Source organism: Athene cunicularia (assembly GCF_003259725.1).
Source record: "Athene cunicularia isolate RWA chromosome 5 unlocalized genomic scaffold, athCun1 chr5_part1, whole genome shotgun sequence".
NCBI classification, from domain to species: domain Eukaryota; kingdom Metazoa; phylum Chordata; class Aves; order Strigiformes; family Strigidae; genus Athene; species Athene cunicularia.
In genome coordinates, this window is record NW_020799101.1 from 37,043,049 (window position 1) to 37,150,026 (window position 106,978).

The 106,978-nt window shown below is 41.4% G+C and overlaps 1 protein-coding gene across 1 annotated transcript; it reads right to left on the reverse strand.

Moving 5' to 3' along the window:
- Positions 1–35,307: 35,307 nt before the first annotated feature.
- Positions 35,308–96,652, reverse strand: DCAF5 (DDB1 and CUL4 associated factor 5). Its single transcript, XM_026849954.1, has 8 exons — positions 96,509–96,652; positions 92,324–92,360; positions 89,885–90,024; positions 85,464–85,593; positions 68,814–69,027; positions 54,995–55,061; positions 43,824–43,951; positions 35,308–37,388 (listed from the first exon to the last, which is right to left on the reverse strand). The coding sequence occupies exons 1-8, from the start codon at positions 96,618–96,620 to the stop codon at positions 35,583–35,585; spliced, it is 2,634 nt and encodes an 877-aa protein (XP_026705755.1). The 5' UTR covers positions 96,621–96,652; the 3' UTR covers positions 35,308–35,582.
- Positions 96,653–106,978: the final 10,326 nt, after the last annotated feature.

The window sequence follows — 106,978 nt, forward strand, 5'->3', positions numbered from 1 at the left end:
GCGCCGGGGCCGTGCGGGGAAGGTCGGTGCCGCTTTCGGGGCATTTTTCTCTCGACGGCTCCACCGGCAGCGGGCCTCTCACCGATCCGCCCTTACCGGCGGGACGGCTGAGCAGCGCGGGGGGCAGCGTTTTGTCACCGGGAGGATGTTTACGGGTGGCCCGTCCTGCCGGCCCCGAAGTGAGGGTGCTCAGTCACAGCCTTGCGGTTCTGCCACCACCCCACTGGAAATACAGCTGCGTCGTAGGGTCACACAGGTGTGCCCACACCCAGGATGCCGAAAAATAGCTATTTTCTCTTGTTCCTGACTGGTAACTGCTGGTCAAGGTTAGGATTGCCAGCACTGGCAGCCGAGGCTTCGTACCTGGAGTCAACAGCTGCGGTCGTGGGGTGCCACAGCCACCCAGCGACTGTGCTGCACCAGGCCTCCCAGACACACCTGCCGCTTCCTGCCCACAAATACCCTGTTTTTAAAAAGGAAACGCTGAATTAAAGTGGTTTGGCTCATCTAGCAGCTTCCTTGGAGAGAAACACAAACGGTTAAGGAGTATACTGATCCACAACTGCTTGACACGGGTTTCTGTCAGTTAAACAAGTAGAGGGGAAAAAATGACAATACCGTAATTAGTTTCTACTGGTAGTCTCACGGAGAAGCAGGATGGTATCTTCCACAAAGGTGAGAGGAAGCCCAAAGAAACATTACTCCACACAAATCAGGGCACAGTGAGCTCGTTTCCCAGTTCATCCAGATTCAGAGGAAATGGGGAGTTTGTGGCCTGTCAATGTGGGAGAGAAGGATGCTGAGAACGGACTGGAAGGATGCGTCAAAGCATCAGGATGTATTGAGCAGAAATGCACAACATCAGGCAGGATTTAGCCCCCAATTACAGCAGTGAGCTCCTCTTCTAAAAGAGAGGAATTTGTTTTCTTCTTACCAACATTGGAGGTGAAATTGGATATATTCTTTCTCGGCATAAATAACTGCACAGACCATAATGGGACAGATACTCTGTATGGTACTCTGTCTTTTTGTGTCATATGATGCTCCTTGTGTACATTTTCAGACATTATAAACACAAATACAGTTATCAGAGTTGTTCTGCACCATTCAGAGACTTGTATTTATCCTGCCATGCATCACTTGGGGCAGAAAGATTATTTAAATATGTAAGTACAGTAATATCCATGATTTTCAAAAGCAATGCAAGATGTCTCCATTTGGAGACCCTTTGGGCAACCAGGCCACTCAGGGCATCCCAGCTCAGGGAAGCCAGATCTGAGGAATGCAGAACTATGGGGCACTTTGGAAATCCTCCTGCATGCACTTCATGATGAAGTGTTGAGGAATGCAGAATAGTCCTGTCATTCTGGAGAGCTGGTCACAGACTTGAAAGAAACTTCCTCCACCATTCTGCACTGCAGAGAGGTGCACATGTAGATGGCTGGTTTTTGAGAAGCAGAGTGGAGGACCTTACATTGGGGAAATATGTAAATCATCAGGTTTTGAAGAGAAAAGCCTAATTTTTATTTCTTACAACCTTTTGATGAACACCCAGTAACAGAAATTATGAACCAACAGCTACAGCCTGATCACATGATAGAGACAACAAGTGTATCTGAAAGCTTTCCTACATTCTAGTTTTTCTTGTTTATCAAGACACTTCTAACCTGAAGAATCTAGAATAATATGGGAATTGTCAAGATCTGGGGAAATAAAGGGAGCAGAAAAGCAAACACATTCCTTGAGAGAAGTCCTGGGTTTTGTATTTTAAAGCACGGGGTCCTCCTGCATTAATTCCCCACCCTTGTACTTTAAGAGCCCATTACTGAAAGCCACTTTACACACCTCCCCAAATGTGGTGAGAGGTCTCAGCTGACATTCAGTGAGAGAGGATTTTCAGCGTTTTCCAGGAGATACCCAGCACCATGGAGATCCAAGCCCTAAGATATGTGGTAGGTTTCTGAGGCTAAATCTTCTGGGTGCTGCCTCTTTTGTTTCTTGGAGTTACGAAGCAACTATCCCCACAGTCGTAATGTTGTTACGCTTATCTCTATAAAATACACCTAGTCATCTCTCTCACAGAGGTTGGTGGTACTATAAATAAAAAAATATTATTAATTGCCAATATCCCATTCATTTACCTTTTTCTTCTTGCACAGGGCAGAGGATGGATTAGATGATTTAATGTACAGCATCAGTGCAATGAAATGTAATAAAATCAAGAGCAACTCTGAGGTTTCTAGTGTATTAGAGCCTCTCTCCTAATTGTTCCTGTCATCTGTATTTCTAACTTCATGATCCTCACTTCTCAAAATTCTTGCCTGGGTTTCTGGAAAATATCTTAATTTTTCACTACTAACCTCATTCCAAGTCTTAGCTTTTCATGGACTCCATAACAAAAGCAAGAGAGTGTTCTTGGCCAGAGTTTCAGGAACTTACGGGCAATGGTGAGGGGAAAAAAAAGGATTGTTTCTAAACTTGGGATAGTTCCCAGACCCACTTGACTCTTGACCTTGTGAAGAACAGTACAGGCACCATGAAGAGGAAGACATAAGCTTGCAATGGGAGAGGGAGGCACAGCAGCAACAGGAGCTACAGAAGCTGGTGCTGCCAATGGGAGAGATGACTCTCACCACATCAGTACTCTGGTTTTCCTTATTTAGTCTCCTAGAATTCTCTTCTCCTCCATACAAGATTGCTGTTGATTTGCTTGGGCATTCTTCAAACCTTGCCAGACCAAGTGGGTCTCCAGTAAGGACTTTCCAATCCAGCAAAGGGAGAGTGGGCTTTTTGTAGGACAGCAGGCAGAGCCACCATGGGAATGGTTGGATGAACATCCTACTTTTTCAGCCTCCAACAGATGAAAAGAGGAAGGAGTCTGAGGGCATTGGGGTATTTCTGGTTACTGTTTTCTGCTCTTTCTCTTTGTGCTTAGCATATTAGCTACAGGTCACGAGCTTCCCTGGGGAGATATCTGTTTTCTTGCCAAGAACATCATAAGCTTCTGTAATGAGGCCCGGCAGGTGAGCTCGGTCACTGTACAACAATGAACAAGGCTGTGTTGAAGTGGCCCTTGACTTCTGTTTTGGGAAGTCTCACAGCCAAGTTTCAACACTTATATTCTGCAGATACACAAAAACTTCGTAGCTCTGGGATTTACAGCTTAAATTTGAACTGCATGTTGGGCTCTTACAGCAAAGGATTCAACAAGTTACACTCTTTTTCATCATTTCCACTTCCCCAGTCCAGGACACATTACTAGTAAAAACTCAGCACCTCTGAAATGCAGACATTAATTTGGTGGAGGTCAGTGGGGAATACCATGCTTCATGGGAGACTAGGGAGGGGGTGTCTCCTGCCCAGAGATTGGGTAAAACATGCTTTTAAGGAATGCATGGAATAAGTGCCATGGTCATCCATAGATAGCTGGAAGCGAGGCCAAAAAAAGAAGGAAAAACCAAGCCAGGGATGCTGTGTTTGAAGGAGAGAAAAAAGGAGTCTGAGTGAAGCTCCCAGGTACGAAACATCTTCCTTCTTCAGGGCCTCTTCACCTGAACTGTACTCCTCTTCTACCCTGCCCTTACCATGCTAAGTCTTCTTTCCTTTTACTTCCCTTACCATTTACCTGAACTTCCAAAATTGGCTCCCCAGCCCTGCACCCTGGAAGTAATGTGGCTTCTGGGACTGCACAAGTATCCGAAGAAGGTGTTATGTCATCCTCTGCTGACTGAGGGTCAGCCATGCTTGTTTATAGCATGAGCTTTAAGGCCAAAGTGATTTACAGAGCTGTTTTCACACAATAAGCAATTGATTAATATTGTTTGAAGCATGTCATTTTGTGAAAATTCTTTTTTTTTTCCTCCTGTAAAAAGCTTGATTTTACTTTTCTAGCAGAATATACCCTGGATTGCTCCCTTTGCTTTCACAGTGTCACTTGAACAGCTCTAGAATAAGGAATTATACCTCCAGTTCTATGTTCCTGTTATCACGTACCCATTGTATCTACTTTCATCCTGCAAGGCAAAGTGAGTACGTGACCAACATTGCCCATACACTTCCCTTTTCTACCTCCCTTCACCCCTGAAGGGGAAAGGTGTCTGCTGCTCAGAAGCGCCCAGGAGCATCGTGTGCAAGTGAAGCAGGCTCACTCGAGCAGCTGCAGAGCTGGTTATACAGAGATATGTAGAGGGTAAAATCATCCTGTGATACCTCACCTACAAAGTCATGTTAGATGCCCATGAAACATGCTGTACAATGAAGCAATCACCTCAGTGGGGTTAGCATCCTTATTCCATGGCATAGGCACAGAGACTGTCAGTCACCCACGGTCAGGGCTCCTCGTTTTCATGTTTTAGCTGCTAGTTGCCCTGTACTGAGGTGCAGGACTTTGTGGGCTTGTTTGCTCAGCCCTTTGGGTTTTTTGTGTTCATCTTTAAAAGACATTCCATCTCACAGCCTGTTACAGTACCTCTGTCGGGCCCAAGCAGTAAGGAGGCTCGGGGACCAGAGATGTTAAAGACAACAGCATTTTCCATGTTCCTACAAGAGACAGGGAATGGGTCAAAGTGTAGAATAGAACACACTTCAAATTGGAGACCATAAGCACACAAATCCCTGGCAGCCAGTATATGTATGTCCTAACCAAAGGCTTGATCCAAGTCATGCTCTGTGCAGTCTCTTCTGGTGGAGGCAGCTGGAGGGAAATAGGCTGCCCTGAGGCACAGGGGAAGCCACAGTGCAGCAGGGGCTGCCTCAGGTACCTACCTCCATGAGCAGAGCTCTGAAAGGCAGAGCCAGCCTGTGCCTTCCACACAGCCAAGCTAGTGAGAAAGCAGAACCTGGTTACTTCTGGAGACAGGGGATGAAATCCAGGCTGGCTCATTTCTGGTGCCACCAAGGGGGAGACTTGGGTTTGAGTCTCTTGTTCTCACTCTCTGGCTGAGTGGAGCTTCCCAGATGATATGTCCATGGCTTGCAGATGCAAAAGGCAGAATTTGTTGCTTCTCTCACTTCTCACGCACCAAACCTGGCCACGGAGCAACTGTGACAAGCTTTGGAGGCAAGTCTTGTGAAAGGGAACAGTGGGAAGATGGTAACTGGAAGGCAAGCACAAGAATTAGTCTCTTTCCAGCTCCACCCTTGCCGTCACAGAAAATATTTTCTTATGAGAGAGTCACTGAACCCTCAGACCTGTCATTATTTAGCCCCATCTTAAAAACTTCACTTAAAATCCCTTCCCTTCACTTTGATGTTCTACATAATTGCAAGTCTGCCATTTTCTAGCACAGTGCTTGAAAAAAAACAGCCCTCCCCCATCTCCAAGTATACCACTTGTACAGTGGTACCCTCAGGCTGTTTGCTAGCAGAACCCCTTTCTTTCCATGGCTTGGAATGACGTTCTGGAGAGAGAGACAACAAACATTTCATTTATTCTGAGCAGGGCAGCTTCCTTGTCACACTTCGGCAAAAGCATGCTGCACCAGCTTCCTTGCTGCTAACCTGCGAGTCTAACGTTGACAAGAGCAGAACAGTCATTGCTGTGCCATCTATCGCTGCTCTGGGATGCGCTGGGTCCCTTGCAATTACAGCTAGTACAGATAGGGCCTGCAACAGTAGGTTACAGCTGTCGCAATAGCGTGTCATCAGTCGCTGCTTGACCAAAAGCACCACTACGCTCAGGTATGTTTAGAGCAAAGCGCTTTGGGGAGGCTTGCTCGAGCTTTCACATGCTGTGTCAGTGGTCTGTAGCCAGTTGGAGACCTCAGGCTCCATCCATCTGTCCATGGTGCAGTTTTGCACAAGAGAACAAGGCCTGGTGGGAGATTTGCAGGATATCTGAAGCAACCATGGGTCTGGCTCCAGCGTACAGTGGGCCTGCCAAGGATAATGCCTCAGGATGGGATTACCAGAGAGCTCAGTGCTCTGGTCACGCGGCCCCTCCATCCCTGACAGGCTGCTTATGCAGCGCCTGCAGAGCACTGGCGTAAGACCTGATCATGCATGAAGTTCATTTGCTCACTATTTTTGCTACCTTCATGATGCAGGCCCAGGATAATCCCATAGGGGGAACCACAGAGGGTGGTGAATGGTAGAAACCTGATCCAATGCAAAATGGGATATATGCAGGCCAGGTGGCTACTGCAGTCTTTGATTCTAGGTGGCTGCTGCAGGAGTTCGTGGTGTGAGATGGCATAACTTCGCATTGCATTGCTTTTGAGGTTATACTAGTTATATATGCAGAGCAAACACAGAAGAACAGATATCAACAGATCTGGAGCAGGCTGTACTGTGAGTGGCCAGGGAATGCTGTGCAATTGCAGCAGCGTGGCAAGGGATGTGTGCTATGCAGGCCGACATAATGCCAGAGCTGCAGCTCTCAAGCCTCCCCCAGGAAATCCATGCCGAAACGTGCGCATACACAGCAGTGTCATTTGTAGGACATGAGAATGAAACCTTCTGTTCCCCTCAGCATTTGTGAAGCTATGGATGGCTGTGGGTGCCAGTTTTTAAGAAAGATACACATCAGTTGGAGAGAATCCAAAGGAGAAGTAACAAGAAGGCTCAGAGGTCTAGAAAACCTTTGAGGGAAGACAGAGAAGCAGGCTCATCTAGTCTAGGGAAGAAAAAAACTGAAGTGAGATGCAGTAGCAGACCTCAAATATGGAAAAGTTTACTGCAAAATGGAAGACAGTACACCATTTGCCATAGCCACTGGAGAATCTGTGAATGGCCAGGACAGCAAAGCACTTAAATAGGCCACCAAAGGAAGCTGCTGAATCTCTACTGCTGAAGGCTTTAAAGAACAAGTAGGTCAGGTACAAGAAAGGCTAAACTTAAAGGACAGCTGATCCCACCAAGGGCCTGGAGGATGAACCTTGTGTCATCTTTTGGGATCCTCTCCAGCTCTGGTTATAGCCCTGCAACAGTCAGCTTCAGAGGGTGAGACAGTACCATGAAGCAACATGGCATGGTTGCAAAAAGACTAACAATGGAAGAAAAGCATTTACAGCTGCAGGGATTTAAAAATGTAAAATCAGACATATGGAACCTGACCTAGACAGTCCCATCAGATGCCCATGTGTAAAGCATGACTGCAGCAGGAACTTGACTCAGCCAAGAGAGCTGACTAAGGTGAAAGGGGCTGTGGGAAAAAAATGCAGCCACACATTTATGTACACTTACATGGACAAAACCCAGTTTCAATCCACTTGCAGCTCTCTCATAAAGGAAGTGGCAGTTCTCTTTGTGTTACAGCTGCCAGTAAAATTCAGCATCAGTACTCCAAATGCTGAGAGAGATGCTTCACTCCTAGGTTTGGTTTTCAAAGGCACCTCTCATGGCCTTTCCATCTCCTCATGCTTTTAGCACTGATTATTTCAGTAGCGAGATGGGTCACAGTGACATCGGGCTGAAAACTATATTTGCAATCCATGCTTGGATATGAGGCCACAATGACAGTTTATAAAGGGCTAAGAAAACGCAGATCCATATGACTGAAGGGAGGCCCACCATCATCATTAACGCACCAACAGGACACAAGTGCTGTTAAAATTAGGGAAAGAGGGGTGGGTTAATTCTTACCTGTTAGCTGTGGTCTTCAGGATGCTAATCGAGGCTCCTGTAATATCATCTAGTGGTCCAAATGCTGCCCTGGGAGATCAGGGAGAAACAGCTGAGCTGCAGGTTTTCGGTGTCTTCTTTACCATGCCAAGCCACCCGCCTCCACCAGCAGCAGAAGTGGCTCAGCTTAGCATGGTGTGGTGTGGAGGAAGAGCTCACTCCTTTCAGAAAAGTAGTTGGTACAGCTGAAAAACACACCAACAGCCTTCCAGGCACACCAGATTTTCTCAGCACATAGTGGCCCAGCAGTGAGTGGGGAACACAACGCTGAGTCAGTGAGGCTGGGATCCAAATTCAGACTTGTCTCGGAAGTGGAGCAGGACCCACACACTGAGCCCAAAGCCACTGCTCTGTTAACTTGCCTTCCCAAAGTACTCTTGTGGGAGCCTGAAGTTGTCCATGGTGCAAGGAGGGGTGGCTAAGGGCTTTGCCTGAGGAAGCCCCTTCATCCCACTTCACTGGAAGGTGCAGGGAGCACCTGGGTGGTCGGCAGCCTGCTCACCTCCACAGAGCAGGTTAAGCTCTTGTGCTCCACAAGCAAAAACTGCTGCACAGCAGCAGCTATGGGTTATGCATGCTTTTGCACAGAAAATCATCTCATGTTCATTATGCTTTTCTCTTAACTGGCTCATTTTCCTTTCTGTTTCTGCTCTGTACAGTGGGAGCAACTGTGCACAACTACCTCAAAACAAACTGCGCAGTGCAAAGTTACCTCCTACATCAAAAAGCTTCTTATTTAGGAAGCAGCAGCAAACCTCACATCCTTATATTTGCAGTAGCTTCACTGTCAGGAAGGTGACACTTGTGAAATAATACATGCAGTGCTGTAAAATGGAGTTTGGAGGAGACACACAAGTGAGGAAGATGCTGCTGGTCAGCACCAACAGCACGCAGTAGGGGCAGCTACTCAGCAAGCAAATTAGGTAAGCTGTTCTCCCCAGCTTCCTTTAATCTCTTCTCTAGTAGGATTTCCCCCTCCTCCCCATCTTCTCACATAATGTACACCTGTGATTTTGCTCATAAGAGGAGGCTCCAAACCAGCAGGGTAAGTCCTGGGTTTCCTTGTAGTGCTTTGCTGCTGTTGATTTTTCTGAGCCATGACTACTTATCTGCCTGTGCCTGCCTTCCAAGCCTACCATAAAACTAGCTTTGAAACACAGCAAGTGAAATGAGAAATACAGACAGTGGCACTTTCAGACCAAAGAAAGGAGGCTCTGGGAGCAGCCCAGCATCACCCTGCTCAGGCTGGGCTGCTGACTCTACATGCCTTGCCTGAGCTTTCTGTGGCTGTAGCCCAGCAGTCAGGGCCAGAGCTCAGAAGTTGTCTTCACTGTTTAGAGAGTTTGTCCCATAAAGAGGTCCTCCCCCATCCCTAAGAGCTCCTCCCAGGGCATCCTGCTCTTGATTTAAATATTCTGCTTTTTAATATGTTTGGTTTTTCTTTTTTCCCTGAGAAAGTCTCAGCTATTTCCTCAATAGCAGAGAAGGAGATGAAGGGGCTGAGGAACAATAAATAATATGAAGTTGTGGATCAGACCTCACATTAAGCCTGAAGTCTACCTGTCAAGACATCACTCTCTCATGTCTTTTTTTGGACTAATCAATACCCTGTGGGTACATGTTTCTTTCCTGACCTTCAGGAGATCAGCAAAAAATATAGAAAATGCTGCTTTGGCTTTTTTCTTTTTTTTTTTTTTGGCAGCCAGGCATCAAGCAGAGGCCTTCCCTGCAGTTTTGCTCCTGTCATGGGAAGAACAGATCCACTCCTGTGAGGGATGCCTAGGAATCAAACTGTAGACCTTTGCATGACATCATTTGAAGCTTTAAACAGGGTTTTAGTGCAATTGCTATCCAGCCCAGCAGCTGATGACCTGACTGGGTCCTTCTGGACAGGTGATGTGTGCAAGCTGGATCCCTGCAGCACTTGGGGACTGGACTCACTGTCACCCACTCTGTGTCGCTCCAGCTGTGGCCAGCACTTGGTATGGGGACAAGAGGGAGCCCTTGTTCGTCCTGGTGGTCTATGCTACCCTCTGACCCTAGGTTTGCCCCACCCTGGGCTGTGCCTGCCCCCAAGGTGCCTGGCCAGGAGCCTGAAGGTTTTCACAGCCATCTAGGGTAAGGCTGGCTCCCGTGAGCTAGCCAGCTCAAATCCCCCAGCACAGCCATGGGGAAGGAAAGGTGAAAACCCTCCAGCCTTGTATGGAGCATGGTAGCAGCTGAGTGGCAGCAGGAGCAATGCTGTTCCTCTGGCTGGGGGGTCCCAGGCCTGCACTGCCTGCTTGGCACTGGCCCCCCGGGGTGGCTCCTCTCGCCCTCCCTCCTGCAGCATCCATCTCTCTCCTGAGCTGGAGCAGGAGGCTGTTAGGACCAAAGCTGAGAAATGGAGGGCCAAATCAGTGGCAAGAGGAAGAACTGTTGGGTGGGGAGTTTGGGGGTGGGCTGACTGCTCCAAACATCTGCACTGTTAAAATAACCGTCTAGGTCAAGATGAGCTGCTCTATATTGCCCTCCAGCACACAGGCAGAAAGAGGTGGTGCTTTCCTATCTGGAAAGTGAAAGCTGCCCTTACAGCTTCCATGGGTCTTCCCCTGCTGAAAAAGGAGACCCACTTGTTAATATAAAGGAAGATGTGGTTTCCTCTTGTGTTATGGCTAACAGCAAACTCACCATCCTTATTCCTGGCTAAAAATACCCCGAACATCTCTACCCCATCCTCTTCACAGGGCAGAAGTGGACAGGGTTTCAGCATTTGCACTTTCAACTGACCTGGAGGCAGCCTGTTGGGGCCACAGGAGGCTGGATCTGGAAATCACAGAGCACATAGGTGTTTGAGAGGGAGAACAATCCTGCCATGGCCATCAGCAAACTCACAGAATCATTCAGGTTGGAAAAGACCCTTGGGATCATCAAGTCCAACCATCAGCCCACCCTACTCTACAAAGTTCTCCCCTACATCATATCCCCCAACACCACATCCAAATGATGGTGACTCCACCACCCCCGCGGGCAGCCTATTCCACTGTCTGAGCACTCTTTCTGTTAAAACTTTTTCCTAACGTCCAGCCTAAACCTCCCCTGTTGCAGTTTAAAGCCATTCCCTCTTGTTCTATCGCTAATCACCTGTGAGAAGAGACCAGCACCAACCTCTCTACAGTGTCCTTTCAGGTAGCTGTAGAGAGTGATGAGGTCTCCCCTCAGCCTTCTCCTCCTCGAACTGAACAGTCCCAGCTCCTTCAATCACTCCTCATAGGGTTTATTCTCCAGACCCTTCCCCAGCTTCATTGCCCTCCTCTGCACTCACTCCAGCACCTCAATATCTCTCTCGTATTGGGGTGCCCAAAACTGGACACAACACTCCCGGTGTGGCCTCACCAGTGCAGAGCACAGGGGGACCATCACCTCCCTGCTTCTCATAGCCACTCACTCTGCTGTCGCTATGAAGTGAAGGTTTTTAAACATAAGAACTGCTGTACCTTGAGTTTCTATTGCCTGTGTGCCAGAGGCTGAATGCAGTGAGTCTCTGACCCTATATATTTAGTGAGAGCAGTGCTGTAGGAGAGCTTGGCAGCTTTGGGGATGCAGTGGGAGCCCCATCATAGGCAGCAGAGTTCTAGCCTTGGGGCTGACACAGTGGGACTTACTCCCCCTTCACCCCAGGCAAGGAAAGTCCTTGGGGAGAGCTTGTTGCAGCCTTGACATGTGCCAGGCACACCTCCTCTGTCACTGAATCACTGGCTCCATCTCACCTGTCCTACACAAGCCTTGGCTCAAAACACATTGGATGGCAAACACCTACTTTTCTTCATTCTGCAGAGAAAAGTTGGGAGTCCATTTCCATTAAAATTGCCAGAGAAAGGCTAAAGGCTGAAGTGTTGTCCCCCATCCCCAAGCAACAATGTTCTACCTCATGGGAGTCATATCTTCCAGATGAATGAACCTGTCATTTGGAAGAAGAGAGCCAGTCTCACCTGCAGAGGTGGCCCTGTGGCTGTTGTGTATCCTGATGCCTGACTGCAGCAGTCCTCCACTCAAACAAAGTCAGTTCTCCAGCCAAGATACTTGTTATGATAGTCTCCCCCTCCATCTTAGAATTTTGGCAATATGCAGCCTAGTTTGTCTTGCTTATACCCACAGCTCTGAGAAGCTGACCCCAAGCAGGTACCACTGCCTCAAAGTCATTGGTCAAGAAGTGAGGACACCCCCATTTGTCAAAAAGAGAGATGACGAGAATGAGCCACAGGGTCAGTGTGCTGGCCTCTTTCCCCTAATCACTCATCATTGGCTTTTTTTAAAAAAAATTATCTCATCTCACAGGGTATTTTTACTGCAGTAATTCCTGTGATAACTGAGCTTTCAGGTATTCAGAAACAGAGTTATAGTCGCAGCCGGCAGAAAGTTGCCCATGGTTGATGGCAGTGCACAGACCATGGGGCAGAAAAAGGCATCAAGGATTTTTCTCTTGCAGTAAGCATTGTGCAGGTTATGTACATTGCACCCAAGAATCTGAACTAATGAAGCACGAGCCTCAGAAAGGTTCCTTGTCCTGTTGTGGTAAAGAGGCACAGGCACTCTCTACCCTCCCTCATAAGGTTGAGCTAAAAAGAGTATCTTTCAGGTACTGTCAGCCAGGATTTTGAAAAATAGTGATGAAAATAGAAGCCTGGAAAGAGAAAGAAAGTGACCTGGTCTTACTGTAAGACTCAGCAGTTCTGGGTCTGAGTTTGTGACATTGTTCTGTTCTTCTGAACACCCCTCTGACATGCAATGTCTCTGGGACACACTGTTCACAGCGCTGCAGTCTGGCAGAGAGGAACTGGAAATGCCAAGATACTAAGATTTTGTGAAATATTTTGATTATTTCTTATGAGGTCCCATTCCAGGTCCTCTGCTGTCATAGATGAATTTAGATGGTTCTCAAGATACTCCACAGGCAACAGCCCTGGATTATAATCTGTCTTTCTCTATAGCAACACCCACATAAAAGAAAAACCCTTGTGGCGTAGTCTGCCTGTCTGTTTATAAAGGCAGTTCATTCCTTTTTGAATGGTAAGTAGCTTCTGCAGGGGAAAATGTGAAAAAATTACGGAGGGCTGGCAACTGTGTAAAATGAATTGACAATATTTGTTTGTGAAATATATTCTTTTCTACTTCAAATCATTACAACTACTAATAGGCACAGTTCTGTGTTTCCTAATGCTCATGGATGACTTAGGTACAGAGCCAGAAATATGCTCTCAGAGAAACAATTCTAGTTCTCCTCTGACAGACCTCCATCCACAGCCAATGAAACATATTTTAACCCCTCTCTCTGTTTCTTTCAGATCCAAGTGTACCTAAGTATACCTCAAATACCTGGTACTCTGAAGGATAATGGAAATTGAAAACAAAAAAGTGTGAATATTTGACTAAGAACCTAAGGGAACTTGCATGCAAATTATCCATTTGCAAACCTCTGCCAAGGCAGTGCCAAATTCAGCCCTAGCACTACACCAATACAAATTTGCTTGATGAAGGGATTTTGCTGAGGAGTTCTGGTTAAGTTCTGTCCTGACAGCACCTCGTTGGGGCACCCTGTGATTCTTGGCAGACAAAGCTGGGAAACAATTTCCATCATAAGTCTGTGCATAGACCCTGTTCCACATACTCATAATTTCTGAAACATACAGCTTTGGGATTAATCATATTTCCAGGCTCTTTATTCAAGGACTATTTTCTGCTAAGGCAAACAAGTAACCAAACATCCCTCTCCATCCCTCTGGATTCCTAAGTCGCCATTCTTTGAATGACAAGCAAATAGTAGAAAACAAATATAAATACTTCTCTATCACTTGTCTCAAGCAAGGCTCTATTTCAGATTTTGGAATCTACCCAGGCTTACCTTGTGCTAAGTTCAGTTTAGCACAATTTCTTGACTCGAGTGAGAGGAAAGCAGAGAATATATGAGCTTAAGGTTACAGGAATATCACTTTATAACATGCTCACATAGTGGCTGCTAATAGTAGAGCTGACTGCAGCTCCCAAGCATGGTGGCATCTACACTCACATCCCCTCCGCCCAGGGGCTTAGGCTGGGACTGTGGATCTGCTGGAACAGGCTGTGTGGGTCTCAGTGAAACACATAAATAACCTCACTCCTCTCTGATTCTGTTTTCTTAAACCAGCAAATTAGCCATAAGTTACATTGCTTTAGCTAAAAATAAAATGTAAATTTAGTATCACTGCAGATGTTTGGTCTCTTTGTGCCTGACACCTGAGATCCCTACAAGTAAAAAACAAAGCAGAGGGCACAAGACTCCCCATTTTCTCCATGCTTTTGTGGTTTGTTTTCCCTGGACATTTGTCAGCACCGTGCAATTGCTGAGTTTCCTCTCCAGGACCAGTTTCCTTCTTTGCCCAGATCTTTCACATAGAGAAAACCCAAAACTGGAGAAAGCCCAACCCCTCCTGTATGACCACCACAGAGGAGAGGCGAATCCCAGCCAAACTATGGAGGTTCTTTTGGGGCACGACCAAAGCTGGCAGCGCTTGTGCTTCTTTTGCAGCACAGCGATGGCACAACATCTTCACCAATGCCAACTGGTCTGGAAAGAGTCCCCCGACCCTTCTTATTTTGCAGCACAACCCATCTCAGGGTAGTTGCACCCCAGCCCTTGGGCACACTCTGGGAGTGACTCCCATTTGCATCATAGATTTTGCACTCAAGTAATAAAAACTTTCACAAGGGAAAAAAAAAAACCAAACTGCACACAACAATAGCGGTAATTATGGAAAGAGCAATTAAAAAAAAAGAGAGATGGAGAAAGAGAGTCTGGGCCCAGTCCAAACTGTGCATGCCCAATAGCAAAACTACCATTGCCTTGAACAGGACTGAGTGCTGGCATCTTCCTGATTCCTAAATAAAGAGAGAAGGCCTACAGAAGAGGCCCACCTTGGCTTTCAGTATCATTTTCTCTTGGACCCACTTATCTGCTTTGTTCATTTATCTGTGACTTAGCATTTATATTTACAAAATTCAGCCTATCCGACAGGTTTCTGGGAGCATAGTCACAGCATATTGCATACATCTAGAACACCCAGAGAGAAGAAACCAGCTCCAAGAGCTTCTTAAACATCAATAGACTTCAGCTCTGCCAGAGCATTAGTGGGAGAACTTAGAGATGGGTGCGAATGGCTGAAAAATTCCCTCCACCATTCTCCAGCCTGGTTCAGCAGGGGTACCAACCCCCTTGCAGCGAACTTGTCCCTCCTGACAGCAGGTCTGTGTCTCTCTGGTCTCTGCCCGCACAAGCAGCCCAGGGACCCCCAGCCCTCCATGGCCACCGTTGATGCGGATGTTTCAAAGCAAGGACTGTGGTGTCCCCTGGGCACGGCCCCATGCTGCCGTGTGTGCTAGCGCCCTCTCAGATTTGCACCATCCCCTTTTATTAGGCACAAGATGGCATTCAGGGCAGCCTGGTCCCAGCATAGGTCTCTATTTTCAGATAAGCCTGGGATGAATGCTCTGAAGAAGGAACAAGGCCAGTATCTGCCTTCCACCTCTGCTGGAAGAACAGAAGCAGCATTTGCTCTACACTTGGTCCTGCTGAGAAAAATTCAAGTCTTGCATTTTAATCTCTAGCTACAGACACGTCTCTCTCGCTCCTTCCAGCTCCAATGGGGAAGCTTGGAAAGAGGGCACCGCTGCAGGGTGTTGCCCTCAGGGAGGACATGCACAGGCATGGGCCACCAGGCGGGAGGGACTGGCTGGTGAGAAGCTCTGCACCAGGGGAAGCCCTGGGTGCTTCCACGGCTTTTGCTTAAAAACAAAACCACAGAAAACCACATCGTGTCCTGGGCTTATCATGTAAAAAGACATTAGGAGCTTGAATCTCATTCTGGTTTAACGTTGTCTGTGAAAAATCAGGACAAATTTTTCTGCAGAGCAGTAGGAGTCTGTTATTCTTGAGTACCATCAGGTAATTCAGGTTGGAAGGGACCCCCAGAGGACATCTGGTCTAACTACCAACTCAGAGCAGGGCCAGTTTTGATCAGGTTACTCGGGCCAAAAAAGCCTGGTTCCACTAACACTCTCTTATTCATCCTACCTGCTGTCTTGAGAGACTGGACTGTGTTTTTACCACATTTTCATCACACTAGCAATGCAGAAACCACTGCAGCTCTGCCCAGCTAAAGAGTCAGGTTCTGTTTCATTTTTCCCCCTAGTTTATGTAAAAATGGCAATTGGTAAGAGCCCAAACTGTCCTTAGCTCCACCAGAACAATGAGCATTGTTCTGGAAAAAAGCAAGTCATGCTGAGCCCCATTATGCTACTTCTAGTGGTCACATTGTGTTTGATAAAAATAACCCTGGGCTATTCTTTCAAAAACATGCTCTGAGCTACTTATGAAGGACAAGGTCTTTTGATAAAAAACCATGTCTGAAAGACAGTATCTGCCATAGCATGGCCTCACAGCACCACAACTAAATACTGCTGGTGACTTCTTCTTGTGGTACCTGGGTTTTGTCTTGAAGATCTCCTGGCCAGAGAGAGTGCTGGGTCTGTGCTGCCCAGGCACCAGGTGAGCTGTGGTCCTTCCCTCGCAGCCCTCTGGTTTCACCAGAAGTCCGGTGCCTCGTAACTGCTCTGCTGGAGTCCATGGAGCGGGGAAGGGAAGGTGTGAAGTCTGGGTCTCCATCATGCAGTGCTGGGTGGGCTAAGCAGCATTTTGGCCAAGTACTGAGACCAGGTGAAAGGAAGTATGTGGGGGAGAGGCTGTAAAGAGCCAGAGAAAGGGAGGAGAAAGGACATATTGGGGCCATCATTTAATGTGCTCCCAGTGGGGAACAGCAGTGTTTGCGTCTGTCTGGTTTTAGGAATCATGTCCTGTCTCCTGCGTGGAAACTTACAATTATGCAGAAAACATCTGTTCTCTTCAAAAGGAAGTTTCTTGCCCTCAGTGTCATAAATAACACCCGGGTCTCTCCCCTGAATGCCCAAAAGGTGGACGACACCTCCCGCTGGTGCAAGACTGGTGGCCATGTGTCCTGCTGGTGGATTGGCAGGGAAAGGGGCTGGTGACAGATGGGGCTGCCCACCACCCTTGCCCCACCCCACAGTGAAGAGTTAAATGGGAAATATGCAGAAGCAGGGGCACAAAGGATGTAAGCAGAAAGGTTTTGATAGGAAGATTAAGCAGAGGGCATGCAGAGAGACACTGTAAAGTGACGTGTTGGAAGAAGCTGAGGACCACACAGGCTTCTTGCAACTGTGCAAAGACATTCTAGCCAGGCTTTGAAAAGGGTACAGAGGAAATAGCTGGAATTTAACACTTGGCATGCCTATATTCTATAGCAAGAAGTAGCACTTTCCTCTTTGCTTGTAAAGAAAACAAGCCATCTTAAAACAAAGGTTTAAATGATTGAAAAAACTCTTCTGGCAAACTTTGTGGGTGTCTGGTAAGAGGCAAATGAACCATTTTGATAGCAAAGCGTCTTCCCCCACTGTATTTTAAGAGACACAGAAGCTGCTACTTTAAGGAAAAATTGCCTGAGGGAAATGACAAATAACCAATAGATTGAAAGGCTTACGTTAAAATCCTTCTTCGCTTTCTCCCAATTCACAGAGAGGTCAAAAATAGGGCTGAAATATTTTGAGGGCCCTAAGGACTTTGGACTTTGTTGTTTTGCCCTACAGGTGACAGATTCAATCTTCCAGTCAAGTGTTTCTAAAATTGATGTTGTATTGATGTCACTACAATCCTCCGAAGCACAAAATAGGACACACTCAAGCAAGCAGGCAGATTTCCAAACTGTCTGGCCCCTTTACATCATTTCTTCCTAACTCATCCTGCGTGTAGTACCTCTGACTTGCACATCTCCGGCTTCCTTTAGATAAGGGAGAAATTCTTCCTGTGTCACATTAACTTCTTCAGTTTTATCACCAATCTCTCAGATAAGGAGCTCATGTGAAGCAATCCTTGCCGTGCTCACATTCCAGTCTTCTAACAGCAGAACATGGAGCTTTCCCACCTTATAAGGACGAGTTTCACTGCTCATTGGAAAGGTGCTGCAACTGCTTTAAAAGATTTCACAGTCTGAGTATTGCAGAAGGAAATATATCTGGTACTTGCTCTTCTGGATTAGCTGGCAACCTGGAGTTTCTGGGAAGCTGTTTTTTGTGCCTGAGTAAAAAGCATTTGGAAGGCTATATTATACACTTTTTTGTACTATATATTTTTTGTAGATAGATTTTTGTCCCATTCCCAGCCTAAGCCAGTGCTGGCTGCAGTTAATGCAACAAGTCAGAAAATTTCTGCAGTGAATTGGGAATTTTTTTCATAGATGGGAATTCACTTTCCCCAGAGTCAGCTCTCCTAGCTGATGGTTGAGCTCCAGGCTTGAGCACATGTCTGCTACTGGTGCCTGAAAAACAATCATGCTAATGTGCTTCTATTGAGAAGAACCCCAAAGTGTTCCTTTTTTACTATGTGTGAAGAAAATCAGAAGTAAATGTATTAACAAAATAAGCATTGGCATTTAACATGAAACAGAGAAACCAGATGCTCTGTCTCCATCTTTATGCAAAGCAAGAAGTAAGTGTCCCAAGAAACACCAAACTGTCCCTATTGTATGCCTGTCCACATCTAGTGCAATAAAATGGTCACTTCAGAATATACCAAATAAGTTCAGACTTTTAATTCTCTTTCTTTTTTCTTTTCTTTTTTTTCAGTTTTCAGGTTAGAAGTCCTTGTTCCACTCATAGAAAAAAAATCTGGTTCAGAAACCAAGGACTGAGGAGGAGGGGAAAGGCTCCCTTCTTGACAGCTTATTTGAACATCCAGACTGCAACGATGAGTGATGCACTATAGACCATTTCATCGTGGGCCATTCTGCTCTCACAAGGCTTCCTATTTCTCACAAGCCTCCCTGCTCACGCCAAGGAAAGCTCAAGGGCAGAGCCGCGGAGGGCGTTGGGCTCCTCTTCCACTGCTGGATGGACGTCGGGCTGCGTAGTGCTGAGAGAGCTCAGCCGGTCCCTCCTTTCCTCCTCTCTGCGTTTTCCTTCCAGATCTGCCTGTGTGAGCTTTCTAAGTAGGGCAGGTCAGGAAGGGCCAAGGACAGACCTTGGGGGTTGCACCAAGCGCTGGGGAGGCAGGAGGGTCATCTCTGGGTGGGAGTGAGGGTGGATCAGAGAGGCTGGAGGCTAGTGTCCAACTCCAACTGCTTCAGCCAAGACTGACGCCAGGAGAAGAGTTGGTTATTTTTAATTAAACCAACAACAGAGAAGGACCCATGATATTGTTCTTGAATGTGAACTATTTAAAGGAATAAATTGTCGCCATGGAAACAGGGAGCTTTGCCAGAGCAAGGCAGGAAATGAAGTTCAGTGAGAGATACTCAAGGAATTTTCAGCCATGATAACAGCAGTAACTGCTTGTTTTGGGGTTGCACCTTAGGGCCAGGGGACCCCAAGTTGCCTTGCTGAGCCCAAAGAGCACAAGGCAGTTGATCAACCCAGGCGCTTGTGGTGGATGCAGCACCTCTGCAAGGTTACCCACCAGCACCGCATGCGCCTGAGGTGGGACGCGAGGAAGAACAGAGCCTGCAAAAGGGCTTTGGAAAATCAACTATACAGGGATTAGACCAAAATTAATCCAAAGGCCTTGAAAGCCTTGAAACATTATCAGCCTGGCTGCTTCTCTAAGCCCTGATTAGATCCAAAGGCCTATTCTTTATCTAGAAGTCCTAAGAGGCAAGGACAAGAGTTTAGCTGAAAGGCAACAATCCCTTCACCCCATTTAGGAGTTACATCCCCCACACTCATCCTACCACTATAGGGAAGATACGGACACCCCATTCTTAGCTATTGTAATTGCTCATCAAAAATAAGTCTTCTAATTGCACAGAGCGGTTTATACAGCATACGTAAACCCATTGGCATTCCCTGTGCTGTCAGGGAGACTGATTCCTAAGTAGATCTTTTTGCTCAATATGTTTTTGGCCTTTTTTGAGCCATTTCCATGCTCAGGAGTTCAACCTGTCAGGTGTCATCTCCACTGCACTTGAAGCCAAGCAGGATATATGGGCAGCTGCTCTGTGTTTTCCTCTGTTGTGTCTCTTCAATGCAATTGCAACCATGGTTGAGGGTGCAGGGAGAACCAAAGTTCAAGGCATAGAAAACCCGGAAAAGAAAAATCCAATTGTATAAATAAAAGCTGAAGAAGTAACAGCAGCACTAATCCAGGCAACAACATGGTGGCAAGAAGGCTTAGGGAAGCCTGAGGGAGCAGCACCACCAATGTGCAAGAAACCAGCAGCCCTGATCCTCACTCGAGAGCGAGTGTATTACTTATCTGGCCTCCTTGATGCTTATCCTAATATTTCATTTTGTGATAAGAAAATCTATCACTTCTGCATGAAAAACAGTCTGCAGCGAGGGTGCTGGCGACCTCAGTAGTGACCTTGGTCTAAGTAGCAGTCATCTGCCTGCGAGTCAGCCTGGAGGCTTGCTATCATGAACATGTGTCTGTAGGCACTTTAAAATCCATCTTGAGCAACAGCTCTTGGGTGTGATGGAAAAATGTTCTCTGTGGTCAACGCTTTCATGGGATGTAATGCCAGTCACCGATCCCAGGATTAGTCCTTGGTAGATTATTCCTCCATGTAGATTGAAGCAGAGCTGGGGAACCTGCGGCATCTGAGAAGTGGCCAGTTTGTTAGGTGCCTAAATGCAGCGGGGGTGTCCTCAACTTCAGCAATCTCATTGTATGTACATCTCTTCTCCTTTTATGGGACCAGCAGCCCCACAAGCACGCTGGAGACACACCACACCCAAGTGCCCATGCTGCTCCTCGGGGCAGCTGGGCTGCGGTCGCCAGACCCAAGCCAAGAAGGCAGCAGACCAGACGGAGGCTAATATTACTCTTCCCAGAGGTTCAGTAGGTCACTGCTTCATCCTGTGAGCGACTCCAAATTTCAGGGCAATGAGAGAATTGTTTATATTGGCTACTTGTATGAATGCTGAAAAAAAAAAAAAAAGGTTATTATGGGACTTCTGTTCTTTAATTCCAAAAAGAAATCAAACATGTCTAGACTGTTGCATGTATGTGGCTTTCTTCCAGGCTTCTCCCACCTGGAGCAATAAGCAGGCTGGAAATTCTCCACAAAAGAGTTTTCAACACCCATTTTAAAATGCTCTCACCCCATGCACACTAGCTGGTACCGACCAGCCAAATCCTATTAGAATGCAACGTCAGATAGGGAAAAAGCTTTCAGGCGCAGGTCACAGAAAGCCTCTGTGGTTTCCTCGCTCCCTTTCCAGAGAGGGAGACTGAGGAACCAGCTGGCAGCTCGCCCACAGCCAGGGCACGGGCAGCGCGGAGGGACATGGCTGCCTGCCCTCCTGCAGGGGGGCTGTGGGAGCAGTGGCCGTGCACCCACCTCACGGGGCACACGCTGCCCCAGGCCCATCCCCTGGGACTCACCCCTGCATCAGATCATGTGAAACAGGGCTGCAGTTCAGGTTTGGGGAAGTGGGTTTGTTGTGATCTTGGGAACTTTAAATTGCTCCTGACAAGAGATGTCAGAGCTGGTGGTAGAGAAAGACATTTTCCTCTTAGCTAGGGAACTGCCCAAGTTCAAACTTCCTTCACACCAGCTCACCGAGGAGCCACGACAGCAGAGGTGGGGGAGGACCAGCAGCTGGGGAGCGGGTGCTCTGCCACTTCAGCCTATCCAGCCTGTCCTCTTTGATAAGGCTGACAGCCAGGGAGGTAGGAGAGTTGTGGAAAACAATTAGCAGAAGAGACAAGGGAATTGCCATGCTGATTGAAGCCTGAGGTCTACCTCGTCTGGCAGCGGCCCCAGTGAGGCGGTTCAGAGGGAAGTGGAGAACCATGTGGTCAGACAGACATGAGACTGTCACGTACCTTGAGTCAGTCTTGGCCTTTTGTTTGGTTTCCAGAATCTCATAACACTGAAGCTCAAGCTACCGTGAATTACACTGTGTTCAATCTTCTTGCCAAGGTTACCACTCCCAGACTTTTCATTCTTTCCTCTCTTGTTGAAGGCAAGATCCTTCTTAACCCAGCACTGTAGACATTTGTCCAGCAGAGGCTGAGGTGTGACACCAAAGCACCCGCATAACCAGTCACAGATGGGAACAACCACAGGAGCTGGCTCCAGAAAGACACATTCCCTCCCTTTTCTTAGCAGATCTGTAGAGCTACCTTTAACTGGTTTCCTTGCAGGTCTATAACTCACAAAACCTCAAAACCTTGTCACTACCACCATCATTCAGCCTTTCCAGGGCTTCCAGGGACATGGGTAGAGGGTTTAGTCCCATGTAGAGAAGAGGGCCAGGGAAACAGGCAGTGGCTTTCACACTCATCTAGTCAAAAAGTCCACATCATGTAATTTTCTGGACATGATTCAAAAGACAAGTATTTGAGAGAGGTTTTAAGAGATCTTCTCCCATAACGGTGAAGAGCTTCTAAACTCAGACAGCAAGTTTAGTCTCTGAAATATTGTTTAGTGCTGGTGGAATGTTACTACACAGGGTGTAAGCAGGTCTAGATCATCAGATAGGAATCTTTCTAAAGCTATAAAACTTGAAATAAACAGAGACCTGGGGTCAGACTGGGCCAGTTCCCCAGGGCTAGGGAGTAGGAAAGAAAAGCCCCTGGCTCGGGAAGGGGGTGCTGAGCCTGTCTGCTGGCACCCTGCTCTGCCCGACCCTGCATGGAGCTGGGGTCAGTCTGCATGGCTGAGGACACCAGCCTTGCAGGTAGTTTGGGCAGCCCTTGTCCTGCACATATACTTTATGGACCTGCTAGCAGCTTTTCACAAGGAATAAAGGGAGAGGGGATCTCTGTTCAGTGTTTTTTAACTGTGTCCACAGCAGGCAGGTGAGGAGAGGGGCTTGGACTGTGCCCACATTTGTTGCCCAGAGTCCATCTCCATGAGACGAGGGCCATCCTTGCCTTGCTTCACCACAAACCCACTTTTAAGGTCCCCAGGCTCAACACTTGACCAGTGATGTTTTATTTCCCAAGAGAGACTGTGTGCTCCAACCTGAGAGCAGAGCCCTTTACCTCCCAGTTGGCCGTGGTGGACGGCACTGTGGCATGCAGGCTGCAAAGTGCCTGGGCTGAAAGGGGCTCCCTCCACACAGGACAGCACCTGCATGAATGCCAGCGCACGTGTTGGGGGCAGGAGCCTCTGTCCTGCCTGCCCAAGGGAAGGAGAGGACCGTCACTGCTCATCCAGCGTTGCGCACGGGCTGGTGTTGGTACACCCCTCCTGCTACTGATCCACCATGCTGGCGGTCCGCATCTCTCTCCACTTTAACTACCGGAGCTGCATAAAGGCACAAGCAGCTGCCCCTTGCAAGTCCCAGAGATGGGGGGAGCCAGGAGTCATCCTCCCCAGCTACCTGTGACCGCAGTGATCCAAGACCCACCATGCCACAGCTCCCTGCTGCTCTGGGGGTGCTGCCTGCACCCAGGGCAAGCATGTTACTAAACACAGAGGGAGGCTGGCCAGGGCAGGAGGGAGGACGGGAGCCCTTTCTCCCCCATGGGATGCTCATACTTGGGTTTTTCCTCCTCCTACAGCAGGGCCAGCTCCCCTGCTGGGATGGAGGCCACCCCAGTTTGGCAGCAGCTGGAATCTCTGACACAGAAGGAAGACACAGACCACAGATGGGCTGTGTGGGAGCAGACATTTCCCATCTGGCAGAGCTGACAGCTTTTAGGCAGATGGATAACACTGTGGTTACAGAGATATGCTATGTCCAGTCAGCTATTCATATATAATTCAAGATGTATGTGATGACATGCTTTAAGCCCTATAGAAGAATCCAAGATACGTATGAGATTACCAAGTACTTACTTTGACGGGTTATCCCAGCCCACTGCCTCAGTGGCATCCTCCTGCTCAGCACAGCCATATCCCCCCATCCAGCATCACTCCTCCGCCATGGTGATCTTCCATGGTGAGGAGCAACCTGGACAGAACAAGGCAAGAAGCAGGTAATTATCATCATCATCCAAAAATTATTTCTTTGGGAGGCTGAGTAATTTGATCAGATACTTCCATCATCTTCTACTGACTGCCCAGGGCCAAGCATGTTGCTTTCTTCACCAGCAGGACGTTGTCCTGTTAATATTACATGAGTTACAAAAGGATAAATGAGTGGTACCTATAATTTGATTCCATTTCCTGCATGAAAAAAAAAAAATAATTAGATTTATTTAAGACAAGAAGAACAACTGAGATATTATTCATCATGAAGCGCTCCACCAGGAAATGTTACAGAACAAAAGAGAAAAAGCCAAGCCCCAGAGTCAGCTCTTTAAGGTAAAGTAATAAAATTTCTCCAGAAACATTCATAGATGTCTCACTAATGCTAATTCAGCCTCTTCCTCTGTTTATACAATGGTGAATTCTCTGACTGATTAAATCAGCTTCCCCATCATACTTTTCATGAGAAGGAAATTTAAATCAAGTACCACCTTAAACAAAATCCAAGTTTTTGGAGAAAAATCTGAAGCTGCTACTGTTCAGAGATGAACCAATAACAAAGTGCATAATAAACTTAGTGAACATCACCACAACTGTTTAGTCAATTAGTTTACTATTTCTTAAAGAGTCTGAATGCTACCGTGGAAGTATTAACACAGAACAGATTCTACAGTCAACATATCTGTATCTCTCATCCTTCCTTGGTCTGTCACAATATAGAACCGGACACTCCCATGGATTATTCTCCAGAGATCTGTCCGTGTTCATAGATCTGAAAACATCAATTAAAGATTAGACTAACAAGAAATGGCATGGTCTCAGTGCAGTGCTCCAAGTGGCCCCTCAGCGACAGGATTCTATGATGTTATGATCAAATTTGCACTATTATCGGTCTCTTCGCCTTGCCGGGCAATGGCACTGGGCAAAAACTCCTGTTGCCCTCTGGCAGGGTGCTCCAGCTGCCCACTTGGCAGAGCATGGGCTGAGCAGCACACGGGGTGGGGGAACAGTGGAATGAAACCACAATAGAGAAGAATCACAACCTGCCTTAGTAAAAAAATGGGCCGAAAAGGGCTTTTGTCTTTGTACGCAGAGCAAATATGGCTTTCACATTAATCTAAAAAGCAGGCAACTAAACCAGCCAGCTACAGTACCTTAGGAATGGTATGTGTGGGCTTAATGTAGCTTCTGATAGATGCACGCAGCCTTGTTACCTGAAATGACACTTGAAATGCTTTTTCAGGAATTCCTCTCTCTGCTTGCCTTTCCAGTACATCAGGCAGGTGCAGGTTCATCTCTGCAGAGCATTATGCATTGCACCATTAACTTCCAGCAGGAAACTAGGCTGTTTAATACAAGATTTACAGGGACAAATGTCTGTACTACTAACATCTCCATGGTACAGCCACAGAAGAGTCAGCATCGTGAAGCCACCCAGCCACAGCGCTGCAAGCAAAGTTTTCTCTTTGTGAGAAACCCCCAGGTTTGACTTGTGCTGCAGCAGCCAAGGTGATCAACGGCACGGCAATTAAATGCACAAATCATTGAAACTGCTTGGAGTCTGGTTACATTTAATTATCCTAGAAGATGTTAGGAAAAAGTAACATCGAGTTGCCTGTTTTACACCCCTCAACCATACAAGTTCCTACTTTTCTGGCCTTTTCCTTCCCACACCCAAGTCCCTCAGGTCTACGTTTCCCCTTCCCATGCTTATTCTAACCACGACATGAGATCCATGGTTGATGTCTGTGCTTACTCCACTAGCTCATCCCCAGCCCTGTGCTGCCTGCATGTCCCCGCACCGCTTTGCTAAGGAAAGAAGATCCCTATGGCCTATTGGCATGATGGGCTGGACATGCTTTTCCCCTAAAAGTCAGAAGATGTGGTGAAGTGAAGCATAGTGTTTCCATAAGCAGCTCCCAGCAGCCAGGGCCATCTCAGGACTCACACCTTTCCTCTTGCAGAAGCCCGTTAAGAAGCTGGCACAAGCAGTAGGTGAGCACAAAGAGAAAAAGCCTTGGGATTTATCTAGCAGCTATTCTTTTTCTCAAGAAATAGGCCCAGGTTTGGCCTAAATGAGCACTTATTTGGTCCCTGGTAAACAAGCAATATCCAGGTTCTTCAGTGTTAAAGGTGCTGTCCTTTGCCAGCATCAGCCCTGTTTTCCCTTCATCAGTCATGCCCAACACACCAAGAGGCTGCTCCCATTTGTGCTGCCTCAAGAGTCACTACGGCATTGTACAAATCAGCTATTTAGTCTTTGACAGGCCAAGCCTTCCGAATACCAGATCCTTATATCATGTCTGGGATGTAACAGATAGGGGTTCCTGCACCCTGTGAGATAGCGTGTAAGCACAGTAGTAAAGCTTTTCCATACGCTTCAGTTTAGCACGCGAGGATGGCTCTGCTCTTGTCTCTCTGCTCTGGGCAGCAGCTTTGGGGTTTAACCGCCTCTGCCACAGCAAGCATGCTTGAAGAGAGGGGCATGTGTGTGCATAAACATATAGCTACATGTAAACATATACAGGTAAATGAAAACAACCCGAGTCAATTGAATATGTAAAACATTTTTTCCACTTTTCCCTACTCTCTGAAGGGCTGAAGCCTGTGCTGCATTCAGTTCCCTCAAATGAGGCAGGGTCCTGGGGAGCCTCAGCCAGGACACAACCTCTGGCACAATGCCTCAAGCGTGGTCCATTCCTCCACCTTGCCCTCACACCCAGCCTGGGCAGGAGGGCAATGGCCAGAGGAGCCACCCCAGCAGCCCTGTGAGATATCATGGGATCTACGTGTGGTGATGGCTGTCACTGGAGGGTCAGGACTAATGAGAGCAAACCTTTGCAAGGCTGAGCCCGGCTGATGACGGCACCTCTGGGTGTTCAGCATTGGTTCACCGCCCCAGTGCTGCTTTCTCAGGTGATGCTCTTGGGCTGTGTCTAAGTGGTATATAGGAACATCCACGTCTTCTGCTCAGATCTCGTATGGACTCATGGGTGCCAAGATGATCTGGGGTGCCACAGGTGACATGGGCTGTTCAGCACGACAGGCTACAGAGCCCAGTCCTTCTCACTGCATACCTTTCTTCCTTGTAATACAGGCTGCAAAGGACATAGTCACGCTTACGTGCATTGCTCAACTACTAATAAAGATATTAATAGATATATCAGTACCCATTTCAGGCTCTGTTGTTCACTAAAAGTGTCTCTAATAATTCCCTGCTTGGGGTTAATGTTGGTCAGTTCTGAACGCACATTGCTCTGGTTTAATAGATAATGCTGAGTCCTTTCAACACCAAAAACACCTCTCCAGAAGCCCAAGCATTATTGCAACTTCTGCATTTATCAGCTGAACTTGAAATCTCATAAAATCTGCTTAGCTCACAGTTCGTTTTCTATGCCATTCCCTATCAGTTTGCACTATTAATTAGCCACGATGATATTTTCTTTCTTCTTTTTTTAGTTCTTGTCCCATATCAAGCCTTCCATCTTTCTAGCAGTGCTGAAAGTGAGCCAACAGGACTGGAATTAGGTCATTCCGTTTCCACGGCTGCTTCCCAGTCCCCCAGAGCTCCAAAGCTTATTAATAAAACCCTCCACTATATTAGCAGTTCAGAGATCTCTGTGTGGTTAGCTGAAAACTCCCAAGCGCAAATTATCTGCTCCTGGTGGTTTGAAGAAACTCAGCAAGAACAGGAACTGCTTACTGGCTTCCTGTGCCAGGGGCATCTCACCCTGGGGTCCCAAATACCCGCTGCACACTGCTGCCCACCCTATGTTACTGCAGGCAAACTGCATCTTCAGCCAATCCTGGACAAACAACAGGTTCCTTCTGATCTGGATTTAACTGAACACACTTTCCTGTCCTTTATTCAATTTTTTTCCCCTTAGGATCTTTGTTTCCATCATTACTTGCCCATATTTCCTCATTTCTAATTCGTATTTATTGCGGTGAACTTCCCCTTTTCACTGTTTGCTAATTATAAATATGTATTTTATTACTGCATTTACTGCCCCTGAACCCAAGCTCATTTGCAAACCACCACTCCCCAGCTCTCTTGGTGTGGCTTTTGGACTTTCTAGGGAAAAGTCCTAAAACCATTTTAAGTCAGGGCTGGAGGAAAAGAAGCCACAGCTACCCTGGCAGCTGCATTACATGCTGCTACCGGCAGCACTGAAATGGGGTTTTCCCATCCTGAAACCAAAAGCAAGGGTGCTTACCAAGTGGTACCAGTGAGGGAGGGGAGTCCCAGTGACTCCCCTCCCCAGTGAATCACTCCTCCATAGGGCAACACATCTGTGGAAGAGTCTCTCCCCTTCCCACTGATGACAGGAGGCAGAACACCCCCCTCTCAGCCTGGCTCCCACCAAACACTCCTGCTCCTCCTTCTGGGGTTTTCCTTGTGGGTGAACAAGCATGCTAACCCAGGAGAAACCCATCACCTTTCCACCAGCTTTGGAAGTTGAACTGGTTCCCACGGGAAGCCCGGCAGCACACACTGCCTGCTTCCATCCTGGAGGTTTCCCCTCTGCAGCAGTTCCATGCTAGCAGATCTCAGCTGCTCATGAAACCACCAGCCTCCTTTTTACTTGGAGTTTGCTGTTTTAAATGTTTTGGGTATTTTTTCCAGCTCTATACTGATTAAATCCTTCCTTTTAGACAGTATAATTGTTGTATAGTATGATCAGCTGAGGATTTCATTTGGTTTAAGCTTCACAAATGTAATCAGCTAAGCAATATACTGACTTTAAGTTCTATAATAATTTTCATCTGGCAAGAGTAAGACTGAAGTAGACTTGCCCTTGGGCTGGAAACAAACACGGACTTTGGAAACTACAGCATAAAACTGTAGAAACATCAGAGGCATTTCAGGCCCAGCAGCAGAAGACCTCAAGATGTGTCACTCATTGGAAGGTTTCAGTCTGTTTGTGCAGATTTTCAACTTAATAGCATAGCGATGTGATTAATGAGCCATTGCTCCTGCTGTTTGCTGCAGTTTGTGTGTCTCTAGCAAGGTGATCTACTGTCCCAACATGTTCATTAACTGCTGAAAAGTTGGGCCACAAAAGATCTGTATCTTCTGCAACTGCATCATTAGTGGAGGGAATGAGAAGGTACACCCTTCCTGGCCAAATACAGGAGATGAAAGGTGAAGAGCCCTCGTGTTGGGTGACAAACTGCAAAAGTTGTAGCTTTAAAAGTATGTGTAAGTAAATAAAAATCTCCATCTAAGGCTGTAAATTGCTTCCAGTGTTCCTCAGATAGATTACCCTAGTCAGCCAGCCATTTAGGAATTCAAAACTTTGCTACTGACTTTCCCAGCTTAAAAATCAGTCTTCCACATCATCAGAAACATGAGCTAAAAATATATATATATATATATATATATATAAAAAATCTTCTTTATGGAAAGATTAGAGATCTGCCCCATCAGACATGCTGAATCAACCCTCAGTTCTCATTCTGAATTAAAGGAAATACAGGACAGCTGCTGTTGTTGTCCCTGCGTGCAGGTAAGTGCATTGCATGACAGAGTCAGCGTGTGTGAAAGGCAAACCTTGGGAATACCGAGAGTTTAAAGAGGGCTTATAACCAGCTCAAAGCACATACTTCCTTTCACTCCAAGACTGCTAAAGCTCAGATCATTTTTCCTTTCTCTCCCTCTAAAGCTTAAATAGGTGGGAAGTAGACTTTTCTCATGCTTTGGAGAAAATTGTATTCAACGATATAATCCAAGCCAGGAAATGCCAGATCTGGCTGCAATATACTGGAAATGTCACAGAAGCAGAGTATTGCAACATCCTGAACTGGGGACAGTTTTGGTTTTGCTTTCTTAGGCACCCAACACTGTGGATCTCTCTAGATCCTAGAGGGAAGAAAAAGATACAAGGCTCTTCCAGGAGACGTAGAAACCTCAGGAAGGAGAAGAGCAAGTTAGAGGAGGCCCTTGCCTTGGATTTCTCTGTTCCCCCTGAACAGATGCATTAGTTTCCTCATTTTAACAGGCCACATAAAGATCCCCCTGACATGAAGCCCCACAACTTCCCTCCAAGGTCCAAAGGCAAACATAAACTAAACCTGAAGTGCTTTCCTCTAGGGCACTTTCTTTAGCACGTCTCAGGTAATATGAAGCTAAACCAAAGCACTGTACAAAGAGGCAGAATCAGCTGGTCAGAGTCAGGGGCAACCTTGCTGCTGACAATCCTTTGTTTCGTTCCCTGCAGGCTGCAGACCGAAGGAGCAACTGGGTCATGCACCCGCGGTCGGCCCGTTCACAGGGTGCTGTGAGCTGTGGCTTCTCACTGACCTTCAGCTGTCCCAGCTCAAGCCCAGTGAGTCGCTTCTGGTAACAGACTGCGGAGGAGGCTTCTAGGAGCCAGGTTTGGAACCAGAGGATGAACTTCTATACAGAACCTAATTGGTATTTTGGGTATTGAGGCTTTTTTGTTTGCTTGCTTTTAAATACATTTCAATTTGTTTTCCCTTCCCTGACAGAATTCAGTTCTGAAGCTCCTGCTGTTTCTCTTTCTGCCGTATATCCACACTTTAAAGGGTTCAGAATGTATCTCATGAGTATTCAACCTTAAATGCTGAGTTAAAGCCAAAGAGCTTTAAAAACTTGCATCAGGATTTCCTTGAAGCAAGTTTTGTTTCAGAAAAGAAGAGCTTGACTCTTTTAGTCTTTGTTCCGGAAGCAGGACACTTAGACACAAAATTTTCCCCAAGAGCATATGGTTTGACCATTTTGAGGAGACCAGAATGTAAACCCTGTAAGTACATAGGAGCTGGTGGTTTCAGCTGTTAATGCTGCTATAAGCAGCCGTGGTTTGTGAAGTAAAATGCTACAGACCACTGGCTCATAGTGATGTGGTCCCAGGCGTAGATTCTACGTAGAAAGGAGCAACTCTGTAGCATCTGATCATGAAAGTCTGGCTGTGAAGGATGTGGTCCCCCATCAAAAGTTCAAATTCAGACAGTTTTTGCTTATTTATAGGAACATACAAAGTGTTTTTACTCATTCACACCACCTACTTCCAAACAGTCAGTGTGCAAGCAGTGGCTTCAAAGGGGTAACTCTAAAAGCAGCAACAATGCCAACCTACATCTGTGCAGCAGCTCCAGCACTGCATAGGTGTTGGCTGATACTAGAGACTAAGACCAAACAGAAAAATATTCATGAGACAGAAAAGCTGAGCCTGTCAGCCATATCCCAGAACAAACAGCTCACTAGCTTGGGAACTCATTCAGGAGGTTGGTAATCTGTGTCTACAGGAAAATCATGAAATAAAAATCATACGCACCCTGCCCAATTTGGAAAGGACAATTCTTCCATGTTCAAAACAAATGGGATGCATACAAGGCTGGGTCAGCATCCCCTTTGTGCTCTCTGGACCAAAGATCACATGAGGTGGAGAAAGAAGAAAGAATCCTCTAGCATTTTCTCAGCAAACTATAAACAAACAGAGCTGGGCCTCAAGGCCCTTCTCTAGTCTTTGTGGAACTGCTGCCATTTCCTTTTCCCTTCGCATTTCAGACAAAAGAAGAACAAAGCCCACTCCTGAATAATGTAATAGGCTGATGCTTAGGATGTCTTCAAACACTCAAGTGAAAGGTAGGAGACCCAAGCTCAAGTCCTTGACTTGAATCAGGCAGAGCACAAAAAAAACCAACCCAACACAAACCCAAAAAAACCCCAGATTGCCGACTTCCAGCACAACACACCATCATCTCTTTTGAGATTTCACTGCTTTCGACCTGCACAACCAATGAAAAAAACTTTGGGAAACCTTGCACCTGCCATAACCAGTGGGGCTTTTTGCTGGGGTTTTCATTCTTTTGTTTCTTCCCCACTAAAGGATTGCCATTTTCTCAGCAGGCATTTGAAATACAGTTCTTGTTCATACTGGTATAGCAGTAGCTGGGCTAATTAGTGCACCCTGACACAGCTGCAAGAGTGCACTGATGTGTTTTATAAATTATGTATGTGCTAGAATTCACTTATTAAAGAATTCCTGAAGAACTATGTGCATATGCACATAGTAATTCAGTTGCTGCAGCTATTTGCACTGCTCTTCAGTACTCTGTGGACCCTACAGCAGAGCACTGAGCTTCCAAGGTCTGGCAAAGACATTCAGAGAATTCGAGTGGGTGAAAATGAGAGCAAGCAAAAGGTGTAAAGGGTATCTCTCTCAACAGTACTGCCTGTAAAAAAAGATGAAAACTCACTAACATGGAGCATTTTTACTCAATGAAGTAATAACAAAAATCCTGCCTTGATATTGTGCACAAAGAGCAAAATAAATAACTGCAAATGAAAGCATCCCAAGACACATCAGCTTCTGATGGCCACTGTGAGCAAGAGACCTGTGTGTTCACTAGGATGTGACAATGCAAGAAAATACAAGATCTCTTAAGACCTAACTGCATTTATCTTAAGTATTTGAGGAATAGGGATTTTCTAGTTAAAAACTCACATGGCTTATAAACAGAGATTAGCACCTAGGTTTCAATCACTTTATTATGAAACTTCAGAGAAAAAAAAAAAAAGTTGAATGCAGTTTTTGGAGATGGTTTCTGAAATAAGTTGTCCTTCCCATGAGACAGGCTGGATTTCAGGACATACTGCAATCAACTGATAGGCCCATGGTCAAAACCCTGTGCTCTTCCCTTTTCACGGCAGCTGTATCTTTCTGCATGTGCTTTGTCTCCACGAGAGCTGCTCCTCAACAGCAAAGCGTGGTCTCCATTGAGCCACTGGCCTTGGAAAAGACTTGCCAGCTTTGGTAAGAGGATCACTTGAGAGCTGGAAAAACCACAGCAGAACTTTGATTAGATAGATCACATATCCTCCTGCATTTCTGAAAGTGGTTAACAGACCAGCCCAGAAAATCCTCACGCTTGCCTGCTTCAGAGGAAGAGTCAGCTTGGACTGTCTCTCGAACAGGGTGATTTGACATTAATGCTTTAAACTGAGAAAGCTGAAATAAGTAAATACATAGCTTGTGAGTGTAGGAACACCAAAAAGAATTTACTTAAAGATCAATCTATCTCTGTCCAAAGTGTTATGAAGAGACATAGTGAAGAGTTTTTCTCTCCCACTGATAAGAATTTCTGGCTATGAACTGTACAACCTGGCCTAGCAAATTTCCTGCCATAACAAGTTCCATGATAAATAAACAGTGGCTGACAAGGTAGTTTAGTATTTATACAACCTTTTCATTTCTAAGTACATGGCACAATTAGAGAAGGTGACATCTCTTCAGATAAACTTGTAAGATTTGCCACCAAACAGCTTACTCTCTCTCCCCAGAAACGGGGAGTGACTGTCACAAGCATACAGCAACACTCCGACTGGGCAGCCCCAGAACCGCCAGCACACAGCATGGTCACAACCCAGCACAGCGGGGAGAGGGCAGAGACACGGGATCAGTGACAAAGCAAAGCCACCTACAAAGAACAGTTCTTTTCGTTGGTGGCCACCTTCAGCAGACATGCTGCTGCTTGCTTGCCTTTTTTGGGGGTCTTGTCTAGATAACGCAGCTGCCTAGTGATGATAACATTTATTTACGTGAGAAGGTGAACCCACCGATTCAGAAGCTACAGTTCTTATGTGCATTAAAATCTCCTGTGAACATGAGGTTAAGATCACAGCCTACCTTCCTCCTCCTGCTTGACACAAACTACAAATAACAAGCATGCAGACAGCATGGGAATCTGTCTTTCGGGAAACCACAGCAAACCTTTATGCCCAGAGCCTGCAGAGGAGCATTAGCACCAAACCAGGAAGCTTTTATTCTGCTTTGGAAAACAAAAGAACCAGAAAGTGAGACCAGAAGTCTTTTGAAAAAACACAGGAAAAAAGATGACCATGTCAAAGGAGAGTGGAGATGCTCATTAACCACCAAGCTGGGCATTCTTCAGAGGGCACAAGTGACAGCTGAGAAAGTTTTGTAATGTAAAGAACTTTCAAAAAATAAAATAATAATAAAACTTTGACTCAGCAACCTCAGGATTTTGGCTAAAACCCGGCATTTACAATAAGTTGTATCTACAACAAAGGAAAACACTACAAGTGATCTAAAATATCAGTAAAGAACAATTTTTTTCAGTAACAATGTATCAGCTTGTTCTTATTGCCACTTTCACTTGTATTTGAAAACATCCCACTCCCTTTGAGCCATTTTACATGCTTTTTAAATACTACATACCGTATCTTACTCCAAGTAGTTGGAAGAAAATTCTTCAGCTCATGTTCTTCACTCTCCCTCCCATACCTTCCCCTCCCAGCATCCCTTCTGAAGTGTTCCTTTACTCTCACCATGTTTTAACAGGGCATCCTCCTTCTTTCCCCAGGTACCAGGCAGCTGTGCATATGAAATAATTATTCTGAGAGCAGTGCACTGCTAAAGTCATATCAAAACCAAAAATCTGTTCCTTAAAATAATCCAGCCCTTCCTTAGTACTGGACTTGAAAGCCTGTGACAATTACTGAGGTCAAAATAAGCCTTCTGTTGTCAGCACCACAAAGCACAAGCACATGGTTTTCATGTCCTTTATAGGTGGTTTCTTTACCCTTCACACACTGACTCCCCTCTTACCTTGTCGCTAGGGAACCAAGTACAATTCTGCCAATTCCAGTATGACAGAACTGAAAGGAGTCACTAAGTACTCCATTAAAAACAGAGCCCAGGCAAGGACAGACTCCATCCATCTGAACAGCATGTCGGGTCACAGCAGTTTGCTCAAGCTCCAGTTCCCAGACTTGGAGTCCTGGGTGTCCTCACACATGGGGACATTTCTCTGAAGCTATCCCTTACACACACAACTCTCTTGAATCCATCTACCCATCTGCAGTTTTAAATATTTGCAGCACAGTGGCGGAAAACCAACTCTGATCTCCAATGCCAACCTGTTTTGAGCTTTGGGCTAAAACACCAGTTTTCAGACTTTACTAAGTGTTGCTGTTAACATGCATCAGTTACATTGCTCATCCTTCCACTATTTTCTCTTTGGCCTACTGCCTCCCAAAAGTAAGCACACGGGGGAAGGGGAAGGCACAGTCAAGATACATCCCAACACTCAGAGCCATTTTCTTAATAATGATGATGAATCTCCATGTGTTAATCTCACAGAAAGACATGTTTCAGTGCCTGATTTTTAATAGATTGGTTAGAGTGAGGCCTACAGTATAATACCTCCTCTCCTGCCAAACAATCACATTTTAGTATAGTGATGACACTGTGTTATTCAGTTCCTTTCTTTAAAAAAAACCCAGAAAATTGAATGTCACCATGGGAACAGTCTAAAGTTGACTGGAAAGAGGCTCATTTCCTATAGCTTTTCTGTTGGCATAAAAATAATGTCACTGAACTGTATCAGAAGCAAGTGGTTTATGAAGAATCATCTCTAAAGCTACCAGTCAGTTCTGAAAATATCCTCCCTAATGGTTGCATTTCTTTAGTTTCTGAAGCAGAATAAAGGGCCCAGAAAGGTTTCTTTCCCATTTTCCTCAATAAGAAACACACCCCAAGCTACCACCAGTGTGATCTAATTTGATCATTCTTCAGCCTGTAATGTGTAGTAAGTGTCAGTATGGAAAAATTCCTTCTTAAAAGAACAATTAAAACTTAAAGCAGTCATCCTGGTTGGCTGGCTGAACAAACGACACATGTTCACACAAGAATAATTCATTCAACCGTCTTAATAAGGATTTACTTTAAACAGAACCTTGTATGGGTACACTAGACTCAGTCTCATTAAGGAGTAAGTTGGATTTTTATACAGCATGAACCATTGGCAATCTAAAACAGACCCACTGAAGAATGGAATGGAGAATCAAACGCAATGTTTCAGACCCAAGCTCTATGTGCTTTTAATACTTTCTTTTTCCTTTTTTTTTTTCTTTTTTTTTTTTTTTTTTTTTTTTTTGAGAGTGCACACTACGACAGACATTTGCATTTATCATGTTTTTAGCTTCTTTTCTAAGGATGAACTCTCTGAATCTGCATCTTCCAACTCCACTCTGTGTCTTTTCAGTCCTCCAAGAGATTGAGTGCTCTCACTGCCTGTAGGATGCAAGTCAGCAGTATCCTCTCTTGTGCTCACATGGTAGCTGTTGGAGCCCATTTCAGACAGGCAGTAGTCTTTGTGCAAGGTCACATCCACCTGTACAAGGTTGCCATTATCAGCATTTGAGTGCACCTGTAGTCCTTGGGTCAGAGTCTCCTGCTCTCCAAAACTCTGTCCATTGTTGAAGCATGAAGGGCGGAGATGCAAGTGGCCATTATTGTGATTAACACAAGAAGTGTCAAGGCTCCTCTCCTCACTCTCATCAGTCTGGTTTCTGGAGCAGTGACCCGACATACTACAGATGGCAACAGTGGAGAAGGGAGGGACCAGTGAGTGATGGCTTGAAGTTGGTTGACAGTTCTGACTATTTTTCTGTTCCACGAGTCCTGCAGTCTGAATGCAAGGTTCTTCAGTACAACTATTTAGCCCTTTGAAGTTAGCTTTCCCATTGAGCTTTTTAGTCTCAAAAGAATGCTCTATACCTCCACTGCTAGTGTCTTCAGATGTGTTTTCTTGACCCTCCATCCGCCACTGATTGTCACATTCATGAGCTTGACCATTACTAGAATTTTCTATCAAGCCACATTCTTTTAAAGTTTCTTTGTTGTGACTTTCAGTAGAAAGAGATGGGGAACCTTGAGGAACTACTGAACTCAAGTTCCTAGCATCTTCCTTATTTAGCGAGTGTGCTGTACTATGCCTTCCACTAGTTCCTGGTTTCCCTTCGTCATTCTCTCCATCTCCTTTGGAGGATTCACCATCTTTACTAGCTGAATATATGTAAGAATAATGAAGCCATTTGTAAGCTCTGTATATCTTTCTTTCCACTGATTCACTGTCTGAACAAGGAGATGTCCTTTCTTTGAGAACTTCTTTGTTGGCTGAACTCCTTTCTGGTGAAGAAGCTGGAGAAGAAGAAAGGTCATCTACTTTGATCTGAGGGTAATCATAGATGTCCTCACCTATATAAGGGGTCACATTCTCCGTGTTAGTGCTAGTCCTTTCCTCCTTTTGCACCTTCTGTCGGCGCCTCAGTGCATTGCGTTGCCTCATAGATGTGCGTCGTTCATTCAGTTCCTCTTCATCTTCTGTACTGCTGCTGCTGCTGGAACTGCTGGATTCATTCTCCTCAGGACTTGGGGACCGTGGTCGTGGGAAAAGGTCTGTATCAAGTTCTGCCTCACAGGTATTGTCATCAGAGTCAGACTCATTGGAAAGGGCCAGGAGACGTTTATCCTGATACTTTCTCAGTGCAGAGAGCCTCTGCTGACGGGAAGCCACGTCTTCCCTGGCTGAGGGGGATTCAGCTGACCGTAAGGCCCTTAAGTTATAGGCAGTTTCGTCAGACTCTTCAGCCACATGTGGTGGGGAGTGGTGCAAAGAGGCAGACGACTCCGACTCACTGTAAGCGGAGCGTTCGCTTACTCCTGCATGGAGCTGCAGGATTGTGCTTTCACTGAGGTCACTGTCCGAGTCAGAACTCCAGCCCTCGATCTCCCGGCGCACCAGGGAGTCAAAAAAGGCCATCATCCGTGGGTCTTCCTGGACTGACTGGTTGGCATAATCATGGGACAAGCCACTACCACTGTTCAACACAAGACTGATATACTCTTCGTGAGTGTAGAGGCAACGCGAATCATCCTCAATTCTACCATCCAGATCCCCTGTGCAGTCAGGCTGCTTGTAAGGACTCCAGATCTGTAACAGAAAATAGAAAAAAAATACATATGTCTTTGAATTCATAAGCTATTGCAAGCATTTGAAATAGAACAAAAGTGCCAATACCTAAAACCCCTCAGACCCATACTTACAAGTATTCCAGAGGTGGGGGGTTTTCCCCTCCTCCTTTACAAATACGTTTTTCCTGCATCTACTTCACCCATCCAGAATTTAAAAGCTCTCACACTGCAGATTATCCATTATTTCAATACTTCATTGTGTAATAATTTATCCCAAATTGCAGGGCTCTATTTTTATGTAATAGGGGATGCTTACTCACTAACGGTAAGAATAGTTTGTTGCCTACAATACAGTCTTAGCACTAATGAAGGCACTTGTTTCCCAGGAAACTAGAGTTGCTTGTGCCAGTGATGTAGAGTAACATTTCATCCAGATGCACTGTCAGTCACACCTGATCAGCAGGCAGAGAGCTGAATGTAGGGAGGTGAAAAGCAGAGCTGCACTACTCCCTTTAGGGAACAGTTATGCAGGAAAGAAAGCATCCAGCATCCTCTCAAGACACAACAACAGTTTTAGTTAATGGGGAAAGGTGAAGGAGAAGAGTTTTACTGAAAGCCACTTTTGAAGTGGAGAGAGGTAGTAACATTGCAAAGTGTGATGATTTCACCAATAGCAACAGCCTTGACTGTGCTGCCCATCTAGCCTTCCCTCAGTTTTCCTGGTGGGGAGGAGAAAAGAAAGAAAAAAAGAGCCCCAAAGAAGCTCCACCAGTATTCCTGAGAAACTGGCAATCCATAGCAAACAGTTGGATCTCCTCACCTTTCTCAGGTTTACTCAGATTTGGGGGCAACATGATTAAGGCACTCATTAGACAACACCAGTATCACTTCTTTCTAGATGATACTTAATGTGATGCACCACACTTACTGTAAGCAGAGCTAGTATGTAGCTTATCCACAATTCTGCTTTAACGTCCTGCTTAAAATATCCGATTTCCATCATGCTTTGGTTTTACCACTTTAACAAGCTCAGAATAAAAAAATTCTATGCCAGCTGTCTATACCAGGTTGGCATGTTGGGATAGACTTTGGCAAAAACATTTCTTTTTCCAACAGAAATTAGCCAAGTTGTTTCAAGTAGACAAAACCGCTAACAAAAAGTGGTTTTCCTGTGTAAATGGGATAATCAGCACTCATCTCACAGATGCGTAGTTAACACATGCAACAATCTGATACTACCATGACAAGCACTATAAAAAAAGCCCACAAGAATGCCAGTAATTCTGTATTCACAGAGATTTTCAACAGTGTACAGTAAGACTTTACACCTTTAATATTGGAAGTAAAACAAAATAAATTATTTTGCAGCTACTTGTTCAGCACATCCAAATTTAAGAGGTACAAGTAACCTTTATTCTGGAATTCTCCCAGTCTTTACTGCCTTTACTTTGCATCCTCTCTAATTCATGGTTAACAGAGCTTCCACATATGATCTTGCTATGTAGATAAAAAAAGACACCACTGCACAATTAAAGTGGGCTGCAGATACACCTTTTTCTGTATGGCAATCAAGCTGCCTTTCAGAGCAAAGGCAAAGGAATTTTACATTGCATTACATTAGCCTGTTCCTAGGAACATGCCTCAATATCAAGGTGTATTTGCTATTTGTACTTATTTGCTATTTTTATTATTTTCAGTACTTGAGCAAATACTCTTCCAGTACAGTTCATTAATACAATACTTGAAACTAGAATAAAGACAGCATCCATTGCTTGGTTCAAGCACTGCACTTACTAGACCCATAGCTCGAGCAACAAGCATCAGGTTTGGATGAAGATAACAAACCCCAAAATGTATAGACTTCCATCAACCATACTTAACCTTTTTGAATTATTCAAGAGAAAAGAAACAATCTCTCTTCATCCCCTAATTATTTCCCATGCTCCACTTCCTACAGACTTCCTTCAGTGGACACGTGAGATTGTTGATTTGATTTGGGGATACACCAAGTTTTTGATTAGAAAAATAGAATGCTACTTGTTCAAAGGTCTATTCTGAGTTGCTGTCTTCTTGATGATTTAACTAGCACACGTTCAGTAACTTCTCTCACAATTTATCAGAGCTTTTACTCCTTGTCCCACTGCTGAATATTTCAGCAAGTAGATCAGATCTTTTTGTATTTAAGAAGCATATACCTTCTTGTAAATCCTTCATGCTGTGGGCCTGGACAAGCATGCTGGCATGCCCCTTCCTCAGTCTTCATAGTGTCAGGTTGATCCCTAGGTTTTATAAAACTTTTTTTTTTTAAGCAAGAGAATTAGAAAACTTTTAGATTCTGTATGAACCAATATAAATGGAGGAAAGGTAAGTCTGCCCTGAAGTCCCCCTGGGAAAAGGTCTCTGAAGTGTGCACAGGGAGATTCCACATCCTTGCTAGTACTACCACATCTGTCTGCTCACTCTGCAAGCATCAGGGAAAATACAGCAGTGTTAAGTATTAAGAAGATAGCTACAAAGAGTCCATAGTGAGGCTTTTCCCTTCTGAGACAGATTTGTTCACAGAGAAGGAATAAATAATAAAGAGAAATGAAGGGAATTCAGGATGAACACCTGTTTGTACACCATGAGATGTCTCTAGAGATTGATATTCCTACTTGTTAAGAGTTTTGCTATGAGAGAGTACAAGGGCCTGCCAGAAAGAAATCAGATTCATAATCTATCCTTGGCAGAACTGGAAAGTCTTTAAACTGCCAGCAACTGGTCCAGTGCTCTCTGTGGCATCTGAAATGGGCTTCTTTGTAAACGGAATGCCTTTGCTTTTTTGTCATCCTCTGGCTAACACCATGTTGTGGGAGAATGTAAGCAAATTCGAGAAAATAAGTTAGCAAATAATCCCACTGAAGCAACAATCTATCAGGAAGTTCTTTCTCTGTCAAGAGGATAAAAGAGCTCAATATTACTCACTGATGCCTCAAGTACAGATATAAAAACAAGAACAACAGAAAAGGGGAGTACAAAACTGGTTCTCTCCTTCAGCAGAAATGCTTCATTGCCTGTATCTTTGAATTGCCTGTATTCCATGGTGGCAAACCCCCAAACTTTAAAACAAAAAAGTAGTTATGCCCATAGCGTGAGAATAATTAAAACCAGCTATATTAGATTATCTGATTAGGCAGAGGCAGCTAGCCACACTGACATTAATCTGTCACTATAGCAACATGGGCAAATAGACTTTGCTATCTTTGATATACTGACGATTTTTAAACAAATAGGACCTACAACAGTTGTTTTCAGTTACACAGTATTTCATTTCCAATACAAAACAGTATTTCTTTCTGAAAATCCTTATGCACTTTATCTATTTTATCTTTTCTGGAACTGTCTTCTAATTGCGTAATTCTCTGTGGCCGTCCTCTAAGCCCCACACATCAGAGGGAATGCCTCATTTCTCCTGCAAATGCAATTTGTTTTCCTGCCAGCACATTGCAACGTCTCACACTCTTAACTGAGGGGAAAGTGGTATTTTTCTATTTTATATTGCTTTAGCCCTCATGGCAAATGCCTGCTGCAAATGATAATTTGAGTTTACAGCTGTGCTTTTCCATACAATTTTACTGAGGTTCAAATTTCTGAATTGGAGGGCAATGAGCAATTCATCTGGGTTGATGTGTCCATCACACTCTGGAGTCAAGGCTTCTAGTATCCTTTATTAATGATCTTGTTGAGTCTTATTTTAGGTCTCCTCACTTGAAGGAGACTCCCCCCATCTCATTCACTGTGTTCTCAGTTGTAACAGAAATCAAACTGTAAACCACCAAGTTACTGAATTATATTCTTGCAGGTGCTTTACAACATAATAAAACTGAAGCAAAAAACCGATAACCACCAAGGTCAAAATCATTCTTGTGAATACTACTCATTTCAGCAGGGCTAAGCCTAAGATGAATTTGTATCTCATTTGCAATCAGTATTAAAATAGCAAATGTGTTGGCAGAGCACGTGGAATTACTGAATGGCTTGTCTGTATCATGCCTTGATGCTGGTGCTATCAGTTCCTCACTTCTAGAAGTACTAAATTTAGACCAGCTAGTCTAAAAATTAAGAGCTCAGACAAACAACTACTTGTATCCACATTTTTAATTCATCACAGAGTTTCTACAATCGAGAAACTGGAATACCAGTCATCCACAGTGAAGTTATTTTCTGTGGTTTAATTCCAGAAAGGTTTTAGAAGACACTTGAAGGACAGTAAAAGGAAGGATACTTCTTAAGGAACTGATTAAAACAAACAAAACCCAACAAAGCAAGAAAACAAAAAACTGACTAACTACAACTTCTGTTCAAGGCTCTTCTTGTCATCTCAACTTCTCCAAGCAAGCACATCAAGCATTTATATGGGGGAAAAGGAAGACAGCCATGCAAGGGAAGGACTTATGTTCCCAGCTGTTTTTAATGCAGTAAATAGCCTCTTAGAAATGCTGGTGATGTTTTTCCTGTTTTGCCCTTCTGCTAGTGGTAGTCGCTATCCTCCAACCTATATGGAGAAGTAGCTGGAATGAAGAAGAAACCACCATTGTATGGTCACCCACAAACCACTGTTCACTAGGACCTCTGAAGACTGAAGTCATGCAGACCAGACAAGATATAAGCCTTAAAACAACCTGATCCCCAAACAAGGCACATTACAAGCTGAGACAAAATGACATACAACAAGAGGGTAAGAAGTTCTGGTTCACTAATAAACACCTTTCCCTTAATTTGTTTCTAGCTTGCAATGTTTGGGGAATTCAGTTTCTACAAAGCAGCTACCCGAGTTCCATTGCACATACTGTGACACAACAGGAGTTCTCTTCTAGGGAAGCATTCAAGCAGAGGTGTCTTTGAAAGAGTTACACAACCTGTGACTGAAGCCTTAATCGAACTAACCTTTTAATCACTAGGCAAAAAACCCCTTACCAAAACCCTAGCAGAAGTACACAAAAGCAACACAGGGGATGTCTATACTAGTGCTAATCCAACAGTCTAAGCACACTCATGCAGGAAGGATTCATAGGGTGAAGGGTCAGCAGATCTAAAATCGAAATGGGAGAATTCAGGCTGTATGAATCAAGTTCCCGAAGTGGGAGGTGGGGGGGTGGTGGGGGAAGGCCTTTGGCAAAACTGTTGTTAAACAGTAGCAGTTTAACTGCTTGGAAATTGAAAAATCAGTGAGCTGCTAAGACTGTTCAAAGCATTTTTGTTCAAAGCCTGTATTTGAAAGATCTGTGATCAAATCTGTCAGGGACATAGATGAAGAAAAAAGTACAAAATCAAACTAAGTACCAGTGGAAAACAGAATGAAAGCTGAACTACAGTCAGAACCCAAATGCTGATAGCAGGTGTAATGCAAGTGATGCAGCCGAGCACTGGGCCAGTTGCAGACCACTAACACACTCCTTTGCAGAACAAGTTCGTTCAGTCTTGTAGCTGACTAAAGTGTTTACTAATACTCAAATAACCCCATTTATAGCCACATGCAGGTAAGAGTTTTATGAAGTCATTCAACAAATAGTTAGAAGCAGCATCAGTTCTCATTATCCTACTTAAAAACTGTATCATTCTGGTTTCTTTCATCTTGTTGATAGACCTAAATTATAGCAAAATTCCTACGGCAGCAGAATGCAAAGTGCATTAGTGTAGCATAATGCCCTGCCTCCCCATCCTCAACCTCTGCTATTCGAAATTACAAAAATGTTTCTGCCTTGCTCCCACAATACTGGCTGCCTTTCCTTAAGAAAGTTTCTGAACATATCAATTTTTTTTATCTCCTTACATTCTACATAAAAAGGCAACAACTTTCTAAAAATACTGTACATTGTTAGAGCATTGAGAAAAGACAAGTTTTAGAAGGTATTAAGAGTCCTATTTCCTCTGGAAGCCACAGAAAGGTATGTTGAATTGATTCAATGCAGAAGTGTGTACAAAAATTATAGAAGGGATCCTCAAGCATTACTGGGCCAAATTCAGCTAGGTTAAGGCTCAACAATACTCTTTGAAAATATTTTTATTAAGTTTTAGCCTGAAGTATCAGAAGTCTTAGGAGATCACATTACAGCTGTGACCAAACTCTCCCCAGAAGGACTGTCTGTATGATACTTCAGTTATGTATGGAATGAAACTGGGGAAAAAAAACAACACAAAAAAAAACCACCAAAAAAAACCCTTTTTCAAGGTATAAATCCAGGAAATTCTGATCTTATCCCTTATCTCTAAAACCTTTAACAATGAGTTGGAGTTTAATGTTGAAATGTCCAATTAAAAATTTGCAACAGTTTAGACAGCAAATGAGACATATCAGTGTACAAAAGAATAAAATGATAAGACAGAATAGGTGTGGAAAATAAAGATGCTGAGCAAAACAAAACATTTCTTCCCAATATACTGAAAGAACACATTTTCTGATGATTAATCTTACCTTTATGATCTTTTCAACACCAGAAGAACAGATCATGTAAGTGTGAGGATTAAATCGGACTTGGTTTACAATTGACCGATGACCTTTCAATACCATAAAAGCACCATTGATGATCCTGCCAATGCCACCTAGGAGAAAAACAAGCACACACTGAAATAAATAATTAAATCTTCAGATTCCTTCATTCATAATAAAGTCATAATATATTTGACAATGTGCTTCAGCTTTATTTTGCAGTATTTTAAGGTCTGTGTTCACTGCAGAATTCCAATTTTATGAGCAATGTCCCTACAAAAAGCTACAAGTTTGATGAAAAGCATCCTTCCTGTAAATTAGGATTTGTAGGCTAGCTTTAGTTCAACTATCTAAACAAACAATGAAGATTTTTGACCTAATATGACAAGCATGTGAATAAAACCAACATACATACTTAATGAAATCACCAGTGAAACCATAGTGCCTAAGGCATGACACTACTCACAGTTTGTAAATTTGAAGCAGAGACAAGTAAAAGTTGACCTTTTAAATAGCTATATTCTTTCTAAAAATTATTTTTTAAATCAGCAATCCATTACTGTCACAGCTGACTAGTCTGATGAGTAGGAATCTATAAAGGAGGCAATCTTCAAAGCTACCAACCTGAGTTACAACATTACAGCTGGACTTGGTATAGCCTTGACTAGTCTGTAACAACTCGTATTTTTGTGAAACAAGTTTAGAGAGGGATCTGAAATAACATGTCTGACCAGTGAGTTATATCATTCTTTGTCACGAGGTAGGGAATTAGCTAAAGTGGAATGCTTTTGTGCTAATGGTGAAACTCAAAACAGAAGCCAGACAACTTTTCTGCTTGGTCACTGACTCTTACTAAGTCTATACACCAAAATAAGAAACTGTCACGCAGCAATTTTTTTATATTCAAATTCACAGAATTAAAACGATACATTTGCTAGAAAGCACACCTGTGTATCTGAATAAACAAGTGTCAGTCAAGATGCTATGATTAACATCTTCAGTGAAAGAAACCAAAACCTTTAGAAGAGGGGAAGTAAAAGCTGAAAACCACTTCAGAGGAAACCAACCTTGCTATTTACAACTTCAAAAGTCATAAGCACACCTTACAGAAAGTTACAATAATTTCATTAGTCTCTGTGCTACTTATAGTCAACACTAAACAAGTAAACTTTATGTTCTTCTTGCTGAAGATGTTTGCTATCCTCCTCTGTCCTCAACGTGAGCTCTTTCAGCTGCAATAGATTAGATAGCCCTAAGTTCAATGTTGAACAACTTGCCTTGTAAAACAGAGTCAGTTCTCCTGCTATGCACATTTCCTAAAGAAAAACTTGCATTAACACTTCAGAATAGCAAGACAGAAGGTTCAAGAAAAAAAAAAAGGCATTCCTGGATCGCCTCCCATTTGTTAGGTTACATAAATGATAGAGAACTGCAGCTTGTGAGCTTGTATTCAGCCCCTCTTCTCTTAGAAAAAGTACTCTATCCTTTCTACTCTTTCTAACTATACTCTGAAGACCAGACTGGTGTGTACATGGTGTACAAAACATAAGTGTTTAGAAATGAGGAGTCATCCAACTCCTGAAAATCCAGACAGATCTTTCTACTACTTCTGGAAAATGTTGTTTGCACAAATCCATTTTTGCAGACCAAACTGGAGTCTCATGGCACTTTGGGATAGAAAGATAACGTGCCTGAAGAAGGGAATAGAGGCAAGTAATCCCAAGGACCAGAACACATGGCCATTTAAAAGACTTTGTATATAGAATGAAGGCTCACTTAAAAGTAAGAAAGCTTTAAAGGGAGACTGTCACTCCAGTTAACTTCTAAGTATGTTCACTGAAACTACACTGAGACTGAGCTACCTGGAATGCTTCTCTTACTGGGGTATTGTTGGAGGTGGCACTGGGTCTGCCAAATACCTGACAGAGAGAACAGTTTGACTGTGACCAGCTTGTTGTGTATCCCTGAGCAGCTGGAAAAGTCCCGGAGGAGTGCTGTGTCAGCCTGAGAAAGGAACTGAAGATAAGGAGAATGAAGAAAAATACTGTGTTTGTCAGATACCCCAACAATGGGGATTTTAAGAAAAGTAGCCAATAAAGTAATAGACAAGTAGTGATGTAACCAATGAGAATGATGTATGGATAAAAGTATAAAGTATATAAGATAGGAGAGGAGCAATAAAGAGGGCTGATCTGCTGCAAAAACATTGTTGTGTCCATCTCTACCGAGACAGAGTACACTTGTGTTTTCTGTAAAGCTTCAGAGATAAGTTCTGTCTTCAGCCGTTGGAGCAAGATTTCACCAGTGTAAGCAAAGTTGACTGAGAAGTAATGGATTGGAGATCAAATTCATGAAATGCCAAATTGGGCTCTTTTGATTTTCTTTTCCATTTTATGAGATTCTGCATGTCCTGCCATTCTGCTCACCCTGCTAGACGTTCATGACCACATTTATGGCTGATGGCAATTTGCCCTACTCCCACGGCATTCCTTCCAGTCAAAGCACAGTTGTCAATCCAATTGCATCTATCAAGCCAATGGTAGATGGTTACATCAAGTCCAGTTCTCAACACATTTATCTTGACCTAGCTGACATATGTTCTCCAAGAGAGCCTTGGGAATGAAGAGACAATTTGCTTAGGAAATGTTTCCAAGTCTGTAAGTAATGCCTAAAACAAGTTTTAACTATCCATGCACTCTAGCTGCCTGAATTCAGCACAAAACAAGAAATATGCCCCGTGAAACACTTACAAAAGATTCAGAAGTTAGAGACACAATGAGCAAAGAGAGAATTATAATGGAGATGAAATACAAATTTATGGCACCAATATTTTGGACTGCATGTCCAAGTCAGTCACTGGTGTTTTGTGGTACTGTCAGCAGTGTGCATTAACCCATGGTTATTTTCCTAGTAAAACAGTGAAAACAGTTATTTGATGCCAGAACTGTCTTCTGGCATTAAACTTTAAATGCTTATCAATACACTAAGAGCACTGGATGAAAAGCGCACAGCATGGCATGTCTAGAACACAGCTCTCCCTAGGCTGTAGTCAAATTCAGACAGTGTCTGAAGCCCAGAAAGCCAGCCACAACCTGGGCTGCATAAAAAACTGTATTGCCAGCAGGTCAAGGGAGGTTATTCTGCCCCTCTACTCTGTTCTGGTGAGATCCCACTTGCAGTGCTGTGTCCAGCTCTGGGGTCCTCAGCACAAGAAAAACAAGGACATGCTCAAGCAGGTCCAGAGGGGGCCACAAAAATGGGCAGAGGGATGGAACACCTCTCCTATGAGGACAGGCTGAGAGTTGGGGTTGTTCAGCCTGGAGAGAAGGTGGCTCTGGGGAGACCTTATTGCATTCCTTTATTTCCATAAAAAAGACTTATAAGAAAGCCAGAGAAACTTTTTACCAAGGCCTGTAGTCACCTTTTTAAGCTGAAAGAGCGTAGATTTATGTTGGATATGAGGAATACATTTTTTACAGTGAGTGGTGAGACACTGCAACAGGTTGCCCAGAGAAGTGGTGGATGCCCCATCTTTTGGAAGTGTTCGAGGTCAGGTTGGACAGGGCTTTGAGCAACCTGGTCTAGTGGAGGTTTCCATCATTTAAACCAAAAACCATTGACTGCAGCAATACTCTATTAATCTTTGTGTCAAATACAACAGATTGCCCTGGAACCTCATTTGTGGACAACCCCCTGCCTGATGCAATTTTAGTCTACCAACTCCTATGTGCTTAAGCGATGTCTCTAAGTGCTTAATGCCAAGCCTTCCACATCCTTATCCTGACAGTGGTCTCTTCGCAGCAAAGTCGGTATCACAGCACATGAGTATCTGTGTGGCAGACATATGCCTGTGTCCAGACTTGTCTGGAATCCCTCTGGTCTCTCAGCAGAGGCTTAGGTGCAGCCATACAGCTTCTAGCCATCTCACAGCATGAATTAAGTTTGCTCATGTCTGCTGGCAAAAAAAAAAAAAAGTTAATCTGTACATTAAGTGTAGCTTGACTCAAATTCCTGAGGCCATCTTCCTTTTTTACATGTAATAATTTAGATTTCTTTTTGCTGTGTTCACTTGAACTGGTATTTTTATTTGTATTGTTTCAGCAGAATTGACCTCTGCTATTCCAACAACATTCAAATTTTGCTTTTGAGGTATGGGGTTTTTTTTAGGAGATGGGGGCATTGTTTGTTTGCTTTTCAATTCAGTAGCATGCACAGGTCCTGCCAGTGTTTTAGCATGGCAAATTTTATATTCTTAGATAGCTACCATATGTATAAGCAGTGTTTATACAGAAGCCATTAGCTTACATCAGTGTCATTAATATTTACAAAAAAAAAGCCTTAAAGTCTTCAGAGACAGATTATGCCAACTTATTAAGTTTCCAGCTACCAGAGGGAAGGGATGGAGATATACTAGCTGGTTTTGCAACACTTTCCAAAAATTGCTATGCTTAAAGACAGTTCTGAGTAGTGGTTTAGTTTCCTAGCTGTGCTGGTTGATTTTTTTTTTTTGTCTGTTCTTATTTGATACACAAAGTGAAATGTCAAGAAAATCCCTCTTCCTCTTCACCCTGCAAATAAGCACTCCAAAGAGGAGCAACACAAAGTCTCAAAAAATTCTTGAAATAATATCCTACTACAATATCTGACCATCTGGAAGAAATAAGTTATAAAAAGCTAAATCTGAATTGTACATTTTTAAAAAACAGATTTCCCCTATACACAGTTGAAAAGAATACCATGGCAACACAATGTCTATCTACAGGCTCCAATACAGACGGAAGGAATAATATAATGCCTTGAAGTAGTAGATATCTACTAAGTTGCCAAAGTGATTACTTCTTGGTTTGCTTTATTATTTTACATACTAAATATTATGCTAATGAAATGCATCTTAATTATGCAGTTTTGCAAATATTTATGCAAATGAGTTTGCATTTCACATATTGAGAACATGCTGGATGGTACATACCAACACACTTTTAAAAACATCAGTAAATCATAAGGAAGGAGAGTGAGATATTTGGACCGCAACCCAATTTTCCATGCACAAGTATTTAAACGTGTAGCAGTGTTTAAAAAAAACCCAAACCAAAACACAAAAAACTCAGAAGAATTAATTATTTGAAAGATAAGGAAAAAAGGGAAGTGATAGATTATTAGGAAAAGTGCCCTAGTGCAGAAATCCAGTAAAAAATGTAGAACAGTTTCTAAACTAATGGAAGCTGCAATGTTCTAAACATTTGAAAAAACCTGTCAAAGCACTGGAGAACTTGCTGGGATAAGGAACAATCCTCTACTGGCTCTGTAACAGACAAATGACCTCATTAAAAAGTCCTCTCTATCTAGGACACTGAAAAATAAGTCTCACTGGTTGTTCATATAAGGTAGAAAGATGTTCCACGGACTAAAGCATAACTTCATACAAGCCTTGTGAATTACTCAAAGTGCTGAAAACTCCTGAGAAGAACCAGATATTTGCAGCTGTTGCCAGTGTGCCACAGCATGCCACTCCACTGTAGCACTTGACACTATAGTAGAAAGCTCATTTAAAATAATTTAGTTTTAATTAATAATATACCAGGACACATTTAGACTGTAGGCTGCTGCCCTGCATTTGAATCCTATGAGGTCATGATGCACTAATGGAATAGAGAGACCATAGCTTGGAAAGCAAATGCACAGCACAATGCAAGCAAATATGCATAGCATATAGGGCCTCTACCTTCAGTGCAGCAGATTATGTTTACACTTCTTAAGTGTCTCTCTGGTCACTCACACACCTGCAGTTGTTTCGTACAATGCATGCCAGCAGATGGCTTTGCTCCTCAGAGACCCAGCTGTAGAGAAGCTAGACTTAAACACAAGCACTCTTGCCCTGAGAGCACAGGGCCTGCAGCATCCCTTCTAGTTGGATCAGGTATCTGACTCCGGCAGGAGCCAGAGCAACTTCAAGATTTCTCATTAGCACAGGCAAAACTGACTCTGATGACATCAAATATGGGGTGAGAACAGCAAGGGCTGGCCAAGGTCCTTTCTCCTCCCAGCATGATAAGACAATCGTTTGGAGTCACCTGGGGACTCCAGCTTAGTACTTCTACTACAAAAGAAAGCGAAAGCAGCTCAAACTATCTGTGGACGCACCCTCCACCTCCCAGGCCAGATGAAAGGATCAGCATGGCCTTGCAGAGCTTTTGCTTAAGCACAGGGAGCAATGGGCTGGCATCATCATCCACCTCAGGCAACCTGCTCTTCCAGGCAATCACCCACTTTGCCTAGCCTGTGCCTAGAACCAGTCCCATGGTGATCTTGTTCCTCTGCAGAGATTCCAAAAGTCAAAGAAAAAAAATCATACTTAAACATCTGAGGCAGAATGCTGTAGTGGTGCTGGCTATTTTTGGACATATATTTTCTCCCTTCTTTTGTTGCTGTTTATCTACACCTTATCTATACCAATCCTCCCACCATTGTTATCACCAGTAGAGCTGAACAACAATATGAAAGCTAAAACAAAATTACTATAGAAATAAATGTTGGCACACCCTTTCCATTCCATCCCTCTCCTGGGGACGAGAGATTTCTCTTTTGGTGTGTTTAACTGCATAGGTCACAATGGTTTTTACAATGTTATTGGAACCATACAAATTATCACCAACAACTATGCTTTCTGAACATAAAGGGAATAAAGTAAGTGAAATTATCACACAACTGATAGCTGGGGTTTCTTTTTGAAAATGGATGTATAAAATTGCTTGCCTGTGCATTTATTTTGTACTGGTAGCTGCAAACATGTTCAATACAATACAGAGGAAGGAGCTTTGGTACAATCAGATGGCTGGTTGCTGGGGACGAAGACCTCTCCAGCCTCTCCCAGTGCTCAATTAGATATTAAACATGATGAAGTGAGTGAGAGAAACACTCATGGATGGTCAATTTTCTAGCCAAGTGGAAGAACACTACAAAGCACCCAACACTGCCTTGTTTTCTGATAAAGGCCATCTAGCCAGGACATTTCCACAAGTTTCTGGTATTACAATCCACATGACATGGAAACCAGTCTAAATTCCACTGAATACAAGAACCCCTTCTACTCTGCTTCATCACTTACTTGCTGTGATAATCAAAAAACTGTTCCATAGCACATTATGGTCAACACTGATCTGAAGGAAGAGACAAACTACAGTCCTCAACAGTTTAGATTCCAAGACCATGCCTTGTAAAAATCTATTTTTTAAATAATACAAACCTTCCAGAGCATGCTCCCCATTGGGCCAGATGGTTTCCCCGCACCCCAACCCAACTGGTATGTATATATGCACATATAAAAATCTCAAAAATAGCTAAAGACATTAAGAAACACTTAATCATCTATTATTCATCTTCACTTATCAGCCTGGAACTTTGAGAACTTAAACCACAAGCTGTCTCCAATGAGATAACCCTGTTCAAATGTTGTAAAAAGATCTGTTGCTGAATTCTTCAGGTCTAGAGGTGTCTGCATTTACAATGACCAAGGAAAAAAAAAAGGGAAGAAAAATTGCATCAGTTCTGCTGAAAATTGGTACAATTAGTTTAGTAACTGGACCACAATGACAGGTCTTTTCTTGAGAGCAGTTACAGACAATGACAGAATTAAAAAGAGGTTTTGAAATGCAGTTTGCTGTTCTGATTTAGTGAACTTTTTCACTACTGCTCATGTAAACTGAAGGATCCCCAACTGTCTTCTCAATTGCAAATAAGTATCATATCCCTCACATAGCATCTTTAAGCAATATTTCAAAAGCAAGAGGCAAGCTCTGAGCTGCAGAGATGATTCAGAGTAGTGGGTGAGGAATGTAAATTCCATTTTGCAAAACATTTCGTTTACTAAGCCCTCTATTACCCCACAAGACATGTCAGGTTCTGTCCTGAACTGGGATTCTTCACCAGCTAAGACACCATGTTTACAGCAGTTAGGTTTAAATACCTCCTGAAGTGCTTATATGTTCACAGTCTTGCTGGGCCAACGTCTCTTTTCACTTCTAGCTTGCCTTGGAGTCAAATAAAAGCTGTGGAACCTCAGGACTGCTTTTCTTCTGCCAGACTAATGTATTAATTTTGCTAGAAACTCTGCTTCTGAAGAAAACCAGTATATATAAAGAGGAAATTGGCTATCAAATTCACCAAACAATCAGCAATCACTTCTGAAGCACACTGGAAAACTGGGTAGTACTTGGATGAAGAACAAAGTGGATAAATGAGCAAACTATTCCACCTTCAAGAAAGGACAAGAAGTGGTAGAAAAGCAATCAACCTTCTGGTATAGGAAATCTTGGCCCAGTCAAAATAATTTAAAGACTGTGGAGGAAGACTGACAATAAAACTCTTCAACAGAATAGCTTCCAAAGCAATTTAGGAAATACCTTTTTTCAGACCTCCCTGTCCCGAAGTAAATCCTGTCTAATAACTCGGCTGAGCAAAACCACTGGCAGAGTTTCCAGCTGAGGGGGAACGACTCTGTGCAATCTACTGGGAAGACACCTCTAAATTATGATTATTTGCAAAAGAACAGCAGAATTTGTTTCATTTTCCTGGCAAAATACCAACACAGGTAACTGCATTCCTCCAACTTGAAATATGTTGGCAGCTGCCTGACTGGTGTGCTCCTTCCCAACTTTTCTTCATCTTTTGTGTAGTAATGTGGCTAACCATTAGATAGCTAGTACTTGCTACACCCGTACTTAAGCAAAATAATCTATTTCAGGGTTGTTGTTAAGGATGCAGCTCTGTAAACAGATTTACATTTGAAAAAAAGTTGCTATTTACAAATATCTGAGATAATTTAAGGAAATTGTATCATAAATATTTATAGCAGCACAATGTCTGAATTCAACTAGAAGGTAGAAATAAGAGATATATTTTTATTTTAAAAAACCAACCAACAGTGCAGGACATTGCATCATCCTGTCTAGTTTGTACACTATTTTAAATAAAAGACCACATTCCACCCCCTTGGATCACAGACCCAAAGACACTCCTATTTTAAACCAGAACATGAGAACAAGGAGTTTTCCACTGAAGCAGAAGCTTTCCAAGATCTCCACATCCCTACAGCAAGGCTCTTTCTCCAAGAAGGAAGGACAGCAACCTCTCTAGCTGAAATATTACTCTGAACCACAGGATGAGATTTAATAAAGGATGTTTCATCACATTCAAAACAGGCACAACTTTCAAGAAGAACTGAATGAAGAAAAGAAGCGCTTCAATAAGCCTACCACAGGCAATTTGGATAGCCAATGGCTTACTTGTCACAGAAGACACATCTTTTGGGTCTAACAGAACAAAGAAAATTAGTTTTGTTAAAATGCTTCTATAAGAGCACTGCTCAACTTACAAGAGACTAAGACATAGTTTCCTACTACAGGATCTTCTGATCCCATTAAGCAACCACAAAGGTCAACTGACATGAAGTAATTAATTTTGTAACTGAAATGTTGCAAGTTTACTGACACCCTTCCTCAATTTACAAGAGCTAGAAACAAGAAAGCTGACCAAGACACCTATAACATTGTTTTGTGGTAATTCTGGTTATCATTCTTTGTGCAAAGGTGCAAGATAAGATTTTGTCATCTGCAGCTGCACGGGAAAAAAGTTTAAGAGCATCACAGCCAGATAAACACAAAATCTCAAATCTAGGATTTACAAATTGAATCGGGACAAGTGTAGTAGCATGCATAAAATATAGTTCTACAGTCCACACGAAAACTTGCAGATAACTAATTTAAGTGTATGTAACTTTTAACTAAGAGGAAATTCCATAGGTAGTAGTAAAACAGCATCAAATGTAAAAGGAAATTACACAAATTAAAAGGAAAACAGAAAGAAGTCTCTATACAAAGATCTCTACACAAAGATGGAAGGCCAAGGTACCAGTATATTTAGCAGGATCATCTTCAGGACTTCTGGACTGCAACATCAAATGTTGTTTAAATAGACAATCCAAAATAAGAATGGAATTTTCTTCAAAATCCTGCCATTAATCAAACCTTTTAGAGGTTAGTCATCCTCTCAGCTATGGCTTACACAGCTGTGATTAAGAGCCTTTGAAAATAAAATATTTTCATTGTACCTCTAAGAGAGCTTGTTATTTGCTCTCATTATTGCTAAAGCACCTGAGACCACAGGATAGCAGTCAGTTGTACTTAATACCACTAAAATGTACAGTTTAAACAAGTCAGAGCCATTAAAAATAGAAACAGTAGTACATTTCCTGAAGTCTTGAGTCTTTCAATCAAGATTCAACACCATTCTAAAAGAGCGCAGTGATTTGTTTCAAAAGAAGAAATATGCTGACATTCTATGGCTTAGAGTGCCATACTGCCAAATCCTACACAATACTAGATGATATCAAATTAGGCACTGACCAACTGTGGCATCTACAGCACTACTGTTACATCCCACACATACTGATGCTTTTCTTTAACAGCTCTCTCCTATACTTTCACATGCAGAGTTGAGCTAGTGCTATTTGCTTAGCATGTCTGCCCCAGCATGGGAAAGGGTCAGAAATGAGTCAAAAGTGGTCATTTCCACCAGCTGACAGTGCTTCTCCAGCCAGAAAGTAAAAGAGCATAAGTGTTCTTCTACATTAGAAATCTGTTGGAGGGTTTTGTTGTAAGAGGACAGAAAGAGGGGAAGAGGCCAATGCACTAGAACTGTTAAGGAGCAGACTGTGAACGCAGAACCATTTTATGCTGCAAGCTTCATTATGAAATGAAATTTTAGTAACGGATCTTAAGTTCTTCAGTGAACTCAGGTCAACTTAGAAGCATCACAGTTGGTAGACAAGAGGGAAGAAAGACACACCCTGCTCCAGCCACAGCTCTTTCTCTTCATGAGCTCATCTAGAAGATTTAAGTGATCATTATATGAGAAGAGAACTTAAAAGAAAACCACTATGATAAAAAATCCAAATGGCATTGGCCACTGCTATCCAGAGACTGGATTAGGCATTTGTAAATTCTCCTCATCCAGCTTTCATCAGAATTACTCTAGATTCAGAGGCTGAGCAAGAACACCAATTTTTCGAAAAAAAACAAGCTAGCATTTGTCAGATACCTCCACCACCCCACCCCCCCCCAAAAAAAAAAAAAAAAAATCCCAAACCACAAAAACCTTACCTGCTTCTGGATCTGGAGGAATCCTCCACATATACAAATTGAAGTCATCAGAGCCCGAAAGGATGTACTGTTAGGAATAAAAATAAAAGCAGTTCATCACAAAGTATCACCTGAATTATGTTACTGTATTGTTGTTTTAGTTTCTCCAAACCAGAAATGAGAAAAGACAATTTGTATCATTCTTTGCACCTCACAGATCAACTTACCCTTAAATGGGGGTGAAGTACCAGCACAAGTGTGTTACATTCATATAAACAGACCAAAACTCAAAAGCATGCTTCATGTATCTAATGCCTTCTGTCCAAAGTGTATGTTTTGTTTGCTAAATAAGGCTATAGATTTTGGTTGGCTTTAATATAAGCATGCCTAGATCAAACTCTCCTAATCTTGCAGCCTGCAACTCTGGTCTTTTTTTATTGTCAAAGTCTTTCATCTTTTTTTCTCATCTCCTCAACTACTGAGGAAAACTCCCATCAAACACATACCTAAGAAGAGAGCTAGCATGTCCATTAGACACAAGCACAGCATGTCTGGCTCATCAGTCTAAGACCATCAAAAGTCAGTCACTGAGAATAATCTTAACATGAACAAAACCAAAGCTAAACATTCACTGTCTGCAAGCCTCAAGCAGTTTAAGAAAAATACATCATGTTGTTCATTTTTTTTCCTGGTTATAGTTACTCTGAAGAGATGGAAAGCTGCCCTTTTTAACAGTGCATGAACAGTAAGAAATCTCTTTACTGTACCATATGCAATTTGAAGTAGTTTTAATATACTACAAACATGCACTGGAATGACAGGTGACATTTGACATGGTGAAAAGCTTATGCCTCTCAGTTATGAGAAGCCACACACTGCCTTGTCTCCAAATATCTCTTCTCCAATAAACTGTATTCCCTGTCATTTATTTTTCTCCCAAATTAGACATGAGATGACATGTAGTGGAACCAAGGGCAAATTCTGATTCCAGTTACACTGGTGTAGACAGTGTAAATCTCTAGCCTTCAACTGACTTAAGTCTTCTTAATCAACATAGTCAAGTTGGGTTTTCATTTGTTTTATTATTATTATTAGGGTAGAGGGGAGAAAGAGAAAGAGATGGAGCAAATCTGTCCCTTTTCTAACCTCTGATAGGAGACAAATTCTGTTTTGTTTGGCTCAAATTAACAGGTTTGTCTTTCATTCTCCAGGGATACATAAACTCATCAAGCAAAGTAACATGAAGCAGTGAGGAGACAAGTCCTGTAACAACACAGGACTGAGAAGAAAATAAACAAAAGATACACACTAACACAGACAGAACTTCTATAAGTTTGCATATGTTCTGTTTGCAATGCTAGTTACATTTGTGCAGCGTTTGGATGTTTCCATACACAAAAATTCAAAAAAACACTAAAATCCCTTCTCTGGTTTCTTACTATCAAAATCCAACCATTCTTTTTTCTCTTAGTTTTAAGGCTGTGGGATGTGAGTAAGCACTTATGAATGCAATTCGGCTCATTTTCTGACAGATAAGAAGCATCGGATCAAACAAAAGTTCCTTTAAAAACTTGTGCACACTAGTTCTGCATCATTCAGACACCCATACTTTCCAAGCCAGAAAGTTATTTCTACAAGCCAACATGTTCAAGCACTTAGGCAATTTACCTCTGCCAAACTGACCTGACCGTGCCAGGAATATGTGCTTCCCTTTCATTTGACTGATCATAAATGTTAGCCCACAGCAGGCTAAGCCACTGTGCTGAAACTACACAGATTAGGGCTCATATAAGCAACCTCCCAGCAATCAGAAAGTAAGCACCTCTGATATGTTTTGTTACACAAGAAATGCTACATGGGGAAAAAAAAAGATCTTGTTTAAAGATGTTAACAATTGTTAGTATTTATTACCAAATTATGTGGTTGAAGCAGCAACTGGTTTGCCTAGGACATGTGGGGAAAAATGTGGAGACTTCCAAAACAGCTAGAAACCTCAGTTATCTTGCATTTATGACCAGAAAGCCCAAACAAAACAAAACAAAAGCAAGTTCTAACAACTCCTCAATATGGGAGTCATTTAACACTTTACGTCATAAATCAAACAAACCTACCAACAATGACAGGCCCCAAAGTGACAGATTTCAAACACTCAGCGTCAGGCACACAACTCGGAAAAAACACGTTATATACGTGCAGGGAACAAAGTGTCTGTGAGACTCTTCAAATCAGCTTCCAAACTGATTTGCAGAGGAACACACGGGGTATCCTTAAGAGTCAATCGCCAACTGTCTAGGAAACATGGGGTACCATTGCCCACCAAACAGGAACATACTACCTGTGAAGACCACTGATCTGAGTTGTACTGTTTTGCTTTGGAGACAGCAAAATTTAGAGTTCCCTTGCAGTGATGTGGACTAATGGTAATTTGACTGCCCTCTCAAAAGGGTAACCAGGAGGTCAAGACAAGTGATTATTACCCTTACCTGGCACTTTTGAGGCCACATCTGGAGTACTATATCCAGTTTGGGTCCCCCAATACAAGAGTGACAGTAATGAACTGGACCAGGAGCGAAGGAGAGCCACTGGGGCTGAAGGCACATCATCTGCAAAGAAAAGCTAAGGGAACTGGCTTTACTTAGCCAGGAGAAAGTGAAGGGACAGAGTGGAACTTCTCTGTCTGAAGGAATACAGAGCAGCTGGGGACAGACTCTTCTCAGAGGCATGCAGTGGACACTCAGGAAGCAATAGTCACAAGTCACAGCAAGGGAAATTCCAGCTGAGAACCAAGGAACAGTATGTTCAGGAGGGGCATAAGAAACACTTCAACTCGGCCCCAGAGAGGCGGTAGAATCTCTGCCCTTGTAAATCCAAAATTTATCTGGACAATTCCCTGAGCAGCCTGATCTGACTTTGAAGATGCTCTGATCTGAAAAGCAGTTTGTCACATGACCTCCCGAGCTCTTTTCTGATTCAATCTTTTCAAAGATTACCAAAGTAAAAAGAGAAGTAATTGTCTTGGTGAGTTGGGGTTGGTTTTTGGGTTTGGGAGCATGAAGAGGGAGAGGGTGAAGAGGTGGAAAGTGTCAGGAAAGTGCCCACCTGAAACCTTTAGACTTCATCACATATCACAGCTTCATGAAGACTCCAGTGGAAAGAAACTCAGGCCACATAGACAGAGGCATAAACTGCAGTCCAGCACAGGGTATAAATTCAGGTGGTCACAACTTGGGGAACTTAAAGAAATTCTCAAAGTATCTTAAAGTAGTTCACAGAATCACAGAATGGCTGAGGCTGGAAGTGACCTCAAGAGATCATCTGGTCCAACCACCCTGCTCAAGCAGGGTCACCTAGGACCAACTGCCTAGAACCATGTCCAGATGGCTTTTGATTATCTACAATGGTGGAGATATTCAATCCAACTATCTCCAATTGAGATAGTACCTACCTACTCTAAAGCACCATGAAGTCCTTTCCTTCATTACTGTTTTCTAGCCTAATGACATTTGCACCAACCAAATAAACTTGTCCAGAGTATTCTGGAATGAATAAAGAGAAAGTAAATAGGAAGGAATAAAGCATCAGCATTGCAATTTGTCTAGTCACAGAACAAAGCTCAGCTCAGGATCTGAGCGGCTCTGAAGTACTTATGGGCTTAACCTTGTAACCAAGGTAAGTGCCAAAAGCATTAATTGATAGTGTCACCTATACAAGTCTGATGTTGTAAGCACTGGGTTTCAAGTTGCAAACTTTTGCATAAATCTGAACTTTATTTCAATAGTTAGCTCTGCCAATAATTATCAAAAGTAGATCATATTCCACAGAGTATCTATTTGGCATCTCTGCCATTCTACTGCTGCTACTGTAGCAGCCAGCATCGCTTTCCACTCTCTTTCCCTGTTAGGATCCCTCTGGGGTACATGTTTTCCTGCTGTTCTCACAATATAGAATTGAATCCCCAGAGGCATTCCTTTTGTCCTTTTCTATAAGACCAGGTGATAGGGGTCTGAGAAATGGAATGTGGCTTTTCGGACAGAGACCAAGAGCCTGCCAGAAGCACAACTTTATGACTTGCAGCTATTGCAAGAAAGACATGCCAGCTGAAGACTCAAGAGCAGACACCCAAGCTGCTAAAGCCAGAAACACACCTCTTCCATGACATCTGAAAAAGAAACTCAATTCCAGTTAGCACTCTGCACAACACAACAGGAACCCAAGGCCTCTGGAGAACACAACTGGACTGATATTACTAGGACATTGACATGATGATATGTGAAAATTTTTCTTTGATATATTCACTATTAATGTAATAAGCCAATAGTTTTCCACACTAGTTGAAAGTTGAAGAATAAGGATTGAGGAAACACAGGTCAGTCCACACCCCTACAAAATTCAAATAAATAACTGACATGAAGTGCACCAAGCCCTAGTGAGTAAGGCTGAAATCCTGAAAGAATGGAATAGACTTTAAAAGGAAGGAACAGAAAGGAAAGAAGCAGTTGGGGTGGGGTAGATGAAAGAATGTCATGCTGCACATGCTTAGACTCTACTTTAATTGTGGCCAAGGATTTCTGGTCCTGAGGGGATGTGCAGAATGTAATTCCTAGCAGAGTATCTTCTACTCACTCACTCTTAACAACAAAAACCCAGATAATCAAATTGAAAGCAAACCAGCGAGAGGCAAAAAACACACACATTCACAGAGACAAGTAAATGGCTAAGACAGTGTGCATTCTCCCTTCTCTGGCCCTTCCCCTCAAAAGACAAACTCCAGGCAGAAGATAACCTCAAGAATCAGTGCAGTGCTGAATTCTGAATCAGACCAGACACTGAGTGAGGAGTTCAGATGCTCAGATGTCTGGTAGGAGAGACCAATATTAAAACCACCTGTTTCATTGTCTGCATTTTTGCTGCTGCATCAGACCAGGACTTTGGAAATCAACGCTCACAATATTCACATGAAATTAGACAGAAAACCAGTTGCTAATAATTAATATTGGGAGTTTTTTTTAGAAGGGAAGAATCAGCTTCTATGTCTAGCTGTTAGCAACAATGACAGGAAAAGGCTTCCAGATGACTACAAGCTGCTGATTCAGAAGTTTGCCTTAGAAGGAAGAAAACTTTCAGGCGTGGTTAGAGTCTGCTGCTGGAAAAAACACAAATTCCGTCTGAGCTTCAAGTACGCATAAAATGCTTAAAATGAACTATCATCAGGAATCTGGCAGAATTACTTTGGACTAGTGCTCCCTACTCATTCCACTGGAACTCTTCTCATTTTCTCTCTCCCCAAGGAAATTACAACAGTTGATATAAATAAATGGAGATCTAATCTGCTGCTGCTATAGTCTCATAACAGTAGCATTAGCATTGCATTTTGCAGAGTACTTACACTCTGGGGAATTAATTTTTGTTCTTACCACTGCCCGTTTGAAAGCTTTCAAAATTCCACAAGCTACATTTCCTCAGGTGCTACTGAATATGGAGTATTTCAAGAAAACACTATCTAAATCAGACCTTATTTTACAGTTTCCAACATCCACATTTCCTATTCCCATAAAATTTCCTCTTACTTATGACCTATATCAGAGACATTTTTAAGCTTTTGGCCCAAGACAAGGGACCAGGAGACATGGATCATTTTTCCAAGAGTATCAGCAAGTCTTTTGAATGGCCCTACTAATACAGGGGAGAACGAGAAGAATGTAGGAGAATTTGTCTTAAAAAGCACCATATCAACATATTATAAATGAATGAATAAGACCTTGAGTACAGAGATCATAACCATTTGAAAAGTGATTGCTGCTAAGTTACTAACAGGAAAATGCTTGTTAGAGAGACTCAAATTCCATGCTGTCACTTACAGCTTTATTAAAGTCAGCTCTGAAAGAGACTAAACTTCTCAAATCTCAGTTCCCACTCACTTGAGCATGTCTGTCCTTTCCTCAGAGGGGCCAGTGAAACTTGGGGCAAAAAAGATCAGAGTAGACAGAATTTTTTTCAGGCTTTTAGCGAGCTGTCCCTTCACTTCTTGAAGTAACGCAAAATCCACATGCTCGGGAAGAAGCACAGAGGCATCCAAATCTGCAACAGTTCTGCTGGTGTTTTGCACAGTTCCTTTAAGATGTAGGATGTACTGTTCCTCCATATTATATTACAGGCAGTATCGAACTCATGGGTGGGGAGCAGGCTTTTGCTTTTTCTCCTATGACAAGATAAAGAATCTTGATTGGTGGCAGTCTGCTAGGCTGAAGTCTTAACTAGTCTTGAGCATATGAGAAGAGCTGCCTTGCACATCTATGGGATTGCACAGAGGAAACCACAGTTTGACATAAAGCATCACTGAATTCTAAAAAACATTGATTATTTGTCCAGAAGAGACTGATGTACATAGCAATCAGCACTCTGGAGAAGGAATCTATTTACATGAAGAACATAAAAACCAATGTGTTTAACAGAACACAACCAAAATTTTTTTATAGCTGCTTCTGGGCCTTTTGCAATGTCAAGACTGTCAAGACACATCTTCCTTATAAATGAGACTTCCCCTGCTATTTTCTCCATTTTTAAGAAATGACTGACACACTTCATTGATCATTTGAAGAGAGTTTAGTGTTAAGTCTGCATTTACTGCAGGTAAGAAACCCACAAATATGTTTTCAAATCATCTTTCTGTTGTTAGAGTACCCACTGACCAGAGGGGAAATAAGGTAAGGACATCTCTATGGAGGAAAATATTTTTTCCTATTAAAAAAGCAACAAGGAGCCAACAAACAAGGAATCAGAAAGATAATACAGCTTGTTTGAGATGAGCAACACCAGAGGAATAGAAGAAAAAAACCCAGGATCTCCCACAGAGCAGAGCACTCCTTTCCCTTCCTTAAACAATTAAGAAATAAACAACAGTCAATTGGTCAATTATTTCCATCTCTTTGTGATTCCTGATCCTTCTGCCAGGCTGTTACCCTTATGCTGATGAATCTAGGCTTTTAGCATAGAGTTCCCCACTGAGTACAACTTGAAAAGCTGCTCCAATGATCATCTGCTGACCTCCTCAGTAGGTACGTTCCCACCTACAATCCTTGTGCCAACATCAGAACTAGTGACACAGCAGTGGTCTGGTTCAGTAGCTGCAACAGTACAATCCCATACAAACTGCAGTCAGCCATTCAATATGTTTCTTCTCATTTATGTATTTCAAGCAGCTTCTATAGGGGTCAAGTGGGTTCCAGTAGAGCCCAAATATAGAACCTCCCCTCTCAATGGCATACTGCCTTGTTTGCATCCTCAGACTGCAGCTCCAGCCAGAGTGGCTTTTGGAAGCTCTCACTGTTACCTACTAAGAAGTTCCTCTCCCTAAGGCAGCTAACCAGGGTGTAGGGTTGGGAGCACATAAAGAGCAGTCACCTCTGCAGGCTATTAACCTCTTGTTGCTGTCTCTCAACAACAAAGCAGAAAGAAGAAACATAACCGTGCAAACTATCTCTGTGTTTTGGAAAACTTATGGTTAAGAAAATAATTTGCCCACAAGAAAGGATAACTATATATTCTTTTATCTTCTACTTTGTAATAAATTCTGGGGCACAAATCATCTTTTGTGCAATATTTAACAAATTTAAAGAGTAAAGGGTTCACAGCTTTGTGGTATTAAGAAATGTATTTGCTTTGAAAACAGCCATCTTTTTTTCACAGGACAGCAGTTTGCAACCTGTACTGATTGTTTTTCAGGAAGGTTGAAACTGGCACAAAAAAAGAGCCTTGAAGTTCTCCATCTTGGCCTGTGAATCAAGCAGGTACATCCAAAAGCTTTTTGCAATAGCACTTTGTTCCTCAATAAGAAGCATGCCTATCTCATGAACTGGAAAAAGAAAAGCTGTGACACAGCAGACTGGAGAAACACAAATTGCTTCTAGTACATAAAATTCAAAGCCAAAAATCTGTATTCCCACTCCCTAAATCCCTAATCTTATAAGCAGCCAACTCTGTGTGGGGCAGTTTTAAATGCTTACAGAAGCATCATCGGGACAATCCATCAACATTTTTACAGCTGCCTTTTTTCCACGAAGAAAGGTCATAACAGTAATTTTATTCATGAACAAAAGCAACCTAGAAACCCTTATTGTGGATTTTTATGGCAGGGAAAATATTCCTATTACATTCCAAAGGAAGAAACAAGTCTATCTGAGCATATGAAGGGGACTCTTCTGTACATGGCTGAAACTGCACGTACCCCAATTGCTCTGTCTTCTTCAGCCATCTGCTACTTTACCTTCTTCAAACACACATCAAATACTCTATTAGTCAAAATGCTCCAGAATTCATTTTTCAGTATCTAGACAAGGCCTAGTTTTAACAGCTCAACAAGAAACACTGTCAGTGCAGCACCCATTGTGTGTCATTTTTAACAGTGCATTCGTGCTCACTCTCCCTAGTCGTGCAAGGGTAAACTGTACCACGTCTCCTGTGATGCACTCTGAGGAACATGAACCCTGCAAACCTCAAAGTCTCCCTAGTCAGGGTTCCACTCCACTAGATTTTAGCTTCAGTATGGGTCCCTTTGGGCTAACACATTACTGTCCAGAATGTCCAGAGGTCTAAAAATCTCCCCCAAGGGCTTACAGAATGCAAAGAGAGGGGAGATAGGAAAAGGTGCTGGCAGGATACTCTGTGGAATAGAAGAAGTGATCAGAGTAAGAAAGGTTAAAGTAAACTTCCAGCTTCTTCTGTCAAGACCCCAGCTCTGAAAAGACATTTTCAGTATGACCCTCCCATGTCAATTTCCAGGAGCAATGGGGAAGAAATAAATAAATTTCATAGCCAGATAAATTACTCATGTAAGTATTTTAGATGTATGTAATGTCATGCATATAGCTGGGATTTAAGCTGCCATTTAGATAAAGTAAAAAAACAAAGTACAACCTCATCAGTAATTCTTGGAAAAAGCCAATTTAAGAATAAGACATTGATTTTCTTTTTATCCAAGCACAGCAACATATTTGCACACTGAGTGCTTTTCATATATTAAGAAATGCTGACTACAATAAGCTACTATTCATTAATAACTCTTCTGTGCACAGGAAGGTCACAATATATTCTTTACAAGAATAATCCCCTTTTTTGTTTTTAATTTTTAAAGCTGGACACTGGTAAGTACTACTTCCTGAGATTAATGGCCTTTAAGTTAGATGACACAAAGAAGAACACAGAAGAAAAGTTCCATTTCTTTACAAAGGAACGCACAACATAAGATCCCTGGCACCTATACAGGTAATCCTGTTCTTGGAAGGGTTACATTCATTTAATAATTCTGTCCTGCTAAAGACTGGGCTGGTCCCTAACCAGGGCTATTTAGCACAGACTCCAACATAATGAAGGCTGTAACTTTATAGGGAATTGGAGCAGTCTGCAGTACCGTGAGCAGTGCATTCCTGAAACTCTCCTATACCAGTGTAATGTCAACAGAAAAGGCTGAGTGGTGATGTAATGTCTGAGGGCATGCCAGAGTCAAGACACTTTTTGTTTGATTCACAGGGTACAAGTTATTTCTCCCCACCCCCGCCTTTTTTAAAGCAGGCAATAGGCACTTGATTTTACAGCTACAAGCGTTATAGAGCCTCACATTATCTGCATAGCGAAAAAAAGGAATGAGCTGATAGCATTCATCATTGTGACACAGGCAACAAGTCTTGAGCAAGAAGCGCTTTTGGTCTATTTTAGTTTGGAGGGGGAGGTGGTGTTTTGCATTTTTTTTGGTGGGTCTTTTTTGCTGCTGCCCACCACCATGGCCTCTGAGGATCCTACGCTTAAAAATGAATGTGGGTACCTGAACCCCTTCAATACTTCCTGTATCCTCAAATCCAAGAAGATACTTCCATACCAGTCTAGCAACTAAAAATCCTTAGTATTTAAACAACATTTCCCAAATTCTAATGCTGACAAGAAGAATGGAAACTCCCCCAGTACCCTGACACAACTTGAGATTCTCACACATTTTATGATTTGTATGTAAACAAACACTTGTGCACACCAGGGTAAAGTCAGTGGGAGTTAGGTGCATAAATAAACTGCCTTTGAGATTCTGGGCCTGGATGCCTATACCAGAAGGATGGAAAAATTATGCTCTCACATAAATCTCTATAGCCAAGAGAGGGAGTGGGCAGCTGAGAGTCATGCTTGATACATCAAGCCTATCTTACCCTTCCTCCCTTCCACAGCTGTATGACTCAAGTGAGCTCCTGGATAACGCAAATGGCATACAATTTTGAATGTGTTTATCTACCAACATCAGCGCTCTCCTACAAAGAAAATAAAAATCTGTGTCATGTGAATGAGGTCATTACACTCATGACATGGACAAAAGACAGAGTTCTGAGAGGAGCAAATTAAGTTAATTTTAAATGGGTGCAAATAAAACACCGGCTAAATGTTGCCTCTCAAGCTCTGGTAGTTGTAAGAAACAAGAAAAGTCTGACTGGCATTTCTAGGAAAAATGCTTGCACATAGTGTTCATTGGCTTTCAAATTAGGTTTACAAGGACTAAGGCTTTTGGAGGAAAACAACACAGTTTGCAAGGACACAAAAAGAAGCAAAGCTGTTCATCCTCCAAGTTCCCTGTCACTTAGCTTGTGCTACAGCCCACACACCCCAAATACCTGCAACAACTTCAAACCATCTAAGCACTTCAGAATGTGTTCTTTTAAACTTAAAAAAAAAATAAACTATTGAGGTTAACAGGTGAATATTTCTGGGTTTTGTTCCTTAAAGCATTAGCGATATTTCATTCTTTAAGAGATTTTAATCTACTTGCATCACAGATTCTCCAGTAAAACAAGCTGGTATGCAGATCACTGCACAGCTGCTGTTAGCAGGCTCCCCTCTAGAGCGACAAGTCAGGAGTTCTGGATCCAAGTCCTGTTGAGTACCTGTCAATCTATGGGAACTAAAAAGACAATGCTGAGAAAAAATTAGTACACAGAGCCTGTCATCCACAGACAAACCAATCAAACCTTGTCAAAGTAAAAAATAACACATCAGTATGGGAACTTAAATATTTCTTAAAATATAAGGGTAATCTCTAAGAGAACTCTTAAATTGTGTGCTTGCAGCTCAGATTCTGTCTATTCTTGCCATACTAGAATCCAACAGCTCTGAATGGAACATGATGTTATTCCCCTTCTCTGTAGATTTTCACTACTGCTACAGAAAACTTCCAAAGGCAAGTACTAAGCCACTAATAGTTGTGGGGTTTTAAACCCTGATGGTCATGATTTACAGGAAAATTTACTGTAAGCCATTTTCCGTGTACAAACTTCATAGAAAGATCAAAGACTGTATTTCTTTGAGGAGCGGCATCTCATAGCACTGAAAGGTCATCTCTCCATCTCCCAACCACCCTCTGATCCCTTCCTTACATTGCACTCAAACACCTGCCAGAGCCCTCTGTCAATATAAGTAATTTACTCAGAAAAAGAAGTAAATGCTCCTGCCACATTAGGAATTTGAATCAGTGAAACTCTTGCATGACCTCTGCTGGATAAGAAAGCCCTCTCCCTTTCAGTAGTTCACTTTTTTTCCCTGATGCAACTGCATTCTAAGCACTGATGAGTTAAGGATATCACTTTTTTGTTAGTTAAAATATAGTTTCAAAATGCAACTTTATCAGATGAACTAACTGTGCAGACAACACGTAATAGTTTTTGAACACAGGAGAGTCACATTTTTAAATTACTTGTATCAAGTATTAAAACCTAACTATTTAAGACAGCCTGAAAGAGGAAAAAAAGAAAAAAGATGGAGTCATCAGTTTAATAAAGATGAAAAGAAAAACTGAAGACAGAAAAAAAAATCAGAGGTGCATTGAGAGAAAATTTCTGAAGAAGCCGCCTTCCTACCACAAGTGCCACGCTTAATTTGAACACAACTTTCTTATCCTTAGATCACTTCAAATGAGCCTTAGCCCACACAAAGTTTTGATCCTACAAGGAAATACAAGCAAGAAATCCTATGAAGCTCACTTTGCACGGATCTTGAATGAAAGACATTCTTTATTAAGGCAAAGGACAGCAATATTAAATGGGAGAGGGGGCTGGAACTAGATTAAATTGGAAACAGATTTCTCTTTTTTGTGAATTTTGATTTGCAGGGCAAGTCTTGTATACATTATTTCATACTCACAAAACTCATCAAAAGGCAAAAGCATACTAACTGTATAGAAGAGTAAATCTCAAAAAGCACTGTAAATTATTTTTATTCATCTTCTGTATCTTACAGTATGTTCCAACTCTAACCTTCTTTGCTAGATACACCTGGAATTGGGTTCTCTGTAAAAGGCAGTCCCTAAGTACTATATACATAGTGTTGACCATCTTAAGTCAGTTGAACTTGAATGCTACTAGACAGTTTCAGACATATACAGTTGGACATCCATCTTGGCATTTTCAGTGACTTCATTATCTTTTTTTCCTTCCAGTTAGAGGAGCAGGTCTAAATGTCAAATTCCACATCACAAATATTCCATATTGAATTTCATCTTCCCTATTAGCCTCTTATAGCATTTATAAGGGAATATAAATGTCTTTTGCTCCGATTTCCAACTGGTTAGTAGTCTTATGTGCTGCTACTTATCTAAACAGAAAGTCTGTCAAGCCAAAAGAATATCAAGTTTTCTAAAAATGGAGCCATATTCTTCCCATTAAAATAACACCCTACCCATAAGAAAATGGCTTAGAAAGCACAACAACAGACACTAAGGCTTTTATCTAGACCTCCAGTAATAGATGAGAAGCTAAACTATGTCAGAGGGTAACAGGTCTCCTCTGACTTCCAGAAGAGAAAATAGTGTCATCTTTAGGCGGACTAAACAATGGACCACAAATCATCAGCAGTTTTCTTCTTAAACAATACATGTGTTTGCCCATTCTTTATGGTAAACCACACTCTTTTTAAGACTGTTTCATTACTGCATTTTCACACTCCTGCCAAAAACTATATAAACTCAGAAACACTGATCAAGTTCAGTGAGGTAAACATATTTCCTACTTGCAGTCTGAAAGAAGCTCAACTCTGCCTCCTGCAGCAGCAACAGAATTAACGACTAAATTGTGACTGCAGGGACTTTACTGATGACCACAAAGAAATTTTCAGATCTTAGTTCTATACTATTGTGGACTGAAAATACACTTTCTGTCCTTAAAGTGTATTAGTGGTTATTAGCTGTCCAAAGAGTTATCTAGAGCTAACCAGCTCTAGAATCATACAAACTGCTGTTAGCCACTTTATGTCTGACATATTTCTTTGTGATTAGCAACAGGGACAGAGTCCTGCCTCAGTGAAGTAACAAACTACTCATTTCTAACCACCCACTGTCACCACTTACAGAACACTGAACTATAAAGACTATAATCTGATCCAGTTATGTTTTTCCTTTAATACACTACAACTTGAAACATGAATCAATAACTCTAAATACACAATATTTATGTTTTGTGGAATTGTCTCTACTGCACGCAGTAGCAATACTGAAATGAAGGAAAGATGATTCCTTACCATATGTAGCAAGCATTGTCTGCTCATGGTTCTAAAATCATATTAAATTCGACCTAAAAAGCCTCTACAACTTTTTTTTTGTGAATATCCCCTTCCAAGTAAGTATTAGGTCACACCAAACAAGAGGTAAGATTTGTCATGTGTATGTTTTTCTTCTTTCAGAGTCTATGTTGCAAAACAGTTCTGAGTGTTTTATCAGTTCTCCTGTTTTATCTCCTGAATCAGGAAAAAAACCCTTACAGAGGTGTTTTCAAACACTCAGAAACTCTGGAGAGTCAGGACAGCATTGTTTGCCAATTACCTGATCACGATCACCTGCAAAACAACAGCTCTTCATAGTACATGAGTTGAAGTACCCTTGGTTGTCAAACTGGAAGACAGGCAGCCTGCAGTGGATGTCATAGAGGACTGGGGGAAGCCGCCGTCGCAGTGCCAGCAGCTGAGTTCCGTTGCTGTTGAACCGGACACTCATGGCACTCTGAAGGGAGAGGTTTCCACCATAGCGGAGCAGAGAACTGGGAAAAGACAGAGGAAACAAGTGAGATGGGTCATACATATGAACTGAACTACTTAAAGACCAAACTCTTTCTAACCTTCCTGAGTCATTTCAAATAAACAAGCCCAGTAAATTATAAACTTATTTCATTTCTGCTTCAAAGCATCGATTCCTGAACAAATTTGATTCAAAGTTAAATTAGTTTTGCTAATAACAAGTACATTTCTTGCATAGGAGCAAAGTCTCACAGAGTAGCCTTAGACTTAAAAAGGCTGTTCTTGTACTTCTGGGATGTCTGATTTTAGATTGACCCTACCAGCACTCTCATCTTTTTGTTCAGCTGGCGCCTGAATCCAGATAGCCCAAATTTTTTTCTCCCCCCTCTGCTCTGGCACAGGATGGCATTTTCTTCAACTGTAGGTACTCTGACCATTATCTCACTTTTGCTCCTATTTACACTTCTACAGGGCATCAGAGGATGTTTGAACTCTACAATCAGTTCCAGCTGTCTTAAGTAAGAAGCCATCTTAGTAACAAGTTATTGCAAGAAATACTAAAATAAGTTACTTAGCAAATCTCAAACTTCCTTAATCTAAAAATATTGCCAAGCAGGCAAAACAATTATAATACCACATGACACTATTACCTAAAACTCTCACATGGTTGAATTAGTTTGTTTCCTTGTACCATACAAGACTGTATGACCAGAGCTGGAGTATTTGTATCAGTTCTTATTGACACATACAAGACAAAACTGAAGTCGCAAGTTTTCACGCTCTCTCTTTAAAATAGTAACAGAATATGGCTCTGTTCCATCCAGGAACCTAAAGATAATCAAACTATACCTGAAATTCAAATTGCATTGCACAAGCTTTCTGGTTTTTTTTCAAAGACTTAATTCAATCTCTGTACTTGAAATAATTGTGTAGGGAGAAAGGGAGACAAAGAAGGAAGACATTTTATCCCTTTTTTGTTCAATGATCACTGAAACTTCCTTAAGCAGTACCAGAAACTGACCTTTTATTAACAGGTTTTGAGCAATCCCCAGAAAGTCTTGTGACAAACTGCGACTTTTACGCACCTTCTGGACCAGAAAAGGCATGCCATCACAGAATTTGCAGAGTTTAGCGGGAAGTTTATTCATAGACTTTAATGTATTGTACTTTCTGATGTAGCCCTCTGCCCCAACAGTTGTGAAAAATGAGTCACTCCACGTGGATAGGAAGCCACATTCTATGCAGGTTGAAGCACGCATCATTACATGAGATACTGTAAAGTTTAAAAACTATTGTTCCTACGCCAGAGTTAAACAAAACCAAAAACAAACCAGGAGATTCCACATAATGAATGCATTAAAAATACACTGCTCTCACACACACGCACATTGTGAACTGAACAGTCAAAGACAGGATGCCACAGAGGAACCAGAAGTCATATTTTCAAAGCCAACTCGTAAGAGCTTTAAGCTGGTCACCAAAACGTCTGAATGCTTGTATCAGCACGAACAGTCCTGCTCCCTCACACGTGTGTTCTCCTCCTCCTGTGCAATGCCACTGAGCTTCTCTTAATAGCATCTAAGGTTTTCAGTAAAAACATGAGAAAATTTAATACTAGAAACTGTAACCATAGAGGCAAAGGTTTAGGATCCCCCTCATCAGCCCTAGTTTCTGTTCAAGATCAATAAAGTATTCAGCCAGCTCAAAATACTCATCAGGCACTACAAAAACAGAAAAACCCCTAAATCCCGAAACGCATGACCTTTGTGCCCCTCCTCCTCTCCTGATAGGTTTGCGTAAGCCAAATTTTTTTCTATGGAAGTTTCCACTTCCTTTCAAAAAAAAAAAACCCAAAACCAAGAAAAAAACAACCAGAAGCGGCCCACCACCACCACAAAAATTAAACAAGAAAGAAAAATCAAAATCCAACCAAAACCTCAACTCAAAAAAATTGGCAAAAGAAATAAGCCCAGATATTTCAGGCTAACAAAGGTCAATTTTTCTATAAAAATATTTTGAGTTCTCCATCATGGGTAAGAACACCGTAACATACAGGCACCAACCAGACAATGTTAAGGTGCAGCCACTGCTGCACCAGGACTAAGCCCCTCTTCTCATTACCTCCCCAATCTAAACCAACTCTCCTGCCTACAAGCGAGCAAGCCTACCAGATGCCCCATCCTTTCAAATCTCCAAGCAAAGTTTCCATGGTTACTATTATTATGCCCTGCCTGAAATATTTTGAGATTATATTTTATAGTAATAGCACTGTAACATTAAACTAGCTTGCATTCTGCTTATAAATGCTTTCATTAAGCTCCTATAGCAGTTGAAGCTATCCAAGAAAACACAAAGTTGAATCCTGTATTGCATTTCAGTAACTTTAGTGTAACAAAGCTCTAAAAGGGTATTTTACTTCAGAAATTAAATGAAGTAAGAAAGGCTAAAACTTCAGAAATTACGACCATATACACACATACGAAGTTTAGAATTAAGGAGCTGCATAGTTAAGGCCCCTCAAAAATCCAGTTGCCTACCTCACACCCTTAACTCCAGACAATTCAGCCACATGTGTAATGGAAATACAGTTTGTGCTGCAGTTCCTTGAACATCTGACTCCAAGAAAAAAAAAAAGTAGAAAAAGCCTAAACAAAACACAAATCCCACACTAGTAAAAAAGACTAAGTTTGGCTGATAAAGAAATGCTAAAATAGCCATTTTCTCTTCATTTAGAAGAGCAACGTGCAATGACTTTCCCCATTTGTCTCAATTTTGCCCCCAAAAATCAGACTCTAGCTCCAAGTTCAGCATGCTGCACTGATCAAAAGACAGTGGTTTTCTGTTTTCCCCACCCTGATGTGTCCTGCTTGCTTCCCCTCTGCCTCTTTGAAAGGGTTTGTTAAATTAACTGCCCAGTGTTCTCCTTTAAAAAGCTATGAAGAGGCAGCAGGTAGTTAGATGGGGATGAAAAGAGACAAACTGACACCAAAACCCCCTCCAACAGAGAAGTATTTGCTCTCTCTCTACTCCTCCAAGAAGCTGTCTGAGAGATATGGACAGAAATATGATGGGGGAGTGCAGTGGTATGGAAGGTGTGCAGTTCCTGGCTCTATCTTGGTGGAAAAGCTAGGAACCTAGGTCACAAGTAGAGGAATAAGGATTTGAGAAATCTCTCTTCCTCTGCCTCCTACTGCAGGCAGCGCACATGGTAGCAGCATTTAGAGGTGAGGAACCCCAAGACTTTAATATTTTTCATTATGAAATTTAGTTGATTATAGAACAACGACGCAGTCTTTAGAAAAAAATAACAGCAATTGCCAAAAATGTCTTGGACTATTCCATCTCCACCAAAATTTTAAGAAAAAAAGCAGTCAGCCATCTCCAAGAAAGAAGCTGGGAGAAGTTATGTTATTTTTTACAGTAATAAACCAGTAGTAATACTCATTAGTACTAAAGAGGAAGTCTGAATCAAGAAGCTCTAAAGATCTTCAAACTAATTAAGAACCACAGCTTTTGCTCTTTCTTTTGGGGGGTGAGGGGGTGGTGGTGAAGGGGAGAGCTGTGTTTAAGCATGCTCAGTGTTCAAATGACTGTCTTCACTTTCCTGGTTGCATCATGGTGCTGCTCTGTACCTTTAGTCTGTGCTACTTTTGGATTTTTTCACACCAGATTACGTGGGGCAGTGTAGACATGCTTGGATATGTTGCTCATGTTAGAGCTGCCATTTCTACCTGCTCCATATTGCATGCTCCAGCAAAGGAATTCCAGAGGCAACACCTTCTTGCATGTACTAAAAAGTTTACTGATGCATCAGTCTAAAAGCAATACTCTCTTCTCAAAGCACAGATCGTAACAACTAGTGAGAAATCTGGACAATCCTAAAAGAGCACCTCTGAACAAGATGAGTGCCCTTTCTGCTAGAGGCATTATCTTTATGAATCCAGACCCAGACTACTCTGGGATTTAGTCTGCTTCCAAATTTGGCTCACTCAGCCAGCCGTGGAATGTCGATGTTGCCTACCAGTTCTGGAAAAAATACAGACACACACATATGCACTTCTGAGCTTTTAAAAAAAGTCATATCGTGTGATTAACAGAAATATTTAGTCCATGGATAGAACGTTACAATCCAAACACACATGCTGGAGCTGGAGGGAGGCTGAGGAGGGAGAGAATGGACAGTTATGTACAATATGGTCATTTCTGTAGCTGAATATGCTGCGCACAGGCAGCACTCAGTGTTAACTAAATATCAGCTCAGCTAAACAATGGAAAGCTTTCAATCCAAGAGTAGCACCACTAATGTAAATAAATCCGTTTCTACTGGCAGCTAGTGGGGTGAGGGAAGAAGTAGTCTCACTGCACTCAGAATTTGCAAGAAAAGTCTATACCTGAAACAAGCATCCCCCTCTCCTCCTCTCTCCCCTTTTCTAAACAAAGGGGTTGTTTCATCCTTTTTTGAAAAGTCAACTGCCTGAGTGGTAACATAAGCTTAATCCAGGCTATTCAAAAGTTAGCTTGGCAACAGACAGTGGCCATTAAAACAGAGAAGATCAGTGTCTTGGTAGAAATAAAATAAAAGCAGCATGCACAACAGCATTAAATAGAACCATTAAATAGCTTCTCTTAATAAGCTACAAATCCACCAATGAACGGCAGTACAGACACTGTCCTCCCTCTTAAATGACACTCATTTCCCAAGAAGGAAGGAAGGAAGTGAGAAAGTGTTGATATAAACAGCAGTGTGTGAAACTAACTTAATGAAAGAATGACCTTAAAAGGAAAAAATGAATTGAATGCTCATAACTAATACACACCATTGCATACAACTGTGTTTGTCAGCAATTTCTGTAACCACAAAATTGAGGAACTTCTAACTGTGCAAAAAGAACTGGAATGAAACTTGGCAAGCAGAATCTTGGACTGGAAAACTCCAGAAAGGTTTGGATTTTTAAGAAAGTTACTCTTTGTGTGTAAACACACACACAATTCTTATTTAGTCTGGCTCAAACACTTAAAAAGAGCCAAAATAACCAATAATAGAAAAGCAAGCACAAGATCAATTAAGATACATACTATTTAAAAAAAAACAGATTACAAGTTTCACAAATCTCAAAATAATTTTTTTGAAAAGCAGTTAAGTTGTGTCAAAGTTTATGGTGTTTCTCTACGTGTCTTCAGAAGCATTGACAAATGTGAAGGAAGTCCATCAGTGTCTTAAAATTAAAAAGGTATACACAAGCCATGCTTAGGATTTTATTATTTCTCAGTAACATTCTCATTTTTTAAATTATGTCATCATTATTTCTGATTATCTCATTACCTTTACATAACTCTCTTCAAAAACTACACCCCCCAGAATCCTTGACAGAAAGTAAGGAGCATTTGCTTTGACTTTAAAGAATAACCAAATAAAAGCTGTGTATTATTTGCAAAACTAAAAACATTTGCTTTCCTTCAAAAAGAACATACAGGTAAAATCAACTGCGTACACCAAGACTGGAAAGGCAGGGAATTTAGGGTGAAGATTCTGCATGTTCAAGAAGGTGTCACTCCTTCTGCTCTTTACCGTTAAGGCTCAGGAACATGTAAATTAGTATAAAAGGAATCCCCCATCATTAATAAACTTTCATGCATGGCAAGCTCTAAGGTGAACAGAAGCTTCACCTTTCCCTCCAAACCAGGAGGGCAATAATTTTTTTAATAGGAGAGTCTTATCTGATAACTGAGTTCAGAATCTGCAGCCTTAAGAACGCCAACCATCACCAGATTTACGTACTCAGAGCAGCCAGACCTTGTAACAGCAAAGGGTTGTGTGGTTTGGCCCTTATGACCAAACTGAATCACTGATTACTAACATTGCTTCAGTGATCTCAGGCAGTTTTCCAGAAATCATTGTTTAGCTTTATTCTCTCTTCATTCACAGGAAAAAACTACACTATTTCAGTATTCTGAAGATGACAAGAGCAGAGGCATAAAGTATGCTAAACTCTCCTCATCTGTATTACTTTTACCCTTTTAGGCCTTAAGGCTTACCTCTGCCATTACAGTGATTAAACAGAAGCAAATGACAACAACAAAAAAAGCCCTATTTGTTTGAATGTTTCACTCCTCCTCCAGCTCTGTCTAAGGTTTGTTTTGGTCTTACTACAGACCTCTTTCCCAAACATTCTCACTGTCCTAGGATTGCCCTCACTACAGATCTGAGAATCAGCAGGCACAAGAGTGTCCTATTCTCACTCTCTACCTGAATCATCCAGGTGTTAATGTAATGTAAGTAAAAATGAGGTCTAGTAGACAGTAAAATAGTTTTGCAGGAAAAGAAAAACAACCCAAAAACTTAGCCAGATTAAAAAAGAAGATAGAAAATACAAAGTAAAGAGCAACTGTTCAATGAACACAAGCAAGCTAGCTAAATCACCTGATCATTTTCCTCCTTTCCTAATCCCTAAATTCTACAGTCAGAGCCCATTATTCAGCCCGTTCCAAAATAGTACTTTGTAGGATGGAGTACAGACCGTGAGATGGAACACTGCTCAGCTGAATCCAGCAAAGCACAAAGGAGTAGGTTCCATCAGATAACCAGACAGAGAAGATGCAAATACAGCCAGACATGGCATGGGAAGATGACCTTTAGGCCAAATGAAAAAACAAGAGCTGTTTCCAAAACGAAGCACACCCTGAAGGTCTGAGGTAAAAGTCGGTAATTCTTCTTGAAGAGTAAATCCATTTTCACACCTCAGTGTCTATGCAAAACAGTCATGTGTCAATACTACAGTCCTAACGACACATTTTTCCCTACACACGTTTCTGTGCTGAGATTCTTGTATTGCATTAGGAAAGCTGATTTGTTCTCTCATCCAATAATATATATATATATAAACTCACTCTTTTCTCTAGCAAAGCTGCATGAGTTTTTATTTACCAAAGCCACAAAAGCTGAAATTAAAGAAGAGCAGCAACAAGCAAGTAGGCCTTTCTTTTGATAGGAAAAGTGGCAATATCCAAGATGCTCCTGCAGAAGCAGAGTTCAGTCTTGTATGAGTAAAGCTTCTGCCTCCAATGGGTACAAGATTAATACAAATTATCATGTGAAGCTAACTGAATGCAACTGCATACCCAACTTTGGTTTCATCAAGTTGGTTCCACCACAGCTTCTCATGGACCGTTTACAGTAGGGCTGAACTAACATTTCAGATGTTCTTCCAGTAAATGCACTAAGATCTCTCCCTTGTATTGTCAAAAAGTTTTTGGTTTTAATTTTATTTTCTTTTTTAAACAAAAAATTGTATCTCTCAATACCTTTCCTCATTTTAATTTCTTACTCATTGAAATGAGGCATAAAGGTGATTAGGGCAAGGATTATATGATAACAGACCTATTTCCTTAAGAAAGCAGGTTACAAAACCCCATTAAATCATAGCTTCTTTTGAAAAAAAAGATTATTATTTTATAGTTTAATTTGCATTGTAAGGACAACACTTTGCACTTTAAATTCTTGCTCTAGAAAGACCTGTGTGTTAGAAAATTTCAAAGCTAACAAAAAGATAAAGCATCATGAGGCTTTTGAAGTAGGCAGTATTCCCACTCCTTGATACAGGAAAAACTGAGGGCAACAGAGGTCAATCAACAAACCTACCCAACACTGTGAAACAAAACCAGGTTTCCTGACTTCTTGTTTACTGCATGAAGATACTTATATTCTGGAAAATTATAAACCTGAACACCACCACTGCTTCTGGGAGCAAGCTGGATGCCACGGAGCAAAGGGACAGTACCTAGTTTAAAGTGCCTAGCCAAAAGCAAACCAGAGCTAGTGTGGGGATGTTGGCAGGTGTGAAAAAGTTTAATCTTCAAATCAGAAAATCCCCATGCATACGGTGAGGGCTATCTGCAATGGGTAGTGTGATTTTAACCAATTAAAGTTTGAGAAAACTACTCAATCAAGACAGGAAAAGCTGAACAGAAGAAAAGTCACCATATCCCCGAGAACAACAAAGAAATAAAAGCTGAACTACTAGCAATACACATTTTTATTATACTATTTGAACCTCAGTACTCCAAAGCTCAGTTGTATGATCAAATCTGGGGATGCTAGAGGAAAGTAAAACCATCTATCATTCTGTCATTGAAAAAAATCCTTCAAAAATCTTCAGTGTGCACATCAGTGGACTAACCTGAATACACTCCACTATAGGAAGGATACAGGTCTAACCACAGAAAAAGCTAAACTAAACTCTCTATGCCTAGAGGGGGTGACAAGGTCAGTCATAAAGCAGGACTGCAAATGAGACAAAGGAATGTGTATACCTAAACCAGAAAGTAAGCGAGAGGGCCCTTCCTACCGTACTGTCCTAGTTAATTCCACAATAAGGACAAGATATAAAAGTGAGAAAAAGAGAACAGCACCTCCTTCAAAAACTTGAATACCAGGCAGTATTTGGCAAACTTGCACAATTACTTAAGTATTTCTAGACTATTAGTTGGTGCTCACATGAGCAAAAGAAAAAAATAAAATCACTTGCTTCAGAGTAAAAAAAATAATCTAGCAATAAATTTACTGATTTACATCTTTTTCAACTTTACCACAGCTCTTCTGTCTTTAAAAAAAAAAAAAAAAAAAAAGAAGAATCATCAACTGGCTGAAACTGGCAACCACAAAAAAGGACTCCATTTACTGGCCAGCAGAAATACAACTTAATCCATCAGCATGACTAAAGTCTTAATGATTGGCACCACCTCTTGCCTGAAGTCAAAAAGGCTTATTTGCAAGTACTGCCTTTTTTCTGCAGTGGCCTTTTGAGACTACCTCAGGTGTTTCTAACACCAAAGAAGTCGTTTGTTTTTGGCTAAACCTGTGGCAGTTTGGAGATTTATGTGTTTACAACAAAGCTAAAATATCCCCCAAACCACCATTCCCACAGATACGATTCAAAAGTCCTTCAACACATTCTAAAGATTTCCAGAAAACAATTCAATCTCCATGAAATTAAGCGACAATCAGCTCACTTTCTATGACACTAAAAGGAATTTTAAAGAAATAACTTAAAACAAATAGGGGGAAAATATCTAGGTTTAGGTTCTGTGTTATTTGGGGAATATAGCAAGTTTGACCTGGTCAGGAGAGCTTCAAAGACAGAGCTGTTGAGCTGCCTCAGTAGCACAGAAGTAAAACTGATAGTACATGTGTGGGATGAGTTGTATTTCCTGAACTGCTAGAGAAGACAAATAGCTATTTGAGCTATTTCAGGTGGTGTGGCTGACCCATACTGGTGAGCGCCTAAATAGCTCTTCAAATTTGCTAGACTGTAAACTAGCGACATTAATTACTTTAAGTAGCATATAGTTAGTCAAAATTCACAACAAATGGTTCAACTGGGAAGGGAAAGAAATTAACTGATAAGTTTGACAGTGAAAAAGTGGTTGCCAAAATACACATATTTTTCCTGCACTCATTAATACAGGGCTCGTCTCAGAACAGGGCAGGCGGAGGTCTCCAAACAGAAACATGCATCACACTCCTATTGCACTGAAACAATTTGAACAGGTAGTTGCCAATTCGATGATGTAGAGGACTCCTGAATCTGCAAGGGCTTTGGCAATTCCAAAGCACACACATTAGAAGATTAGAATCACAAGCTTCTTTGCTTTACATGCAGGGTCAAAATGCAAAACAGCCAGAGAAAAACCTTAAATCTCCATGTACTATTCCTGCCATCCCACTCCTGTAGCGATCATTTAACATCTTATTAAAAACCTGCAAGGAAAAAAATCAATTACTACCAAAGATGCTACTTTGAAAAAATTCCCATTCCACCAGTTCTAGCCTTGAAAGAGCCCTGAACCTCACTAAACTAACTATCAGAAGCAAACTCTGTGGTTACCTCCCTGATTAATATCCCCTGCAACACAATCAACAATACTGGATCCCACACTTGCACTTCCAGAAGCTCCATATTTCATCCACCATACCAGACTTCTTAGTAACACACAGGTAAAACAACTGCTACCTTTTAGAGTGAGCTCAGGAAGGTAAGTTAGGAGGATAAAACTCAGCATGTGCATTTCTTAGAAAATAACTGTTGTCTCTGTTCTTCTGGTATATTTTTAAAGGATCAAATAGCTTGAAGTTATGAGCCTGGAAACTAGAACTGGCAACCACTGGAGACTTACATCTACGGACTTAGACCCAGTTATGATGATGATTTTATGACCTTAGAATACCTTCCACATCACCACACAGGTTTTCTAAAGGCCTCTGTAACAGGCTATAAATATCACCTGTGGTACAGACAGAGCTGCAAATACTCATTATCTTCCTTTCCTCCCTTTCCCCTAGACTTGCACCCATCAACAACAAGAAAAAAAAAAATCTCGAACAAAATAAACCATGCCTCTATTCAGAGATAATACTTAGCTCTCTCTTGCAAAGATGGTCTATTTGACACTCATCTAACTAAACTCCAAAGAACTGTTCTCAAATTTCCTATAGTTCTGACAGCTACCACTTATTTCAAAACTGACAAAGGACTTGCGAACCTGAAATCCAGCTTTTGCAACTACACGTCAGCATGTCAATCTAACATGAACCACGTGCAAGACTTCTACATCCTTCGATTATTATGAGTACAGAGATACTCCATACCCCTCCATAGAAAGAAGTAGTACATACAGTGTTTTCCTCTCAGAGACCACTAATCCAGGAACAAGAAGGTAATACTCATCATGTCTTTAAAAGGCTGTGAACTAAATGAATCGAGTGAAACTAAGGCAATCAGGAGCCAAAACCAGGATTTTCAGAAGTACTGAGTACCTGTGATTTCCAGTAGGTTTCAATCAGAAGTTACACATTCAGTACATTAACAGTTGGACTGTGTTTTCTTGCAGCACCAGCTGAACTCCTAGAAATTAGCACCTAGCAGAAAAAACTTTGCTCAAGACTTTAGAGAACACTGTCAGTTGGAGACCAGCAGCACAGTACAGTCACATCCTTTAGTCCTCCACACACTCAAAAGGTCAACATATCCTGACATTCATGAACATGCAAAGAAAAGTCCTCTCACAAGATCCCCCTGAATAACTAGTTTATTACAGGGAATAAATTTCCATCTCTATTTTTCTGACTAGGTGATTCACTGATGCCTAACAACAGGTATTCCTCATCCACAGATGGAGTGTGTTTCCTCTGAATTCTCAGTGCAGAAAGAAAATTTGATGTTAGTCTGAAGTCCATTAAGAGAGCCTTCTTGATTGGTATTTTGACACACAAATATTCATTTAATGTAAGCTAAAAAAAAAGTTTTCTTAAAAAGGCTCTGAACTGCAGTCACTCCTCAGCCAAGACAAAAAAAGAAATCAAAGTTGAATTAATGCTCCTCTTTGGCATTGTCTGTAAAGCATTGATGAAAAACACTGAAATGGACACAACTTTAACTTGGGCTTATTATGACTTGTATGATGAAGTTAGCTTTTAAAATATGCCATAAAATTTACAGTCACCATGGGATACCAGATTTTTGCTGGTGGTCAAGGATTTTTTTTAACTCATCATTGGACTTTTTGAGTACATTGAATTGTAACTGCGCAAATGGCACAGGCCTCCTGAACTTTATCTTAAAAAGGTTTATCACATGTAAGCATTTCTCCTCACTCAGAGTTTGAATCCAGTACTTGAGCTCAGGGGACGAAAGTGTTCCCAGAACTCAACACTCAAGACTGGTGTCCTGGAACACTATGTTGTACTGCAGGAACATAAAAGTCGCATCAAGCAAAAACACTCCCTACTTATTATTCTCATGAAACAGGCAGCATTCCTTGGAAGTAAATCAGCCCCAACTTTAGTTATGTTTCACTTCTACTTTGTAAAAAGCCACCAGGAATGCTTGTAAGGGACATGCTGATGAGACAAAAGAGGGAAAGTTAGTGTAGCAAAAGAAACTGAAGCAACTAAAATACTAATGGCACAAACAGCTGAACATATCTTATAGTTCACTGCTCCTCAAATGAGAAAGGTCTTGCTTCCTTCTTATCTTCTGTTCTCAAGACTTGCAGGTCTCCCTCTCTCTTCTCCATCATCCATGCTGTTGACTGAGCCTTCCCTGAATCTAGTTCAACTTGCTAGTCCATAAGAAAGCTACAATGCTTTTTTTTCCATGTTAGTTTTCTAACTTCTAAGCATGATGAGTTGGCTAAAATTGGAATTAGTGCAACAGATACAGCAGGAATGATGGCCTGAGAGCTTTTGGATAAACCCACCCAGGCTCACAAAAATTCCCAAGACACTTCTGATACTGACTGAAGACTTAGCATTTTAACCCTTGAACTGGACATGCAAATAGATCTCACTGTGTAAAAAGCAGTGGCTCAACACTCCTGTCACAAGCAGAAAACACTTTTGTGAACAGCTTTAGTATGAAAACCAGTTTAAAAGTATGTGGTGGGTCATTAATAGGACAGGCCATTCTGATCGCAAAATCTTCCAGATTAGTAGATATAATGGGGGGGAGGAGGAAACAGGAAAAGAAAGTATTAAGGGGATAATTATCATATTTTTTGGGGGGAAAAAAGCAGCTTTTGATTTCAGTAAAAAGGAGGACATAGGGCTACGTGGAAAAGGGAAAGATGGGAGAACTTGAGTACCTAAAATAGCTAGAGTTATAGCTGTTGCTTGAAAACTTATTTGCCGACTTGCCCCTATCAATTCTGTAACAATACATATTTGCAATACATATTTTACTGTAAACAGTTTAAGCAGCACAGACTTGCCTTTTTTGATTTTCTTAAAAAAGCCACAGCTTCTGGACCCCATCTAGTGGTGTGAGTGCCTTACAACAGCCTCATTAAACGACCACATTTAAGCTTTTCAATGCACTGTTTTTAAAAAAGAAACAATACAGTTGACTTCAGTTCAACGTCCACCTGAAAGAATGGCAATACTCACACGTTCTAAAAATAGGAAGATTTCCAGAATCACTACTCGACTTCTTTTCATGCTGGACTTACATTAGTTCTATTTTAACAGTGCTTCATATGCTATTTTTGAGGAGCCAACCCACCACATCCAGATCTTAATAATATACCGGGGGAGAAGGGGGGAATCTCAACTGCCACACTAAGTCTGAGACAGAATAGATATGAAGCTGTGAATGAACTTTGGGAAAAAGCAAAATGAATTCGCCTCTGTATCCTGACTCAGTCAGCAAGACTAATCAAATTATGACTATCTGAAATGAGCTAAACTTTTCACAATTCAGAGCTGTGAAGCTGTCTCTAAATTTCCTCAAGCATGCCAAGAAATGCTGGCTTTTCAATTACCTTCAACTGTAGTAGGCTAGCATAATGCACTCCCAGTTTCCCATCAGAAAGTTAGCCAATTTCACAGTATATGAATAAAAACTCCTCAGAAGCAGGACTTTTTTTCTAATCCTAAAAATATTTTTAATTTTTAGAGGCATTTAGTGTTGCCTAATTAAGGAAGCAGATAAAACCAACTCTCCCGGCCAGAGGCATGTCACAGCAAGCTAGCAAACAAATTCTCCTATAACCCAGTTGGAGAAGAGCTGCGTATTTTGGAGGCAAATACTCTGGTGTAAAAGTCCTCATCAGATTCTTCCAGATAAATAAGTAGATGCAGTTCATTTGTTTCTGACAAGCACTGGAATCCATATCTGAATTCTCTAACCTAGTAGGGTATCACTACTCCATTCAAGATTTTGAAAATTCAGATTTAAAGCTGCACAGTTAGCCATATTTCATTGACTCTCATACAAGTTTAGAAGTTCACAGCAAATCACCCCTTTTCTGACAGACATAATCAAGCTGAACAAAGGTAAAGAACAACTATACCTCATCTGAGGAGCCTCTGCTGATTAAAACCTGAAATTCAGCATTAAGCCTGATCCCCTTCAAATGAGTGAAGGCCAGCTGAATCCTGTGAGCTTATCAAACCTCATCTTCTGTAAAAGAGTATTACGGTACCAGTGCTGTTGGCTGTAATACATATTATGTGAAGGTAGTGCTAGCTACAGTACTGCTATTGGCCACAAACAGTTAGTCTTTGGAATTCCAGGCTTTTCATTTGCTTTCTGAATTTTGCAGGGGAACAGTGGCAGGATTCCCCAGAACAGTCTCCAGTTATGAAGCAAACCAAGTAGTGGCTGCATCAGTCAGTGCTTATATCCTTAGTGATACTCAGAATAGAATGACAGAATTGTTTAGGTTGAAAAAAAACCTTTAAAATCAAGTCCAACCATTAACCTAAATCTGCCAAGTCAGTAAATCATGTCCTTAAGCCACATCTACATGTCTTTTAAATAGCACTGGGGATGGTCACTCAACTGCTTCCCTGGGCAGCCTGTTTCAATGCTTGATAACCCTTTCTGTGAAGAAATTTTTCCTGATATCCAATCTAAACCTCTCCTGGCACAATCTGAGACCCTTTTCCTCTCCTCCTATTGCTTGTTACTTGGGAAAAGAGACCAACACCCCTCTCGCTACAACCTCCTTTCAGGTAGCTGTAGAGGGCGACGAGGTCTCCCCTCAGCCTCCTCTTCTCCAAACTAAACCACCTCAGTTCCCTCAGCTGCTCCTCATAAGACTTGTGCTCTAGACCCTTCATTGCCCTTCTTTGGACACTTCCTCTCTCCATTCCTGTTAGCCTTGTACAACCTTTCCAGCTACATGCGGTGATCCCATTTCATTTTGCTACCCAAATGAAAGACTTAATCTAAATTTTGCATCCATATAGAATTTCTGTTGATACAAGCTGTACCACTCCACCAACATCATTCCTTTTATATTCACACTCAGAATTAATGTCTGAAGAGACAAATGTTTTTGGTATAACTCCCTTTTGAAAAAAAGATCAGTGCAATCTGCAGGAGTTCTTTAATCACAAAACTGAGGTAGAAGCTGAAAAATAAAGAATCCTGTAAAAGCAGTATGAGACCAGCTGGCTTGCAAGAGGAAGCCAACTTTGTCCATATTAGTTCACAATGAAAATACCAGGCATGAACTGAAGTTAATGTGACTGAAATTTTACACGAAAAACAACCCCAACATTAGGGTTATTTTGCTCTTACAAACATCTCATATTTCTCTCCTATCCAGTTTGAAGCTGAAGTCTGTTTGATGTTAGAAAGTTACTTACTAAGACCTACACATGAAGAGTTTGACAGGATACAAGAAGATAGGCTAGGCAACTTCCTAACTCCCTTCCAGTTGAATTTTATCAAACCTAAAGTTGAGCAGATTGTACAACAGCTGCCAACAAGGGCTCTAGCAAACTTTGTACAAACATGAGTAAGCTCTACTCACCAGCATCAGCAAGCAAATTCTCATTCAAGATTAAAAATAAAAATCAATTAAAAACCATTAATGTTTACAATTTAAGAATAGTAAACCCTCCTGAAATCACAATTTGGTTGCGACTGTAACAAATGTCTAAACATTTTAGAATTTTTTTTAAGCCTGTTATAATTAACTTCATATGAGATTGGTTTTTGTCTGTACAGTACAAACCCAAGAAGACTTTTTAGTGATATGCACTTCTAGATATGCCAAGAAATTCACCAGTAAGGTGAGAGTCAAGTGTATACTACTGAAGATTTTACATAGCTGAGACTACTGCACTGTAAAACAAGTAGTACCTCTTTTCACTTTTTTGAAATTATGCTAAGATTACACTTGTAACTGTAAACATGTAAACATAAAAGGGGGGGAGAAACATTTGAGGTGCTCAAATGTTTTTTCTGATTATTACGATTAAAAAAAGGAAAACACTTTCAAAATCTGAAAGACTGAAAAAGACTTCAACAGAAGCTTAATCTCTCATGCACGCCAAACTGGTATCAGACATTGCATAGGTCCACTTTAATACCCAGTCTAACCACACCTCATGCTGCAAACTTAGGCTCTTCATTTGTTTAAAATCCTATGCAAATCTGGGAGCATGCTATGTAGCCAAACTGATTATCTAGATGTCTATATTATCCAGGAAGTCATACAAAACTCTTAAGCGCTGAATAAAAAGCTGCCTTGACTACAATCTCTTATCAGCCACTGAAAACTGAGCTGGGTAGAAAAAACAAACTGTAAACTTCCAGTATTAGCAAGCTAGTGCTAAATATAATGATGAGAACCTGACACAACAATCTGAGTTAATCTGCAGTGGTGAGACCTTGAAGGCTTAAAAAAGAAAAAAAAAAAAATCACTTACCTTAACATTGAAGATCTAGCCCCATTTTAAATCAAATTATATTGTATGTATAAAGAAGAATTGTTAATCATGCAAAATAATTTAATTCAGCATCACTATCAACATTACTATTAACTTTGTTCTGCATCTTTTCTTACCATCACATGTTCTGACTTTACTTAAAAAAAAAAAAAAAAGTGGCACGCCATCACCTTTCACGGGAAAGAAACAGCACAGCATAAGACAAGGACAGCCAGATCATACCTCTGAGGTTTACGAATATCCCAGAGTCCCACACCTTCCTTAGAGTTGGCAGTAGCCAGTAATCTGGGTTCCACTGGATTAAACATCACACTGTGAAAGGCTGATGGGTAGTGTGCCAAGCAGAAGGGGTCTGTTGAAAAAAAGTTGAGATTTCAGACATAAGAACAAACAACATATACAACTGTTCGATGCAATGAGTTTGGCAGCTTAATACGGAAACAGCATAACAAGATACAGAGACACGTTCAAACCATTTCTCAAGCTGACACATCCAAAGCAATATAGAACCTGAGGTTTAAAATCCACCCACATGTACATTAACTTTGTCTAATTATGGAAAAGAATACATATTGGATTTCAAGATGCCATTTTGCTTTGCTTTGCTTATGAAAGGTTATCAGAGCTTAAAACTAGTCACTCGAAGATTAAGTATTTGAATCTTCTTAAGGTTCATGACAAAATGGTCATCTATAATAAAGACTATACAAGGGGGGTATTCTGAAAGCTTCCTAACATATTCCTGGAAGCATCCACAGCTATTGATGGTCACCCAAACTACAGATGTAGCATCAATTACTTATATGGGAGAGTAATATTACAAAAACTGAAATAAAACTGTATGGAATTCAATTCAAATCAAGCTGCCAACCCTGAGGAAAAGAGGTCTGCCATCTCTTAAGTGCTGTATAAGCAGCTGTACAAGTAGACAAGAAGGGTGTTCCTCTTGTATAAAAGTTTAACAGTTGGCTTTTGCTGTTCACACAGAGTTAAAAACGTGCTCCTCCAGACTCTCTCCCTCTCATCTTGATTAGTGTAACAGGACTGTGTTTGGCCTGCCCTATTCATTCCATCAAAATGCTGTCTCCATGAAGAGTGGGGAAAAGCCTTGACTGTCATCCTTCTCTGTATCTTCCTGCTAGCTTTATGGCTTTAGGCACAATCTAATTCTTTGTTGTGTGTGTATCTTTTGTAGCATGCTGCCACTCTTTCACTCAACTAAGAAATCAGAGTCAATGCCTATTCTGAGACAGAGATTATGCCAGACTTTTCCATTCACTGTGTGCTTTGATGCAACCAGTGTTGCTCATGTGCCTGGGAGGATCTGTTCCTGCCCTTGTTTGAGCCACTGTGTGCAGGCACCTTTAGCTCCACAAGCACCTCCAAAGGTACTTCATTTTCTTTCCCTGTATCCCTCATTAAGACATCTAAATCATGGTTAAATGGACAACCCTCCCAAATCCCCAATACTTTCTGCAACTACTGGCCATCAAGCAACTGAGACAGAATTAACATTGATTTGTCCTGCCCCATCTGTATCCTCCTCTATTACAAGCTTTTTGGCACAGGGACTTCCCTTTTTAGCATTCACTTAGCAGTGATCAAAACCAAGGTCTCTGATCAGGCTGAAGCTCCCTAGTGCTATTAATTATCATAGGAGGCAAAGGTAAAAGGAAGAACAGGCACAAATGTTTGTTCTGCCAGCCTGTTCAAAGGCTTCAGAGATTGCTGTTGGCCTGCTGGCAGCTCCAAATAAGGTTTAACACCAAAACTGACCTTCCACATTTCCATCATCCAATTAGATCCCTGCTGGGACATAAAAGACTGTGCTATTAAAATGGCAGCCCCCACTGAGAAGCAATGCCCTGCATTAGCTGAGTGGAGAGACAAACAACATCAGATTACCAAATAAAGGAGCTGTTTTTTAAAGTAAACTTTAAATTTGTGTATGTTCATTCAGTCAAATCATTGTCACCAATTACTGGTGCTTTCCTTCACACCTTCATTATCAATAGCATGGCCTGGTACCAGTTTTCTTCTAAGATACCGAAAGCTGCCTTTCAGCCTGACAGAGATTACAGGAGCTAAACTAATGAGGCACTAAGACACTTTAATGAAAAGTAGGGGGATTACTTTTTTATTGTTCTTTATGCTCATTCACAATTGTAGCTCTTATACACTGGAGTATGAAAATATTTCTCAAGGGAGAAGCTCAACACCATCTCTAAGACAAATTAAAAACAGATTTATAAAAATTACTGCATAAATCACTCAGTAGTGCAAGACAGGGAGAAACAGAAGGGGAATGAAACTCCTTTTCCAGCTTCTTTTACTGCATTATTTTAAAGTAGGAGGTTATTTGCAAGATTTTAATGAGCTGACCATTCAAGGTAACTAACCATACTCATGCTAGCACACATAGTACCTATTCCCATGAAAATACCATTGCAGACAAGAGGATTACCCTCAGTGACAAGCATTATATTGTAGTAAACTTCAGCAGGAGTCACATATGAAAGCTGACTGAGGACTCCTATATAAACATGCAAAACCCCTTTATTTAAAATTCAGAAAACCTAAGACACTACTCCAAAAAAGCCCCTAATGTACCACAGCCAACACTTCTTCACTCCCTTTCCACTGGTACAGCCTTCTCATTCAAAGTCTCAGCACAGTAAAAGCAGTTGCAAGGTTCAGCTACAAGAAGGACAAATCTTATTTCATACAATTTCAGAAACTCAAATCGGATTGGACATTATCTTATGATACGAGCACCTTCATACAGATGCATTTAAGCATCCAGTCCTACTGACTGTTGACATCCACTGTCAGCACCAGGTAGTTCCCCTAACACAGGCAGATCTTCATGGTGCAGAGTTCAGGAGAAGGCAATAAAGGAGCATTTCACCATTTCCAATTTGGAGGCCATTTTCAGTGTCTGGTGGTCTCATTGCTTGGATATTATGAAAACAGAAAAATAGGTATGAAGTGACACTTACCAATGGTAAATTAGTCACGTCAGAATAATTTGATCTTTCTTTGATGAAGTAACTGATCTATTATACAGGGGAAAAGTGGTAGATCTAATGAGGACTGAATTCACATGTGATGTAGTATCAAGTTTATCTACAGGCAGTTGGGATTAGCAAAGGGAGTTGCATGGGGTAAGAAACTGGCTGAAGGGAGGACAACAATTCACTGTGCTAGTAAGGAACTTCTGAGCAAGAGGAAGGTTATTAATGAGATCCTCAGACGGAGAAGAGACATTATAGATATTTTTATTAAAGACTGATATACTGAGCATGTTATCAGCTGGGAAAGAGGTAAGGGTTATCACAACTGCACAAGAGGATCAGAATTCACTGTAAGAATTAGACTACTGAAAACTGAATGCAGTGCTAGTATATTTAATTTTTATTTATACAAAGGCAACATACCTAGAGTAGGGAGGGCATCAATAAGCAATTTATCCTGAGTGTTCTGGTGGGGCTTATAAAGACCGACCTAACTCTGGATACTCAATAAAGTTCAATAAAGCCCTTATGATACTAGCGGCTCTAAAAGACTCCTATGAGACTATAAAGTATGTCTTGTTTCAGCTTTAATTTCATAGTCAAAAAGGGACACAATCACAGTCTAGAAGAGTTATCAAATTCACCAGGTATGGAAAAAAGCTAATTCCATTAACCTGCAACTTTGACCCAACAACAAATGTGTGCAAATTACCACAAAATACATAAACTAGATTTCAGTGCCATAAACAACTTTCCTGTAAGATCAGTAGAAACTATGAGTTAAGGCAATTGCATTTAATCAGCTTATAAAAAAGATCAAAGTTTTAGCTATGAAGGAAGGGAACCAGATTCTGTACTCCTGCAGACCGCTCAGTTTTAAATTCTCAGCTTTGTGTTCTTTACAATGGGGTAAACTCACAACTTCATTTACTGAAGTATTACTTAAGTATTCATATACTGAAGTATTCCTCTCCAAAGTTATGTAACTACAGTTCTAAACTGAGATTCTTCAACCTTAAAACTGCAGCTGTAAAAACACAGATTGCAGAGTTTTGAGAAGCTGCAGGTTTGTTACACAAATCAACAGTATTCAGTTCTGTTCTAAAAAACAAAGATTGGAGTAATAATTCAACCTCCCTGTTACCACTTAAGGGCTCTAAGTTTCCAGACAACCAAAAAACATTATGCATAAGAACAATTCTCAGTGTCACAGGGAAGTACATAAATAGCGTTGGAAAATAATTCAAATCAAAATAACAGTTTTTTAAACCCAGGTTATAGACAAAACCAAAAAAACCCATCCACATTCCTAATTGATTTCAAGTTTAACAAAACATTTTTATTGAAGAAACAGGCCCTACACTGCTTCTTCACTCTAGTTAAAACCTCTTCATACCAAGCTCTACACTAGCCTGCACTATATCCTGGTACCCCAGGAAGTCAGTTAAGACGGTAATGCTTAATTGTAAAGACCAGGACTTACCTATCACCGGCCACAAGAATTATGCCTCACTTTCACCCTTCTCCAACACAACCTGTTTAATTTTCCCAGATAAACATAACTTTTCCCTTCCCTGCTTTGCCCAATTTCTTCCTAAATCAATGATCCTTTCCATCTAGAGATCTCACCTCCATGGGAAGACTCTCGAATGTCCCAAATAAGTACACGGCCATCATCTGAGGAACTGGCAAAGATGTTGTCATTTACTGGGCTCACTGAAAGGCCGTACACTGCATCTTCATGGGCAAACACATCCAAGGTCTGAGTGCTGGAAAAAGAGACATACAATATTATAATTCCTTCTTCTTTTGCTGTTGTTTAAGAAAGCAATTTACAGCTTTATCTACCTAGTAATATTATACTTAGTGACAAGGTTTATGTAACATCTTAAGACCACCCTTGTGTTTAATCACAGTAAAAAACAAAGAAAAACCCCTGTAGAGTGACCAAGACATCATAAGAGGAAAAAAAACCCTCAGGCCCAAACCCACACATTTAAAACTTCAGATACTGCAAGATATTATGGAAGTCATGTTGTATTAGATTAAGCTTGAGAGGAGCTAACAGGAAAAGGAAAGAGGTCTTGGGACCGGTGGGCTAAATTTTTGCTACTTAATGTAAAAATCAAACAAGACAGAAGTTCATTCTTTAATACGAGCTTCTGTTTAGTCCAAAAGTTCAGTTGAAGCTCACAAAAGAGCAACTTTCCAGCTGGCTTGTTTAGTATGTTTTCTTGGTTCTCCAGGATAGACAAGACCTATATTTTATCCATGTAGAAAAAGCAGCAAACAAAATAAGTCCCCTGAAAGTACCTAGTTCTAGCCATTTCACAGCTATAAAAAAGTCCCTTCTCTATTCTTTTCCTAACTTTTCAGATCATTTTAAAAGGAGGAAACAGTGGCATGGAGAGCCAAAAGCTAAAACATTAAGACAGAAGATTCTGGGGTTGTTTTTTTGGCAAAAGCCCTTTATTTCTTTTGAGAACACACTTTGTATATAACCCCTATATCTCATGGAAACTCCACCAAAGAGATTCCATGTAAAATCAGTGTTTCATTCACATGGCAATTGATGCTCTCTGTGTTCTTAGCGACAGAAAGGCCAAAAAATGAGTAACAGAAAAAGCCATTAAAAGTATGATAAAGCAGTTGATACACCAAATGTCATCTTTCAAGAAGACAGTGTAACTTTCTACAGAAACCAATCAGAATTCAGTGTGTCCAACTATCAAAGTTTCTCTCAAAAGTTCACACAAATAGCCTTATAGGAATGAATTCTGTATGTATTACAACTGGACTTAGCATACTTAAAAAACCCTCTGATAACAAAAGCACATTAGAAATACAGACATATCAAAAATACTTCTTAAAACATCTAAGCAAGACACAGCAGGAAAAAACGTGTTATACAGAGAAGTGTTAAGGGCAAAGATTTCAGAACACAATAAACACCAGCATTGACATTTACACATTTAAAAAAACAAACAAACAACAAAACCAAAACACCAAACAAAAAAACCCCTCCCCAAACCAAACAAAAATGCACAAAACTCGCACACCTCCAAAACCCAAAAAGTAAAATCAAAACAAAAAACCCAAACATAATATTCCTGAGAAAGAATTATAAGAAAAAGTTACTTTTTCCCAGCTCTCATATAAGACTTATACAAGAAGTAAATATAAGGTATGATGGAAGGCAGATGTACACTGATCAGTTCAATGAAAAAGGCTTTGGACAAACCTAGCAAGGAGTATGTACAAATTATGTTAACCAAGATTCAGGCAACTCAAAAAGATTTAAGGTTTTATATTTCTCTGTTCTTACGTATATAACTCTTCCTGCTTTTTCTTTATACTTGATTTTCTTGAGTTCATGTTATTTAAAAGGTTATTGCTTAACTCTGTAGAAGTTTCTAGTACAGACCAAAATTTTCACTTCATAGGTTTTTTGCTTGAAAAGCAGTAAACTCAAAAGACGTGGTATCTTGAGAACTCCGATCTAATATATTATCACTATGGTATTATTTATATTTTGACTAACAGCCTAATCTTGATGTAGCACAGCAAAGCCTAATTCCCAACTGTTTTGCAGTTTTGGTCAAAAGTATCAAAATAAATATGCTTCACATGAGTGAGGAGAATTAGGCAGCTGCATCCAAAGTTTTAAAAGGTAGTTAGGTAGGCCAGGCACTAGCCTTCTTAAATACAAGTCAGGTGAGTGTTTTGAAAAACAAACCAAAAAGCCCGTACGTGCCACAATACTTGTATTTGTGCCAGAATAATCTGGCTCTGAATCTACTCAGAACCTTCTATGCTGCCTGCAGGAGAGCATATGTATTTAATAACCATTCTCTTTCCCAAGGTCAAAATGATGCAGTGCTGAAAAAAAAATGGGATGGTGGGGAATACTTCATTCTGGATATGAATTTAGATAAATAAAAAAACATGTTTCAGGATTAAAACACTGTGCTCTTCTCTCAGACCAGTAATTTAAAACAAAAAGTGCTTCTAGCATAGTTGACATTAAGGGAGCTCTTAAAGCAGTGGAAACACAAACTGTGTATTTACCTTTCAACATCATGGAGTATAACTTGCTCATCATTGCCTGTAAAGAGAAATATAAACACTTAATATCATGTTCCAGTGATTAAAAAGCATTATAGTGGAAAAAAAAAAAAATTTAATTTTCTATCCAAAACCAAAACTGAAGCAGAGAGAAGACAAGTTCAGTTGCCAAATGGTCAGCCCTCTGCTCACTTATGTGAAAGGCTCCACGTGACATTTCCAGTCATGATCAAATGCACCAATCCATTTCATCTGCTACTGCTCAACAAATAACTCCACTTAACTGTGTTACTGATCGTTCTTTGTTCAGTTTGAGCTTGAGTTTTGGGATATCTGTAGTAAAGAAGAATATTATATGAAGCACCAGAATACCTTTAACTCATGTGAATACACCCTTCTTCCTGCTCAGAGGATGCTCCACAAAATGATAATGGAAGGTGAAAAGAGATGCCATAAGCAAATGCATAGCATTCCAAGCTCAAATTCTACCAGTTCACATCATCAGTGTTCAGGGTTTTGCAACCATTGAGAAGGAACAAACATGACAGCCAGTGTAGTTTCTTTTGTATTGACAAAAAACAAACCAAGTGATCAGACAATCATGTCACTTTTCTTTGATCACATCCATTGAATACAACGGAAACTAACCGCATGCATGCAGACTAAGAGGGTCACAGCTACAAAGTAATTCCACTGGTTCATGCAGTGTTTTTCAAGCAACTGAGTATTTTTTCAGTCTCTGTACTGAATATTAATTTATCTAATTGGGCACCTCCTCTTTAGAAATATTTAAGGACATACACATTTATATTTAATGCAAGAGAAAAAACTCAGAAAACCCACAAAGTCATATTTTTATGCTCAGTATGTCTTTGTAGTTGTGATACCAAGTTGTGAAGCTTTCCTAATGTACAAAGACGGGGTTCAGAAGGGGCAAGATTTCATGTTATGATTCTTAAGCATTCAGCTGACTCAATTTTCATTTATCCCATACACATTTCAACTCTGTCCCAACAGAAGAAATATGAGAAAGTTTCTCTTTGACTAATGAGGTGTGAGATTTTTCTACATCCACTTGCTCTTTGCACAGGCTCCTAGTTAAATCGTGCCAACCTTAGACAACTGCAGTAGCTCACCTTTTCCATGGTACAATAAACAAATTACTTATACATAAGTTTCCTTTGATCATTAATTGCAATGGAAACTGCCCATTATATTACAGACAAGGTTTATATGTAGTAAAGCTATTCCAGTGCCTGTGTATTTCACCAGTGAAAAATGTAGCCTAGTTTCTCCAGTGACGAAATTTCCTCCAGCAGACACTCCTGCTTCTCACTCTGTACAGTATGAACACAAGAACCATTCTAGATGCCTGGCTTCAGCCCTCCAGTCATCACGAGATCAACCTTCCCTTCCATCAAAAGCTGCAAAAAGGGAAAGAACGAGGGGTGAGGAGTAACCACTGTTTCTCTCTGTGTGTAGGAGGAGAAGGTGGTGACAAAAATCTAAGTAAACTGCTCAATTACTTCTGGTAAGGATTCATCCCTGCAGAAAATGTCACTGCTGTTCAGCCCAATAGGGTTCCCACTTACACTGTTTTACTTTCACACAGTAGAGTTCATTCTTCATTAAGAATAACTGGTTTGTAATTGTACACACAACTCTCAAATTTATAACCTCACTTGTTTTGATAACTGCTGTTACAATGATCAGAAAGGCAAGAAGTATCTGCCATTCCCTTCAGTTGCACCTGTGAGGATGAAATATTGCAGAGCACACAGAGAAGAGCAGAGTTAAGGTGGCCTAAACCCTCTATCTGTCACATAAGACCTCTACAGAAACAAATTCGGTTCCTGTAGGTTTATTTCAGCTTTTCGTATACCAAACATTAAATGCAAAAAAAGAGTCCATGCAGTTTACTAAGAGGGGTTCTTTCATTTCAAATGCTGCTCTACTCTGTGTGTGTGGACAGAGAAGGGCAATAATATCCTTCAGGGATGAGAACTTCTTTGGTATCTTGAGACAGTTTTTTCTCCAGAGATTACATGCAAAACACTGTCCACTCAGTTCCTGCCTTCCATTTTTGTAACAGCTACATGCAGTGCACGCTACACATGCGCTCCTTCAAAGCAAAGAGCTTTGAAATTCCTTGGATGCAATTCAATTTATACTGAAGTTGAAAATCGTTTCTCCTCTGCTATCAAGAGCTGCTTTAGGGAAAGGTCATCAGATTCTAAGTCATTAGTCATTGGCAGCTTTATTTACAGAATGAATTGGGAGTTCTGTGCACCTTTTGCTGGTTTCCATACTCTAAATTTTCAGTGTTTTTTTTAAGTATTCCAACTTTCATGATTTGAATAGAACTCAGAACTGGGGGAGATGATCAATAGATCTTAGGACCTACAATTCTTTCAGACCTTTTAAGAATCTCCCAGAACATTGTTGAGTGCATAAATATAGTTAGCCCCATTTCACTGACAGAGATAAAACAGATGGTACATCTAGGCCATGCAGCAAAATGACTCTTTACAAGGGATCCAAGAGTCAGACTCACAGCCCTTGCAGATGAGCTCTGTGAATCTTGGTGAAGCAGCTGAAAGAGTTCCTGACTCCTCCAAAGGAAATAATTCCTGGCAAAGGTACAGTTTGTTTATGCAAACTGGAGGAAGAAAAAGAGGTAAGAACGGCCAGTTTGTCTCTGCATCAGCTGTCACAGCTCATCTAACCTGGCATTTTAGCAAAAATCCACCACAATCAATGATGTAAATCTTTAACTGTGGGTGTTAACTGCAGTGGCAAGGTTCAGTCAAACCACTCTGCTGCCCTTCCTGTGAAAACAGTAGCCTCTGACAGGATGGCCCAATGGACAGAAGTTTGAGCTGGAAATGAGAAAATACCATTACAGCTGATGCAGCACAGTTCATTACTTGAATATTTATGTAAGGTTCCATTTGTCTGAATTCAAACTCAAGTAAAACAGACTCCAGCCCAAAATTTCATTGGAATCACTCATGCAGATACATTCATTTGAATACAGTATGGACTGCTCTTTCTCATAAAACAAACAGCAGTCCCCAGAATCAGAAGACAGACACCACTATTTGACATCTTTGAAGCTTTCTCCACCTAAGAAGTATATCTGAATCATCTAATCCTTAAAATTTGACACCATCTTAAACTTTGTCATGCCTTTTTTTTTTCCCCCCCAAGGGATGCTATAACATATGTTTTAACACAGTGTCGAAGAGCTGGAAACCTCCACCATTCACATGCGCCTAGAATCAACTTACAGCATTGATTCACAAGTTCACAGATCTTGGTTCAAAAAGGTAATGAAGGGCTCTGACCAATTAGTCTCAAAATATCCTAAAATAAGTCTATGTGTATGTTAATGGATATATTGATGAAAGATACAAATTCCTGTCTATTCTATTATCATGTCAGATAGAGAAAATGAAGCACAACAGAAAATGACACATTGCATTCTGACAGTCTTGTACTTTTTTCTTCTTAATTCTATTTTTCTTCCTACCTCAATACTTCAAAAATTAAATGGTGAAATGAACTTGAATTCTAGGGATTATTACCCCAGAACATGTTCACTTTCCTTATATTAGTTTTAAGACTGAATTAAACTTGCTGTTAAAAAGTGAAGGCCAATTAAAGCCCAGTGTGCCAACAGTTCTAAAAGGCAGAAACTTATTGAGTGAGGACTGAAATGAGGTCTGAGAAAACATGATCCACCAATAGATGGCAATAGCCCTTCATAAGCCATCTAAGGGTGCATTAAAATCAGATAGTAGCATCAGATTTTTCAGGTATCAGGCCTGAGTGCCAGAGAGGATGCAGAGTCTGCTCTCAGTACAGCTAAGAGGGAGTAACAAAGACCGTCTTGCACAGCCTGTAGCACAAGTAGGGGCAGACTGGACCCAGGATTCTCCTGATGGCTCAACATACAATGTGCTTACACCAGGGTCTGAGGAGAAGCATGACCAAATTGAAAATGTGCTAGCTAAAGTATTCCGTGTTCCCAAAAGAACCTTCAGCTGCTGATGGAGGACACCTTCCAGATCCTTAGGAGACTATGAAAAAGACCTTTCATGTGGGGCAGGATCTCGCTCATGGCTTCTAATCCAAGGCATTCACAATGGAAACTCCTGTGAAATCAGGGTGCTCTTCCTTCCTTACCTCCAGAGAACACTTTTGTATTGCCACTGTTGAAAGCTAGGCAGAAGATATTGGAGTGATGCTCCCCTTTCAGCTGAACGGGTTTGACTCTTGAGTGGATAGCTTCTTCCATACGCCAAAGTAAGACCCGGCGGTCATCCCCTCCTAGAAGAAAGACAGGAAATGCACATTACTGCCTGAGCCACGTGTAAATTGATTACAGACAAGTTATTTAACTTTGCAGTTATTCATGTAAAAGGCTTTGCTGAAATCCTAATTTGCATTAAAAAATTTATGCCTCGCAAAGGTTTAGATATATAGACACACATTTACATTAAGATGCCATGTTGTCAGGTATTCAATTAATATTAATGAAAACAGAGGAATCAGCAGGAAAAGTCTGGATTAAACAGTTGCCATTCTGCCAATACACAGTGACAACCTATAGCAACCTGGACACTCAGAATTTTACTGGCATGTGAAATTCTGTGGCAAGCTGTAGATGAATTACATGCCAAATTAACATATGCATGTTGGCAAAATGCTTCTACACCATCTCCTTGTTGCCAGCATCACTTATGTTATTCATAAAACAGGAACTTTTCTTCCCCTTTCACCGACAACTGTATCTCCTTCTAACAGTCTCTGCAAATCCTTCATAGCATAAATTGGCTACAGGACCGAGATGTGGCCATAAAAAGATTTTACGGAAGCATTCAGAAGTTTTCAGCATGCACAGTTACGTCATGCTTCTAGATCTATAAAGATTAACACAGACATTTCTGAGGTGAACTCCTGAAAAAGAATAACTGGGGAAAGAGACGTTCAAACTCTCTTGCTTTACAGCTTGCTGTGCTTCTCGCCTACGTGCAGGTCTCAGTTCAGAGATCTATATACAAATATATTCAAGCACCATCACCTCTGTCTGGTAAACTGTCAGATATAAAAGAAATATTAGACTCTGTTCATGCTTCAATTGCATTAAACTATTGTTTGTTCTGAAGAGAAGAAAAATCAAGATACTATTGCATTGGTCAGCACTCTTAACATTAATTTTAGATGCCTGCAAAAATCTGAATAAAGCTTCTTCAAGTCAGACTCAAAATATTTTTGGTATCTGTCTTTAATAACAAATGAAAGAAAATGGCATCACAAGACAGAAGTGCCACATGCTGATTTCACTTGAAACATTTTACAGCTTCTTTGCACAATCAAAAGCATAAACTCGGTGCCTTCTGAGCTGCTATCCAGAAGGAAAAAGGCATGAAACAGAGACAAAAGGAAACTGAAATTAATTGGTCTGTGGTTTACTTCAAGAAGAGGTAAATGCATAAATAGAATTCATGACTACTGTTAATCAAATTTCTTAAAACTTTTCACATCATATGATGCTATTAAGAAGTTTTCCCACAGAAATGAGTTATGTCAAACATCCTTTAAGTTAACAGTCTCTCAGTCTTTAAGTCTAACAGATTTTATGACAATCACTTTGATAGACAGTACAGCTGTAAATTATGCTTGCCCATACTCCATGAAATTGTGTATTCCTCCTCCTGATTTTGTACTTTATAGAGAGAACAAGAATACACGATAAAAATATTTGTGATGCATTTGATAACTACTGGGAATAAGAGTCAAATGTGACACGTCCAGAAAAAAAAAAATAAAATCACAGTAACTTATGGTCAACTAAACTAATGGGAGCTTAGATTCCCTTTTGTCTAGAAATAAGAGAGAAAGCAGTATTTGCACACTAGTGATAGCAGATGAGCTAGCAATAAGGAGACACAGAAGTACATGACTGCTGAAACATATGACCACGTTAATTACACTGAAAACAAGAAGTGATTGTCAGGCTTAAAGTGGATACTTTCAAAAGCTGCCAACAGCCAGGTCTTAAAGTTATCGCTACCTGGCAAACATTTTAAGCAACATTTAAGGTTGGTGAACACCGACTTTGCTGCTGTCAGACTACATTTATTGTCTCTCAAGACTTCTCTAGAAGACATTTCATAGCAAAACATAGTAATATACTATTGTTAATTGTTACCATAGCAAACCAATTTGCAAAACCACTGCCCTAAGTCTACACATCTTCCCACCTGCTAGCACAGCCACGTAGGTGACTCAAACAGCAAACTCATATTCATTTCCACCACCCACCTTGTCCAGGTACAAACAAAAATAATGAAGATATTCAAAGACAATAAACATTACTGTATTACAGTATGGTAGGAGCGGGATAAATTGCAACCTGTGCAGGAAAGTCTTTGACAGTGTTAAAAGTTGCCACTGCTTTCTTTTTTATAAGCTCCCATATCTTAAGTGCTTGTTTCCTTTGCCTCCAGTTTAGAAACAACTCTTTATACTGAATCCAAATGTGTCTCTCTTCCCAAACACCTAGATCTCCATGAGACTTTGATACAAAGGGCCCTATTATTGAGTATCCAACTCTACAGTGGTCTGAGAACTAAGTTTGCCTTTGTGGTGGCACATGTTCCATAGTTTAGGAGTTCTCCTGTCCCTTCTCCATCTATGTATTGTCTTGCACATACTTGTCTTTCGAAACTTCTACACCCGTTTCATGCTTCAGCTTTATTCCTCTCATACCCCACGGAGACAGAAAATTTCAATAAAATTATAATGGTAACTGGGTTGGAAGTGTGTTCCCTTCTAACTTCAAATTTAGTTATTCCAGAAATGCTTCTGACTTAAGTCCAGTTCCAACAGAAAGAAAAAGCCCTACCAATGTGTCCAGTCAGAGGAGGATTTGTGGCAGAAAAAGACTTTTAGTGGCCTCTACATCCTCATATGAAAGAATAAAAAGTGTTAAGTCCCAGGCAAATATACCCAAGAAAAAGCAAGTCTTATGTGACTGAAACCAGAAGGGGGGCCAACCAGCAACTGCAATCCAACAGTTGACTCTCAGAAGTTAGAACAAGGGGGAAGAAAGGAGGGACTCATGTATGGACAGATACACAGGGAGACAGCAAATAAAATGTGATTATATAAAGCTCTTATGTTCTGTAGAAAGGAACCATGATTCATCGGATGCAAACTACATGCACATTACACAACATAAGTTACAAGTCTGAGGATTATAGGAAACTCCAGGCCTACAGCACCCATTCTGTACAGCTGATCAGGGAATGGAGATTAATTAAGATGCCTACAATTTATGGCAGATTTATTGTGCATGTACACGTGAAGCAGAAGCCACTCAACACACTTCAAAAACCACTAGACCCACTGCACAAACTTGTGGTAACTCTACGATGCTCCCCAAAAGAGTGTAACTGTATGGCAAGGGTACGTTCTTGACATGACACAGAGCATATACCAGCAACAAGTTTACTACACATTTGGGAAACCCGGATATGTGGCCTCATATGAAGATACCTTAGCCACCAAGGCTCCACATGTAGATTTTCTAGAAGTTGAAGCCCCACATAAAGGCTTGAATTTGTAATTTTTCAGTTCATGGTGACAGAAGTAGTAATTTTGACATCTACAAAACGGAAATAGCTTCACTTCCATCTTACTTTGCTCATTCTGTTTAGGATTGCATGACTGACAATTTGAAAAGCAAAAGTTTGTGTGAACCAGCTAAGAATCACACAATGACATTCTACAGTTACTTTTCAGAAAGGAACCACATTTTAAAAGATTTAATTAGTCAAGTACTTCGGTGTTCATTATGGGTCAAACCTGCTTCTACATTCAAAATCAAAGTGAGATGGGAAGAGAAGTCAGACTGAAGAAGTACTTGTGGTCAGAGAGGCTGGAAATTTTATCACCTTCCCATATTACTCTTGATGTAGAGAAGAGCAGTATTTTTTTTTAAAAAGCACACATTAATAAAAAAACACAAACACATATTTCTTCTCTGCCCTGAAGTCCCTGGAATATTTTGTTAATGGTTTTGGCCTTCTGACTAATGTTGGTAAGAGACAGGTGCAGGATTAATGAATTCTACCCAGAAGATACATAACAGAACATACCTAGAAAGAAAGCTTGCATTTCAAATCTTGGGAGGTATTCTGAAATAGATTCTCAAGTAGACAAACACTTTGTGTTCACCCTTGACAATCTAGCTCCTGTGCACCCAAAGTGGACTCCCCAAAAGAATTAGAAGTGCCTTTTCTTTGTGGTTTCTCTGCTTCAGAATGGTTTGTGCATGCTGGGTATGCCAAGATTGGAGACGATGGGGTAGATTGAAAGGGCTCCCACAAAAAAAGTTCTTTCTTTTGTTTTGCTTTGGCTGGGATTTTTGTTTGTGCGGGGCAGGTGTTGGTGGTTTTTAGTAGGTTTGGTTTTTTTTTTAAAGTAGCAGAGACAAATTATAGGTAGAATATGTCTATTCTAGATAACTGAATAGGTCCCAAATGACTCAGCATGGCATATATTTCAGGACAATCACTTCACTGCCTCCACAGTTCCTAAACCAAAACATTCTAGCTTTGCCCTGCTTTTCACAGAATCATCAAGGTTGGAAAAGACCTTGAAGATCACCTAGTCCAACCCTTAACCTGACAGTTCTCAACTCCACCAGATCCCTCAGCGCTGTGCCGACCCGACTCTTAAACACCTCCAGGGATGGGCACTCCACCACCTCCAGGCAGCCCATTCCAACGCCTAACAACCCATTCCGTAAAGAAATACTTCCTGACATCTAGTCTAAACCTTCCCTGGCGCAATTTGAGGCCATTCCCTCTTGTCCTATTGCTTGTTACTTGGTTAAAGAGACTCATCCCCAGCTCTCTGCACCCTCCTTTCAGGGAGCTGTAGAGGGCGATGAGGTCTCCCCTCAGCCTCCTCTTCTCCAGACTAAACACCCCCAGTTCCCTCAGACGCTCCCCATACGACCTGTGCTCCAGACCCTGCACCAGCTCCGTTGCCCTTCTCTGGACACGCTCGAGTCATTCAACGTTCTTTTTGTAGTGAGGGGCCCAAAACTGAACACAGGAATCGAGGTGCAGCCTCCCCAGTTCTGAGTACAGGGGTCAGATCCCTTCCCTGTCCCTGCTGGCCACACTATTGCTGACACAAGCCAGGATGCCATTGGCCTTCTTGGCCCCCTGGGCACACTGCTGGCTCCTGTTCAGTCCGCTGTCAATCAACACCCCCAGGTGCCTCTCTGACTGGCAGCTCTCCAGCCACTCCTCCCCAAGCCTGTAGCACTGCTGGGGGTTGTTGTGGCCCAAGGGCAGCTGTCGGCATTTGGCCTTATTCAAACTCCCCCAGTTGGCCTCAGCCCATGGCTCCAGCCTGTCCAGGTCTCTCTGCAGAGCCTCCCTACCCTCGAGCAGATCAACACTCCCACCCAACTTGGTGTCATCTGCAAACTGACTGAGGGTGCACTCGATCCCCTCATCCAGATCATCAATAAAGATGTTAAACAGGAGTGGCCCCAAAACCAAGCCCTGAGAGACAAGTTCTTCCCCAAAAAAGCTTCCTGATCTGGTAACCTTCTAAATGGGTAATCACTAAATTTATACACAATTAGATTTGGAAGAAGAGTCTACCTCACAGTAACAGTGGTCAACCTGTAGTCCAGGACTGTTATTATTAGTCCTAAAATGGTTCAAAGGGGGCCAATACATACCCTTGCCAAAAGCAAATCTACATAGCTTATGAAACACACTTGAGCTCTTGTGTGCTAACATAAACACTTCAAAATCATGTCAGTCAGGACTTAAAAACTGCAATTTTAATGTGTATTTATGTTGCTGATTGTGGACAAAGCTCAAGACTGCTACTCCTCTGTCTGGCACATACCAGGTCCAGTCACTGAAGAACATACACAGCAAGTGGGCAACACTTCAAAATCATAAAAGATTAATCTTATTGCTTGTATCTACTCAAGAAGTTGCATGACTCACAGAAAGTGGGACTGGATGGTATTTCAAGTTGATCACTTAGTTGACCCTGGCCATGACTGTGTAAGAATTATTCTCAGTAGCTGTGTGTCTAGTTTGTTCTTAAAAAACCACCACTGAGGTAAATTTCATACCCTCCTTAGGCAGCTTTTTTCAGTACTTCATTATCCTTGCCATTAGGCATATTATCCTAATATCTAGCCCAAGAGTGCAGTTTGACATTACATATAATCCCACTCCCCCTTTTTCCTCCCACTGAATTCAGTGGTGATGCAGCCAGAGGGCAAGTAGGTTAAAGAAGTTGACCTGACAGCAAATCAACTCTCAAACAACTTCTCCCTCCCTATTCCTACACCCTTCTTCCATCATACCAGATTACGACCTTAAACTATAAAAGTGACACATTACAAACAGAGAGAAAAATAAGTGAATGAACTACAGGATGAAGGGGAAGTATAAGATCAAACAGCATCCTATAATCTTTCTTCCTACAATTTAAACCATCTTTCTTTGTCCTACTGCCAGTGGACAAAGAAGAGTTTACAACTTTATGTAATAAACACTTTTATACAGCTTAAAGACTTGCATCTCTACTCAGCTTTTCTTTCTGTAGACTAAATGGACCCCTTTCTCTCAGCCTTTCATTTTTCTAGACCTCTGATCATTCTTCATACCCCCTCTTCTGAACTTCTTCTAGTTTGGCCACATCTTTCCCAAAGTACATTGCCCAAAACTGAGCACAGTGCTCCATGTGAGGCCCCAACAGCACCAAATAAAGCAGAATTACTTCACATGCTTTATCATATCTGATCATATTTATGTTGTGGTCTACTGTCACATTTGGATTCTCTTCTACATGACTATGGTCTAGAGTCTCTATGGTATATTTGTAGAGTTGATGGGTTTTATTCATGTGCTGTAGTCTGCACTTGTCCCTATCAAACTACATTACTTTTTTTTCCAGGTAGTGTCTCTTAATTAACTTTAAATTCAACACCTATCCTCTGAAATTATTGCTGATATCACCTTTAAATTTTGTAATTTCTCAGACATTAATGAAAACATTGTTTAGTAACTTTACCTAAGATCTCTCCTCACATAGAAATCTGCTTGATACAAAGAGACTAAGGTCAAGACTGTCCTTCTTTAAAACATACTTGATATACAGAAGTAATATTCCACTACCTTTGCTAGAGTGACCTCATTCCCCTGTTTTAGGCTTATGCTCCTTCAGATTTACATGGCAACCAAGTAACAGATGAATTTCCAGTACTTTCTTGTATCCTTACAAATTTACGATCATGGAAAAGTTATTAATTTATACATTATCTGTTGAGGGGAAAAGAAACCAAGAGAAAAAAAAAAAAGACATATGCATGGATTAAGTAAACCTCAGATTACAGTACTTCCCAGAAGTTATCTTGAAAGTGCAGTTTAAAGTAGGGGAAAAAAAAAGTGGGAGGTTTTGATAAAGATCCTCATGTTTGTAAGAGATAACAGGCATGAAAAATGACAGTCAGATAAACAAATAGAAAAACATATTCACCAAACTTGAGGATGGGAAAAAGAAAGCCTATTACACAGTCTGAGTAAAGATGATTTTTAAGAAGTTAAATTGCAGGAGATGCTTGGCATATCTGAGGGAAGAAGTCAGTTACATATCATTGCATGGTGAATTTCATTTCCATGCATGGACAGTCATGTGTTTCTCAAACTGTTACCAGAAAAATACCACCACCTAGATACAGTGTGGCAAAGACACATTTTGTCCAATGAAATCTTTCAACTCCATCCAGCAGCTGGTTTTAACTAACTTCAGCCTACTTACACATTTCTCATATGTTAAGCTTCCCTCTTCCCCTGTATCATTCCACAGATAGGTCTTTTCTGCTTGTCATACTGCATCTTCTCTTGATTATCTATCACCTCCTTTCATTTCTTAAAATTTTCATTAATTCTTGTCCTTATGCCTGTCCCTTCTTCTAGCACACCTGCCCCAAAACATTAGAGTCTCTCCTTCTCCCCCTCTCTGTTGAGTTCCATACAGGTACAGCAAAAACCTACAAACCAGCCCCCAACCCAACTGGCTGATCTCAATTTTTAAACTTGAAAACATGGTTAGGAACAAAATCAATTACTATTAAACGTGTAAACTCCAATAGAAGATTTAAAGAAGTTAAGATAGCAAAAAGTTTCAAACATGCTTTCAAAAGGCCTGCTGAGGCTTGTCCACACTGAAGTTCTCTCCAAAATCCTAACAGGAAAACTATCTGGAACTGTAATATAAACCCTGTTTAATCAGTCTGAAATGTTTACTGAAACAGTAATCATTAGCCTTACAGACTTGCTTCTGGGAGATATATAAAAAAAAAAGTGGGATACATACCCAATAAAAGCATTCCAGCCAATACTGATGATGAGAACAAGCACTAACTTGGATGCAGACTAGCATTTAAATACCATCAGTATAGCCACTACAAATGCACTCTATCAGCTGTACTTAAAACAGCTCTAACAAGGTGTAAGTTGTTAACAAGTTAATTAGCTGAAGCAGACTCCTCTAGGTTAAGAATATACATATTACTTAAGACTGAACAACTAAAAAGACTGCTTGCACTCTCCCTTTTCACACACTCCAATATCCCCCTTAACTCTCGTAGCTGCTATAAGCGCAGATGGAATCATCTAACATCTCATCCTTACCTCAGCACACTGACTATTCTGAGGGAGGAGAGACCCACATGCCATCTATTCTAAGGTTTTATCTGCATTTGGAAGTCTCCTGAAGCAACTCTTCTAGAAAACTTCAGATTAGTGGCAGTTTATACCCTTCCTTTATATTTCATCTAAGCTCGCCTTCTCATTGCTTTTTCCTGCTTCTGCTATTTCTCAGATTCAAGATCAGGTATGACCTTAAGCAAAAAAAAAAAAAAAAAAAAAAAAATGAGTGTAATTTCAATGAAGCCTGGGCTTATAATGGCATGAAATTTAACAGAGTCTCCATAATTTTTTTGCCTTTTAATTTCTTATTCTTGACTAAAGAACAAAGCACCTGCCTGCTGCTGCTATGTCACATGAAGCATTCTAGATCTTACGGTCACAGATAACATAAAACTTTATTCAAAACAGTTACCATAATTAGAGTTCTTCATTTTCTCAGGGCACCAATACAAGGTCAGACTTAAGGTAGCCAGTTCTTAATTATCCCAAATGTGTGCATTGCTGACACATGTAACTTAAGCATGCTCTTCCCTCCCCCCCCTTCTAAAATGTTTTTTTTTTACTTGTTTCCTATTCATTTCGTGAACTTTAGGAGGCTAGAACTCTAGTACCATTTATCTTCTACTTACAGAGGAAAAGCTCACCCCCTTTAAACATTCTGTAGCTTTATGAGGAGTTAGGACACTGAAAACTGGACATAGTTTGAAAGCCACCTTTTTACCTACGCTTCTTCAGATGTCCACCTGATGGGGAATTTGCCTCCACTCTCTCACTGCACCTACCTTGACTCAGGCAGTTTGGACAGAATTAAATCCCAAAAGTCCTTTCCAGCCCTCAGCTTTTTATGCTTCTACCTGAAGAATGGATGTCAATATAGGTATCTGCATTAGATGATGCCATATGACAAGACCCGAAGTGTCTCCTGAGGCTTTCTTGAGCAAGAAGAACAGAAAATACTGATGGTGTTTCCATCGCTTATCATGGAAAATAAAAAAAGCAACAACAGGTGCTCTTGAGCTCTCTGTAGCACTTTAAGTAGAAATGCATAGCTGGAGAAGGACCAGTACTAATCAGTCTGCCAACTCTAGCACATCTGGGAACTTTAAAACAGATCAATCAGCAATTCCCTTCCAACACACACACGTATATACATACATATGTGTGCATGTATAAATACACATATTCACAAGATAAATGGATGCATATCTCAAAAGCTGCATGTGCATATAGATGACACTAACACTAAGATATTTCATGGGACACTTACTCCAGAAATCACTGGACTTACACTTTTAAGTTTCTTCAGATAATAAAGTTAAATTTAGGAAGGTCTCAGTGTATCAGCTTCCTCTATCTTACATAGCATCAGATGTTATATGTGAGGGGCAGGGTCCTGTGAAAGACAAAATATATTTTTCCCTACAACACACAGGTTAAGGTGTTTTTAAGCTGATTTTATTCTGCCCTTGCTTAAAGGCAACTGAACAACCATAATAACTTTTTATTGAATACCCGTGTTATTTCTGGAGATATTAACGATACCTTTGTGTGACAGAGCCCACCTCTGCCCTGATACCCCCGCAAGGCAATAAGCTCAGCCATGCCCCCATCACCTTCCTCAGTAGCCCCTGTCGCTATTTACAGCCCACCAGAGGGTGGCCAGGCAGAACCGAGACCCTCCCGCCCCTCCTTCTCCCCTTGGCCGATAACCAGGCCATTACCCTCTTGCAAGCGGGGAAACCACTCTTAACAAAGCTGCTACGGCTTTACGCCAAGGAGCAATGCAGTTCCCCCGAGGGCCGCTGCCCCACACGACTGGGAAGGGACCATCCCCGCAGCGACCCAGCCCCGAGGGAGGGACCCTGCCGGCAGCCCCAGCCCGAGGGAGGGC

Excerpts from the sequence above, each read along its gene's own strand:
- DCAF5 (XM_026849954.1), bottom strand. The coding sequence starts at position 96,620 with ATGGAAGAAGCTATCCACTCAAGAGTCAAACCCGTTCAGCTGAAAGGG. Across the intron at positions 55,062-68,813 it reads TTGCAGGTGATCGTGATCAG|TACATCCTTTCGGGCTCTGA; the intron begins GTAATTGGCAAA and ends TATTCCTAACAG. Across the intron at positions 37,389-43,823 it reads GTGTTGAAAAGATCATAAAG|ATCTGGAGTCCTTACAAGCA; the intron begins GTAAGATTAATC and ends TTTCTGTTACAG.